The sequence below is a fragment of the Oncorhynchus gorbuscha genome, linkage group LG02, assembly GCF_021184085.1.
Source record: "Oncorhynchus gorbuscha isolate QuinsamMale2020 ecotype Even-year linkage group LG02, OgorEven_v1.0, whole genome shotgun sequence".
Classification (NCBI taxonomy): domain Eukaryota; kingdom Metazoa; phylum Chordata; class Actinopteri; order Salmoniformes; family Salmonidae; genus Oncorhynchus; species Oncorhynchus gorbuscha.
The window spans coordinates 50,115,369-50,233,824 of record NC_060174.1 but is presented as its reverse complement, the minus strand read 5'-3'; the positions used below and the strand labels follow the sequence as shown (position 1 = coordinate 50,233,824).

At 43.2% G+C, this 118,456-nt stretch overlaps 3 protein-coding genes across 4 annotated transcripts; 2 read left to right on the top strand and 1 right to left on the bottom strand.

Annotated features, from left to right (window-relative positions):
- Positions 1-38,444: 38,444 nt before the first annotated feature.
- Positions 38,445-46,246, top strand: LOC123993087 (carbohydrate sulfotransferase 8-like). The gene is made up of 4 exons (XM_046294867.1): positions 38,445-38,583; positions 44,043-44,083; positions 44,226-44,635; positions 44,890-46,246. Exons 1-4 carry the CDS (start codon positions 38,523-38,525, stop codon positions 45,596-45,598), a joined length of 1,221 nt encoding a protein of 406 aa, XP_046150823.1. The 5' UTR covers positions 38,445-38,522; the 3' UTR covers positions 45,599-46,246.
- A 7,117-nt stretch (positions 46,247-53,363) lies between these two features.
- LOC123993082 (BTB/POZ domain-containing protein kctd15-like) lies at positions 53,364-67,265 on the top strand. The gene is made up of 5 exons (XM_046294854.1): positions 53,364-54,093; positions 57,471-57,646; positions 58,344-58,488; positions 64,274-64,576; positions 66,445-67,265. Exons 1-5 carry the CDS (start codon positions 54,067-54,069, stop codon positions 66,601-66,603), a joined length of 810 nt encoding a protein of 269 aa, XP_046150810.1. The 5' UTR covers positions 53,364-54,066; the 3' UTR covers positions 66,604-67,265.
- A 1,596-nt stretch (positions 67,266-68,861) lies between these two features.
- Positions 68,862-100,080, bottom strand: LOC124003856 (transcription initiation factor TFIID subunit 4-like). 2 transcript variants are annotated; one of them, XM_046312470.1, is made up of 15 exons: positions 98,858-100,080; positions 98,426-98,595; positions 97,771-97,860; positions 94,142-94,336; positions 93,765-93,887; positions 93,441-93,530; positions 92,508-92,684; positions 91,989-92,064; positions 91,547-91,658; positions 90,349-90,518; positions 89,970-90,100; positions 87,573-87,698; positions 82,468-82,524; positions 75,668-75,790; positions 68,862-70,798 (listed from the first exon to the last, which is right to left on the bottom strand). In XM_046312470.1, the coding sequence occupies exons 1-15, from the start codon at positions 100,065-100,067 to the stop codon at positions 70,637-70,639; spliced, it is 3,012 nt and encodes a 1,003-aa protein (XP_046168426.1). In that variant the 5' UTR covers positions 100,068-100,080; the 3' UTR covers positions 68,862-70,636. The 2 variants fall into 2 exon arrangements, with proteins under 2 accessions (XP_046168426.1, XP_046168435.1); XM_046312479.1 differs by having other exon boundaries at positions 94,142-94,333.
- Positions 100,081-118,456: the final 18,376 nt, after the last annotated feature.

Below are 118,456 nucleotides of genomic sequence, written 5' to 3'. Positions count from 1 at the left end.
GAGCCGATTTGGACATATTTGTATAAAAGACTGAACATATGGAGCTCCATGTATATTTGTGTAAATATATTAAATATTAATGTAAATGATGAAATATTAGGTACGTACCTTTATGATTTATATTTACCCGATTGAGATATATTCATTTGTTGTTAGTGTAACTTAGTTTTTTGGCCCCCTCTTGCCTATTCATTGTATTGTGGTAAGAGTGTTAGGATAAAGGCAGGAAGTTGGGCCTTCGGGAGAGGAGTCCTTGCTAGATGCGGGAGCGGTATAGTTTTTGACCATACAGACATACAGACAGGTCATAATATGTATTTTCCATATAAAGTATTCTATGCTTCAAGTTGATTGAATAATCATTTATTTGTTAGATATAAGAAGAATAAACATTTTTGTTGCACCATATCCCTGGATGTCATTGAATGTTTGGCCGTTTGGAAACCTTGAGTGTGGACTGTATGCGTACCAAACAACCCCGCTTCAGGCTTGGGCAGTGGCTATGGTAAAGACGAAAGGAAGCCACTACATTCAAGTCAAAAACTCTGTGAAGGATTACTATCGGAAGGAAATCTCCGGGTCTGACACACGCTGGATATTGTTCTATTTGTAATTGCATTCAGATCGTAAGGACAGCTCGCTTGGAAGGATTTGAACTCCTAGAATTCGCCAGCCGTGAGTAACCACTGCGAATGAATGAGCTGCCCTGTTCAATGCGATCATTTGATCATGCATATTATGGAAGCGCAAATGTGCTTTTAATTGGAAAACACAGCGTTGTGAAAACAATTAAGAAGTTTAAGTTTGGGAAACACTGAGATTCTATGCACAATGTAGCCTAATCTTATGTCTAATATTTGGCCTAACGTGGAAATGCAATGCATCAACGCAACGAATGCAATCTAAGGATCTAAAGATACTGCGTGTTTAAACTTCATTAAAGGGACAACTTATAATGGGATGAAATGTTTAAAACGCATCTAAAATGCCGGACTTGCACATGTTCAATTCAAAATGGGTCAATATGCTGAAATGGAGGACTGTGTTTTAAAGCATTAAAGGTCTAAAGGGGCATTACATTTAACAATCAAAAACCAACAACTGTCATTGTAAATTGAGTGAACTAAAAGTGAATGATGGAGGATGAAATCCCAAATAAGACTCCACTGGAGAGGGCAGAGGAGCATCTAAATTCACTCTATGCAGCCCGGAGAGGCAAACTTGGAGTGTGTACACGCAAAATGAATTAAATAAAAGCCCTTCTTGTTGATGGAGGAAACATTGAAATTGTGGATGAGAGTCTTGAAGCATTTCATGCTGTTCTCAATGACTTTAAGAATGCTCATAATTCTGTGCTAGAGCTGGTCACAGAGGAGGAACACGAACAGGAGAGCATTAACTATTATCAACCAAGAATGAGAACTTATGAACATTTCCTGAAAGAGGTGGAAATATGGAAAAAAGCTGAAATCGAGCCACAAACGCTCATTGAACCACACGACAGCATTTCCAATGTGTCAAAAACATCAAGTAAAACAAAGTCTTCTAAAACTGCTTCCTCAGTGTCCTCTGCACGCCTAAAAGCTGAGGCAGAACGAGCAGCTCTACTAGCTCGCCAAGCATCATTACAGGATCAACATGCATTGGAACTGGAGAAAGCTCAACTGGAACAACAGAAAGCTCAGCTGAATGTTAGGATGGAAAAAATGGCACTGGAAACGTACATAGCAGCATATAATGCCAAACTGAAGGTTCTGGAGAGTGAGTCAACTTCTCAATCCCATGCTGTGGCAGCCCATTTTCTAAGCCAAGAGGATGGAATGAACTCTTATTTTCAGAACCAGGAACCCGAGGTCTATAAGGAACCTGAACCATCACCTGTTGCATTTTCTGCATTAGGTGCAGTTCCAAAGACCCCACTACAAAGAGTTTTACAACAACCGACCACAAAGCCATCAAAACCTATTCAGAAAACAGTCATAAACCACACCCTTCAGCAGCCAACATCAAGGTCTAGCAATCAACACAGAATCAACACTGCGGGTATCAGCCGTAATACCAGCCATGATAACCTCTCTACTGTCATGCAAAGGCAGAATGAAATTGCTGACCTCCTTGTACTACAGCACAAACAGGCCACACTCCCTGTTAGGGAGATACCTATGTTTGACGGTGATCCTCTAAACGTTAGGCCATTTACGCGTGCATTTGAGCATGGAATAGAAGATAAGACAAGCAGTCACCAGGATAGGCTCTATTACCTGGAACAGTACACCTCTGGTCAGCCCAAGGATCTGGTCCGTAGTTGTCTGCATATGGAAGCCAGAAGAGGCTATGCAGAGGCTAAGAGGTTGTTAAAGGAACACTTTGGCAATGAAATCAAAGTCACCACTGCTTACATGGAAAAAGCTTGGAACTGGATAAACATCAAACCGGATGATGGAAAGGGACTGGGTGGCTATGCACTCTATCTTAGAGGATGCTGTAACGCTATGCAAGACCTACAGAACATGGAAGAGCTTAATCTTCCCTCCAACATAAAGTTGATCATGTCAAAACTTCCCTACAAACTAAGGGAAAAATGGAGGTCTACGGCATGTGATATTTTAGAGAGAAGCCACCTGAGGGCCCAGTTCAGTGACCTTGTGACGTTCATGGAAAAACAGGCCAAAATACTGCAGGATCCGTTGTACGGAGATATCCAAGATCCCCTGACCAACAAAAAGTTTTTAAAAACCAAAACAGAAGCTGACTTTAAACAGCAGTTCAAGTCCAAGAGTAGGGGAAGCAGCTTTGCCACTGCAGTAGATGTAGTGGCAGATTGTGACTCGGAAAAACCTCTAAAAGAACAAACATTCAAAGTCAAGAAACCAGGCGCCTACCCTTCTGATGCTCCCAGTATCTCATGTGTATTTTGCGCTGGTGAGCATTTCCTGGTCGACTGCCAACAGGTGAAGGCACAGCCACATGAAGCCAAGGTTGAGTTTCTGAGATCAAAAGGCCTTTGTTTTGGCTGTTTGATGAGAGGACACTTAAGCAAAGAATGTAAAAGAAGGATGACCTGTCAGAAATGTCAAAGAAAGCACCCCACTATCCTGCACATTGAAGGAAGAGAGAGATTTAGATCTCTGAAGGCAGATACGAGGGGTGTAGTAGTAAAGCGGGAGGAGACTGTCAGCAGTGCACTTGTTTCACTGGAAGCTGGTGAAGATACCGGGGCCGGTACAGATTGTGCACTTGCGATTGTGCCAGTTCAAGTAAAGATGGCAAATGGAAGCAAAACTACGTTAACCTATGCATTTCTCGATTCTGGTAGCTCAGCAACATTTTGTACGGAGAGACTCATGAGGCAGTTGCAAGCTAAAGGCAGTGAGACTGAAATTCTGCTACGCACTATGGGGCAGGAGAGTCCTACCAAGAGCTTTGAGATATCTGGATTAGAGATTGGCAATGTGGAAGGTGACACATTTCTTGCATTACCAAAGGTCTACACCCAAAATAAGATCCCAGTGACAAGAGAGAACATTCCCACTCAGAAAGATCTCAAAAGGTGGCCATACCTGAAAGAAGTTCAGTTGAAGGAAATTGATTCCGACGTCGAACTCCTGATTGGCGTAAATGCTCCAAAGGCAATGGAACCCTGGAAAATCATAAATAGTCAAGGCAACGGACCGTATGCAGTGAAAACTCTCTTTGGATGGGTGATGAACGGTCCTCTTAACAATTGTACCATGGCAGAAGAATCTAGGCATCCTACGGTGATGGCCAATCGTATCTCAATTGCCGACCTGGGGGTTCTTCTTGTAAATCAGTACAACCATGACTTCCCTGAGAGCGGGTATGAAGAGAAAAGTGAGATGTCAGCTGAGGATCGTAGGTTTATGGAGATCGTATCAAGTTCCATAACCCTCAAAGACCATCACTACTACTTACCGTTGCCCTTTCGCAAAACAGATGTAGTCCTGCCAAACAATCGTGACATGGCAAAGCAGCGGGCTCTAAATATTATCAGGAAATTCAAGAAGGACAAAGGTTACGCTGTAGAGTACAAAGGCTTCATGGAAGAGATGATAACAAAAGGTTACGCCGAGAAGGTACCACAAGAACAGCTCCTCAGAGAGAAAGGCAAGGTATGGTACATACCACACCATGGCGTTCACCATAAGCGCAAAGGAACGATACGAGTAGTGTTTGACTGTTCATCATCCTATAAAGGTATATCTCTTAACAGTGAACTCCTTCAAGGCCCTGACCTGGCAAACACGCTTATAGGAGTCTTGCTAGGATTTCGGCAAGAGCACATTGCCATGATGGCAGACATCGAAGGAATGTTCCATCAAGTACGTGTCCATGAAGATTACTTAGACTTCCTGCGATTCCTATGGTGGCCGGATGGTGATACTAACAAAAGATTGGAGGAGTACAGAATGACGGTACATCTTTTCGGTGCTATATCCTCTCCAAGTTGTGCAAACTTTGCACTGTGAAAGACTGCAGAAGACAACTGTGAGAGGTACGATGAAGAGGTAATTCAAACAGTCAAGTCCAACTTCTATGTTGATGACTGCCTCAAGTCAGTGGCCACAGAAGAACAAGCCATAGCTCTCACGAAAAACCTCAGGGATGTGTGCTCTCAGGGTGGGTTCAAATTGACCAAGTGGGTCAGCAACAGCCACACTGTGCTGGCTTCTATCCCTGATAAACACAAAGCCAAGCAGATAAAAGAACTGGACCTGGACAGAGAAAAGCTGCCTGTTGAAAGAGCACTTGGAATCCGATGGAACATTGAAAGTGATGCATTTACCTTCCGAGTCACTGTCAAGAACAGACCCCTTACAAGAAGAGGTATTCTCTCAACTGTCAGCTCTATTTATGATCCATTAGGTTTCCTCGCCCCATTTGTATTAAAGGCAAAGCAAATTCTTCAAGTGCTCTGCAAGCTAAAGTGTGGATGGGACGAAGTCATCCCTGAAGAACACTCTATTTCATGGCAGAGATGGCTCTCAGAGCTGGACCAGCTCTCCAGATTCCAGATAGACAGGTGTATGATGCCTGAGAACTTTGGTCAAGTAAAGATGGCACAGCTGCATCACTTCGGTGATGCAAGTGAACAAGGTTATGGCACGGCAAGTTACCTTAGGTTCACAAACGGTATGGAAAAGGTTCACATTGCATTCATACTGGGGAAATCCAGGGTGACTCCACTCAAGCAGATGACAATCCCCAGACTGGAACTTGCTGCAGCAACATTGGCAGTGCGAGTGGACAGGATGTTAAAAGTTGGAGCTCCAGATTGAACTTGAGGAGTCAACTTTTTGGACGGACAGCCAGTCTGTGCTAAAATACATCCGCAATGATACCAAGAGATTCCATACCTTTGTGGCTAATAGGGTTGCTATGATCCGTGACCTATCGAAAGCAAAACAGTGGAGATATTTGAACTCAAAACACAACCCAGCCGATGATGCCTCAAGAGGATTACATGTTGAAATGTTCCTGAACTCAAAGAGATGGCGTAAAGGACCAGAATTCCTGGAGAAAACAGAAACTCAATGGCCGAAAGTCCCCGAGGAGCTTGGCTCCATCCCTCCGGATGATCCAGAGGTGAGAAAAGACGTAATCGTAAACCATACAAGTGTGAAAGAAAAGAGTCCAACCAGCAAACTGATTGAGTACTATTCAACATGGAACAGCTTGAAGAAAGCAGTTGCCTGGATGCTGAAACTGAAGAAACGTCTTCTACAGTTAAGCCAGAAAAGGAAAATTCTCTCTCAAACCGATCCAAGATCAGATCCGAGTCTGACAAACTCACTGAAGGAACAAATTGACAAGTTCAAACTGACGTTTGGAAAAGAAAGTCTGTCTGTGGACAACCTAGATGAAGCAGAAAAGATCATCATTCGATTTGAGCAACGGCAGCACATTAAACAAGAAATTGCACTAGTTGTGAAAGGAAAACAATGTGCCAAGAGAAGTGGCTCAATCTGTAAGCTTGATCCAATTATTGACAATGGCATTCTGAGAGTAGGAGGAAGGTTAAGCAAAGCTGCTATGCCTATGGAACTAAAGAATCCTATGATCCTGCCCAAAGACTCCTACATCTCTAGACTGATCTTACTCCACATCCATGAGCAGGTTGGCCACTCTGGGAGAGGTCACATGCTTTCTAGACTGTGCCAACTCTTTATCAAGGAAGATCCTTAAGAGCTGTGTCTTTTGCAGGCGGATGCAAGCTAGAGCTGGAGAACAGAAGATGGCCGACCTTCCACAAGATCGGGTGTCACCTGATTTGCCGCCTTTCACCCATGTGGGCATAGATTATTTCGGCCCCATAGAGGTGAAGCGAGGCCGCGTTCATGTGAAGCGTTACGGTGCGATCTTTACTTGCCTTGTGAGTCGAGCTCTCCATCTAGAAGTTGCTAGTTATCTGGATACTGATTCCTGCATCAATGCCCTGCGCAGGTTCATCTGTCGAAGGGGCCCAGTAACAAGTATCAGAACAGACAATGGCACCAACTTTGTTGGAACACACAGAGAGCTAGGAGAAGCTATGAAAGAGCTGGATCACAAGATTCAAAATGAATTACTGAAGAAAGGAGTGACATGGTCATTCAACCCTCCCTCTGGAGCCCACCATGGGGGGTATGGGAGAGGTTGATCCGACTGGTGAAAAAGATCCTCTATTCAGTCCTTAAAGAGCAAGTACTGGATGATGAGGCTTTGCAGACAGCCTTGTGTGAAGTTGAGGCGATTATGAACGACAGACCAATCACTACTGTAACAAATGACCCTAATGATCTAGAACCCCTGACTCCGAACCATCTGCTTCATCTGAAAGCTAAGCCAGTCCTGCCACCAGGACTATTCCAGAGAAGCGACCTATACTCACGAAGGAGATGGAAGCAAGTACAATATATCACTGACCTCTTCTGGAAGAGATGGATCAGGGAGTATCTTCCACTTATGCAGGAGCGGAACAAGTGGAACAAAACTAAGAGAAACTTCAGTCCTGGTGACCTCGTGGTCATCGTCGATGACACCGCCCCAAGGAACTCTTGGCTAATGGGGTGTGTGGTGGAGGCTTTGCCAGGGGCCAAAGGTCTTGTCCGGAGCGTCATGTTTAAGACTAAGACCAATATCTTACAGAGACCTATCAATAAACTCTGTCTGCTCCTTGAGGCGACGGAGTGACACACACACACACACAGTGCTCCATCTTAGAATTACGTGCACCTCTGATTCGTTGATGTCATACTCTTACATTCTTTGATGTCATACATTTTTGGATGTCAAACTCTTGACATTTTTCGAAGTTGAACACCTTTACACTTCAACTCAGGCTGAGATCTATGGACTATTTTCCTATATGGTACCTTGTATATTTGTATATAGAACTGTAATAGTACTCTGGTATAGGATGTTTTGTGTATTGGCTCTATGTTTGAAAGTAATTGTTGTGCATTCAGTGCAGTCAACAATTAGGGGCCGGTATGTTAGAGCCGATTTGGACATATTTGTATAAAAGACCGAACATATGGAGCTCCATGTATATTTGTGTAAATATATTAAATATTAATGTAAATGATAAAATATTAGGTACGTACCTTTATGATTTATATTTACCCGATTGAGATATATTCATTTGTTGTTAGTGTGTCCCCCCCTCTTGCCTATTCATTGTATTGTGGTAAGAGTGTTAGGATAAAGGCAGGAAGTTGGGCCTTCGGGAGAGGGAGTCCTTGCTAGATGCGGGAGCGGTATAGTTTTTTGACCATACAGACATACAGACAGGTCATAATATGTATTTTCCATATAAAGTATTCTATGCTTCAAGTTGATTGAAGAATCATTTATTTGTTAGATATAAGAAGAATAAACATTTTTGTTGCACCATATCCCTATATCATTGAATGTTTGGCCGTTTGGAAACCTTGAGTGTGGACTGTATGCGTACCAAACAACCCCGCTTCAGGCTTGGGCAGTGGCTATGGTAAAGACGAAAGGAAGCCACTACACAGACCATGTAGACACTTCTCTTATAAATGCATACAGACAGCTGTCAGCAGGGCATGGTACCGTTACTTGCCCTCACTATAGCCTTCTTCTGTCATATGTTTCACTGCCGTGGTTCCTCTATAGTCTCTACAGTATCTATACTCGTTATAGTATCTATAGTCTCACGTATCTATAGTGTCTCAGTGTCTATAGTCTCAGAAGTTTATGTAGTCATAAATTCTATGGTCCCTATAGATTCTATAGTCTTGCCGCATACATATAGAATAACACACACACTTTCACACATTCACTCAGTACTTATTATCCAAATTTCAATAACTTAATTAACATTTCTTAATATCCAAATGTCAAATATTGTATTAACCAAATTGCAATCAGCTTAATAGCCAAATTTCAATCCTGTTATTATCTATATTTCAGCTTAATACTTTCCACACTACACAACTCATATCCATATTCACTACACTCACACAACTCCAATCCACATTGTGCTATTACTTTACTTAGGACTAGTGGTACCCTCCTCCATTTTTATGTTTAGTTATATTGGTTTTATTATTATTTTTCTATTTTTCTACAAATTCATTTAAATTGACTTACTGAGATTCAGTCGCCGCGTCCTTCAGTGGTTTGTGGAAGATGTGTCTCCTCCTGGGCAGGTCTCCATAAGGGTCTGGTCTGGGCGGGTCTCGTGGTCTTTTGGTCAGATGGGAATTTCCCCCACGCTTCATAAAATACGCCACCGGTTTTTCTCTCAGACCCCCACTGGAAAGCTCTGCAGGCAGAATCAATCATCCTGCTCATTGATACCAAATTAGTGTGGAAATTCTAAACAGGGACACAAAGTCAATCTTAAATTAATCATTGTTTATTATCAGCTCGCTGGAGAGGTTCCAACCAACTCAATGCACAAAGTGCATGTATCATGGTTCGTTCTGCGTTGTGTACTTTTAATTAGGACACTGCCACAACTGGAGGTCTGCTGGTTGGATTATTTTTATTTTCCCTGCACACGAAGAGGAAACACACAATATTTTAGTCCTTGGCACAGTCACAGCTCTCAGGCACCTCGCTAGCCAAGGTCAGGCAAAAGAGAGCGCCAAAAAGAAATAACAACAATAATAACAATTTCACAACAACTACCTTATACACACAAGTGTAAAGGGATGAAGAATATGTACATAAAGATATATGAATGAGTGATGGTACAGAACGGCATAGGCAAGATGCAGTAGATGGTATCGAGTACAGTATATACTGTACATATGCGATGAGTAATGTAGGGTATGTAAACATATAAAAGTGGCATTGTTTAAAGTGGCTAGTGATACATGTATTACATAAAGATGGCAAGATGCAGTAGATGGTATAGAGTACAGTATAAACATATGAGATGAGAAATGTAGGGTAATGTAAACATTATATTAAGTGGCATTGTTTAAAGTGGCTAGTGATACATTTTTTACATACATTTTTCCATTATTAAAGTGGCTGGGGTTGAGTCAGTGTGTAGGCAGCAGCCACTCAATGTTAGTGATGGCTGTTTAACAGTCTGATGGCTATCGTGGTGGCTGTTTAACAGTCTGATGACCTTGAGATAGAAGCTGTTTTTCAGTCTCTCGGTCCCTGCATTGATGCACCTGTTTCTGACCTCGCCTTCTGGATGATAGCGGGGTGAACAGGCAGTGGCTCGGGTGGCTGTTGTCCTTGATGTTCTTTATGGCCTTCCTGTGACATCGGGTGGTGTAGGTGTCCTGGAGGGCAGGTAGTTTGCCCCCGGTGATGCGTTGTGCAGACCTCACTACCCTCTGGAGAGCCTTACGGTTGTGGGCAGAGCAGTGGCCGTACCAGGCGGTGATACAGCTCGACAAGATGCTCTCGATTGTGCATCTGTAAAAGTGTGTGAGTGCTTTCGGTGACAAGCCGAAATTCTTCAGCCTCCTGAGGTTGAAGAGGCGCTGCTGCGTCTTTTTCACCACGCTGTCTGTGTGGGTGGACCAATTAAGTTTGTCCGTGATGTGTACGCCGAGGAACTTAAAACTTACTACCCTCTCCACTATTGTCCCGTCGATGTGGATAGGGGGGTGCTCCCTCTGCTGTTTCCGGAAGTCAACGATAATCTCCTTAGTTTTGTTGACGTTGAGTGTTAGTTTATTTTCCTGACACCACACTCCGAGGGCCCTCACCTCCTCCCTGTAGGCCGTCTTGTAGTTGTTGGTAATCAAGCCTACTACTGAAGTGACGTCTGAAAACTTGATGATTGAGTTGGAGGCGTGCGTGGCCACGCAGTCGTGGGTGAACAGGGAGTACAGGAGAGGGCTCAGAACGCACCCTTGTGGGGCCCCAGTGTTGAGGATCAACGGGGTGGAGATGTTACCTACCCTCACCACCTGGGGGCGGCCCGTCAGGAAGTCCAGTACCCAGTTGCACAGGGCGGGGTCAAGACCCAGGGTCTCAAGCTTGATGATGAGTTTGGAGGGTACTATGGTGTTAAATGCTGAGCTGTAGTCGATGAACAGCATTCTCACGTAGGTATTCCTCTTGTCCAGATGGGTTAGGGCAGTGTGGTTGCGATTGCGTCATCTGTGGACCTGTTTGGGCGGTAAGCAAGTTGGAGTGGGTCTAGGGTGTCAGGTAGGGTGGAGGTGATATGGTCCTTGACTAGTCTCTCAAAGCACTTCGTGATGACGGAAGTGAGTGCTACGGGGCGGTAGTCGTTTAGCTCAAGTTACCTTAGCTTTCTTGGGAACAGGAAAAATAGTGGCTCACTTGAAGCATGTGAGAACAGCAGACTGGGATAAGGATTGATTGAATATGTCCGTAAACACACCAGCCAACTGGTCTGCGCATGCTTTGAGGCTGAGGATGTCGTCTGGTCCTGCAGCCTTGAGAGGGTTTGCAAGTTGAAATGTTTTACTCACGTCGGCTGCAGTGAAGGAGAGTCCGCAGGTTTTGGTACCGTGTCAGTGGCACTGTATTGTCCTCAAAGCGAACACAGAAGTTGTTTAGTCTGTCTGGGAGCAAGACATCCTGGTCCGCGAGGGGGCTGGTTTTCTTTTTATAATCCGTGATTGACTGTAGACCCTGCCACATACCTCTTGTGTCTGAGCCGTTGAATTGCGACTCTACTTTGTCTCTTTCCAGTCCACGTGATCAAAGCAATCTTGAAGTGTGGAGTCAGATTGGTCGGACCAGCGTTGAACAGACCTGAGCGCAGGAACTTCCTGTTTCAGTCTCTGTCTACAGGCAGGGAGCAACAAAATGGAGCTTTTCCGAAAGGAGGGCGGGGGATGGCCTCATATGCGTTGCGGAAGTTAGATGATGATCCAGGGTTTTACCAGCCCTGGTAGCACAATCGATGTGCTGATAGAATTTAGGGAGTCCTGTTTTCAGATTAGCCTTGTTAAAATCCCCAGCTACAATGAATGCAGCCTCAGGACATGTGGTTTCCAGTTTACAGAGTCAAATAAAGTTTGTTCAGGGCCATCGATGTGTCTGCTTGGGGGGGAATATATGCGGCTGTGATTATAATCGAAGAGAATTCTCTTGGTGGATAATGCGGTCGACATTTGATTGTGAGGAATTCTAAGTCAGGTGAACAGAAGGATGTAATGATGGTGAGTTGACATTGCTCTTAGATCCAGTAGTTCCTCCCAACTGTATGTAATAAAACCTATGATTACCTGGGGTACCAATGTAAGAAATAACACGTAAAAAAATAAAAATAAATACTGCATAGTTCCCTAGGAACGCGAAGCGAGGCGGCCATCACTGTCGGCGCCGGAAGTACATTGTAAGGTCCCTCAGTCAAGCAGTGAATTTCAAACACAGATTCAACCACAAAGACTAGGGAGGTTTTCAAATGCCTCACAAAGAGGTGCACATATTGCTAGATGGGTACTTTAAAAACAACAGCCATTGAATATGTATTTGAGCATGGTGATGTTGTTATTAATTAGACTTTGGATGGTATATCAATACACCCAGTCACTACAACAATATAGGCGTCCTTCCTAACTCAGTTGTTGGAGAGGAAGGAAACCACTCAGGGATTTCACCATGAGGCCAATGGTGACTTTAAAACAGTTACAGAGTAATAGCTATGATAGGAGAAAGCTGAGGATGGATCAACAATATTTTAGTGAAAAAAAGGAAGCCTATACAGAATACAAATATTCCAAAACATGCATCCTGTTTGCAATAAGACACTAAAGTAAAACAGCAAAGAATGTGGAAAATAAATTAACTCTGTGTCCTGAACACAAAGCATTATGTTTGGGGCAATCCAACACAACCCATCACTGAGTACCACTTTTCATATTTTCAAGCATTGTGGTGGCTGCATCATGTTATGGGTATGCTTGTCATCAGCAAGGACTAGGGAGTTTGTTAGTATAAAAAGAAACCAAATAAAGCTAAGCACAGGCAAAATCCTATAGGGAAACCTGGTTCAGACTGCTTTCCAAGACACTGGGAGACATTCATTTTTCAGCAGGACAATAACCTAAAACAAGGCCAAATATACACTGGAGTTGCTTACCAAGATGACATTGAATGGCCTAGTTAAATCGCCTTCAAAATCTATGGTAAGACTTGAAAACCGCCTACTTGACAGAGCTTGAATAATAAAAAAAACAGTTTCAATCCAGGTGTGCAAAGCTCTTATAGACTTCCCCAGAAAGACTCTCAGCTGTAACCGCTGCCAAAGTTGATTGTATTGACCTAGGGATGTGAATACTTATGTAAATTAGATATTTCTGTATTTCAATTTTCAATACATTTGCAAGCATTTCTAAAAACATGTTTTCAATTTGTCAATATGGGGTATTGTGTGTAGATGGGTGAGAAAAAATGAATTTCATACATTTTGAATTCAGGCTGTAACACAACAAAATATGTAATGAGTCAAGAGTTATGAATACTTTCTGAAGTAACTGTATATCTGGTATTCCCTTAATCATTTTACATATACAATACTGACATAGTTGATATCTTTGCCATGATTTCTGTCTTTCAAATGAGTATTTTCAGTGATTTTATTGAGCAGAGAGTAGAAGAATAGAAGTGAGTTTGAGTGAACCCGCAGTTTATTGTATGGTACGCAGCAAATTGGCCAGTTTTACCTAAATCAAATCAAATCAAATCCAATTTTATTTGTCACATACACATGGTTAGCAGATGTTAATGCGAGTGTAGCGAAATGCTTGTGCTTCTAGTTCCGACAATGCAGTGATAACCAACAAGTAATCTAACTAACAATTCCAAAACTACTGTCTTATACACAGTGTAAGGGGATAAGGAACATGTACATAAGGATATATGAATGAGTGATGGTACAGAGCAGCATACAGTAGATGGTATTGAGTACAGTATATACATATGAGATGAGTGTGTAGACAAAGTAAACAAAGTGGCATAGTTAAAGTGGCTAGTGATACATGTGTTACATAAGGATGCAGTCGATGATGTAGAGTACAGTATATACATATGCATATGAGATGAATAATGTAGGGTAAGTAACATTATATAAGGTAGCATTGTTTAAGTGGCTAGTGATATATTTACATCATTTCCCATCAATTCCCATTATTAAAATGGCTGGAGTTGGGTCAGTGTCAATGACAGTGTGTTGGCAGCAGCCACTCAGTGTTAGTGGTGGCTGTTTAACAGTCTGATGGCCTTGAGATAGAAGCTGTTTTTCAGTCTCTCGGTCCCAGCTTTGATGCACCTGTACTGACCTCGCCTTCTGGATGATAGCGGGGTGAACAGGCAGTGGTTCGGGTGGTTGATGTCCTTGATGATCTTTATGGCCTTCCTGTAACAACGGGTGGTGTAGGTGTCCTGGAGGGCAGGTAGTTTGCCCCCAGTGATGCGTTGTGCAGTCCTCACTACCCTCTGGAGAGCCTTACGGTTGAGGGCGGAGCAGTTGCCGTACCAGGCGGTGATACAGCCCGCCAGGATGCTCTCGATTGTGCATCTGTAGAAGTTTGTGAGTGCTTTTGGTGACAAGCCGAATTTCTTCAGCCTCCTGAGGTTGAATAGGCGCTGCTGCGCCTTCTCCACGACGCTGTCAGTGTGAGTGGACCAATTCAGTTTGTCTGTGATGTGTATGCCGAGGAACTTAAAACTAGCTACCCTCTCCACTACTGTTCCATCGATGTGGATAGGGGGGGTGTTCCCTCTGCTGTTTCCTGAAGTCCACAATCATCTCCTTAGTTTTGTTGACGTTGAGTGTGAGGTTATTTTCCTGACACCGCACTCCGAGGGCCCTCACCTCCTCCCTGTAGGCCGTCTCGTCGTTGTTGGTAATCAAGCCTACCACTGTTGTGTCGTCCGCAAACTTGATGATTGAGTTGGAGGCGTGCGTGGCCACGCAGTCGTGGGTGAACAGGGAGTACAGGAGAGGGCTCAGAACGCACCCTTGTGGGGCCCCCCGTGTTGAGGATCAGCGGGGAGGAGATGTTGTTGCCTACCCTCACCACCTGGGGGCGGCCCGTCAGGAAGTCCAGTACCCAGTTGCACAGGGCAGGGTCGAGACCCAGGGTCTCGAGCTTGATGACGAGCTTGGAGGGTACTATGGTGTTGAATGCCGAGCTGTAGTCGATGAACAGCATTCTCACATAGGTATTCCTCTTGTCCAGGTGGGTTAGGGCAGTGTGCAGTGTGGTTGAGATTGCATCGTCTGTGGACCTATTTGGGCGGTAAGCAAATTGGAGTGGGTCTAGGGTGTCAGGTAGGTGTTGATTTTTCAGTGTAACATTTCTAGTGTTGATTCAGGATATAAATTAACTTAACACTCAGGTGTGTACAAGAACCCCATTGTTGGTTTGAACCTTAACAGGCCTAGGACCACAGCAAAAATCTGTGTTTTTTTCTCACTACTTTCATTTAGGGCTCCCGAGTGGGCGCCCTGCATCACAGTGCTAGAGGCATCACTACAGACACCCTGGTTCGAATCCAGGCTGTATCACAACCAGACAGGATTGGGAGTCCCATAGAGCGGCACACAACTGGCCCAGTGTTGTCCGGGTTTGGCCGTCATTGTAAATGAGAATTTGCTCTTAACTGACTTGCCTAGTTAAATAAAAAGGTTCAAATCTATATGTCCAACCCATATATTAAGCATCACATTGAAGTTCAACATTTTATTTTTAGGACAACCAAGGCTACAAGTATAACACACAAACAAATAGACAAACAGTTGCATTCATGAGTTTTATTGACAAATGTCAATGAAAAAAAAGGCCAGACAAGCCCCTCCCCCTAAGTGGGAAATGAATATACGACAAACAACCGTCGTAGAGAAAAATAGATTACAAATGTACGCGTTTGAGTGAGTCTCAACTTTTCATAGATGGGACTATATCTGTCTGTATACATCTGTTTTTCCTTTTGTGAGGAAAAACTCTTATTCTTATTGGCTGGGCCCTGGCTCCCCAGTGGGGAGGCCAATGCCCTCCCAGGCCCACCCATGGCTGCACCCCTGCCCAGTCATGTGAAATCTATAGATTAGGGCCTAATTCATTTATTTCTATTGACTAATTTCCATATATGAACTGTAACTGTAAAATATTTGTAATTGTTGCAAGTTGCATTTATATTTTTGTTTAGTAATGGTTTTGTATTCGGATTCTACAGATGTTTTCACTTCGGGATCCACTTTTGTCTCACAAAACCCCCTATAGCTCAGCCCCCGTTTATCACACAGACTAATGGTTGGTTTCAGTCTGTATCTCAAGCACACAATGTTTAAAAGGTGTTAGAAGTCCAAAAAGTGTCAGTGATACAGTGGGACTCATAACCAGAGTTGAGTGTGATTGTGTTTTGACCATGATTATCATATTTCCCAGTATGTTAAATTGCAGGTTGATTTTCAGAATTGATTGTTTCAATATCTGTGTTTTTGCATGTACATAGATTGGTCTATTAAATATAATGTTACGTAAAGATAAATAGTGTAATGAGCCTGGGTTTATAACCCCGGAAATCGACTCTGCCGCACGAGCATGGTTTTGCGGCGCAGTCGATAGTGCGCCGGACCTCGGGCTCAAAGGTCGAGGGTTCGAGACCTGCTCCCTGCTGTTTCATTACAATAACATAAATTTTTCTAAACTAATCCAAAATGTTTGTAGTTGGACTTTTTGCACGCATTGCTGAGATGGTTGATCCAGTTTAGATGATTTAGGTAGTATCATTAATGAATATTCCCTACCCTGGCAGTCACTCTGAATGCGGTTGATTATGGGTTCCAATTGTTGGATATTTTCACTCGGTCTGGATTCCAAGTAAGGGATAATCAAGGAGGGGCTATGCGTTCTTTGGAAAATAATGAACAACAAGGTGTGTTCCACGAAGTCTAGCAGAGTGGAACTGACCTTCCACGTATTTGCATTATTTTCCAGAGAACGCATTGCGTCCGAGTTAATTATCCCTTTTATACCAAGGCTATAATTTAACACATTTGACCATAGAAATGTGCTCAACATCCACTGAAGTAGCTAGCAAGTTTACTAGATATACCACGGTAACTACTGTAGCTTCAAACAAACAGCTAACCAAACCATATGTCCTAGTTTGCTATTATGAAAATCGAATTCAACAATACCAATACGGTTTTCAACTTTTCCTTTCAAAAGCAGCTCAAACAAAACATGTAAAAATGAACTACAGCCATTGAATTCGAACCTGCAAATATTCCATGCGTTATAGGGAAGTAATGCACGCTCTAGAATGCCCTTCAAGAAAATCAGAAAGGAGTATTCAACAATGCTGTGGTATAATAGGAATTACACATAACTTTGCAAGGGTTCTAGGGTTCGATGCACTATTGTAAAGTGACTGTTCCACTGGATGTCTTAAGGTGAATGCACCAATTTGTAAGTCGCTCTGGATAAGAGCGTCTGCTACATGACTTAAATGTAAATGTAAATGTTCTACCTAGTGTTCTACCTAGCACCAAAAAGGGTTCCTCTATGGGGACAATTACCTTTGTTGTCTTCTAAGAATGTAGATAGATGACTGCTAACAACGACATGTATTTCTAATTTAATATCTGGCTGTATTTTTACAACATTGACCCAACATACAGTAGATCAGTTCTTTGAAGTATTGTGAAGCAATACTTACTCAAGCTATATTAATCGTCTTTAGCGTAATTTCTCTAAATAAATAGACTCCCTTGTGTTGTGAGTCCCTGATGATTAGAATAGAAGATGTGACTGACAGGGTTGATGAGAAGTGCTACATAATATATACAAAAGTATGTGGACACCCTTCAAATGAGTGGATTCAGCTATTTCAGCCACACCTGTTGTTGACAGCCACGCAATATCCATAGACACACATTTGCAGTAGAATGGCCTTACTGAGAAGCTCAGTGACTTTCAACGTGGCACCGTCATAGGATGCCACCTTTCCAACAAATCAGTTAGTCAAATTTCAGCGCTGCTAGAACTGCCCCGGTCAGCTGTAAGTGCTGTTATTGTGAAGTGGAAACATCTAAGAGCAACAAGGGCTCACCCCTGCGAAGTGCTGGGCCACACAAGCGCAACTAACGGGACTGCCGAGTGCTGAAGCACGTAGCCTGTAAAAATCCTCTGTCCTCGGTTGCAACACTCACTACCGAGTTCCAAACTGCCTCTGGAAGCAAAGTTAGCAGAAAAACTGTTCGACGGGAGCATCATGAAATGGGTTTCCATGGCCGAGCAGCCGCACACAAGCCTAAGATCACCATGCGCAATTCCAAGCGCCAGCTGGAGTTAAAGCTCACCACCATTGGACTCTGGAGCAGTAGAAACACGTTCTCTGGAGTGATGAATCACGCTTCACCATCTGGCAGACAATTCTGGGTTTGGCGGAGGCTAGGAGAACGCTACCATCCCAAATGCGTAGTTCCAACTGTAATGTTTGGTGGAGGAGGAATAATGATCTGGGGCTGTTTTTCATGGTTCGGGCGAGGCCCTATAGTTCCAGTGAAAGGGAAATCTTAACGCTACAGCATACAAGGACATTCTAGATTACTGTGCTTCCTAATCTGTGGCAACTGTTTGGGGAAGGCCTTTCCCTGTTTCAGCATGACAATGCCCCTGTGCACAAAGAGAGGTCCATACAGAAATGGTTTGTCGAGATTGGTGTGGAAGAACTTAACTGGACTGCACAGAGCCCTGACCTCAATCCCACCGAACACCTTTGAGATGAATTGGAATGCCGACTGCAAGCCAGGCCTAATCACACAACATCAGTGCCCGACCTCACTAATGCTCGTGGCTGAATGGAAGCAATTCCCCGCAGCAATCTTCCAACATCTAGTGGAAACCCTTCCCAGAAGAGTTGAGGCTGTTATAGAAGCAAAGGGTGGGACCAACTCCATATTAATGCCCATGATTTTGGAATGAGATGTTCAACAAGCAGGTGTCCACATACTTTTGGAGATGTAGTGTATCTATGCAGCAGGCTAGTTGATTAATATACGGTAGAGAAGTACTACACAAGCTTTTGGATTTATATTGTACAGAGTGCCTGTTTGGGTCCTCTGCCATAAATAATACCTTTGTTCTCAAATAGTCCATAGAGAATCCGCACTGCATTGTCAACAAGTTAGCAACTCGACTGCCTGTACGAAAATACTGACTCTCTTCCTCACTGTGGATCATGATCAAATGTTTCTGGTGTATTTGTTTTTAGAAACTAACTCATGGATTTGTCACTGTACTAAAATCATAAAGGAAGGTTCAGCATGGCAGCTGTATTCCTTTCAATCATATTTATTGCCAATGCATTTCAGGAACAAACTGCAGGCTTGTAAAGTGTCCAGCTTTAAATACGGTGTGATGCATTTCTCGCAACAATCATCCAGTCGTTTACCTAAACATTTGACCTCCTCCCTGCTGATTTATTCAGAAGGTGTTTTATCTCAGAGCACGTCCAATCGTAACGCTTGTTGTTGCCTTGAATAGACATCCGCTCAACCACAGTCAAATGAATAACAAAAAGCCCAATGAATAATACAGTATAGATAACTGTGTGGGTGTGACTGAGTGGAAAAATGACAACAAAGTCAAGGTATTGGAGTGGCCATCACAAAGCCCTGACCTCAATCCTATAGAAAATGTGTGGGCAGAACTGAAAAAGCATGTGCGAGCAAGGAGGCCTACAAACCTGACTCAGTTGTACCAGCTCTGTCAGGAGGAATGGGCCAAAATTCACCCAACTTATTGTGGGAAGCTTGTGGAAGGCTACCCAAAATGTTGAACCAAGTTAAACAATTTAAAGGCAATGCTACCAAATACTAATTGAGTGCATGTAAACTTCTGACCCACTGGGAATGTGATGAATGAAATAAAAGCTGAAAGAAATTATATTCTCTACTATTATTCTGACATTTCACATTCTTAAAATAAAGTGGTGATCCTAACTGACCTAAGACAGGAATTTTTACTAGGATTAAATGTCAGGAATTGTGAAAAACTGAGTTTAAATGTATTTGGCTAAGGTGAATGTAAACTTCCGACTTCAACTGTACATGGTAATGGCCCAATAGTATTGGAGGAAAGTTGGAAAAAAAACAGACCCCTCTGATGCAGTATGCTAAATTGTGACATGGCATAACGCAACTCATTCTGTGTTGTACAGCCTCTCTCCACCAGGTGTAGCACTCCTCTTGCATATTAAAAACAAGAAAGGGACAGGGTAAGGGGGATACCTAGTCAATTGTACAACTGAATGTATTCATTTTTTGCATCTTCACTGCAAGCCATCATGCCTCTCAAAAACCGCGACAGCTGCTGTTTACTTCTGAAGACAACTTTAGCGCAGCTGTGACACACGCCTCTTGGAGGGAACGCAACACCCTGCTACAACTCACCTTAGTTATGTGATTGTAGGTGTGGGTAAGGATGACAGAGAATATTACAATTTACGGGGAATTTAATTTCCCCAATACGGTAATTTGGGGGAAAGGGGCTGGACAGAACCAAGCCAAAGAAAGTACCTTACCTGCCTACCCACTGTTTAGCACCTCCTAGCGCACTAACCAAAATACAGGGGGTGGTCCGCCCAGGTCTTAACTAGTGTGCATAGACAGTAAATACTATGGGTTATGTATGCCTGCAGGCCTCTTGCCTAAGCACTCCCAAGGTGCCTTCCCTTTCCCCTCTGGGAACAAAAACAGAATAATTACTAACAAAGTCAACCATTTCAATCATCAAAAACACTGAGTCCCTTTGGCATACAGACACCTCAGAAGTAGCGGCTACAAAAGACTTTCAACAAAACAGTTACTAGGCAACAACCAACACAGGACATCAAAGAAGCTCTCTCTTCCTGACAAAGGAACAGGGCTTTTATCCAGCTGGAGAAGGAGTTGGTAATTGAAAACAGCTGTTTCCCCTGACGAGAGGGAGGGTTCAGAGCTCCAATCATCGATGGGGCCGACCAATCAGCTGCTTAGAATCCAGGAAGCCATTTCCTGAAATACACACACAAACCCACAACACAGAAACTGGGGAACGTAACAGCCGCCCTAAAAATCTGATTCAAATTTGACACAAATCTTCAAATAAGCATGCAATGACACATTATATAAACTCTTTATAGTGTTTTAATGACATTTTAGAGGTGATAAGTTGGACAGATCGGTGAAAAAAGCAGTTCCCCATCACGCAGTAGGTTTCGCTTCCCCACCCACCATTTTTGAAAAGACTCAACAGAGCTTCTTCAATCACGTAGAGATTTTTATTGCATTTTTTCAACCTTTATTTAACTAGGCAAGTCCATTAAGAACTAAATCTTATTTACAGTGACAGCCTACCAGGGATCAGTGAGTTATCTGCCTTGTTCAGGGGCAGAATGACAGTTTTTTACATTGTCAGCTCCGGGATTCGATCCAGCAACCTTTCGGTTACTGGCCCAATTAGGCTACCTGACACCCCAAAGATGGGCAGCAGGAAGGTCTCGTTATTGATTTTACTAGAAAGGGGAGAAATTGTGCTTTACAATGGTATTCATATTACAGTTGACCTGGAAGTATTACATTTTTTGGGCACTAAAATAAGGTCAATTGTATGTTACAGCGTGATGTAAAAAATTGCATTAGCTAACTATACTCACGACACACCAGTCACAGCCATCATGTCGTATGTTTGATGTATATAATCCATTCCTTGCCATTTGAAGTTTGCACCAACTTTATTTTAAGCAAATTTTCACTCCTATGCTGGGCAAGTGTGTGTGCATTTCAGACATGACAACATGTCCACAACACATGGCAGCTCTGGGCAATTGGATTATCCTATTTACACTTTGTAGTCAATTTTGACACTAGAATTCATGTTTCTGACTCATATCGATGCCACATCGGCCTTTTATAACCAGTGCAGTTGGTTCGAGAAGGCAGTTCCCCTTTAATGCCAAATAATCCAATCAGTCCACCATCAAAATGATTTATTAAAGAAATTAATAAAATGTAGACATAAGTGTGAGATGTTGGTGGGCCTCCTTGCAAGGGCTGTGGGGTTTCAGCTACGATAGTGAGACAAACACAAAACACATCTGAGTCCTAAACACACCAACAGCTCTGTGCGATCAGAAAATCACTCCAGTCCCATTTTATAGTATGGGAGGGAGGGAAAGAGGGGAGGATAGATGGGGCAAGGGAGGGAAGGAGAAATGGAGGGGGTAAGTTTGGCAGGGTGTTGCGATGAGGAAGAGAGTCCAAAGTGTTGATTAATTCTATAAAGACCTGGCAGAGACACAGTAGACTGGACACCCTCCAGCACTGTGACCTGTCCACACAGTGTCATGACACAGACACTCTGTCTGAACAGATGGCTGCACTGGAAGGACAGTCTAGACTATACAGTGCATTCAGAAAGTAATCAGACCCATTGACTTTTTCCACATTTTGTTACATTACAGCCTTATTCTAAAATGGATCAAATAAAAACAATTCCTCATCAATCTACACTCAATACCCCATAATGACAAAGCGAAAACAGGTTTTTAGAAATGTTTGCACATTTATTAAACATGGAAAACATAAATACCTTATTTAAGTGTTCAGACCATTTGTTATGAGACTCTAAATTGAGCAGAGGTGCATCCTGTTTCCATTGATCATCCTTGAGATGTTTCTACAACTTGATTAGAGTCCACCTGTGGTATATTAAATTGATTGGACATGATTTGGAAAGGCACACACCTGTCTACATAAAACGTCCCACAGTTGACAGTGCATGTCAGAGCAAAAACCAAGCCATAAGGTCTAGGGAATTGTCCAAAAAGCTCAGGGACAAGATTGCGGCAAAATACAGATCTGGGGAAGGGTACAAAAAAAAATTGAAGGTCCCCAAGAACACAGGAGCCTCCATCATTCCTAAATTGATGAAGTTTGAAACCACAAAGACTCTTCCGAGAGCTGAGCAATCAGGGGTGAAGGGCCTTGGTCAGGGAAGTGACCCAGAACCCGATAGCGCCAGAGTTCCTCTGTGGAAATGGGAGAACCATCCAGAAGGACAACCATCTCTGCAGCACTCCACCAAGCAGGCCTTTATGGCCAGACGGAAGCCACTCCTCAGTAAAAGGCACATGACAGCCCGCTTGGAGTTTGCCGAAAGGCAACTAAAGACTTTCAGACCATGAGAAACAGGATTTTCTGGTCTGATGAAACAAAGATTGAACACTTTGACCTAAATGCCAAGTGTCACATCTGGAGGAAACCCTACGGTGAAGCATGGTGGTGGCAGCATCATGCTGTGGGGTTTAGATAATAAACAATCAAATGTACAGTAAACATTACACTCACAAAATAATAAAGACATTTCAAATGTCATATGTCTATATACAGTGTTGTAATGATGTGCAAATATTTAAAGTACAAAAAGGAAAATAAATAAACGTAAATACAGTGCCTTGCGAAAGTATTCGGCACCCTTGAACTTTGCGACATTTGCCACATTTCAGGCTTCAAACATAAAGATATAAAACTATTTTTTTGTGAAGAATCAACAACAAGTGGGACACAATCATGAAGTGGAACGACATTTATTGGATATTTCAAACTTTAACAAATCAAAAACTGAAAAATTGGGTGTGCAAAATTATTCAGCCCCCTTAAGTTAATACTTTGTAGCGCCACCTTTTGCTGCGATTACAGCTGTAAGTCGCTTGGGGTATGTCTATCAGTTTTGCACATCGAGAGACTGAAATGTTTTCCCATTCCTCCTTGCAAAACAGCTCGAGCTCAGTGAGGTTGGATGGAGAGCATTTGTGAACAGCAGTTTTCAGTTCTTTCCACAGATTCTCGATTGGATTCAGGTCTGGACTTTGACTTGGCCATTCTAACACCTGGATATGTTTATTTTTGAACCATTCCATTGTAGATTTTGCTTTATGTTTTGGATCATTGTCTTGTTGGAAGACAAATCTCCGTCCCAGTCTCAGGTCTTTTGCAGATTCCATCAGGTTTTCTTCCAGAATGGTCCTGTATTTGGCTCCATCCATCTTCCCATCAATTTTAACCATCTCCCCTGTCCCTGCTGAAGAAAAGCAGGCCCAAACCATGATGCTGCCACCACCATGTTTGACAGTGGGGATAGGGTGTTCAGGGTGATGAGCTGTGTTGCTTTTACGCCAAACATAACGTTTTGCATTGTTGCCAAAAAGTTCCATTTTGGTTTCATCTGACCAGAGCACTTTCTTCCACATGTTTGGTGTGTCTCCCAGGTGGCTTGTGGCAAACTTTAAACGACACTTTTTATGGATATCTTTAAGAAATGGCTTTCTTCTTGCCACTCTTCCATAAAGGCCAGATTTGTGCAATATATGACTGATTGTTGTCCTATGGACAGAGTCTCCCACCTCAGCTGTAGATCTCTGTAGTTCATCCAGAGTGATCATGGGCCTCTTGGCTGCATCTCTGATCAGTCTTCTCCTTGTATGAGCTGAAAGTATAGAGGGACGGCCAGGTCTTGGTAGATTTGCAGTGGTCTGATACTCCTTCCATTTCAATATTATCGCTTGCACAGTGCTCCTTGGGATGTTTAAAGCTTGGGAAATCTTTTTGTATCCAAATCCGGCTTTAAACTTCTTCAAAACAGTATCTCGGACCTGCCTGGTGTGTTCCTTGTTCTTCATGATGCTCTCTGCACTTTTAACGGACCTCTGAGACTATTACAGTGCAGGTGCATTTATACGGAGACTTGATTACACACAGGTGGATTGTATTTATCATCATTAGTCATTTAGGTCAACATTGGATCATTCAGAGATCCTCACTGAACTTCTGGGGAGAGTTTGCTGCACTGAAAGTAAAGGGGCTGAATAATTTTGCACGCCCAATTTTTCAGTTTTTGATTTGTTAAAAAAGTTTGAAATATCCAATAAATGTCGTTCCACTTCATGATTGTGTCCCACTTGTTGTTGATTCTTCACAAAAAAATACAGTTTTATATCTTTATGTTTGAAGCCTGAAATGTGGCAAAAGGTCGCAAAGTTCAAGGGGGCCGAATTATTTTGCAAGGAACTGTATTAGGTTGTATTTACAATGGTGTTCGCACTTCACTGGTTGCCCTTTTCTTGTGGCAACAGGTCACAAATCTTGCTGCTGTGATTGCACACTGTGGTATTTCACCCAATAGATATGGGAGTTTATCAAAATTGGATATGTGGGTCTGTGTAATCTGAGGGAAATATGTGTCTCTAATATGGTCATACATTTAGCAGGAGGTTAGGAAGAGCAGCTCAGTTTCCACCTCCAGCTCCTCGGGTCTCTCTCTCTCTCTCCCCTCTGAAGGGGTATCTTTTATTGATGTAAAGGTTATAAATATTTGAGTGCATTTCAGCGTGACTTGAAAGGCTTCCGGACCACAGCACTGTGTGCTGTTTGTTGAAAGAGCCATCTCTGTCACAGTATCTCCTGCTCAGTGCAGAGGTAATGAGTCGAGGCACTGAGTTGGAATAGAGCACCTGAGGAGCTTTCATAAAGTAGAATTACAAGAAATCTATGGAAGCTTTAATGTCCACAGACAGAGGATAGCGGGATCTGACTAGTCATATGAGCATGTGCACTTTTAGGGACATAAACCAACTGTATATAGAACCAGTCAAAAGCTCAGACACACCTACTCATTCAAGGGTTTTTCCTTTATTTTTTACAAATGTTATACATTGTAGAATAATAGTGACGACATCAACACTATGAAATAACACCTATGGAATCACGTTTTAACAAATCAAAATATATGATATTATATTTTAGATTATTCAAAGTAGCCACCCTTTGCCATGATGACAGCTTTGCACACTCTTGGCATTCTCTCAACCTGCTTCACCTGGAATGCTTTTCCAACAGTCTTGAAGGAGTTCCCACATATGCTGAGCATTTGTTGGCTTCCTTCACTCTGTGGTCCAACTCATCCCAAACCATCTCAATTGGGTTGTTGTCGGGTGATTGTGGAGGCCAGGTCATCTGATGCAGCACTCCATCAATCTCCTTCTTGGTCAAATAGCCCTTACACAGCCTGGAGGTGTGTTGGGTCATTGTCCTGTTGAAAAACAAATGATTGTCCCACTAAGCGCAAACCAGATGGGATGGCGTATCGCGGCAGAATGATGTGGTAGTCATGCTGGTTAAGTGTGCCTTGAATTCTAAATAAATCACTGACAGTCTCACCAGCAAAACACCCCCACGCCATCACACCTTCTCCTCCATGCTTCACGGTGGGAACCACACATGCGGAGATAATCCATTCACCTGTGTCTCACAAAGTCACGGCGGTTGGACCCAAAAATCTAAAATTTGGACTCATCAGACCAAAGGACAGATTTCCTCCGGTCTATTGTTCATTGTGTTTTAATCAGTTATTTGGTGACATTTGATTATATTTAGTATAGTTTTATTTTTATTGTATTTTGTTTTGTATTTTACCCCCTTTTTCTCCCCAATTTCCTGATATTCAATTGCGACCCAATTACGATCTTTTCTTAGCGCTGCAACTCCCCAACAGGCTTGGGAGAGTGGAAGGTCGAGTCATGTGTCCTCCGAAACATGACCCGTCAAACCGCGCCTCTTAACACCCGCCCACTGAACCGGGAAGCCAGCTGCACCAGTGTCGGCGGAAACACCGCTCAACTGACAACCGAAGTCAGCCTGCAAGCGCCCGGCCCACCACAAGGAGTCGCTAGAGTGCGATGAGCCATGTAAAGCCCCCCCGGCCAAACCCTCCCCTAACCCGGACGATGCTGGGCCAATTGTGCGCCGCCCTATGGGACTCCTTATCACGGGTCTGTAGTGACGCCTCAAGCACTGCGATGCATTGCCTTAGACCGCTGCGTCACTCGATAAAACTATACTAAATATGGGCCTATCTAAATTGATAACTTTTTAAAAGTTTTACATTTTTATGAAATTCACTGAGGAGGATGGTCCTCCACTTCCTCTTCCGAGGAGCGTCTACTGGTCAGAAGATACTGTAATACAAGCAGTGCTGTGTGAGAAATCTGAATAAAAGACCAACTCATGCCCTTAGGTTTTCTTTACTATTTGTTGTTGTTGAAGCAAAGGCATCTGAGCAATAAGGCATACTTCAGGAATATTGCACCCAATGGACCAAAGTTGAGCACATTAAAAAGTGAGTCAATGTTTGTTGGTGTAGATTTTAGTCTCAGTTCTTATTAGCCAGGGTAACAGTGTCTAATGGCGACAGGGATCTTAAAAAGATCTGGCAAGCATGTACAGAATTTATGTTTGGTGGGATTAATACTGGGAACATTAAAGATCTCAGTTTAGGTCGTTAGCGAGTCAGGTAAATAAATCCCTGTGAAATTAGAGTAAGCAGCTCTGCAAGGCTTTCCTGGTAATTTGACATCGACGCGTTACCATAGTTAACATGCTTTACTCTGTGATGCAGGACACTTTGCTTTGGAAGATCAGAATATCTTCCTGACATGGTGTGACTGGCTGGGTAGAATTTTGAAACCAAATGGAAATGGTTTCATTGCATAAGTGCACTTAAACACATTGACATACAGTAGTAGTGGATACAGTATGCGTACATACACATTCTCAAGTTATTTGCCATTGTAGAGGAGAAAATAGGAACACTATGTCACACTAGCAAAAAAACACCAGTAGCGTATAGTAGCCTAAATTGTTGTTCATACATTGTTCTCTTAACTGATGAATGGTCACATGACTGACATTAACATGGCTGTTCTTCAGTGCACACAACAGTTGACTGAGACCAAGGTGAGCTGGAGCTGCAGCTCTACTTTAAGTCGTATCAAGGTTATGTGGGCCAATGTGGGATGACAGCAATTATGCAAAGTACTAAATTCAATCGACCACTGCTCCGCTCTGGCTGACGCATTAATAAAATAGAAGATTATGCATTAATATATTGTCGATTCTCTTTGATTACTCCATGTTTTCATGCAGAAAGTAGCTATATACAGTGCATTCGTAAAGTATTCAGACCGCTCAACTTTTCCACATTTTGTTACATTACAGCCTTATTCTAAAATGAATTAAATGAATAAAACTATTATCAATCTACATACAATACCCGATAATGACAAAGGATTTATTTGTATTTTTTAAACATTTTTGCCACCGATTCAAAATTAATAGATTAAAATATCACATTTACATAAGTATTCAGACCCTTTGCTATGAGACTCGAAATTGAGCTCAGGTCCATCCTGTTTCCATTGATCATCCTTGAGCTGTTTCTACAAATTGGTTGGAGTCCACCTGTGGTAAATTCAATTGATTGGACATGAATTGTCTATATAAGGTCCCACAGTTGATAGCGCAAGTTAGAGCAAAAACCAAGCCATGAGGTCGAAGGAATTGTCCGTAGATTGTGTCAAAACACAGATCTGGGGGACTCCAACATTCTTAAATGGAAGAAGTTTGGAACCACCAAGACTCTTCCTAGAGATAGGCGCCCGGCCAAACTGAGCAATCGGGGGAGAATGGTCAGGGAGGTGATCAAGGACCCGATGGTCACTCTGACAGAGCTCTGTTCCTCTGTGGAGATGGGAGACCCATCCAGAAGGACAACTATATCTGCAGTACTGAGTAGTACGGAGTAAAGGGTCTGAATAATTATGTAAATGTGATATTTCGGTTTAAATTTTTTTATAAATTGCAACATTTTCTAAAAACCTGTTTTTGCTTTGTCATTATGGGGTATTGTGTGTAGATTGATGAGGGGGGGTGGACTATTTAAGCTATGTTTTAGAATAAGGCTGTAACCTAATAAAATTGGAAAAAGTCAAGGGGTCTGAATACTTCCTGAAGGAACTGTACATCCTTAGTACAAGAAACAATATCCACCGAATGCATATTTCGTACAGCAGTGAGTTGGTGTGCTTGTCACATCGAGATGAAACATCTCTGTATCTGCCTTTGTGCTTTGTCATCTTTTTATGTTTTGTTGGTTTTCATTTTGTCTCTAGATCTTTTGTCTTTGCATCTGTGAGTCATACGTAGGGCTGTGGCAGTCATGAAATTGTCAGCGAGTTATTGTCATGCAAAAAAACTGGCAGTCTCACGGTAATTGACCGTCAAATAACAAACACATTTAGCATCTCCAGGCTCCTCACATAAAGCCGCAACAAGGAGCGTTTACATTTTGAAACAGGTCCTATATGATAGATTTATAGTTATTTGGAAACTTTAGCTGTAAATGATACAAACCTTAGAATGCCTTAGAAATCAAAAGATATATGGGCTGCATGATGTGACTATTGGCTATTGAGGATTTGAAAAGTCGGCAAAAAAAGCTTGCGCTCGGCTTCTTGCCGCTGTTCTCTCATCAAGTGATCATATTTTAACCCATCAGACTATTCTCAATTGAGTCTTGTCTTTATTAATATGTAAAATTATTTTCGATTTACAATGGCCCAAATAGGCAAGAACAGGGACAAGACAAAAAAATGCTAATCGACATGGACTGGAACAGAGAATGGAGGCTATTTTCCCACCTGAATGTTTTTCACTCATGGCTACTGCGGTAATTTACCTGCGCCATTCTATATACCATGGGCTCTCCAACCCCGTTCCTGTAGCTACCCAGTGCTTCATTTGGGAAAACAAGTGAAATCTGTTCGGGAATATGAATGGTAACATGTTTTCACAATGAAATATATTTCTTAAACTGTTGACAGCCCCTCTCTGCACGGTGGCGAAAGGAATGAACGAGAGAGGGGAGCAGATTTAAACTCAGTGGTGAGATATTCTGTAGTTAAAAGGTAATGTGTCAGTCTATTTTATTTTATTAAAAATGCCCTATTACTAGGCTATTCAAAATCAAAAACAAATTCACTATAATTGTAGGCTAAATCTGAATTTGTTTAATTTAGGCTAGACCAATTATACACCAAAGATATCTTAAATCAGTATTATTTAAAATGTTTTTCTGCCATGTGTAATAGGCGGGAGGCTATTTCTTGTTTAACAGCACAATCATTTTGAGGGGGGTGCTTATATTTAGGCCTATAAAGTGCTGTCCTTTTGTTTGTGTTAGGCATTGAAACAACATCCACAATGATCAAGTTTTTTCACTCAGTTTCATCCTATTGTTTAACTTCTTTCTTTAAAATTGATCAATCGCAGTGAGGTGAGCTTTAAAAGCTCATACTGTTTTGATGATTGCATTTGCATTGATGACAGAGTGATTAGAGGGACAATAGAGCCCTGAGTACCAGCCCATTAGACACCTGATGATCGTTAGTAAATTGGGTACTAAGAATGCATGTCCAGAGTGCATAAAAGGAGATGACCATGACTCAGCGGTCACGTAGAATTTTACTGCGTTCATGGCTCATGGCTGCAGGTGTGGTGGTAATATTGGCACCACACCAGCCCTAGTCATACATCACACACCAGTGAAGAAATGCTGTGATAAACTACTGATAATCCCTATAGAAAATGACATGTGTAACAATGTGTGTGTTGGTGGCAGGGAAGTCAGGCGCACGAGAATCGAACTTGGTATAAATGGAGTCGTTTAGTAAACTTAACAAAAACTCCAGAACCAAAATACAACTTAAATAAAAGTGGGGACAAGAACCCGTCGCACCCCAATACACGAACATACAAACAAACAATCTCCGACAAGGACATGAGGGGAAACCGAGGGTTAAATACACAACATTTAATTGATGGGATTGGAATCAGGTGTGAAGTAAAACAAGACAAAACCAATGGAAAATTACAAATGGATCGGTGATGGCTAGAAGATCGGTGACGTCGATGTGACGTGATGTAAAGAGTCTACAGGCCTGTGTAATGTGTATTGATAGGATATACAGATACATTTACAATGTACTGCATGCATTTCTGAGCATGTGTGTGTACCTTGCTTTATGCATGTTGCATGCGTTTTAATACATGTTTGTGAGAATCTGTTTGTATATGCGCGTGTGTGTGTGTGTGTGTGTGTGTGTGTGTGTGTGTGTGTGTGTGTGTGTGTACACCAGTGGAGGCTCCTCAGATGAAGAAGAGGAGGACCATCCTCAGTGAATTTCATAAAATAAAAAAAATGAAATATAAATATAACATCAGCCTTTTTAGATCAAATTATACTGAATTTATTCAAAATGTCACGTGTAGATGTGAAAAGGAATACAACAGGCTGTTTGTATATGGCTATGAAAGTTAACCGTTTTCACATTGAAAAACATTTCTTAAACAGAAACAAACAGAACAAAACAGAAATAAACATACTTGAATTTGTCAAATGAAAACTCTTGTTTTCAACTGTTGGACTAATGAGTACACCCAAGATCAGCTAGATGCAGGCAAGAGTGTGCGAGGCGCTATTGAATGTGTCACTGTCCATCACCTGAAATGTGTCTCCCGACCTGTGTGCACCTGCGTTGTAAACTTTCATTCATAGACTAGGTTGTAGCAACATCATGATGGGTATAGGGGACATTTGAGTATCAGTAGCCTAAACCTATCGCTGTTATATTGAACTGGGTGAATGGACTATGAATGAGAGTCATCCAATATGCTGTAATAGAAATAAGGCCATGCTCATATAAAACAGCACCGGCCGCCACTGATCTGCACAAGTGTCTTTGTGTGTCTATACCCCCCCCCCCCATATGCTCAGAGTTTGAGTCTATGGAGTTGTGCTGTCCTTTCTTGCTCAGGGGTGAGAGAGAAGATGAATGCAGCGTGAATGCAGTTAGTCAACTCAACAAATGAGTTGATGGAATTACATTTGTTAGGAAAACTGGGTAACTGATGTTTTTCAAGTTGAAACAATGACACTGTTTTACAGTAGATTTTAATCGAGAGAGTAGTTAGTATGGTGAGGATTAGAAAGAGTAGAGTGCAGCGTTATGGATGTTACTCATAGAGTCTGTCTGTAGACTGACAGTGGAGAGACCTTAGACAGGTGTTTTAAATCTGGTTCTTGCCTAGGAAGTAAGTAATTGGCCCTTCAGCTCAGCTCAGCTCAGCTCCCCACGACACACACACACAACATTTAGCAGATGCTTTTATCCGAAACGGACTTACAGACATGCGTGCATACATTTTACATATGGGTGGCCTCAGGAATGTTTATTTAACTAGGCAAGTCAGTTAAGGACAAATTCTTATTTACATTGACAGCCTAGGAACACTGGGGAAGAACAAAATATTTTTTTTTACCTTGTCAGCTCGGGGATTCGATCTAGCAACCTTTCGTGGTTAATGGCCCAACTCTAGCCGCCCCAATCTAACCCACAATCCTGGCGTTGCAAGCTCCATGCTCTACAAACTGAGCCAGAGTACACACACACACACACACACACACACACACACACACACACACACACACACACACACACACACCTCTCTTTTCAGTCTGTCACCGGTAGCAGGCCTCCACAGGTCTGGTATATAATCGATATAATCATTTCGATATAATCATTATAATCCTGTGATGACCCTGTGTAGGTCAGTGTGATGGCATTGACACAACCTTCCTGTCCTCCCTGTTGACACGTGCTGTCAGACAGTTCTAGGATTGAATGGCCTGGTTACCAAGATTTACTGGGATTTTACCGCCCAAAACCACTCCCTTTTCCCGGGATAACTAACTGCAAGAAACTGGTAAATGATTTATATGAACAGCATGGTGTGAAATGGAACGGTTAAATTATATGCAACGTCTAAATCTGTCTTCTCTACGGCCTCTGCATGATGAATCATCAACGCTTATGGTGGGGACAGACAGCCCATCTCAGTATGGTACGCAGTTCACAAATACTTCATCTCATCACAGTAACTTTTTTTCTTGTGACAGGTAAGCCTGCATTTGCTGTAGCATAGTCTATGCCACAGTAATATAAAGACTGAATGCACATCTAATTTACTCATCTACATCTGGCTTTTGGGGGTCACCTTATTTTTTTAATTGTAAAGATTTGTATTTATATACTCCAGCTGCAAAGTTTTAAAAAACAGCCTTATCACTGGAATATCATCGCTTTAAATCAGGGCACGGCGCGAGCACTCTTTTGCAGTCTTTCGATCTCTCCATTAATTCCATTAAAATTGCATCCAAAATAGATCATCCTGTTCTAGATTGATATATAGCCCTATGCAGTGACTTCGAAAAGTATTCAGACCCCTTGACTTTTTCTAAAATGTATTAAATAAATCAAAATCCTCAGCAATCTACACACAATACCCCATAATGACAAAGTGAAAAGAGGTTCTTTAAAAAAAAAAACATATTAAACATAAAAACAGATGCCTTCAGACCCTTTGCTATGAGACTCGAAATTGACCTCAGGTGCATCCTGTTTCCATTGATCATCACATTTACATTTACATTTAAGTCATTTAGCAGACGCTCTTATCCAGAGCGACTTACAAATTGGCGACTTACAAATTGGTGCATTCACCTTATGACATCCAGTGGAACAGTCACTTACAATAGTGCATCTAAATCTTAAAGGGGGGGGGGGTGAGAGGGATTACTTATCCTATCCTAGGTATTCCTTAAAGAGGTGGGGTTTCAGGTGTCTCCAGAAGGTGGTGATTGACTCCGCTGTCCTGGCGTCGTGAGGGAGTTTGTTCCACCATTGGGGGGGCCAGAGCAGCGAACAGTTTTGACTGGGCTGAGCGGGAGCTGTACTTCCTCAGTGGTAGGGAGGCGAGCAGGCCAGAGGTGGATGAACGCAGTGCCCTTGTTTGGGTGTAGGGCCTGATCAGAGCCTGGAGGTACTGAGGTGCCGTTCCCCTCACAGCTCCGTAGGCAAACACCATGGTCTTGTAGCGGATGCGAGCTTCAACTGGAAGCAAGTGGAGAGAGCGGAGGACCGGGGTGACGTGAGAGAACTTGGGAAGGTTGAACACCAGACGGGCTGCGGCGTTCTGGATGAGTTGTAGGGGTTTAATCTCACAGGCAGGGAGCCCAGCCAACAGCGAGTTGCAGTAATCCAGACGGGAGATGACAAGTGCCTGGATTAGGACCTGCACCGCTTCCTGTGTGAGGCAGGGTCGTACTCTGCGGATGTTGTAGAGCATGAACCTACAGGAACGGGCCACCGCCTTGATGTTAGTTGAGAACGACAGGGTGTTGTCCAGGATCACGCCAAGGTTCTTAGCGCTCTGGGAGGAGGACACAATGGAGTTGGTGGACACAATCAACCGTGATGGCGAGATCATGGAACGGGCAGTCCTTCCCCGGGAGGAAGAGCAGCTCCGTCTTGCCGAGGTTCAGCTTGAGGTGGTGATCCGTCATCCACACTGATATGTCTGCCAGACATGCAGAGATGCGATTCGCCACCTGGTCATCAGAAGGGGGAAAGGAGAAGATTAATTGTGTGTCGTCTGCATAGCAATGATAGGAGAGACCATGTGAGGTTATGACAGAGCCAAGTGACTTGGTGTATAGCGAGAATAGGAGAGGGCCTAGAACAGAGCCCTGGGGGACACCAGTGGTGAGAGCGTGTGGTGAGGAGACAGATTCTCGCCACACCACCTGGTAGGAGCGACCTGTCAGGTAGGACGCAATCCAAGCGTGGGCCGCGCCGGAGATGCCCAACTCGGAGAGGGTGGAGAGGAGGATCTGATGGTTCACAGTATCAAAGGCAGCCGATAGATCTAGAAGGATGAGAGCAGAGGAGAGAGAGTTAGCTTTAGCAGTGCGGAGCGCCTCCGTGATACAGAGGAGAGCAGTCTCAGTTGAATGACTAGTCTTGAAACCTGACTGATTTGGATCAAGAAGGTCATTCAGAGAGAGAGATAGCGGGAGAGCTGGCCAAGGACGGCATGTTCAAGAGTTTTGGAGAGAAAAGAAAGAAGGGATACTGGTCTGTAGTTGTTGACATCGGAGGGATCGAGTGTAGGTTTTTTCAGAAGGGGTGCAACTCTCGCTCTCTTGAAGACGGAAGGGACGTAGCCAGCGGTCAGGGATGAGTTGATGAGTGAGGTGAGGTAAGGGAGAAGGTCTCCGGAAATGGTCTGGAGAAGAGAGGAGGGGATAGGGTCAAGCGGGCAGGTTGTTGGGCGGCCGGCCGTCACAAGACGCGAGATTTCATCTGGAGAGAGAGGGGAGAAAGAGGTCAGAGTACAGGGTAGGGCAGTGTGAGCAGAACAAGCGGTGTCGTTTGACTTAGCAAACGAGGATCGGATGTCGTCGACCTTCTTTTCAAAATGGTTGACGAAGTCATCTGCAGAGAGGGGAGGGGGGGGAGGATTCAGGAGGGAGGAGAAGGTGGCAAAGAGCTTCCTAGGGTTAGAGGCAGATGCTTGGAATTTAGAGTGGTAGAAAGTGGCTTTAGCAGCAGAGACAGAGGAGGAAAATGTAGAGAGGAGGGAGTGAAAGGATGCCAGGTCCGCAGGGAGGCGAGTTTTCCTCCATTTCCGCTCGGCTGCACGGAGCCCTGTTCTGTGAGCTCGCAATGAGTCATCGAGCCACGGAGCGGGAGGGGAGGACCGAGCCGGCCTGGAGGATAGGGGACATAGAGTCAAAGGATGCAGAGAGGGAGGAGAGGAGGGTTGAGGAGGCAGAATCAGGAGATAGGTTGGAGAAGGTTTGAGCAGAGGGAAGAGATGATAGGATGGAAGAGGAGAGAGTAGCGGGGGAGAGAGAGCGAAGGTTGGGACGGCGCGATACCATCCGAGTAGGGGCAGTGTGGGAGGTGTTGGATGAGAGCGAGAGGGAAAAGGATACAAGGTAGTGGTCGGAGACTTGGAGGGGAGTTGCAATGAGGTTAGTGGAAGAACAGCATCTAGTAAAGATGAGGTCGAGCGTATTGCCTGCCTTGTGAGTAGGGGGGGAAGGTGAGAGGGTGAGGTCAAAGGAGGAGAGGAGTGGAAAGAAGGAGGCAGAGAGGAATGAGTCAAAGGTAGACGTGGGGAGGTTAAAGTCGCCCAGAACTGTGAGAGGTGAGCCGTCCTCAGGAAAGGAGCTTATCAGGGCATCAAGCTCATTGATGAACTCTCCGAGGGAACCTGGAGGGCGATAAATGATAAGGATGTTAAGCTTGAAAGGGCTGGTAACTGTGACAGCATGGAATTCAAAGGAGGCGATAGACAGATGGGTAAGGGGAGAAAGAGAGAATGACCACTTGGGAGAGATGAGGATCCCGGTGCCACCACCCCGCTGACCAGACGCTCTCGGGGTGTGCGAGAACACGTGGGCGGACGAAGAGAGAGCAGTAGGAGTAGCAGTGTTGTCTGTGGTGATCCATGTTTCCGTCAGTGCCAAGAAGTCGAGGGACTGGAGGGAGGCATAGGCTGAGATGAACTCTGCCTTGTTGGCCGCAGATCGGCAGTTCCAGAGGCTACCGGAGACCTGGAACTCCACGTGGGTCGTGCGCGCTGGGACCACCAGATTAGGGTGGCCGCGGCCACGCGGTGTGGAGCGTTTGTATGGTCTGTGCAGAGAGGAGAGAACAGGGATAGACAGACACATAGTTGACAGGCTACAGAAGAGGCTACGCTAATGCAAAGGAGATTGGAATGACAAGTGGACTACACGTCTCGAATGTTCAGAAAGTTAAGCTTACGTAGCAAGAATCTTATTGACTAAAATGATTAAAATGATACAGTACTGCTGAAGTAGGCTAGCTGGCAGTGGCTGCGTTGTTGACTTTGTAGGCTAGCTGGCAGTGGCTGCGTTGTTGACACTACACTAATCAAGTCGTTCCGTTGAGTGTAATAGTTTCTGCAGTGCTGCTATTCAGGGGCTAGCTGGCTAGCTAGCAGTGTTGTTTACGTTACGTTGCGTTAAAAGAACGACAATAGCTGGCTAGCTAACCTAGAAAATCGCTCTAGACTACACAATTATCTTTGATAAAGACGGCTATGTAGCTAGCTATGTAGCTAGCTACGATCAAACAAATCAAACCGTTGTACTGTAATGAAATGAAATGAAAATGTGATACTACCTGTGAATGCGACCGGGTTGTTGAGTCTATTCGGTAGACGTTGGCTAGCTGTTGGCTAGCTGTCGGCTAGCTGTTGGCTAGCTGTTGGCTAGCTGTTGGCTAGCTAGCAGAGTCTCCTACGTTAAGGACGACAAATAGCTGGCTAGCTAACCTCGGTAAATTAAGATAATCACTCTAAGACTACACACTCTAAACTACACAATTATCTTGGATACGAAGACAGCAAAGACAGCTATGTAGCTAGCTAACACTACACTAATCAAGTCGTTCAGTTGAGTGTAATAGTTCTAGTAGTTCTACAGTGCAGCTAATCGGTGGACGTTAGCTAGCTGGCTAGCTGGCTAGCTGCTGGGCCTTGAGATGTTTCTACAATTTGATTTGAGTCCACCTGTGGTAATGTGACGATCGTCTGAAGAAGTCGACCAAGGTGCAGCCTGGTAAGTGTTCATGATCTTTAACACTCAGAACACCAAACAAAAACAACAAAAGGCTTCACAGAGCGCACAAAAAAACAAGATCTCACAACATAGGTGGGAAAACGGGCTACCTAAGTATGATTCCCAATCAGAGACAACGATAGACAGCTGCCTCTGATTGGGAACCACACTCGGCCAAAACCAGAGAAATACAAAACATAGAATGCCCACCCCACATCACACCCTGACCTCACCAAATAGAGAAATAAAACCTCTCTCTAAGGTCAGGGCGTGACAGGTAAATTCAATTGATTGGAATGATTTGAAAAGGTACACACCTGTCTATATAAGTTCCCACAGTTGACAGTGCATGTCAGAGCAAAAACCAAGCCATGAGGTCAAAGGACTTGTTCGTATTGCTCCGAGACAGGATTGTGTCGAGGCACAGATCTGGGGAAGAGAACCAGAACATGTCTGCAGCATTGAAGTTCCCTAAGAACACAGTGGCCTCCATCATTCTTAAATGGAAGAAGTTTGGAACCACCAAGACTCTTCCTAGAGCTGGCCGCCCAGCCAAACTGAGAAATCGGGGGAGAAGGGTCTTGGTCAGGGAGGTGACCGAGAACCCTATGGTCAATCTGACAGAGCTCAAGAGTTTCTCGGTGGAGATGGGAGAACCTTCCAGAAGGACAACCATCTCTGCAGCACTCCACTAATCTGGCCTTTATGGTAGAGTAACCAGACGGAAGCCACTCCTCAGTAAAAGGCACATGACAGCCTGCTTAGAGTTTGCCGAAAGGCACATAATGGACTCTCAGACCATAGAAAGTGGCAGCGGCTGTGAGACTAGTCAGGATCAAGGCGAAAATGAACGGAACAAAGTACAGAGAGATCCTTAATGAAAACCTGTTCCAGAGCTCTCAGGACCTCAGGACTGGGGGCGAAGATTCACCTTCCAACAGGACAACGACCTTAAGCACACAGCAAAGATGACACAGGAGTGGCTTCGGGACAAGTCTTGGAAAGTCATTGAGTGGCTCAGCCAGAGCCCAGACTTGAACCTGATCGAGCATCTCTGGAGAGACGTGAAAATAGCTGTGCAGCAACGCTCCCCATCCAACCTGACAAAGCTTGAGAGGATCTGCAGAGAAGAATGGGAGAAACGCCACAAATACAGATGTGCCAAGCTTATAGTGTCATACCCAAGAAGAGTTGAGGCTGTAATCGCTGCCAAAGGTGCTTCAACAAAGTACTAAGTAAAGGGTCTGAATACTTATGTAAATGTGATCATGGCGGTTTATTTTGTTTTTTATAAATTAGCAAACATTTCTAAAAACATGTTTTTGATTTGTAATTATGGGGTATTGTGTGTAGATTGATGAGGGAAACTCATATTTAATTAATTTTAGAATAAGGCTGTAACTTAACAAAATTAATTCAATTTAGTATTATATTCGCCAATTAATGATGGGTTATGCATAATAAGCTTCTAATGTATAGGCTCTGTGTCTTGCGGAATACGCACGCACCTGTGCTCCGCTGGCCTTTCCTACTAAAAAAAACGCTCCTTAGCTATTGGGAGTCCTATGCAGGAAACGCTAGACTAGAATATCTTGATTGACATGTTTTTTTTTAAAGCATTTCGTATGCCAATAGACTTCGAAAAGAATGCAAGCTCTTGTTTTCTGAATGTTAAATAGAGCAGCCAATAGATCGGGTCGTTTGAAAGAAGAGCGAACGCACGATGGCGGTAGGCTAAAGCAGTTATTTATTCAGACCCGTAACCGTTCAAAGTTCCTCAAGAGAAGTGAAAGTCTTCATCATTTACTTCTAGTCCTATCTTATTCAAGAATGTCATTAGAATGGTGAAGGGAAGGTAAACCAAACGGATTTAATTTAACTGTTGAAAGCAAGGAAAGAATGAAGCAACAACAAATAGAAATAGGAGGTTGGCTAATATTAGGGGAAATATTATGAAAGGTATAAATGCGCCAGCCTACTAATGATAAAATAGGCCCTATTATATTTCAAAATGAAAATCTAATTTTCTAGCATATACTTGTAACTTTGTAGGCTGCATGTGCTGCACCAGAATCGCATGTTCTCACCCTATTTAATCATGGTTTGAACGATGTGCGTAATTCCAGTCCATATAATAATAAAGTACAGTAATACGGTTCACACTCAAAAAGATTAGCCTACTGGAGCTAGTTTCATTTATTTACCCAAGAGAGCATATAGCTAGCTAAATCTTTGGGTTTTATGTGTATCTGTTGTGCATAATGTGCAGTAGCCAGTATCATATATGTATTGGATAACGGCACAATCATTTTGTATTTTTTGGGGCTTGTGCTCATTAAATGTCATTAATGTAGGGCTCATAAAATCTATTTAATGTATGACTCATCAGGCTCAGGTAGCATCATGCTTGAATTTTCGATCAAGGCTCTAATCAAATTCCGGACATAGGCCTATTTATATTATTTATATGCTTTATAATGTTTTTGAATGACACGGTTTTGGTGAGAAATACCTGGTTACCCGGAGAAACGTGATTTATTCTCTGGATGGAACGTTGGTAAAATACTCCACCCTGGTCAGGTTGCTCCCCTCTCGTAATCTCCATCATAGGCAGACCAGGGTTGTCTGTCTGTCTGTCTGTCCGTCTGTCCGTCTGTCCGTCTGTCCGTCTGTCCGTCCGTCCGTCCCGCCCGCCCCCGCCCGCCCGCCCGCCCGTCCGTCCAGACGGAAAAGTGAAGTTTAGGTTTACAGGTTGCGGCTGTGAGTCTATGATTGCTAGAGAGTCATGGGAGTCATGCCTGAAATTAAGGAAGGGGACTGATGGTTGTGTGTAGTGGTATGTGTGGGTAGGGGGTGGTTTTTAGGCAGGCAGCAGGTGCATGCTTTACAATCTTCCCTAAATAGATGCAGAATGTAAACACTACTGTAATAGCCCTAACTACCAGTAGGTGTTCCAGATATGTGAAGAGGAAAACTGAACACATGCCGTTGAGGGCTATTACTTAGACAACCAACACAAGTGCAATTGACATAACCAGTAATTAGCATTTATGTACAGTGCCTTTGGAAAGTATTCAGACCCCTTGACTTTATCCATATTTTGTTGAGTTACAGCCTTATTCTAAAATTTATTAAATAAATAAAAATCTACAGCAGTCTAAACAAATACCCTATAATAACACAGCAAAACTGTTTAAAAAAATGTTTAAACATTTATTAAAAACAGAAATACCTTATTTACATAACTATTCAGACTTTTTGCGATGAGACTCGAAATTGAGCTCAGGTGCATCCTATTTCCATTGATCATCCTTGAGATGTTTGTACAATCTGATTGGAGTCCACCTGTGGAAAATTCAATTGATTGTACATGATATATAAGGTCCCACAGTCCATACAAGGTCCCACAGTTGATAGTGCATGTCAGAGCAAAAACCAAGCCATGAGGTCAAAGGAATTGTCCGTAGAGCTCTGAGACAGGATTGTGTCGAGGCACAGATCTCGGGAAGGCTACCAAAAAATGTCTGCAGCATTGAAGGTCCCAAGAACATAGTGGCCTCCATCATTATTAAATGGAAGAAGTGTGGAACCACCAAGAATCTTCCTAGAGCTGGCCACCTGGCCAAACTGAGCAATCAGGGGAGAAAGGCCTTGGTCAGGGAGGTGATCAAGAACCCGATGGTCACTCTGACAGAGCTCTATAGGTCCTCTGTGGAGATGGGAGAACCTTCCAGAAGGACAACCATCTCTGCAGCACTCCACCAATCAGGCTTTTAAGGTAGAGTGGCCAGATGGAAGCCACTCCTCAGTAAAAGGCACATGACAGCCTGCTTAGAGTTTGCCAAAAGGCACATAAAGACTCTCAGACCATGATAAACAAGATTCTCTGATGTGATAAAACCTAGATTGAACTATTTGGCCTAAATCCCAAGCGTCACTACTGGAGGAAACCTGGCACCATCCCTACGGTGAAGCATGGTGGTGGCAGCATCATGCTGTGGGGGTGTTTTTCAGCGGCAGAGACTAGGAGACTAGTCAGGATCAAGGCAAAGATGAACGGAGCAAAGTACAGGTATTTTGAAAACCTGCTCCAGAGCTCTCAGGACCTCGGAAGGTGAACCTTCGCCCCCAGTCTAACAGGACAACGACCCTCAGCACATAGCCAAGACAATGCTGGAGTGGCTTCGGGACAAGTCTCTGAATGTCCTTCAGTGGTCCAGCCAGAGCCCGGACTTGAACCCTATCGAACATCCCTGGAGAGACATGAAAATAGCTGTGAAGCAACGCTCCCCATCCAACCTGACAGAGATTGAGAGGATCTGCAGAGAAGAATGGGAGAAACCCCCCAAATACAGGTGTGCCAAGCTTGTAGTGTCACACCCAAGAAGACTCAAGGCTATAATTGCTGCCAAAGGTGCTTAAACAAAGTACTGAGTAAAGAGTCTGAATACTGAATATATTTCTGGGGGTTTTTCTCCAGTTTTTGCCTTGTCAATATGGGGTATTGTGTGTAGATTGATGATGGGAAAAAAATTGTCAATCTATTTTAGGATAAGGCTGTAACCTAACAAAATACGGAACAAGTCAAGGGGTCTGAATACTTCCCGAAGGCACTGTATGTATTTGAGCAGAACTGAAAACCAGTCAAACAGAAAGCATGATTCAATACTGGGGACTGAGTCACTAGACATTTTGACACCAGTCAATGTCTTTCACATTGTGTTGATAATCCATCATAAAATAATATTTTTTCGTGAGGAAAGTAGACACCCAAGAGATGGAGAAATACAACTGAAAACATCATTAGTCACCATAGCAGATGTTCAAGACATCACGTGCACATTAGAGATGTTACTGGTGAGAACTACAGCAACTACAGCGCAGGCTACCTTTTAAATACAGTCATATAATGATACATATAATGTTGCATCTAGAATGTATAACGACACTGTGCTAAATTTCTCATGAACAATTTCAAAAACAAGTACTCAATATTGTGTTACTTCTCTATAGCACCAGGCAGCTGCAAGAAAACTAAATAAATAAATTCAGGGCTATTGGGCTGCTCCACAAGGGGGTGACTGATGCTTTACATAACAGTGACAACCTTGCCACTCTTTACTAGAACACACAAACACAGAGTGCCTGCTAATGTCTTTGTACCAAGGGTAATGGGGGATCCAGGTGGATTTATAGCAGTTGACCTGGGATCATCTTAACACTGAAGGTTCCTGCTTTCTGACGGCTGCAGTGTCAGAAGAGCCATGAAGAATCTCTCCTCCTCTCAAGAGGTCAACCACGTCTTACCCTGACTTCTAAGAGACTGAGTTTTGACTGAGTTTGGCACGATAAAGGAAACGCAAAAAAACAAGGAACTGTATGAAGGGATATATTTTGAGCATGATAAAATAACGTATTGCAGTTGAATGAGGGTAACAAAGACATACAGTGCCTTCAGAAAGTATTCAGACCCCTTGACTTTTTCCAAATTTGGTTACATTACAGCCTTATTCTAAAATTGATTAAATAGTTGTTTTTCTTCATCAATCTACACACAATACCCCATAATGACAAAGCAAAAACTGTTAAAAAAAACTGATCACATAAGTATTCAGACCCTTTACTCAGTACTTTGTTTAAGCACCTTTGGCAGCAATTACAGCCTTGAGTCTTCTTGGCTGTGACTCTACAAGCTTGGCACACCTGTATTTGGGGAGTTTCTCCCATTCTTCTCTGCAGATCCTGTCAAGCTCTGTCAGGTTGGATGGGGAGCGTTGCTGCACAGTTATTTTCAGGTCTCTTCAGGGATGTTCAATAGGGTTCAAGTCCGGGCTCTGGCTGGGCCACTGAAGGACATTCAGAGACTTGTCCCGAAGCCACTCCTGCATTGTCTTGGCTAAGTGCTTAGGGTCGTTGTCCTGTTGGAAGGTGAACCTTCGCCCCAAGTCTGAGCGCTCTGGAACAGGTTTTCCTCAAGGATCTCTCTGTACTTTGCTCCATTCATCTTTACCTCTGCCTAGTCTCCCAGTCCCTGACTCTGAAAAACACCCCCACAGCATGATGCTGCCACCACCATGCTTCATGGTGCCAGGTGCCAGGTTTCCTCCAGATGTGATGCTTGGCATCAGACCAGAGAATCTTGTTTCTTATTGTCTGAGTGTCTTTATGTGCCTTTCGGCAAACTCCAAGCGGGCTGTCATGTGCCTTTTACTGAAGAGTGGCTTCTGTCTGGCCACTCTACCACCAAGGCCTGATTTGTGGTGTGCTGCAGAAATGGTTGTCCTTCTGTAAGGTTCTCCCATCCCCACAGAGGAACAGAGCTCTGTCAGAGTGACCATTGGGTTCTTGGTCACCTCCCTGACCAAGGCCCTTCTCCCCTGATTGCTCAGTTTGGCCGGGCAGCCAGCTCTAGGAAGATTCTTGGTGGTTCCAAACCTCTTCCATTTAAGAATGATGGAGTTCCCCAAATCTGTGCTTGAAAACAATCCTGTCTCGGAGCTCTACGGACAATTCCTTCGACCTCATGGCCTGGTTTTTGAGCATTTTTGCATAGAAACATCTCATGGATGATCAATGGAAACAGGATGCACCTGAGCTCAATTTCTAGTCTCATAGCAAAGGGTCTGAATACTTATGTAAATAAGCCATCTTTTTATTTTTAACACATTGTCAAAAATGTCTAAAAACCTCTTCACTTTGTGATTATGGAGTATTGTGTGTAGATTTCAGATTTTTATTTATTTAATCCATTTTAGAATAAGGCTGTAACGTAACAAAATGTGGAAAAAGTCAAGGGGTCTGAATACTTTCGGGAAAGGCAATGTATATTTTGATGACAAAGCAGTTTTTTGCATCCCTACTCACCAGTCCTGTAACAATTCCTGTCCTATTATGCATAGTCACTTTTCCCAGTCTAAAGAATATCACTTGGCAAGGCACACACACACAAACACAGACACACACACGTCTTGCCTCTCTATCAAAAACCTAATCTTGTGATAAAATGGACCCTCCTCCTATAGCACCATCGGTAATAGACACCATCTCTCCTCCAGGCTCTCCCTTGATAACTATTTCAGCTCAGCTGGAGAAACTTGTTACCAGCAAAGGACTTTTTGTAATATGTTCCCGGCTGACCTATCAATCTCTCTCAAATTCAAACCCCCCCCCCCCCTTTTTTCCCTCTAGGTGCAAAGTTGATGGTTGCTCCAAGGTGGCCAATTCCAAAGGTACGATTATTGGATTAGATCAGATCACTGTTGTCTCAGTTCACTCAAAATAATGTAATGGCACCATCTTGTGGATTCTTGAGAAACGAGCACTATATGAGCTTCTGTTAACAATTATTCCATGTGCTCCTGTGTGGCACAGGAGCAGTCCTTTGACAGTGCAGTCGTTATAGGCATCAACCTGGGTGGAGGTTTCCATGGAGCACCAGGGGTAGTGATGTCCTCTAACCCCAGCCTCCCTACTCCTAGCCCCAGACAACCTCCAGCCTTCCAGTGGCTGCCCCACCCAGCCACCCCAACCTCTGGGGACCAGCAGGCCGAGATCACTGGGCAACCCCTCACCAAACGCCACAGGAAGCTGCTGTTAAAGAGCGGGCCTGTAATCCCTAGTGGTGCCCACTCTGGTGAAGAGGACAGTCGGCTACAGGGCCTGGCGCAAACCCAGGCGTCCCGTCGCCGCCTGCTCAGGGAGGTCTGCGCCAAATACCAGCCTGGTGTCACCGAGCGCCCTGTGTCCCGCCGGCAGGTGTCCCGCGTCTACGTGGAGGACAGGTGTTGTAACTTTAGTGGTTAATTTCATTGATAATTATTTACAGATATTATTTACAGTACATAACTTATATGTATAATTGTAATTCATTGCAATTCATGTTCCCGGCTGACCTTGAGGCCCCCCCCCGTCCATATAATTGAATTCATTGTGATCTAAAAAGGCAGAACTGATCCGAAATCAGGATTCCTAGATACATACAGGACACAGCCCCAGATAACTATGAATATATTTGTGTTGTACTGTTTAATAATAGGTCAGGCCTGCTGTACTGTGAGGTGCCCAAAGCCGGCTGCTCCAACTGGAAACGGGTGCTGATGGTCCTGGGCGGCAGCGCCACCTCCACGCACATCATCGCCCACGACGACGCCCACTACGCCAACCAGCTCCGCCGACTGGACGCCTTCGACCAGGCAGGCGTGGCCGAGCGCCTCCGTTCCTACACCAAGGTCCTCTTTGTACGGGAGCCCTTCGAGAGGCTGGTTTCGGCCTTCCGCGACAAGTTCGAGAGCCCCAACTCGTACTACCACCCGGTGTTCGGCCGGCCCATCATCTCCCGGTACCGGGCCAACGCCTCACGCTCCGCCCTGAGGACCGGCGCCGGGGTCACCTTCAGAGAGTTTGTCCAGTACCTGTTGGATGTGAGGCGGCCCGTGGGCATGGACATCCACTGGGAGCCGGTCAGCCAGCTTTGCAGCCCCTGCCTGTTGCGTAACGACTTCATCGGGAAGTTCGAGAACCTGAAGGAGGAGGCCAACTTCCTGCTACGGAGCATCGGGGCACCTAGAAACCTGACTTTCCCTGACTTTAAAGACAGGAACCCAAAGGCAGAAAGGACTTCCTCCTCCATCACCCAGAGATACTTTGAACAATTGAACTCCACAGAAAGACAGAGGGCCTATGACTTTTATTACATGGATTATCTGATGTTTAACTACCCCAAACCCTTTAAAGACCTGTACTGAGGTACTGGCTGGATTGCCCAGTTGAGGTTATTAATATGAACACTACGGAAGAGATTATTATCCTGTGGGACTTGAATAAGCACTACAGGCACATTCATGTCAAATATTATTTTTACAGGTCTTATTTACAAATGGCTAAAATAATGATTTCATGTAATTACTTTGGACATAGGTTGTAGGCCTACAGCTTTTTTTTTATCATAAAGCTTTGTATGGTGTGTCAAATGCATTTGCATTGATTGGCAGACCAGTGACTTCTATGAAGTGACCTGTACTTTGGGTAAAGAATGAGTGATCTGTTATTGTTATTGTTTTTCAGCCTTGTTACGTGAAGGTATACTTTCTGGTCCTCTTCAATAATGTGTATTCTTATTCTGCAGGCTAAGTTCATGAAAAGAAGAGAAAGAGAGAGGCTAGATATACTCTCCCAGAGCAAAGGCTAGTGTTTGCAGATACTGTAACGGATTACATAGCTACTGCTTACTGATGAGAAATCAAATTGAATATAATTCAATTTGATTTCAAAACCACACTTGCTTTTATTCAATTTTTATTTAACTAGGCAAGTCAGTTGAGAACCAATTCTTATTTACAATGACTGCCAAACGTTTGGACACACCTACTCATTCAAATATATTTTAGATTCCTCCTTTCCTGTGGCGGTCCTCATGAGAGCCAGTTTCATCATAGCGCTGATGGTTTTTGCGACTGCACTTGAAGAAACTTTCAAAGTTCTTGAAATTATCCGGATTGACTGACCATAAAGTAATGATGGACTGTCATTTCTATTTGAGCTGTTCTTGCCATAATATGGACTTGGTCTTTTACCAAATAAGGCTATCTTCTGTATACCACCCCTACCTTGTCACAACACAACTGAATGGCTCAAATGCATTAAGAACGAAAGAAATTCCACAAATTAACTTTTAACAAGGCACACCTGTAAATTGAAATGCATTCCAGGTGACTACCTCATGAAGCTAGTTGAGAGAATGCCAAGCATGTGCATAGCTGTCATCAAGGCAAAGGGTGGCTACTTTGAAGAATTTCTAATATAAAATATATTTTGATTTGTTTAACACCTTTTTGGTTACTACATGATTCCATATTTCATTGTTTTGATGTATTCACTATTATTCTACAATGTAGAAAATAGTACAAAAATTAAGAAAAACCCTTGAATGAGTAGGTGCGTCCACATTTTTGACTGGTACTGAATATGGGCCTAATGTTACAATACAAATGATTACACTGTAAAAGAGAATATACAATTGTTCTACATGTCTGTGCAGAAGTGTTCCATCTACAAACGTGATTTCAATCCCCTAGCATTGACACTGCCAATTTTCATTTGTTTGGGTTTTCAAGCGCCTTTACTATGAATAAATGTTAAGTAATTTAAAAAAAACATGTATCTATTGTTTTTCCACATCTGGTTTTAGGAAAAGTGACAAATGTTAACATTTCCCCCACTTCAAATGACAAATTTGACACTTTATTTATCTAATCTGAGTTAAAAGTGTCGTGTCTCATTCCCCTGGCCTGTGGGTCACTCTTAGCCTCACTCCCCCTCTTTCTTTGTCTCTCATCAGGCCGGGGCCCCCAGGCGCAGCATCAGGAAATACATGGTGCTCAGAGGACTCATCAGAACCATAGATGGACACAGTTTGGCCAATTGAGATAAACATTACGACACAGGCACATGGATGCAAATTAATTGGTTTCACTCTTCTGAGCAGTCATAGATCTACAGTATGTACCATATCGAAGGTTTTTCAATATTCCTTGTCTGAGTCAGTGTAAGTTCATCAACTAAGATAAGGTTCAGCGTTATAATTTAACTTAGGTATCACTAAAACTGTTGGTGGTATGTTGCGAATCTGCCTTAGGTCGGAGCATAGGAAATTAGGTTACTGAACAAAAATATGAACGCAACAAGCAACAATTTCAAAGATTTTGCTGAGTTACAGTTCATATAAAGGAAATCAATGAATTGAAATAAATGAATTAGGCCCCAATAATGTATGGATTTCACATGACACTCTTGACACAATGATGAAAATAGTCTTGGCCTCTAAACCTTCAAGCTGCATAGTGGACCCTATTCCAACTAAACTACTGAAAGAGCTGCTTTCTGTGCTTGGCCCTCCTATGTTGATTATAATAAATGGCTTCCTATCCACCGGAGGTGTACCAAATTCACTAAAAGTGGCAGTAATAAAGCCTCTCTTGAAAAAGCCAAACCTTGACCAAGAAAATTTTAAAAACGATCTGCCTTTATCGAATCTCCCATTCCTCTCAAAATGTTTTGAAAAATCTGTTGCGCAGCAACTCACTGCCTTCCTGAAGACAAACAATGGATACAAAATGCTTCAGTCTGGTTCTAGACATCATCATAGCACTGAGACTGCACTTGTGAAGGTGGTAAATGACCTTTTAATGGTGTCAGACCAAGGCTCCGCATCTGTCCTCGTGCTCCTAAACCTTAGTGCTGCTTTTGATACCATCGATCACCACATTCTTTTGGAGAGATTGGAAACCCAAATTGGTCTAAACTGACAAGTTCTGGCCTGGTTTAGGTCTTATCTGTCGAAAGATATCAGTTTGTCTCTGTGGATGGTTTGTCCTCTGACAAATCCATTGTCAATTTCGGTGTTCCTCAAGGTTCTGTTTTAGGACCACTATTGTTTTCACTATATATTTTACCTCTTGGTGATGTCATGCTGAAACATAATGTTAACTTTCACTGCTATGTGGATGACACACAGCTGTACATTTCAATGAAACATGGTGAAGCCCTAAAATTGCCCTCCCTGGAAGCCTGTGTTTCAGACATAAGGAAGAGGATGGCGGCAAATGTTCTACTTTTAAACTTGGACAAACAGAGATGCTTGATCTAGGTCCCAAGAAACAAAGAGATCTTCTGTTGAATCTGACAATTAATCTTGATGGTTGTATAGTCGTCTCAAATAATACTGTGAAGGACCTCGAAGTTACTCTGGACCCTGATCCCTCTTTTGACGAACATATCAAGACTGTTTCAAGGACAGCTTTTTTTCCATCTACGTAACATTGCAAAAACCAGAAACTTTGTCCAAAAAGTATGCAGAAAAATGAATCCATGCTTTTGTCACTTCTATGTTAAACTACTGCAATGCTCTACTTTCCGGTCACCCGGATAAAGCACTAAATAAACTTCAGCTAGTGCTAAACACGACTGCTAGAATCTTGACTAGAATCAAAAGATTTGATCATATTACTTCAATGCTACCCTCTCTACACTGGCTTCCTGTTAAGGCAAGGGCTGCTTTCAAGGTTTTACTGCTAACCTACAAAGCATTATATGGGCTTACTCCTACTTATCTTTCCGATTTGGTTCTGCAGTACATACCTACACGTCACAAGACGCAGGCCTCCTTATTGTCCCTAGAAATTCTTAGCTAACAGCTGGAGGCAAGGCTTTCTGCTATAGAACTCTGTTTTTATGGAATGGTCTGCCTTTTTATGGAATGGTCGACCTTTTTATGGAATGGTCGACCTTTAAGTCTTTATTGATGACTCATCTCTTCAGTAGGTCCTATGATTGAGTGTAGTCTGGCCCAGGGGTGTGAAGGTGAACAGGAAGGCATTGGAGCAACAAACCGCCCTTGCTGTCTCCGCCTGGCCGGTTCTCCTCTCTCCACTGGGATTCTCTGCCTCTAACCCTATTATGGGGGCTGAGTCACTGGCGCTCTTTCATGCCGGGGGTCTTCGTGGGCTATACTCAGCCTTGTCTCAGGGGAGTAGGTTGGTGGTTGAATATTTCCCTCTAGTGGTGTGGGGGCTGTGCATTGGCAAAGTGGGTGGGGTTATATCCTACTATTTGGCCCTGTCCGTAGTAATCTGTCGAACAGGGCCACAGTGTCTCCCGACTAGAGGTCGACCGATTAATCGGAATGTCAGATTAATTAGGGCAGATTTCAAGGTTTCATAACAATCGGTAACATTCAGTAATGGACACCGATCATGGCCTATTACATTGCACTCCATGAGGAGACTGCGTGGCAGACTGACTACCTGTTATGCGAGTGCAGCAAGGAGCCGAGGTAAGGTGCGAGCTAGAATTAAACGTATCTTATAAAAAACAATTAATCTTAACATAATATCTAGTTAACTACACATGGTTGATGATATTACTAGTTTATCTAGCTTGTTATGTGTTGCATATAATCGATGCAGTACCTGTTAATTTATCATAGAATCATAGCCTACTTCGCCAAACAGGTGATTTAACAAGCGCATTCGCAAAATAAGCACAGTCATTGCACCAATGCACCTAACGATCAACATCAATGCCTTTCTTAAAATCAATACACAAGTATATACACTGCTCAAAAAAATAAAGGGAACACTTAAACAACATAATGTAACTCCAAGTCAATCACACTTCTGTGAAATCAAACTGTCCACTTAGGAAGCAACACTGATTGACAATAAATGTCACATGCTGTTGTGCAAATGGAATAGACAGCAGATGGAAATTATAGGCAATTAGCAAGACACCCTCAATAAAGGAGTGGTTCTGCAGGTGGTGACCAGACCATTTCTCAGTTCCTATGCTTCCTGGCTGATGTTTTGGTCACTTTTGAATGCTGGCGGTGCTTTCACTCTAGACGGAGTCTACAACCCACACAAGTGGCTCAGGTAGTGCAGCTCATCCAGGATGGCACACCAATGCGAGCTGTGGCAAGAAGTTTCGCTGTGTCTGTCAGCGTAGTGTCCAGAGCATGGAGGCGCTACCAGGAGACAGGCCAGTACATCAGGAGACATGGAGGAGGCCGTAGGAGGGCAACAACCCAGCAGCAGGACCGCTACCTCCGCCTTTGTGCAAGGAGGAGCAAGAGGAGCACTGCCAGAGCCCTGCAAAATGACCTCCAGCGGGCCACAAATGTGCATGTGTCTGCTCAAACGGTCAGAAACAGACTCCATGAGGGTGGTATGAGGGCCCGATGTCCACAGGTGGGGGTTGTGCTTACAGCCCAAAACCGTGCAGAACGTTTGGCATTTGCCAGAGAACACCAACATTGGCAAATTCGCCACTGGCGCCCTGGGCTCTTCACAGATGAAAGCAGGTTCACACTGAGCACATGTGACAGACTGGAGACGCCGTGGAGAACGTTCTTTTGATTTACATTCATTTACAGTGATCATTTTTGCGTGATTTTTGTTGTCAGCACATTCAACTATGTAAAGAAAAAAGTATTTAATAAGAATATTTCATTCATTCAGATCTAGGATGTGTTATTTTAGTGTTCCCTTTATTTTTTTGAGCAGTGTATTTTTAAACCTGCATATTTAGTTAATATTGCCTGCTAACATTAATTTATTTTAACTAGGGCAATTGTGTCACTTCTCTTGCGTTCTGTGCAACAGAGTCAGGGTATATGCATCAGTTTGGGCCACCAACAGCACTTTTGTGCATTTGCCAGCAGCTCTTCGCTGTGCTTCAGGCATTGCGCTGTTTATGACTTCAAGCCCATCAACTCCCGAGATTAGGCTGGCAATACTAAAGTACCTATTAGAACATCCAATAGTCAAAGGTATATGAAATACAATCCTGACCCGTTCACTGGGCATGCTACCTTGTCCCGGACCTGCTGTTTTGGACTCTCTCTCTACCGCACCTGCTGTTTCTAACTCTGAATGATCGGCTATGACAACCCAACTGACATTTACTCCTGAGGTGCTCACCCTCTACAACCATTGTGATTATTATTATCTGACTCTGCTGGTTATCTATGAACATTTGAACATCTTGGCCATGTTCTGTTATAATCTCCACCTGGCACAGCCAGAAGAGGACTGGCCACCGCTCAGAGCCTGGTTCCTCTCTAGGTTTCTTCCTAGGTTCTGGCCATTCTAGGGAGTTTTTCCTAGCCACCGTGCTTCTACATCTGCATTGCTTGCTGTTTGGGGTTTTAGGCTGGGTTTCTGTACAGCACTTTGTGACATTGGCTGATGTAAAAAGGGCTTTATAAATAAATTTGATTGATTTATGGGTGGTCCTGGGAGTGCATAGGACCGCCCACTCGAAAGCCATGCCTACCCACTGTGTGGCCAGGCCCAGCTAATCAGAATGAGTTTTTCCCTACAAAAGGACTTTATTACAGACAGAAATGTTGTTCCAAGCACAAGGTGCATTGTGTAATGACCATGCTGTTTAAATATCTTATTGATATGCCACACCTGTCAGGTGTATGGGTTATCTTGACAAAGGATAAAATGCTCACTAACAGGGATGTAAACAAATTTCCGCCAATAAGCTTCTTGTGTCAATGGAACATTTCCGGGATCTTTTATTTCAGCTCATGAAACATGGGACCAACACTTTACATGTTGCGTTTATGACTTCAAAAACGAGACGGTTAATTTTCTTTATTTGAAGATGAGCTCTTTGGACATAAAGACAACTGAGCTGCTTCTTCTCTTTCCACATCAGACACTCAGCATAACATTCATAAATTAAGAAAATGAACTGCCATTGCCTGAGGTGACTTTGCCAGCTATTTAAATCTACAAATTCACAACATCTTCCCCATACTTAATCTAATTGAACTAACTGCAGGGTTGCTTTAATAAGAAAAAAATATAGTAATTTGTCCCAAATGGCACCCTATTTCTATAGCGCACCACTTTTGACTACGACCCTATAGGCACTGGTCAAAAGTAGTCCACTATCTAGGGAATAGGGTGCCATTTGGAACAGAGGCAGAATCAAGTCCTTGTGTTGGTTTTCACTACAGCAGAGGAAACCACATGCACAGCATCACCCTGGGGCAAAAACAAATGGAAGAGGAGGATTTAACACTGGAGTCTTAGTGTCAAACAGACATTGTGTGTATTGCTCTACAACCGATGAAGAGAATGACTTTCATGTAAAAATGAACAAGGAAATGATCAAAGCAACGTCTTTTATGTCCATCCCATCCTCCTCACCCATACTGTAGCTTCATACGAGAGGGAAAGCATTGGGTAATGCTTGAAATGGTCCATAGTTAGGCTAGCCTATGTATATATTTAAGGTACATTTTTGTAACGGACAGTATTTTGCTGTGTGTTCTCAATATGGTCTGTCTTGGATCCTTTGAGTACGACTAGTTGACAATCAATCTAAACATTGGGGCAATTGACAGAGTTGGGTAGGTCACTTTCTAAATGAAATCCATTACAGTTACTAGTTACCTGTTCAAAATTGTAATCAGTCATTTAACTTTTGGATTACCAAAACTCAGTAAAGTAATATTTTTACTATGTTACTGTTGGATTACTTTCCCCTTAAGAGGTATTAGAAGACAAAAAGGATCCATTAAAACACATCTGGTGTGTCATCATAGTGGTCTCTGACTTGTGGTCAGACTTGCTAAAGGAAAACTAAAATGTGCACCTTTTTTTCAATTCTGAATTGAATGTCATTGAGAAAACAGAAAGGTGTCAATGTATTTTTTGCATCAAAAACTGAATTTAAAAGTAATCCAAGAAGTAAACTAGTTTTTCAAAAAGTATCTGTAATCTGATTACAACAGTGTTGCTGGTAAAGTAACAGATGACCGTTTATAATCAGATTACATGTAACGGATGTAATCAGTTACTCCCCAACCCTGGCAATTAATGTCTAGAGCACTGGTGCAAAAATGGACATAACAGTTTTTTAAATACCAATAGACTACCAAACTGAGCTAGTGTTTGAGGAGTAAAACGTATCTGCCTGCAAGCGCTCGGGGCAAGCATCTCCATCTACTAGCGCGCAATAACTGAAATGGCACATTTTGCCTAAGGCGGTTTTTGCAATGGCATAATGCATGACGATAGACGTAATTTGGCTTTAATGCCAGGGAGATGTTTAAATATAAAACTATTGGGGAGAAAGACGAGAACACTACAGAACTGAGAGGATCTGCGGGCGCCCTGAATATGCGACAGTTTTATTTAAGAGCCTATCATTTAAATAGTTTTATGGACATTCACAGTATCATTTTATCAAAACGTTACATGTATGTTTTTTAGGACGAACGTAGCCAATTTTCACACTCCTAAATCCGATGAGTGAGTTATGACAATTGGGAGCAAGATTAAACCGAACACTGCTACCTATGCAGCAGACCAGACTGCACTCCGTTGGAATAAAACGGCGATGTTTACGTGTGAAATAAGAAACAGTGGATCTCATTTTCACCTTGAACTGAGATGTGGCGAGATAGAAAGGGCTGCTCTATTATAACATAATCCTTGCCCTGCAGGCGTTTGAATAGCCCAGAGCAAGAATTCTTCTAGCCCGCTTCTTATTTAGGGACTGACTGGCTTTCTTCTCATAAAACTCGACGGTTTCATCCTATCAGAAAAGGAAAGACCCGGACAAAGACAGATATACAGCAAACGACGACCAAACTGGCATAAAACAGCGATACAATTGGAAGGGAGAAGAGATTACTATGTCTTCTCTATCCGTGTCATCCCAGGTAAGGACGCAATTTGTTTTATTTGTAGTTTTGGGGGGGTAGGCTAGTCTGTCTGACAAATTGAATCTTAAAGACCGGGACGCTCTAAAATCCTTGCGTTGGTGTAGGTTTCCAGGGACTAGCCCCAAAGTTTTCAAACATTTGGACTCCAAACGCCAAGAAAAACTAGCCGCCAGTTTTCGGATACTATTGGATTGTGTGAAATGTATTTGTAATATTCTAGTGAAACGGAAGCTTCAGTGACCCGATAGATAAAAAAAAAATGCTTGAAATGCTTGAAACGGTCGATGCAATTTATTGAGATACTGTAGTTTATATTCGATTCTAGATGCGGTAAAGAGGTCGATGGGAACTCAAGACGTCCCATTGACCAGATTGGTGCTCATTCAACAGCTCGGGTCTAGCAAAGTGGATAATTGTCATCCGTCATGATGTATGTATTGTAACAGACCCACAATGGGGTTACTTAAATCCAATTTGCATATATTTGGCTGTTTTCGCTGCATAACATTTAGAAGTAATTTAGTCCCTTTTCAGATTTAGAAGCTAAATGCTAACTCCCGTTCGTATAATCTGGTTAGCATAGCTAGCATTCGTGGATGTAGTCCTCGTTTTTAAAGGTGCTACACATATAATTAAAATGTGTATTGTAATTTCGGAGAGTGTCCATAATATATCTGCCTCTAATAGTGGAATAATACTGTTTTATAGTATTACTTACCCGCCAGTGTTGTGATTGGCTGTGATATTCGCCTATTGATTTCTCCAGTTGGAGCGGCACCTAGTTGTCAAATTGGGAAAACTGTTCCGATTTATTTCCTGGTTGCTAAAATTCTACACTGACATTTTCGGAAATTACAATGCAAAAAAAAAAAATCTATAAATCCTACGTGTAGCACCTTTAACTGTAATGCAGTTGTGTTGGGGTTGACATGTGTTGGGGTTGACATCCATATTACAAACATTATACTCCGATTTTCACTTCAACATATTATGAAATACACATATGAACATTTAGCAATTTTTGCTAGGGGGCAATGAGGAGATTCGCCCCCCTCATGGCAATTCCATTGTTTGGTCATTGACCTCTATACTGCATCTTGTTTGAATTAATGTCTGAAATAATATGCTAAAGAATGTTCAATTTCAAAATATGGGAGGAAAGTATGCAAGTGTTGAGTGGAATCTCTGCAATATTTTTTTTTCTCCAACTTGGTTTTATGGCCAGAAATGTGTTTAAAAAATACATTAATAATTGGATTTAATAAAATACTAGTTTCTGACTATGCAGCGGCGACAACGCCCAGGAAATATAGTGAGAACTCTGTGTGCTCTGCTCAGCAGCCCTGAGCATCTTGCCCCTGGCAAAACATTGAATGAAGTTCACCACCTGTTCACCTTTTTACGGTTCAAAGAACCTCTTTACAATGGAGAGACTTGGTGGGGGATGGATGGTTTAATTAATCCAGAAGCTGCACTTGCCCAGTGCCCTGGGGTCATGAACACCCTCTGTTCACCCACTGTGGGCAACTTCAACAACTGTCTGCAGCTTATGAATATTGTATTCATGTTAATTGGGGAACGCTGAGGTTTATGTATCTCTCAAATAATTTGATTGGCTGCGAGCCAGAGTCTAAACCACTGTACAGTCATACACCTCATTTGCTATTGCTTCACGTCATTACACAATCAGTAGCCTAACTTGAATAAAAAGTAGACTTCTCTACTTCATTACTTTTCACTTTACACAGCTCAGGGCAGATGCAGTACACACTTCTATAACAAATACTATCTACACTGCTCAAAAAATAAAGGGACACTAAAATAACACATCCTAGATCTGAATGAATGAAATATTCTTATTAAATACTTTTTTATCTTTTTTTTAGTTGAATGTGCTGACAACAAAACCACACAAATTATCAATGGAAATCAAATTTATCAACCCATGAAGGTCTGGATTTGGAGTCACACTCAAAATTAAAGTGGAAACCACACTACAGGCTGATCCAACTTTGATGTAATGTCCTTAAAACAAGTCAAAATGAGGCTCAGTAGTGTGTGTGGCCTCCACGTGCCTGTATGACCTCCCTACAATGCCTGGGAATGCTCCTGATGAGGTGGCGGATGGTCTCCAGAGGGATCTCCTCCCCGACCTGGACTAAAGCATCCGCCAACTCCTGGACAGTCTGGAGTTGGAGGATGGAGCGAGACATGATGTCCCAGATGTGCTCAATTGGATTCAGGTCTGGGGAACGGGCGGGCCAGTCCATAGCATCAATGCCTTCCTCTTGCAGGAACTGCTAACACACTCCAGCCACATGAGGTCTAGCATTGTCTTGCATTAGGAGGAACCCAGGGCCAACCGCACCAGCATATGGTCAAACAAGGGGTCTGAGGATCTCATCTCGGTACCTAATGGCAGTCAGGCTACCTCTGGCGAGCACATGGAGGGCTGTGCGGCCCCCCAAAGAAATGACTGCCACCCCACACCATGACTGACCCACCGCCAAACCGGTCATGCTGGAGGATGTTGCAGGCAGCAGAACGTTCTCCACGGCGTCCCCAGACTATCCCGCCTGTCACATGTGCTCAGTGTGAACCTGCTTTCATCTGTGAAGAGCCCAGGGCGCCAGTGGCGAATTTGCCAATCTTTGTGTTCTCTGGCAAATGAAAAACGTCCTGCACGGTGTTGGGCTGTAAGCACAACCCCCACCTGTGGACGTCGGGGCCCTCATACCACCCTCATGGAGTCTGTTTCTGACCGTTTGAGCAGACACATGCACATTTGTGGCCTGCTGGAGGTCATTTTGCAGGGCTCTGGCAGTGCTCCTCCTTGCACAAAGGCGGAGGTAGTGGTCCTGCTGATGGGGTGTTGCCCTCCTACGGCCTCCTCCACGTATCCTTATGTACTGGCCTGTCTCCTGGTAGCGCCTCCATGCCCTGGACACTACGCTGACAGACACAGCAAACCTTCTTGCCACAGCTCGCATTGGTGTGTCATCCTGGATGAGCTGCACTACTTGAGACACTTGTGTGGGTTGTAGACTCAGTCTCATGCTACCACTAGAGTGAAAGCACCGCCAGCATTCAAAAGGGACCAATACATCAGCCAGGAAGCATAGGAACTGAGAAGTGGTCTGTGGTTGCCACCTGCAGAACCACTCCTTTATTGGGGGTGTCTTGCTAATTGCCTATAATTTCCACCTGTTGTCTATTCCATTTGTACAACAGGATGTGAAATTTATTGTCAATCAGTGTTGCTTCCTAAGTGGACAGTTTGATTTCACAGAAGTGTGATTGACTTGGAGTTACATTGTGTTGTTTAAGTGTTCCCTTTATTTTTTTGAGCAGTGTATTTCTATGTGTTCCTGTAGGAGGGAAGAAGCATGTCCAGGATGTCTATGAGTCGTTCTCCAGTTTCTCCAATGAATGCCCAGGGCATCCCATCACCGGCCCAGCTGACTAAAGCCAACGCCCCGGTCCACATCGACGTGGGAGGACACATGTACACCAGCAGCCTGGGTACTCTCACCAAATACCCAGAGTCTAGGTAAGAGTAGAAGGCCATGAAGCATAGCACCACCACCATGGCAATGTGAATCATTTCCTCGTGGAAAATAATGTATTATTGATTCAATACTAACTTCTTCCCCCCTATGGAATAAAATGTCAGGTTCATGAATAGGTCTATAGACTGTGCATTATGACTGATACGTTATTCAATTACTTCTAGAAATCCACATAGCATCGTGTTGAAACGCAAGCAGCTTGGTATCCATGGTAATTGGTCTGAGAGTAAGCAAATACAGAGAGAGAAAGGAAAATAGTAGATTTTAATTGCTTTTTGGAAGACAAAGAGAGAGTGGAGTAGGCTGAGCTGTCTGGAGCTGTGAGGTGAGACTCCTGCTGGAAGAGGAGAGGACCACCTCAGGCATAGAGGAGAAGAAAGATGAGTACTGTGCAGTTGGCATCGATTTAGAGGGGGAGAGCGAGAGAGAGGGAGAGAGAGTGTTGTATTCAACCCAGTATGTGATTCCGAAGTCATAGTAGACCCAATTCATTTTCTGTACTAAAATAAACTTTGTAGCCCACTTCCTGCCTAAAATGTAGGCCTACATGACTTACATCACTCTCAAGGAATGATCAACTACACTAGAAACAAGTTTTACGCTTCAATAAACATACTTCAAGTACTACTTGATTCATTGTATTAATCTAGAGCTCTTAACCATTGTCTTTCTCTCCAGAATCAGTCGTCTGTTTAACGGAACAGAGCCCATTGTACTGGACAGCTTGAAGCAGCACTACTTCATTGACAGGGATGGAGATATATTCAGATACATCCTCAGCTTCCTCAGGACCTGCAAACTACTGCTCCCAGAGGACTTCAAGGTACAGTTCACAATGCAGGGGGACAACACTTGTCCAAAATAGCTCACATCTCACCAAAAGAGTAAAATGGGCCTAATAAATTACTTTATTATCACCCGAGCATAGTTAAACCAAACCAACTTTGTTACTTATGCATAAACTTGCCTGAGGTGTGAATACTAGTTTTATTTCTGAGCTAATGCCTAGGCAAACACAGTCTATTAACCAGGTATTACTTAATTTCCCAACTTTTTTGTACACATACAAACACATACAAACTTATACCCATTTCAGATCTCAAATGTGGTATGTTACCTGTAAAAATACAAGGCAATATTTATATGACCCCCCTTCAAACAGCTCGCTATTTACCACTGTTGTGGAATTATCAGAATTAGTTGGTTAACATAGATAAGATGTGTTATTTTCATGATATGCTTATGAGTTATTTCTCATAAGAATGTATTTTGTTGTACTATAGTGGTGGCCATTGGCAGTTATCTGTTCTGTGTCAGGACTAAGTTGCATGGGCCACAGAGAGGGGAGAGTTCAAGGGGTCATCATGTGTAAACATATCTTTTCGGTGTGGCAGTGACTCCCTACTTTTCCCATGGGGGGAAAAGAGTGTGGCAGTGTCTGGAATCATTCTATGCTCCCTCTTTGTTGACCTACAGGGTTACTCTCCTCTCCGTGAGTTTGTCCTCTGATTGGTTGTATTTAGAATTGGTTCTATCTAAATGATATATATCATAGGGTGGGGGTAATGTCTTGGTACCATTTTGTACCAAGGACGAGATAAGAGCTTTGTTTAGGAGACCAAACTGAATGATAATTTATAGCCCACTCTGTCTGACTAGGGGATATTCTCTCTGAAGTAAGGTTTTTTCTCTCTGTGTAAGTTCCTAAGACCTGTGTTTTGTCATGTCGTCTAGGAGGGGGTGGATCTTTGCTATAAAGGATCCCATTTGCCATTGTGTAAAGCACTCAACTTTTCATTAGAGATACTGAACTGTTGAAAGTCAAAATGCTATTGCAAAAGCTTAATTATTATTAAAGGTGAAGATTAAGCATTACCTCTGACTCGTGTGTGATTTGCTCTCTCATCAGTTGGTAATTAAGGAAATTTCCACGACACCACTTATTGGCAGCTATTCCCCTTTTAATAATACAGTGTACATTCGGAAAGTATTCAGACCCCCTTGACTTTTTCCACAATTTGATACGTTACAGCCTTATCCTAAAATTGATTGAATTTTTTCTTTTTAATCTACACACAATACCCCATAATGACGAAGAAAAAAACATGTTTTGACATTTTTGCAAATGTATATTAAAAAACAAACCTGACAGTTAAATAAGTATTCAGACCCTTTACTCAGTACTTTGGTGAAGCATCTTTGGCAGCGATTACAGCATTGAGTCTTCTTGAGTATGACGCTACAAGCTTGGCACACCTATGTATGAGGAAGTTATTCTATGCAGATCCTCTCACGCTCTGTCAGGTTGGATGGGGAGCTTCGCTGCACAGCTATTTTCAAGTCTCTCCAGAGATGTTAGATCGACTTCAAGTCCAGGCTCTGGCTGGGCCACTGAAGGACATTCAGAGACTTGTCCCGAAGCCTCTCGTGTTGTCTTGGCTGTGTGCTTAGGGTCGTTGTCCTGTTGGAGGGTGAACCTTCACCCCAGTTTGAGGTCCTGAGCGCTCTGGAGCGCTTTCCCTCGATTCTGACTAGTCTCCCAGTACCTGCCCCTGAAAAACATTCCCACAGTGTGATGCTGTCACCACCATGCTTCACCGTAGGGATGGTGCCAGGTTTCCTCCAGACATGACGCTTGGCAGTTCAGTCTTAGTTTAATCAGACCAGAGAATCTTGTTTCTCATGGTCTGAGAGCCCTTTAGGTGCCTTTTGGTAAACTCCAGGTGGGATGTCATGTGCCTTTCACTGAGGAGTGGCTTCCGTCTGGCCACTCAACCATAAAGGCCTGATTGGTGGAGTGCTGCAGAGATGGTTGTGCTTCTGGAAGGTCAATTCCTTTGACCTCATGGCTTTGGTTTTTGCTCTGACATGCACTGTCAACTGTAGGACCTTATTTATATAGGTATGTGCCTTTCCAAATGATATCCAATCAATTGAATTTACCACAGGTCGACATCTCGAGGACGATCAATGGAAACAGGATGCACCTGAGCTCAATTTTGAGTCTCATAGCAAAAGTGTCTGAATACTTATGTAAATATTTTTCATAAATTAGCAAACATTTGTAAAAAAAAAAAAAAATGTTTTACTTTGTCATGACTTTGTCATTATCACACAGACCCAATACCTGTATTTTGGTTACAGGGTCTGGGAAAATGCAGGAATCATGACTATGTCTTTAGGTGGCTTTTCATTTTTCCCCCATTGTTTTTTCTCTACCCATTCCAGATATACAAAAAAAAGCTGGTATGAAAATGCAGGCTTGGTAAAAATTTGTGGGATTTTGTTCTGTGTATGAAATAATAGTGATTTCAGGATGGTTATGCAAACATGACCGTAAAGTCATACAAATTATCCCGCAGTACCCAGAAACACATCGTTAGCTTAATTCTCACAGTGTGCCACTATAGGCACTCTGTGTGCGTAAACTGCAGGTATTCAAACACTTTAATCAGTTATCCATTATGCCTTGGGCTTCTACAGGGGCCAGTTCTGCATGGCTGGAAGTAGGGGCATTGTGTGTTCTGCTAAATTGATGTGTGAGGAGGGTGTGTGTGTGTGCATGTGTGAGTGTGTGTGTGTGTCCTTCTCTGTAGTTAGTGTGGCTGTGTTATTCTGTCCTTTGCACAGGATGACTAAAGTACCCTGCAGATAGAGCCCTCATTTTTTTATAAAACACATCTATCCCTCGCTTCAAGCCTATGCAGGGAGGGGGAGCTAAGGAGGCAGGCTTTGCTACAGAGAGGAGCCTGCGGGGTTAGCAGCTCTGTGTATGCCTGTTGTCAGAAGCAGTATGGCGCAAAGGCAGATAGAGGCGGCTCCCTCTGTTTTACATGCATTAATTCTCAGCAGAGGTTTCTGTGTTTGTGTGCATGTCTATGTGCCGCAGTGCTGTCATAATATAGGGCATGCAAGGGGACGATACAGGGGAGAGTGAGATGGAAAGACATGTCTTCCCTTTCAAAAGGAGATTGCAGTTAGAGTGCAGTATGTTGCACATACTGCTGCACCCCAAATAATATATATATATATATATACATATATATATATTTTTTTACTGCAGTAATTTTGCAGTTCAACTGCTGTACACTGCGGTTATTCTGCTATTACTGAGTCCAAAATACCAGTCGACTGCAGTTACTGCACTTTTACAGCAGTTTTAAAACCGCAATCTTTGATAAACATTTGGTATTAATAAATCCATCACATTCATTCAACAGAAGTAAATACTTACAGTTGAAGTCAGAGGTTTACATGCACTTAGATTGGAGTCAACCACCACAAATTTCTTGTTAACAAACTATAGTTTTGGCAAGTCGGTTAGGACATCTACGTTGTGCATGACACAAGTAATTTAACAATTGTTTACAGACAGATTATTTAACTTATAATTCACTGTATCACAATTCCAGTGGGTCAGAAGTTTACATAAACTAAGTTGACTGTGCCTTTAAACAGCTTGGAAAATTCCAGAAAATTATGTCATTGCTTCAGAAGCTTTTGATAGGCGAATTGACATCATTTGTAGACCTCCACAAGTCTGGTTCATTCTTGGGAGCAATTTCCAAATGCCTGAAGGTACCACGTTCATCTGTACAAACAATAGTATGCAAGGATAAACACCATGGGACCATGCAGCCGTCATACCGCTCAGGAAGGAGATGCGTTCTGTATCCTAGAGATGAACGTACTTTGGTGCGAAAAGTTAAAATCAATCCCAGAACAGCAGCAAAAGACATTGTGAAGATGCTGGAGAAAATGGGTACAAAAGGCCGCTCAGCAAGGAAGAAGCCACTGCTCCAAAACCGCCATAAAAAAGCCAGACTACGGTTTGCAACTGCACATGGGGACAAAGATCATACTTTTTGGAGAAATGTCCTCTGGTCTGATGAAACAAAAATAGAACTGTTTGGCCATAATGACCATTGTTATGTTTGGAGGAAAAAGGGGGAGGCTTGCATCATGTTGCATCATCATCTTGACGCACAGTGGTGGCAGCATCATGTTGTGGGGGTTCTTTGCCGCAGGAGGGACTGGTGCACTTCACAAAATAGATGAGGGAGAAAAATGATGTGGATATATTGAAGCAACATCTCAAGACATGGTTGTAAATGGGTCTTCCAAATGGACAATGACCCCAAGCATACTTCCAAAGTTGTGGCAAAATGGCTTAAGAACAACAAAGTCAAGGTATTGGAGTGGCCATTACAAAGCCCCGACCTCAATCAAATAGAAGATTTGTGGGCAGAACTGAAAAAGCGTGTGTGAGCAAGGAGGCCTACAAACCTGACTCAGTTGCACCAGCTCTGTCAGGAGCAAGGGGCCAAAATTCACCTAACTTATTGTGGGAAGCTTGTGGAAGGCTACCCTAAACGTTTGACCCAAGTTAAACAATTTAAAGGCAATGCTTTCAAATACTTATTGAGTGTGTAAACTTCTGACCCACTGGGAATGTGATGAAAGAAATAAAAGCTGAAATAACCACTCTCTACTATTATTCTGACATTTCACATTCTTAAAATAAAGTGGTGATCCTAAGACGGACATTTTACTAGGATTAAATGTCAGGAATTGTGAAAAGCTGAGTTTAAATGTACTTGGCTGAGGTGTACGTAAACTTCAACTGTGTGTGTGTGTGTGTTCAAAGGACAATTGGGCTAGGGGGTACAATATCACATTACACAAGGACCTTAAGGGACATACACACACTTTAGAATTCTAACAGCCTTTTTTGTTGGTAGAGAATTTAATTTAATTTTTTTTTAAAAATGTAAGTTAAGAAAATGTCGTGTTTTGTTTGTAAATGTATTTGATTAACTCGTGGGTAAAGAATCCAAGCAGTACATCTCTCCATAATGGTCTACAATCTGAAATGTGTTCAATTATAAGTCTGTTGATGTCTTGCCAGAGATTCCTTACATGAATACAATGCCAAAAAAGATGCAACACCATTTCTGGGTGGTCATTACAAAATGTACAATTTGAATGCATGTTTTTTAAATATTTTTAAACTTTATATCGTTGTTGGCAGGATAATGTTTCTTAATAATTTGAATAGAAAATTCCCTCATTTTTTAAAAGTATGTATGTGGCAACATTCAACCTTTCCACCAACATACATTGTCAATGAAACCAAAAAGGCATGACATAAGGTATCGATACAACATCCTGTTGAAACAAGGATTTATTTCTAGAGCTCCAACTTCCCGATCTGAAGATCACTAATGTCATGAGTTCCCAGTTGTCTTGAAAGCAGCACAAGATGCTGTAGCAGCAATGCTTGCGCTGTCTGACAGATTTTCCGCTCACAGGCTCTGTATCTGTACACTGAACGTGTGTGATAAGATACTGTACATAACGAATATATTGTACACACACGCAATTCCACTAAATGATGCTAATTAACCTATGGACCGATAAACATGACCAGTCAACTGTATTTCCATGAATAGATATTTCTTATTCTCCTGGACAATTGGTGGCACCAATTTTATTTATCAGACAAAAGCCAGCTATTACCAGCTAAGGGAAACCCTGGTGTGTTCATGTGTTTTGTGTATGTTTTCTTGTGGGTGTGTATCCTTGCTTATGTGTTTCTACTATGACAGGACTTCCCCCAGCTATACGAGGAGGCTCGCTACTACCAACTGACACCCATGGTCCGTGAGCTGGAGCGCTGGCAGACGGAGCAGGAGGGCCAGAAGAGACCGCCCTGCGAGTGCCTGGTGGTCCGAGTGACCCCTGACCTGGGGGAGAGGATTGCCCTCAGCGGAGGGAAGGTGCTCATCGAAGAGATCTTCCCCGAGACTGGAGACGTCATGTGTAACTCTGTGAATGCCGGCTGGAACCACGACCCCACGCATGTAATCAGATTCCCTCTCAACGGCTACTGCAGGCTCAACTCAGTTCAGGTACGTACGGTGATATAGTTGTAGTTCTATAGGTCAATTCTGTTCTGATGTGGATTCAGGTAAATGCCGCTGAGTGTATCAAACATTAGGATCAACTTCCTAATATTGAGTTGCACCCTCCCCTTTTGACTTAAGAACAGCCTCAATTCTCCGGGGCATGGACTCGACGAGGTGTCGAAAGCGTTCCACAGGGTCCGAGAATGGTCCACTGGCCCACTCTTCCCACAGTTGTGTCAAGTTGGTTGGATGTCCTTTGGGTGGTGGACCATTCTTGATACACACGGGAAAGTGTTGAGCGTGAAAAACCCAGCAATGTTGAAGTTCTGGACACAAAACCGGTGTGCCTGGCACCTACTACAGGACCCCGTTTCACTTAGTGCCTTCGGAAAGTATTCAGCCCCCTTTGACCTTTCTCCACATCTTGTTACGTTACAGCCTTATTCTAAAATGGATTAAGGTCTCCAAGAACAGTGGCCATTCATTCTTAAATGGAAGAGAAAAACGACAACTATTTAATAGATTTTAGAATAAGGCTGTAACGATGACAAAATGTGGAAAAAGTCCAGTGGTTTGAATACTTCCCGAAGGCACTGTACATATTTTTGTCTTGCCTATTCACCCTCGGAATGGCACACGTACACAATCCACGTCTCAATTGTCTCGAGGCTTACAAGTCCTTTTAACTGTTCTCCTCCAATTGATCTACACTGATTTTTGAAGTGTATTTTACAAGGGACATCAATAAAGGATCATAGCTTTCCCCTATATTCACCTGGTCAGTCTTAATGTTTTGTGTGCACCGCGGATCGGGTGAGCAATGCCGAAGACTAAAAGTCAACTCTGTAACATGGCCGACTGACTGACTGACTTCAGTGACTTTGCAAACCCAGTTTAAAATGTTTAAGTTCTTAATTGGCTCAACTCAGTTCGGGTGCAGGGATGTAGTTATAGGTCAACTCTGTTCTTATATGGCTCCTGGTCAACTCTATTATACATACTTTTGGTCACCTGCTCGTCGAACATCTCATTCCAAAATCATGGGCATTAATAGGGACTTCGTCCCCCTTTTGCTGCTATAATAGCCTCCTCTCTCCTGGGAAAGCTTTCCACTAGATGTTGGAACATTGCTGCGGGGACTTGCTTCCATTCAGCCACAAGAGCATTACTGTGGTCTGGCACAGATGTTGGGCGATAAGGCCTGGCTCGCAGTCGGCATTCCAAAAAAGTTTTCAATGGGGTTGAGGTCAGGTCTCTGTGCAGACCAGTCAAGTTCTTCCACACAGATCTCGACAAACCATTTCTGTATGGACCTCGCTATGTGCATGGGGGCATTGTCATTCTGAAGCAGGAAAGGGCCTTCCCCAAACTGTTGCCACGAAGTTGGAAGCACAGAGTCGTCTAGAATGTCATTGTATGCTTAATGCTGTAGCGTTAAGATTTACCGAGGACAGCCCGCACTCGGCGGTCCCGTTCTGAGCTTGTGTGACCTACCACTTCGCGGGTGAGCCATTCCTAGACGTTTCCACTTCACAATTACAGCACTTACAGTTGATGGGGGCAGCTCTAGCAGGGCAGAAATTTGACAATTACTTGTTGGAAAGGTGGAATCCTATGACGGTGCCATGTTGAAAGTCACTTAACTCTTCAGTAAGGCCGTACTACTGCCAACACTTTGTCTATGGAGATTGCAGGGCTGTGTGTTCGATTATTATCCGTCAGCAACGGGTGTGGCTGAAATAGCAGCATCCACTCATTTGAAAGGGTGTCCACATACTTTTGTGTATATACTGTATAGCGTACAAGGAAGAGGGTACTCGGCACTAACTTATGTCTAAAAACCCTGTCGGACTCTCCTGTGCTCCCTGCAGGTTCTGGAGAGGTTGTTCCAGAAGGGCTTCAGCGTGACGGCGTCATGTGGCGGCGGAGTTGACTCCTCCCAGTTCAGCGAGTACGTCCTGTGTCGCGAGCTCCGCAGGGGTCAGCCCACCGACACCACCATCCACATCAAACAAGAGCCTCTGGACTAGGTTGGGAGGAACAGAGGGACCCGTGAGAGATCAACACGTCCGGTGCTGATTTTCGAGTCCTATTTACACAACTTTAACAGTGGAAAAACACACAAGGACTCTTCATGCTTGGGAATATCATTTGCCAGTGGCAATGTAGACTGGACTAGCAAGATGTGAGAGGGTTGTGATTCTAGGGGGAGTCAACGACACGAAAGGGATCCTCTGAGATGAGTCTGTCTGAGGTGAGCTCATTAGCTCTGTTTGTATGGAACTCTTACTGCTGCCATTTCCAACAGAGATACAGTATCTATCAGGATCCAAGTGACACGGTCCGTGACTTCTGGGCTGTTGACAACTAGGAGGAAATAGCTCTAGTAATATGGTGCTCAATTCCAGCTTAGGTTTAACTGGAGACTCCTGTTCAAGCCTCAGGATGGGTCTACTGGTATGACCGATGACCTCCGCTTGAGAGCCATTATGGCTGCGTTTACACAGGCAGCCCAATTCTGATCTTTTGTCCAATGATTGGTAAACTGTATAAATGCAACCAAAAATGGCCATGCCCTACCGCAGGAAGAACAGAACATGTCTGTGTTTGCCTCATTTCTTGACGACTTCCTACCCGAGATCTGACTGTAACGTGTAGGTATTTTTTTCAATTAAATGTCAAATGGACAATATGGGGTTTCCAATTTGTGTATATATACAGTACCAGTCAAAAGTTTGGACACCTACTCATTCAAGGGTTTTTCTTTTTTGTATTTTTATTTTTTTACATTGTATAATAAGAGTGAAGACATCAACATTCTGAAATAACAAGTATGGAATCATGTAGTAACCAAAACAAGTGTTAAATCAAAATATTTTATTTGAGATTCTCTTTGCATTCTCCCATCCAGCTTTGAGGTTGTCGGGGTGTGTGGGGGGGGGGTGTGTATACAGATAAAGGCCCAAGTCCATATTATGGCAAGAACAGCTCAAATAACCAAAGAGAAACTACAATCCTTCATTAGAAACACGCGCAGTGGACATTAGACTGGTAGAAATCTGTATTTTGGTCAGATGGGTGCAAATGTGAGATTTTTGGTTCCAACCGTAGGTGAACAGATTCTCTGCATGTGTAGTTCCCAAGTGAAGCATTGAGGTGGTGGTGCAGGGGTGCTTTGCTAGTGACACGGTCTGTGATTTATTTAGAATTCAAGGCACACTTAACCAGCATGGTTACCACAGCATTCTGCAGCTATATATGCCCTCCCATCTGGTTTGCACTTTGTCCTTTTGAAAAACAAATGATAGTGGGACTATGACCCAACACACCTTCATGCTGTGTAAGGGCTCTTTGACCAAGGGCTGCATCAGATGACCTGGCCTCCAATCACCCGACCTCAACCCAATTGCTTGGGATGATTTCGAGCGCAGAGTTAAGGAAAAGCAGCCAACAAGTGGTCAGCATATGTGGGAACTCCTTGAAGCTGGTTGAGAGAATGCAAGAGTGTGCAAAACTGTCAAAGGGTGACTACTTTTGAAGAATCTCAAATATTTGTAACACTTTTTTTGGTTACATGATTCCATTGTTTTGATGTCTTCACTATTCTACAATGTAGAAAAGTCCAAATAAAAACCTTTTGAATGAGTAGGTGTCAACTTTTGACTGGTACTAATGTAAAACTTTCCTGACAAATGTTCATGATGTGAAAACTGGGATTTTGTGTGGTGCACATTTCACAGATTTAACTGCAATTTCAGTTAATATTTAAGGTATGTTTTCTTACTCATTTTTGTTTGTGCAGCTGTATTGATAACTGTTTTTGGCAGTTTTTGTTTTACTAATCTCTCGTGGACAGCCAAGTAGCTGGGAGATTTTGGTTCTGGGTTGCAGAGATTCATAAGACTCCAGTAAGCCAAACTCAACCTGGCACAAAGTGCCTTCAAAGTATTCAGACCCCTGGACTTTTCCAAATTTTGTTACGTTACAGCATTATTCTAATATGGATAAAATCGCCCCCCCCCCCTCAATCAACACGCAATACCCCACAATGAAATAACAAAAACAGGTTCTCATAGCAAAGGTGCTGAATACTAATGTAAATAAGGTATGTTTTTATTTAATACATTTGCAGTAAAAATGAATTACCTGTTTTCGCTTTGTCATTATGGGGTATTTTGTTAAGATTGAGAAGGGAAAAAAAGTCTTATTCTAACGTAACAATGTGGAAAAAGTAATTGGGTCTGAATACTTTCCGAATATACTGTACCATCAAAGAAATCCGGCTGTGTACTTTGTCACTTTCTTTATTCATTTTTTTGCAAAGGTACAAACAATAGTAAAATTGCATCGCCTGAAATGCGTCAGGTTTGAATACACAGATAGTAGGAAATATAAATAGTCACAAAAGTGTCCTTCAACAGATGGTACTGTAGCTAGGTGCTAAGACCCAGACTCTTAACACCACAGCTGTATCTCATTGATCAATTAGAACTATGCACTATATAAACAAATGCCTGTTACAGTAAAAAAATACATTTAAAGCATTAAAAACCTTCAGTCATTCCAAAGTCAAACTGGGGGAAAAAAGCACTTTCGTCCCCCCAAAAAATGAGCAGTTGTATACAATTAGCATTAGAAAAATACTTGCTCGATCGCTACGACAGATCATTTTGATGTTGATCAGCATTAACATAGCAAAGCACACTGTAGATCTTGTTTGCGCGGTGCTGCAAGAGACTGACTTTCCAGGTGGGAAAAAAAAAAAAAAAATCCTGGATGGAATTTTAAGGTCTTGAGAAGAAAATGATAGGAATGGTGCTCAATATGACAACAATGTTTGTTGACGTTTTCATTTCATTAGCCTGAGTGAGTGTATAAGAGAGCCAGCTCCCTGTTCTGTGCTGAGCTTGAGTCTGAATAATAATATCTTAAAATGGCTACTGGTAATTTATCTAGATTCACGGTCTACAATAGGAGAGACGGGTCTTTGTATGAACCCTATATAAACCGAGTTGGCTCTTTACACACACACACAAAAATATATAATAATCTTCTGTTTCACTATTCTGCCATAATACTACCTATCAGACATGCTGCGCAGTAATATCGTAATATGAACCCTAAACCACCATGTATACCAGCCAAACCTGGGTTAAATTAAGGTGCGCTTGATTTAGCTTGGCGTTTGCATTTAATGGGACTATTCCATTGGTTCTACTGTACCAGGCAAACTAAATCGAGCACAGCTCAATCATTTGAAAGTATTTGACCCAGGTCTGGAACTAGTAAGTACTATATGTATTTGTTGTTTTAAAATGAGGCATCACAGTACTCTGTACATTTATCTGACAATAGATTTCTCTAACATTCACTATAATTAAAACGTAGTTTCTAACGCCGTACTTACTTGTATGGTACATAAAATGCAAACATTATCTTTCAATTTGAAATGGTTCTTTTTCAATGTTTGGAAAAACGTAGATAACACAAGTGTTTGTAGGTTTTGATCTGGAGAGCACAGATCCTACCCAGGGTGACCAAACAATCCTCTTGAAAATCCAGTCAAAACTATCTGTGGTGTGATGTAACATCCTTAGTGAGCAGCCATTGGGCTAAAATAGCAAGGATCCTGACACAAATCTTACAACTGTAGGTTTTGTTTAAGAATTACGCAACGGATTGGGACAGACTCAAAAGGCACCTCGTCAGGTACATAGCAGGAGTCATTTTAAAAAATGAGTGTGTGCCCGCCTGCCAGCTTCGAGGCTCTCAGCATTGTAAAGCACACAGCTAGTGAATGAGACTAGACTTGATGTGAGAACAATGATGTGGCCAAGTGAAAGAGTAGAGCCAGCAGTGTACCTGTCCAAAGGGGCTATATGATCAGGGGGCAACGTTGGGGTGGCTTAGTATCAGATTAGGGGGATAAAGGATAGTGTGGTACGGGAACGTGTGTGTGTGTGTGTGTGTGTGTGTGTGTGTGTGTGTGTGTGTGTATTGGGGTAAAGGGGAAACCTGTCACAAATTTGTATTGGGTCAAGTCCAGAACCCTGGGGGACTCCACTACTTCAGGAGAGCCTTATAGAGCAGTAAGGACCGGGATGTGACTCTCTCCTGCTCCAGGCAGAAGATAAAGTCCCTGAGATTGACTCGCGTGATCCGCTGACGGAGCTGTTGGCGGGAGGAGGCGGCTGTGGAAGAGCCAGCCCCTGAACCCAAAGCAACCTGAGGAGAAAAAGGGACGGCATTACAAAAGTTAGACCTGCTAGTAAGTGATTTAGGGTCATTTTGATTGATTTAAAATATGTGTTGGCGATATCCAGCCTGTGTGCCAACATCGAGGCTCGAGCAATAGTAATGCAGGCAGGGGGAACAAGCGATGTGGTCTAACCAGAGAAATGTCAATTCACTGTCACCTATCCTGTCCCACTCACTAAGCTTTGACAGCCCAGGCGTGTGCGTACGTCACCACAGTTTCATACAAGGTGTGTGTACAGCTGGAGGGAAGCGGTCCCACCCTTACCTTGCACACTAAATGCCATGCTCTCTCCATTTTGGGACAACTCCAACAAACTCAAAAGAGCAGCAATTACCAATGTGATATCACACAGTGTGGGTTCGGTTGATGCTGCGTGGTGCACACTACTGAAATATCCTAAGGCTTGTTTGATGGGGTGACAAAATTGTACATGTCTTAGTGAACTCCGTGACATTGTGCCCAACTGAATAGCCCTGTAATGTATCCTGGAACGGATAGGCTACAAGCCAGTCAGCGGTTCCTTAACTGGGGCCTGGTGTTGACAATGGGTACATTTCATTATCGGGGCTCAAGGGGGAAAACATTTGGGAACTAGAAAATGTCTTTCATGAAATGGCCATTTTGTGAAACAATGGTGGTTCCTATTATGTAAAATGAGTTTAGTACCAAATTCTACTTCTATGTGCAGAGAGCCTGAGGGGGGAGCTGACACTGGAGGATTGGAATAAGGCTCCAGGTTCATACAGGAACACAATCAGAGCATTATACAGCTTAACAGCCTGCAGGTGTGGTAACCTCCTGCACACACGCGCCACACACACACACACACACACACACACACACACACACACACACACACACACACACACACACACACACACACACACACACACACACACACACGTGTGTACTCCATACTGGCACAATGAATGCCCAACATCACACACCCAGTGGAGACACTCCAATCAAGCGTGATGGGTTGCACGAGATCACCGTTGACTCAAATCAGTCAAAGATCCTCTTTTGATATAACTCTGACCAGTCTGATCACTCAGGAAACTTGTTCACATTAGGTACGATGGAAGTTGGGCCGTGGATAAATAACTTTTCTCTATTGAGAAGAACGCATTACAAATGTTATTTTATTCTCTGACTTAAAGGCCAAATTCATTCCGATCAGATCCGCCTTATATAGCAGATACACAAATATTTCTGATTGAGCTCCTGAAAATCTCATTTTAAAAAATCTGACAGCTGACAAATGCAAATCTTTATGAATATGAATACAGGAATTGCCTTCAAGGTGCATAGTTGAAAAGGGGCGATCGGATTGAATCCCGGCGTGAAATCTCGTCTCCAAGCTGCCAACAGGCCCCTTTAGCACCCATCTGCAGGAGTGGTCAGGGTGAGACAGACACATCCGCCTGCCACGAACACCTCAGAACGTTTGGGTATGTACCGTGCGTTCGGAAAGTATTCAGACCCCTTGACCACAATTGGTTACGTTACAGCCTTATTCTAAAATGGATTAAATCGTTTTCCCCCCGCATCAATCTACACACAATGACAAAGCAAAAACAGATTTTTTCGATTTTTTTTGCACATTCATTAAAAATAAAAGACCCTTTACTCAGTACTTTGTTGAAGCACTTGGCAGCGATTACAGCCTCAAGTCTTCTTGGGTATGACACTACAAGCTTGGCACACCTGTATTTAGGGAGTTTCTACCATTCATCTCTGCAGACCCTCTCAAGCTCTGTCAGGCTGGATGGGGAGCACAGGTATTTTCAGGTCTCTCCAGAGATGTTAGATCGGCTCCAAGTCCAGGCTCTGGCTGGGCCACTCTAGGACATTCATAGACTTGTCCCGAAGTGACTCCTGCGTTGTTTTGGCTGTGTGCTTTAGGTCGTTGTCCTCCTGGAAGGTTCTCTTATCTGCACAGAGGAACTCTGTCAGAGTGACCATCGGGTTCTTGGTCACCTCCCTGACAAAAGTCCTCCCCCGAATGCTCAGTTTGGCCGGACGGCCAGCTCTAGGAAGAGTCTTGGTAGTTCCAAACTTCTTCCATTTAAGAATGATGGAGGCCACGGTGTTATTGGGGAACTTCAATGCTGCAGACATTTTTCGGTATTCCCCAGATCTGTGCCTCAACACAATCCTATCTCGGAGCGCTATGGACTAATTCCTAATTAGTCCATAGCGACAATTCCTTCGACCTCATGGCTTGGTTTTTGCTCTGACATGCACTGTCAACTGTGGGACCTTATATAGACAGGTGTGTGCCTTTCCAAATCATGTCCAATCAATTGAATTTACCACAGGTGGACTCCAATTTAGCTGTAGAAACATCTCAAGTATGATCAATGGAAACAGGATGCACTTCAATTGAGTCTCATAGCAAAAGGGTCTGAATACTTATGTATAAATAGTGTATAAATCAGTTTATTTTACATTTGTTTTCACTTTTTAAAAAATGTGGGAAAAGTCAAGGGGTCTGAATCACACTGTATGAGGAAATGCTAACAGAGGAGCCAGGAAACCTTTGTGCATTACTACTCATTACCTACGGGAGAAAATAAACATCCCATAGGGGACTACCTTGTTTACTTGCTAATTACCCAACTACCGTATCTAACTAACATACAGGTGACTTTCAAAATAAAGTAAACACTTGTGTAAATGAGAGAAAGTATATTGAAAGCAGGTGCTTCCACACCGGTGTGGTTCCTTTAGTAAATTAAGCAATTAACATCCCATCATGCTTAGGGCCATGTATAGAAATCCCCAGTTGCCCCTTATTTTGGCTACCTTGGCTAAAAGAAATCTCAGGGACTTTGAAGGAGGGGTCTTAAAAGGAGCATGGGATGTTTAAAAGGGTGTGTGTGTGTGTGTGTGTGTGTGTGTGTGTGTGTGTGTGTGTGTGTGTGTGTGTGTGTGTGTGTGTGTGTGTGTGTGTGTGTGTGAGTCACCAGATCTCAACCTAATTAAAACACTTATGGGAGATTCTGGAGCGGTGCCTGAAACAGCGTTTTCCATCACCATCAACAAAACACCAAATTATGGGAATTTCTTGTGGATGAATGGTGTTGCATCCCTCCAATAGAGTTCCAGACACTTGTATAATCTGTGCCAAGGCACATTGAAGCTGTTCTGGCAGCTCCAACGCCCTATTAAGACACTTTGTGTTGGCGTTTCCTTTATTGTTGGCAGTTACCTGTATATCTAACTGCCTGAAGTCCTATACAGTGGCGAGTGAGTTTACACTCCCCTTGCACTTGTTGCGGCCTTAAAATGTAATCAAACATTAGTATTTTTTTCCCTACTCCACATTTTAATATCAGGAATATTTTCTATAATTTCTTTACTACATTTTAAGGCAGCCACTAGCAACTTTATATCCATTTTACAAACTAGCAAGCAAAGTAGCTGATAAGGGACTAGCTGGGTAGTTCCACAAAATGAGTGCCTTTTGCGTCCCTTTGATATTTTAAGTAGAAATTGTGCACCAATATTGAATTTTAAAAACCTGTTATATTAAGAGAAGTGTCCTTTAACATAGACCACATTTTTTTTAATGTAACATGAATAATTAACTGCTAAAGTGCCATTTTGACATGCCCCTCTGTGTTTTCGCCATCATTGTAAAGCCCTAGTTATTGTGTTGCTTTGACAGTCATTTATGAAGATGCTTATTTAATTACATCTGTCCCTCATTTGAAGGTCAACCCTGTTATGTGAACTGAACTTTCATTTTAATATGGTGAAACTTGCTAATTTAAATATTTTGTTTTCCCACAAGAAGAAATTGGACATGTATTCTTTTTGGCCATTAGTGTTTTGTGGTGGAAAACTGAGCGGGTTGAGCATTACAAGTCAACCTTGATATGCATAGACAGGCTAGACAACTTCATTTTTTGGGAAGCTTGCATTCAATTGCCACTCCCTGTTGCACACAACAAGCTTCCATTCACCCTGTCACAAGGGGATTTATGTCTGAATAAAATGGCAGTCAACCCTGTTACAGTCAACCCTGTTACAGTCAACCCTGTTACAGTCAACCCTGTTACTTTATTTGCCACTTAATAGGCACTTTACTATAGTATTATTTCTTTTTTAATCTCTTGAGATGGGAAAACATGTTTTTTTATAAAGTTGAACATGTGCTCTTCAGGACATTTTTTACAGAGTTACACTACAACCTACCAACTGACCAACAAGCTTGCTAGCCGTTCAGATGACTTCACCATGGCAAAGTTCATTATTACACCTTCCCCTCCCTAAAATGTTCACTCTAAAGCTTGCATTCCCTCCCTCTCCTAATCCCGGGCTCTCACCCCGGCACAGGGGCCTTTGTCTGGGATCGCTTTGGGGAGAACTCAGGGCTGGATGTGGGAGGGGGTGATGGGTGTGACCGAGGCACCCATACTGCAGCCGCCCCATGCTGTCGTCCCCCCCAGGCTCATTTCTGCAGAGCTGAAATCTATGGCTCCTCTCAGGGGGTGAGAGGAGAGGGGGCTTGGAGGGGGTAGAGTGGTGAAGACACCCACAACAAGCCTAGAGGCCCATGCTGACCCCCTTCACTCAACTCTGGTCACATTTACTCTGCTCTTTGCTGGATAGGGAGAATGCTGGGGGATGTGCATTGATGACACAGGTGTATGACTGTGAGCAAATAAATCCACACTTTCTTTTTTTGGCATTACTTCAAAGGCGAGTTCACATATTTCCCCCCCATAATGTGATGAAGAGTCAAGAGGGTGAAAGTCATTGGAAAATTAGGATCTCAAACTTAGGATATAAGCACCTTCATACTGCCACATTTTAGGGACCCTTACCTCTGTGCCCGATGTGGAGCTCCCTGGCGAGTCCATCTTGCGTTTCTTGCGGGGACCGATGGCAGCCAGGGCAGTGAGGTTGGCTTCACGCTGCCGGATCTGGGCCTGCTCCGCCTGCTGCATCTAAGAGGGGAAAAGAGAGAGCCACAGACATTTATACCTCTCCTGTCTGATATACATCCTGAAAAGGATCTATCAGTGGTGGCATAATAGCTGGAATGGAGACAGTTGTCATCTACAACAGAGAGATGTGATACAGAGCGAAGAAGTACAGTAGCTTTATGAAACGGCACCGAGAAATTAATACGGGACAAACGCCTCTAATGGGCCTATTCATTGACCACAACCATTTCATATTATTGAGCTATTATCATCTGCCATGAAAACAAATCCTTCTGCAGCAGGCTAGTGCTACAAACTAAAACAGCCGCCTGCTCCAAAGGGGGAGCCTGGAATCGACAGAAGATATAATTCAAGGCAACGTTGACGTCCTCATTAATGTCAACGTTACTAATGCTAATTGAAAGGGAAGTGCTGCACACACACACACACACTGGTGATGTGGTACAGTGAGCTGAGACCTGACCCTGGAGGTTAAGATGGAACAGCGGCCAGAAGCAGGCGAGCGCGTGCGTGTGTGACGGGGGCATTGTATCTTCAGATATTATGAGGGCACAAGGCAGAGAGTGGTGCACTGTAAGCCAACATTGCCTCTGGTCAGGTCCCTGTCTGTCTGAGAAATTAAATTGGTAGAGGCAGAACCAGGTTACGCCTCTCTGCAGATTCTAGAAACTAGTCTTGATCACATATGCCAGAGGACTGGAGGGCCCAAGTAGTGCTGGTTTTATTTTATACCTTGTAGTAGTAATTATTTATTTACAAGTCAGAAGTTTACATACACCTTAGCCAAATACATTTAAACTCAGTTTCACTATTCCTGACATTTAATCCTCGTAAAAAATTCCCTATCATAGGTCAGTTAGGCTCACCACTTTATTTTAAGAATGTGAAATTGAGAGAATGATTTATTTCAGCTTTATTTGTATTTCTTTCATCACATTCCCAGTAGGTCAGACGTTTACATACACTCAATTAGTATTTGGTAGCATTGCCTTTAAATTGTTTAACTTGGGTCAAAATTTTGGGTAGCCTTCCACAAGCTTCCCACAATGAGTTGAGCGAATTTTGGCCCATTCCTCCTGATAGAGCTGGTGTAACTAAGTCATGTTTGTAGGCTTCCTTGCTCGCACACGCTTTTTCAGTTCTGCCCACAAATTTTCTATAGGATTGAGGTCAGGGCTTTGCGATGGCCACTCCAATACATTGACTTTGTTGTTCTTAAGCCATTTTGCCACAACTTTGGAAGTATGCCTGGGGTCATTGTCCATTTGGAAGACCCATTTGCGACCAAGCTTTGACTTCCTAACTGATGTCTTGAGATGTTTCTTCAATATTTTCACATAATTTTCATGCCTCATGATACCATCGATTTTGTGAAGTGCATCAGTCCCTCCTGCAGCAAAGCACCCCCACACCATGATGCTGCCACCCCCGTGCTTCACGGTTGGGATGGTGTTCTTCAGCTTGCAAGCGATCCCCTTTTTCCTCCAAACATAACAATGGTCATTATGGCCAAACACTTCTATTTTTGTTTATTCAGACCAGAGGACATTTCTCCAAAAAGTACAATCTTTGTCCCCATGTGCAGTTGCAAACCGTAGTCTGGCTTTTTTTTAATGGCGGTTTTGGAGCAGTGGCTTCTTCCTTGTTGAGCGGCCTTTCAGGTCATGTCCATATAGGACTGTTTAACTGTGGATATAGATACTTTTCTACCCGTTTCCTCCAGCATCTTCACAAGGTCTTTTGCTGTTGCTGATTTGCACTTTTCACACCAAAGTACGTTCATCTCTAGGAGACAGAATGCGTATCCTTCCTGAGCGGTATGACGGCTGCGTGGTCCCATGGTGTTTATACATGCGTACTATTGTTTGTACAGATGAACATGGTACCTTCAGGAGTTTGGAAATTGCTCCCAAGGATGAACGAGACTTGTGGATGTCTACAATTTTTTTCCTGGCTTCCTGGCTGATTTCTTTTGATTTTCCCATTATGTCAAGCAAAGAGGCACTGAGTTTGAAGGTAGGCCTTGAAATACATCCACAGGTACACCTCCAATTGACTCAAATGTCAATTAGCCTATCAGAAGCTTCTAAAGCCATGATGACATTTTTTGTTATTTTCCAAGCTGTTTAAAGGCACAGTCAACTTAGTATATGTAAACTTTTGACCCACTGGAATTGTGAAATAATCTCTGTCCACAATTGTTGGAAAAATGACTTGTGTCATGCACAGAGTAGATGTCCTAACCGACTTGCCAAAACTATAGTTTTTAACAAGAAATGCGTGGAGTGGTTGAAAAATGAGTTTTAATGACTCCAACCTAAGTGTATGTAAACTTCCAACATTCCACTGTATGTCACAGATTGATTGGACTGAGGCCACCTGGTGTCTCAGGTCTGAGTCAGTCTCTGATTAGGAGAGAATGAAAACCAGTTTTCTATTCTTGACATAGGTGTAAAACTAGGTGTCACTTAGATAATTCATTTGATACAGCAGTAGCAATACAAGGATATAACATCTATAGAAGAGACAGAAATGCTTATGGGGAGGTGTTGCTGTATATATATATATATATTCAGAACCATATCCCTGTAATGCTTAGAGAAGACATGTGAAGTGTTATTGAAGTGTTGTGGTTGCAGATTCACTTTGCACATCAAAAACCTTTTCTTTTTTGAGTCTTGCTATAGGCCACCAAGTGCTAACAGTCAGAATCTAAATAATGTGTGTGAAATGCTTGATAGCATACGTGATGTAAACAGAGAGGTCCATTTTCTTGGGGACTTGAACCGGTTTTCATCAAGCGGTCTGCTCAAAAGAAAGCTTCTCACTGTAACCAGTGCCTGTTATCTGGTTCAGGTTATTAATCAACCTACCAGAGTGTTTACAAACACTACAGGGACAAGATCATCCACATGTATTGATCACATTTTTACCAATACTGTAGAACTTTAAACTTTATTTTTACCAATACTGTAGATACTGTAGAACTTTAAAGCTGTATTCTAAAGCTGTATTCGTACCCATTGGAAAGCCAAAGTTCCAACAGCTGGGCCTAAAAAGGTGTACAATAGATTTTGCTGTGACTCCTAAAAAATATTTGTTGGTCTGATGTGATTAATAAGGAGCATCCAGATGCTGCACTTCATGAATTTATGAAATTGCTTCTTCCAATTCTTAATAAACAAGCACCTGTTAAACTTCTTATGGCTGCAGGGGCAGTATTGAGTAGCTTGGATAAAAGGTGCCCAGAGTAAACTGCCTGCTCCTCAGTCACAGTTGTTAATTTTTACATTACATTTACATTTAAGTCATTTAGCAGACGCTCTTATCCAGAGCGACTTACAAATTGGTGCATTCTAGACCAAGTTCAGCATCTTGTGCTGCTTTGGCGGTATGGGCTGTTCAGGGTACTTCAACAGTCTGTTCACATAACCTCTTGTGACTTTGAAGTCGTCCAGCCATGTCCTGTGGTCGTAGACTGACTTAGTCATGTTGATCTTCTTTAGAATGGCCTGGTTCTCCAGAGAGATCTTCACCAGCTCCCTGTTCCTTAGGTCTGCGCTCACACTGGGTTTGTGTTGGTACTTGTTCCAGTTGTCCAGGCCTCCTTTGGTGCCCATGTTGCGGGCGATATAATATATGCATATTATTATTAGTATTGGATAGAAGTTTGTAAAATTGTTTGAATGATGTCTGTGAGTATAACATAACTCATATGGCAGGCAATAACCTGAGAAGAAATCCAAACAGGAAGTGGGAAATCTGAGGTTGGTCAATTTTCAACCCAGCCCCTATTGAATACATTGATATTGGTTATGTTGCACTTCCTAAGGCTTCCACTAGATGTCAACCGTCTTTAGAAACTTGAATGAGGCTTCTACTGTGAAGTGTAGCCGGATAGGAGCCGTTTGAGTCAGTGGTCTGGCAAAGAGCCAGGTCCTGGTCACGCGCATTTCACATGATAGCGACCTGCGTTCCATGGCTTTTCTACAGACATAGGAATTCTCCGGTTGGAACGTTATTGAAGATTTATGATAACAACATCCTAAAGATTGATTCTATACTTAGTTTGACAAGTTTAGTTTGACAAGTTTCTTCAACCTGTAATATAACTTAATATAATAATTAATATAAATTATAATATAATATAAGTTTTCGTCCAACGTTCGGCTGGACCTGCACGAGCGTTTGGATTTGTGTACTAAACGCGCTAACAAAAGTAGCTACTTGGACATAAATAATGGATATTATCGAACAAAACAAACATTTATTGTGGAACTAGGATTCCTGGGAGTGCATTCTGATGAAGATCAAAGGTAAGGGAATATTTATAATGTTATTTCTGATTTCTGTTGACTCCAACATGGCGGGTATATATATATATTTTTCTGAGTGCCGTCTCAGATTGCATGGTTTGCTTTTTCCGTAAAGTCTTTTTGAAATCTGACACAGCGGTTGTATTAAGGAGAGGTATATCTATATTTCCATGTCTAACAATTGTATTTATCGACATTTATAATTATTTCTGTAAAATGATCTCTCTGCAATAAAATGAGCTCTCTGCAAAATCACTGGATGTTTTTGGAACTAGTGAACGTAACGCGCCAATACTGAGATTTTTTTATTTAGATATGAACTTTATCAAACAAAACATTAAGTCCTATGAGTGTCATCTGATGAAGATCATCAAAGGTTAGTGATTAATTTTCTCTATTTGTGCTTTTTGTGACTCCTCTCTTTGGCTGGAAAAATGGCTGAATCTTTCTGTGAGTTGGTGGTGACCTAACAATCGTTTTGGTGCTTTCGCTGTAAAGCCTATTTGAAATTGGACACTGGTGGGATTAACAACAAGATCACCTTTAAAACGGTATAAGATACATGTCTGTTCGAGGAATTTTAATTATGAGATTTCTGTTGTTTTGAATTTGGCACCCTGCACTTTCACTGGCTGTTGTCATATCGAAACCGTTAATAGGATTGCAGCCCTAAGAAGTTATTAAAAAACTGACTGTTAGAACTGTTAAGGCTCCATGGATTGATGCAGAATTGAAAAACTGTATGGTTGAAAGAGATGGGGAAACATGTAAAGTGTTGTGTACCGCAGGGCAGCTCTCTAGGCCCTCTTTTCTATTTTTACCAATAACCTCAACTGGCATTAAAAAAAAGCATGTGTGTCCATGTATGGTGATGATTCAACCATATACACATCAGCAACCACAGCTAATGAAGTCACTGAAACCCTTAACAAAGAGTTGCAGTCTGTTTTGGAATGGGTGGCCAGTAATAAACTGGTCCTGAACATCTCTAAAATTAAGAACATAGTATTTGGTACAAATCATTCCCTAAGCTCTAGCCCTCAGATGAATCTGGTAATGAATGGTGTGGCTGTTGAACAAGTTGAGGAGACTAAATGACTTTCTGTTACTTTAGATTGTAAACTGTCATGGTCAAAACATATAGATTCAATGGTTGTAAAGATGGGGAGAGGTCTGGCCGTAATAAAGAGATGCTCTGCTTTTTTGACACCACTACAAGAAGCAAGTTCTGCAGGCTCTAGTTTTGTCTACTCTTGATTATTGTCCAGTCGTGTGGTCCAGTATGGCAAGGAAAGACCTAGTTAAGCTGCAGCTGGCCCAGAACAGAGCGGAACGTTTTGCTCTTAATTGTAATCAGAGGGCTGATATAAATACTATACATGCCAGTCTCTTTTGGCAAAGAGTTGAGGAGAGACTGATGGCGTCACTTCTTTTTTATAAGAAACACTAATGTGTTGAAAATCCCAAATGGTTTGCATAGTCTACATACACACAGCTCTGGCACACACACTTATCCCACCAGACATGCCACCAGCAGTCTTTTCACAGTCCACAAATCCAGAACAAATTCAAGAAAGCGTACAGTATTATATAGACTCCTAACTGCATGGAACTTCCTTCCATCTCATATTGCTCAAATAAACAGATAAAGCAACACAACGCCTCTCCCCTATTTGACCTAGATAGTTTGTGTGTATGCATTGATATGTAGGCTGTGTGCCTTTAAAAATAATGTAGGTAGTTCTGTCTTTGAGCTGTTCTTGCCTAATGATGTTCTGTATTATGTTTCATGTTTCGTGTGGACCCCAGGAAGAGTAGCTGCTGCTTTTGCAACAGCTAATTGGGATCCTAATAAAATACCAAACATCAAACCAGGTGTGGCCAACCCTCCTCCTTGGGAGCAACTTGGCTTTACATGCCTTTGTTCAAGCCCATCACTAACAAAAATGATAAAGCTAAACAAAAGACTGATTAGGTGACTTCTACGGTACTACAGCAACATGTCCTGACTTGGGCTCCCCTTCCCTGATCTGTATGGATAATGCCCCAAGGCACAGAGCCCCCTCTGGGTCGAAGTGGCGAAACACTGTCCAAACAGAGTGTGCCCCAAGGTAGAGCTATAATATGGGGAGAGCTAGCCTCAAATAAGGGCATGGTTGGGGTGGGGAGGTTGATATGGACTATATGGAAAATGTTTGTATTTTGGTGGAACGTTCTTGGATGCCAGTCTGTAGCTGTCTGACAATGGACTATATATATACACCATTTGTGTATTTTGGGATATTGTACATCGATAATGATACTGAGCGTCAACTGCTTTGACGTGTTTGTATGTGGATGGAAACAAAATGAAGCACTAACCTCTTTAGCTTTCGCCTTCAACCGAGCTTGCTCTGGGTCCTCCTGCCTGGCGCGACTCTATATTTGAGAGAAACACGGGTTAGAAGGAGAGACAGAGGGAGAGAGAGAGAGACAGGGGAGGTGGATACCTTGTCATGAGAAGAATAGCTTCAAGTCCCTCGGTGTCCGCATTACTAAGGACCTATAAAATGGTCCAAATACAACAAAGACAGTTGTGAAGAGGGCACGACAACCCCTCTTCCCCCTGAAAAAACAAACGTACGGCCCAGGACCTCACTGGGGCAGAGCTCCCGGCCATCCAAATCCTCTATACCAGGCGGTGTCAAAAGAAGGCAGAAAATTGTCAAAAACTCAAGCCACCCAAGTCAGAGACTGTTCTCTCTGGTACCGCACGGCAAGCGGTACCGGAGCGCCAAGTCTGGGACCAAAAGGCTACTGAACAGCTTTTACCCCAAAGCCATAAGACTGCTGAAGAGTTAATCAAATTGCTACTCTGACTATTTGCATTGACCCCCCTTTTTAACTTGCACCGGCTCTTGCACCGGCTCTTGCACCGGCTCTATGCACACTCCCTATACTAGAACACACACGCATATTGACGCCAAACACAGAGTGCTGCTATTCTGTATATTATCTATTCTGATTGCCGAGTCACTTTTACCACTACCTAGATGTGCATATCTCAATTACCTCGTACCCCTGCACATTGACTCGGTCCCAGTACTCCTTGTATATAGCTTGGTTATTGCTATATTGTGTTACTATTTTTATCTAGCACATTTCTCACTTTTAAATGTTTTACTTTTTAACTCTGCATTGTTGGTTAGGGCTCGTAAGCAAAGCATTGCACTGTAAAGTCTACACCTGTTGTATTCGGCACATGTGTCAAATAAGATGAGATTTGAATCGATTTTTTTTAGCTTCCAGGGCTGGGCCCAATAACTATATAACTGGCATCATGAGGCAGGAAAATTATGTGAATATATTGAAGCAACATATCAAGACGTCAGTCAGGAAGTTAAAGCTTGGTCGCAAATGGGTCTTGCAAATGGACAATGATCCCAAGCATACTTCCAAAGTTGTAGCAAAATGGCTTAAGGACAACCAAGTCAAGGTATTGGAGTGGCCATCACAAAGCCCTGACCTCAATCCTATAGAAAATACGTGGGCAGAACTGAAAAAGTATGTGTCAGCAAGGAGGCCTTACAAACCTGACTCAGTTACACCAGCTCTGTCAGGAGGAATTGGCCAAACTTCACCCAATTTATTGTGGGAAGCTTATGGAAGGCTACCTGAAACGTATGACCCAAGTTAAACCATTTTAAGGCAATGGTACCAAATACTAATTGAGTGGATGTAAACTTCTGACCCACTGGGAATGTGATGAAAGAAATAAAAGCTGAAATAAATCATTCTCTCTACTATTATTCTGACATTTCACATTCTTAAAATAAAGTGGTGATCCTAACTGACCTAAGGCAATTCATTTTTATTTGGATTAAATGTCAGGAATTGTGAAAAACTTTAAATGTATTTGGCTAAGGTGTATGTGAACTTCCGACTTGCATTTCACACTATGTTGAGTTTGGAGTAGAAAATGCTTGTATGGATGTCAACCCCAATATATGTTCCTGCCATAGTCGCCAATCAACAGTTAACAACGACTGACTACAAGCACCAATTTCTGTGTGCTAGCTATGCATACAGAAATGGCTTATAAGATCGGGAGTTAGCATTTAGCAGTCACTTCTTCTAAACTTGGAAATGTACAACTTCAGCAGGCAGGAAAATAATCGGGGGGCGCAAAATAATTATAATAAATTGTACTCTGCAAATTGAACACAACTAAGCCCAAAAAAGAGATTGTATCTGAAAATAATAATTGCATACCTTGATGATTACACTGAGACGCGATCACATTTTCTTTTTTTTTGTGGCAATACTTGGGAACAGATTTCCTAAATTAAAACACGTTTTTTGCTTTTTTTACCAAAAGTCTATTGCTATTAGAACGGTTATTAATGAGACAGCATCATTTAGCTAGCCAATTACCGTCATCCAAAATTCCATTAGTCACAGCTGCAGATCATAGCACCAATGTGGGGTGTAGAACACTGTTATAGTATATTACAGTTATTGTTCTGAACTACTGATAAAGATTATGCATCTGGTGTGGGAAAAGAAGTATTGGGTTTTCACTTTTAGTCAATTATATACTGAACAAAAATATAAAAAACCGCAATGTTGGTCCCATGTTTCAATAGCTGAAATAAAATTGAATTTGTGTGCACAAATGTCTTTACATCCCTGATAATGCGCATTTCCAAGATAATCCATCCACCTTACAGGTGTGGCACAGAACCTGATTAAACAGCATGATCAATGTCTCAAGTTGAGGGAGCGTGCAATTGGTATTCTGACTACAGGAATGTCCACCAGATGCTGTTGGCAGAGAATTGAATGTTAATTTCTCTACTATAAGCCGCCTCCCAACATAATTGTATTCATTTTGGCAGTACGTCCAACCAGCCTCAAATCGCAGACCACGTTTTTATTTTCCCCTGCGGGATCATCTGAGACCATTTACCTGGATAGCTGATGAAACTGTGGGTTTGCACAACCGAATAGTTTCTGCACAAACCATCCCAGGGAAGCTCATCTGCGTGCTCGTCGTCCTCACCAGGGTCTTGACCTTACTGCAGATGGGCGTTGTAACCGACTTCAAATGGGTAAATTCCCACTGTCGATGGCCACTTGCACTTTGGAGAAGTGTGCTCGTAACGGATGAATCCAGGTTTCAATTTTACCGCTGGCAATTTGAATGCAGAGATACCGTGGCGAGATCCTGAGGCCCGTTGTCGTGCCAATCATCCGCCGCCATCACACGTTTTCAGCGTGATAATGTACGACCCACATGTCATAAGGATCTGTACACAATTCCTGGAAGCTGAAAGTGTCCCAGTTCTTCCATGGCCTGCGTTACTCACCAGCAGAGTATGTGAGTGGAGTTGAGCGGTCGGAAATCCCGCTCACCGCTCATGGAGCGGTGCTTGAGCACCTCTCCAGAGCTCTGCGTCCTTTCCAAGTGCTCTGCTAAAAACCGCTACCTGCTCACATGAACAAAAAAAACAAAAAACGCAGCTCCAAATTCACTCCATTCATCAAAAAAATATCACAATTTCACCAACAACCATCTATTTTTGGACCTACCATTTGGTTTGAAGCGTTGAAACCAAACCATATGATTTGAATGAAAAGTATTTGAATAAAACATGAAAAAGAAGAAGTGCTGGTCATTTCAAATAGGCTACATGTCGTATTAAAACAGCATATAAACACTCTAAATAGGGTCAAGAGCTAGACAGGGAGCCAATTATTTAAAGGTTATAGCGTACAAAGAAATACATTGTGAAGCATTTGCGAGTGCAACACACTCGGAGACATTAAGTCGGAGACAGTAAGCGCTCAGCATTTAAACATCTATTTGAAATCAAATCATTATTAGTCTATAAATTGCACATATAGGCTGTGATTTACTTAGAATTAAATACAAAATGAAACAAAAAAAAGCGTTATTAGGCTCAGTCGACAGTGCCTTTGAATTAATTTCTACAAAGACGAGTTTGGCCAGAGTCTGTGGCTTCAGGCTCATGTGATTGTTCCTAGAGAGCAGGTCAGCAGTGGAGAATATCCTCTCTGCTCTTGCAGAGCCACTGGGGACGCTAAACACCCCCTTTTGGCCACTCTTGACAGGCATGCAGAGTTGTAAGCATAAAAGGTTTTTAAGCAAAATAACCCAATGAAAACAGAAAGCTCCTTGAAAGTTGGAATATGCCAGGTCTATTCGGCCAAAATCAATTGTATAGATAATAGAAATTATAAAATAAAAGGAAACTTAAGTGATCAGATTTTTTGTTTATAAATACTTTGCTACAATGACAATTAGCTACACACCTCGTTCCTTTCTTTTAGCATACGCGTCTTTTCAGATTCCACAATATGATTCTTTAGTTATGGACCTTAAATCATTGCACTCACTATACTACTCTTAGTCCTCATCTTTGTAAGTCACCTTGATTTGGCACCTGTGCATTTGATCAGTTTCTTTTCGAAAATATTTAGCAAACTCCATGAGAGTAGCCATAGCAGCACACAAGTAATCGACAGAGTAGCCTACACGTGAGTCCTGGGCCTGGCATGCCCTGAACTCGTGAAGTGAGCGCTACTGGAGCGGGCAAGAAGGCAGCTGATGCTCCAGCCTTCGGGAATCTCGCTCCGCGCTCCAGTCAAATTGGGCACGCTCTGCTCCTCACGCCACTCACCAGACGTCACCCATTGAGCATGTTTGGGATGCTCTGGGTCGACGTGTACGACAGCCTGTTCCAGTTCCCGAACAATATCCCGCAGCTTCACACAGCCACAAGAGGGGGACAACATTCCACAGGCCACAATCAACAGCCTGGTCAACTCTGTGCGAACGGAGATGTGTCGCGCTGCATGATGCAAATGGTGGTTTGCTGATCCACACCCCTACATTGCTTTAAGGTATCTGTATTCCTAGTCATTACGAAATCCATAGATTAGGACCTAATTCGTTAATTTAAAATTGGCTGATTTCCTTGTATGAACTGTAACTCAGTAAAATCTTTAAAATGGTTGCGTTTATATTTTTGTCCAGTGTATGTGTTGTCTAATGTCCATTACAAGCAGGGCAATGCATAGTAACTAGGCCGACTCCCACATGACAGTGTTAATATGGTTGGTGAGATCCCATCTACACAGCACCACAGAGCTAATCATCTCCTGGATGACATCTCTATCCCACATTAAGTTAATTAGTGTGTGTGTGTACACTCCCGTGGAGGTCTAATGATGTCTGTAGAGGGAGTTGTGGTTTCTGTTCAAACTCCACTAATTACCTCCGTTTTCATGTGCCACATCGTTCCCATGGGGTGGACACGCGTGCGCACACGCACCGACAAACACACTGCAACTATTAACAGGCCACTCCTCTCCTGGAGTTAAACAAATGATTGCCGGTGATGCGGTAATGTGGTAGTAGCACAGTCCCGGTGGGCATGTAGTCCGGTGGTGCGTGTCTCTACCTTGGCAGCCTTGATTAGGACCTCCCTCTCCTGCTCGTCCTTCCTCTGTTTCTCCATCCTGTCCAGCTGCTCAAAGAAGCGGAGCTGGGCCCTGACGTCTGTCGACGGCTCATACCACTCCTCATCCTGCATAGAGAGGGAAGGGACAGGAGAAAGGGAGAGTGAAAAAAAAAAAAAAAAAAGGGACACGTAGGATGCTATTCTTCATGTACTGTTCATGATGTTGTTCATGTACTGTTCATGATGTTGTTCATGTACAGTCGTGGCCAAATGTTGAGAATGACATATATACATTTTCAGTCTGTTGCCTCAGTTTGTATGATGGCAATTTGCATATACTCCAGTTTGTTATGAAGAGTGATCAGATGAATTGCAATTAATTGCAATGTCCCTCTTTGCCATGCAAATGAACTGAATCCCCCAAAAACATTTCCACTGCATTTCAGCCCTGCCACAAAAGGACCAGCTGACATCATGTCAGTGATTCTGTCGTTAACACAGGTGTGAGTGTTGACGAGGACAAGGCTGGAGATCACTCTGTCAATGCTGATTGAGTTCGAATAACAGACTGGAAGCTTCAAAAGGAGGGTGGTGCTTGGAATCATTGTTCTTCCTCTGTCAACCATGGTTACCTGCAAGGAAACATGTGCCATCATCATTGCTTTGCACAAAAAGGACTTCACAGGCAAGGATATTGCTGTCAGTAAGATTGCACCTAAATCAACCATTTATCGGATCATCAAGAACTTCAAGGAGAGCGGTTCAATTGTTGTGAAGAAGGCTTCAGGGCACCCAAGAAAGTCCAGCAAACGCCAGGACCGCTTATCCGGGGAAGACAAGGTGAGCGCTACCATCAGTCAGTCCTGTGTCATGCCAAGAGTAAAGCATCCTGAGACCATTCATGTGTTGGGTTGCTTCTCAGCCAAGGGAATGGGCTCACTCACAATTTTGCCTAAAAACACAGCCATGAATAAAGAATGGTACCAATACATCCTCCGAGAGCAACTTCTTCCAACCATCCAGGAACAGTTTGGTGACAAACAATGCCTTTTCTAGCATGATGGAGCACCTTGCCATAAGGCAAAAGTGATAACTAAGTGGCTCGGGGAACAAAACATCGATATTTTGGGTCCATGGCCAGGAAACTCCCCAGTCCTTAATCCTATTCAGAATTTGTGGTCAATCCTCAAGAGGCAGGTGGAACAACAAAACCCCACAAATTCTGACAAACTCCAAGCATTGATTATGCAAGAATGGGCTGCCATCAGTCAGGATGTGGCCCAGAAGTTCATTGACAGCATGCCAGGTCGGATTGCAGAGGTCTTGAAAAAGAAGGGTCAACACTGCAAATATTGACTCTGCATCAACTTCATGTAAGTGTTAATAAAAGCCTTTGACACTTATGAAATGCTTGAAATTATACCTCAGTATTCCATAGTTAACATCTGACAAAAATATCTAAAGACACTGAAGCAGCAAACTTTGTGGAAATTAATATTTGTGTCATTCAAAAATTTGTCCACGACTGTACTGTTCTTGATGTAGTTTGTGTACTGTTCATGTAGTTTGTGTACCGTTCATGTAGTTTGTGTACTGTTCATGCTGTTGTTCATGTAGTTTGTGTACTGTTCATGTTGTTGTTTATGTACTGTTCATGATGTTGTTTATTTGGTTTGTCCCCTGTTCATGTACTCATCATGTAGTTTGTGTACTGTTCATGGTGGTCCTTCTGTAGCTCAGTTGGTAGAGCATGGCGCATGTAACGCCAGGGTAGTGGGTTCGATTCCCGGGACCACCCATACGTAGAATGTATGCACACATGACTGTAAGTCGCTTTGGATAAAAGCGTCTGCTAAATGGCATATTATTATATATTATTATTATTATGTACTGTTCATGTAGTTTGTGTACTGTTCATGATGTTTATTTGGTTTGTCCCCTGTTCATGTACTGTTCATGTAGTTTGTCCCCTGTTCATGTACTGTTCATGTAGTTTGTGTACTGTTCAAATCAAATCAAATCAAATCAAATTTATTTATATAGCCCTTCGTACATCAGCTGATATCTCAAAGTGCTGTACAGAAACCCAGCCTAAAACCCCAAACAGCAAACAATGCAGGTGTAAAAGCACGGTGGCTAGGAAAAACTCCCTAGAAAGGCCAAAACCTAGGAAGAAACCTAGAGAGGAACCGGGCTATGTGGGGTGGCCAGTCCTCTTCTGGCTGTGCCGGGTAGAGATTATAACAGAACATGACCAAGATGTACATGTACTGTTCATGTAGTTTGTGTACTGTTCATGATGTTGGTCATGTGTTATTTTGTGTTATTCATGTACTGTTGCGCTTGTACTGTTCACCCGCTTCTGTTCATGATAACCTCGACTCTTCCTGTTCTTACCTTGCCCCCGTCAGTGCGGTGCTGGGCGATAGTTGACACTTTCTCTAGCACGGATCTCAGCCTGGCCTGGGTGGCATGGGAGATGTAGTTCACTGCCTCAGCTGGGACCTCTGTCACCCCAAACCTCTTGGCTTTAGCAGAAGAAAGAGAGAGAGAGGCATTAGCAGCCAATCAGTGCCGTTATCTGTGGTAGGATGGCAAGGTGCGGTCAGTCATTTATTGACGATCGACAGACATCATGGCCCGGCTCCACTTCTTTCAGAAGCGTATTTCTGACACTAATCATTTCCCTTCATATCCAATATATAAGTAAGTGAACAAGTGCACACTTCGGGGTTTTATAGCTGGTTCAGGAGAAAGGACAGGTTATTGCACATACCGGTCTCCATGATGCGTCTGTGCAGCAGGCCTGGCGGGAGGAAGGCCTCGTCCCTACAGGAGCGGATCTTGGTGCCCACCAGCTCAGAGTTGGTGGCCATGATGCGGGCGTTCTCCTCGTTCAGGTTCACCCCCGCCATGGACGCCACGTCGTTGATGTCATCATCATCCCTAAAGAGATGCAGTATACACAGATCAGTGGGCCATTCCAGAAAGCAAGTTCATTAAGTTGGCCAGCTAACTTTGTTAATCAGTCAGTTAGCTCTTGATTTTCTGGTTCATTAAAGAAAGTTACACATGAATATACATTTGGTGGTTGCCTAGACAATTACACCATGTGGATTTCATGTCAATTTCTCAAAAGAACATGATGTAATTTACACACAGATCAAGGACAGGAGTTGGTGTTTCTTAAGTGTGTTTCTCAACCCCACCATTATGTCAAAACGTGTGAAATGCTGCCATCCTGTGGTGGATCTGTTTCTGTGCGTCATGGAAAACTATCACAGTAAAACTAAGCAAAACAGTGCCAGGAGCCTCAAACACTGTAGGTTTCCATGGGGTCAGATACCCAAAGTAGCTAGGTTTCCATCCAATCGGTGAGAGATTTATGTGAATATTTAAAAATCTGCATAAAAACAATATGCACATTTTCCCAAAAGAGATGTTTCCATCAAATTGACTTGTTGCAGAAAAAAGGCTGTGAGTGATGACATTTACACATAAAAATACCCTGTGTGGTTTAATTCCCCATGTACCAAATACAAGTTAAGTGTTTCCATCACATTTTCAAATCCCACAAACAATGTTGCGTTATATAGCGAGTTTGCCCACTCTGGTATTGCCAACAGGCCTAGTGCCTAGAGTGTTGGGCCAGAAACCTAAAGGTCGTTGGTTCGAATCCCCGAGCTGACATGGTAAAAATCGGTCATTCTGCCCGAGCAAGCAAGTTAACCCACTGTTCCCCAAGGGCACCAAAGACATGGATGTCGATTAAGGCAGCCCCCCCCACACTTCTCTGATTCAGAGGGGTTGGGTTAAATGCGGAAGAGACATTTCAGTTGAATGCGTTCAGTTGTCCCTTTCCAGATACAGTGCGGGTCACTATACGTTTTTATGTACTTTACCTGCATAAAAAGGTTGGATGGAAACCTGGTTAGAGAGTATAGTTTCCCCCTGCCAACCTGGATATTCTGTACCTGAACGTCCCGCCTCCAGGCTCATTCAGCTTCTTCTGATTGGCAGAGGCCTGGGCACCAATGCCCACAGGGGATCTGCCTGCAATAATAGTGAGTCCTCTTGCAACTGTGCCTGACAAAGAAACAAAACATATCATTACAAAGCTGTTCAATAGCATGGTGAGAAAATGGGCCTCGGTGCATTGCTCTTAACAAGGGGTTTTCAAATCCAGTCCTGGGGCCTCCCCTGCTGGTCCATTTCTGTTATAGCTCAACACTTAACACCCGAGACACTTAATAATCATCCAGGCCTTGAATAATTGAACGATGTGGGTAAAACAAGTGTCCACTGGGGATAACCTCTTCCCTTCAACAATAGCACAGGTCGAGAGCGCCGGGATCGCCTATTGAGGTTGTCCGTTGTCTGCATGGAGAGAGAGAGGGCGCTGTGCGGTGCCAGTACCTTGTGGCCGGATGGTCTGAGGGATGACCATCGGCATGCGAGTCTGGACCCCCTGAACCCCTGGTCTTCTCACACCCTGGAAGAGAGGAACCAGTAGAACATGAACAGTATCCCTGCACATTGGACATTTGGTACTGGCACTGTCCCTGTATATAGCTTCCTCCCCTATTTATTGTGTTTTTTAAAATTATTTTTATTATTAGTTATACTACTTTGATATTGAATACTGCACTGTTGGGTAGAGCTAGCAAGTTAAAGCATTTCACTGTACTTGTGCATGTGACACATAAAACTTGGAACAGAAAACGTAACTCACAATAGTTTGAGCCAAGTGGTGCATAACAGACAGAACACAACCAACTGAATAGAACAGACCACTGAATGGTTGTGTGTATTATAGAGAGACAACCTAGAACGGCCTCAAAAGGAATTCTGCCTGGCCTACTATGGAAAGAAGAACCCTTAAAAACGGCAGCGCATCTTTCCAGTCTCCAGTGTCTAAGTTCGGGAAGGTCGTACCAGAGAAGTGGTGGGTGTCCTGACAATGCCTGTGGCGGGGCTGACGGTGGTGGGGAGCCGGGCCCTGATAGCGCTGGTGGTAGTAGTGGAGGCAGCGGCCAGGGCAGAAGCGTTGGTGGAGGCCAGCAGAGTCTGCTGGTTGTTGAGCAGGGACAGCCGCAGGGCAGGAAGGCTTTTCTGAATGTAAGGAAACAAATACGGGTTACGTGGTAATGTTGTCAACAATTTACTATGTTAGGGTAACAATTTACTATGTTAGGGTAACAATTTACTATGTTAGGTTAACAATTTACTATGTTAGGTTAACAATTTACTATGTTAGGGTAACAATTTACTATGTTAGGGTAACAATTTACTATGTTAGGTAACAACAATTTACTATGTTAACAATTTACTATGTTAGGTTAACAATTTACTATGTTAGGGTAACAATTTACTATGTTAGGGTAACAATTTACTATGTTAGGGTAACAATTTACTATGTTAGGTTAACAATTTACTATGTTAGGTTAACAATTTACTATGTTAGGGTAACAATTTACTATGTTAGGGTAACAATTTACTATGTTAGGTTAACAATTTACTATGTTAGGTTAACAATTTACTATGTTAGGTTAACAATTTACTATGTTAGGTTAACAATTTACTATGTTAGGGTAACAATTTACTATGTTAGGTTAACAATTTACTATGTTAGGGTAACAATTTACTATGTTAGGGTAACAATTTACTATGTTAGGGTAACAATTTACTATGTTAGGGTAACAATTTACTATGTTAGGGTAACAATTTACGTGAATTTGCTCTTATACCTGGGTAGTGACACTAATTACACTAGTAAGATTGTAGTAACGTGTTACATGGTACTTTAGTAATTGCATAGCAATGAGCTCAGAAAAAGGTCCGGCTGAGGGTTAAGGGTAACAAACAAACCTTGAGGAAGGGGATGAGGTACGGTTGGGGAGAGGACTTCAGCTCAGCCTGCAGACGTGTGGTGAACTCCTCAGGCTCGATTTTAGCATCCTGATCAAAGAAAGAAGACATTAAGTGTGAAAATCAGACAACAAAAAAAGAAATAAAATAAAAGGAAATGACACTGACAATTGAACCACATAACAAAATGTGAAAAGCCATCACTCCTTATAACTGTCACATATAAACCACTCGTAGATCATTTATAAGGCATGAGTTAACGACAAACGACGTCATCTACTCATCATATCCTTAACCTAGTGTTCTATAGGAGTCTTGACTCACCAGAAGATCCTGCACCAGGGCCTTGACGTTCTTGGATGTGTCTGGAGATGGGGAGTTGTGGGACGCCAGCTTGATCAGGGTGGACAGGAAGTTCTTGCACTTCTTCACATTTTCTTGCATTTCCTGCAAGAGAGGAGAATGGGTCATTGAGTAGGATTAGACTTTCCATGAAAATGATTGATAGGTCTTGCACAAACTTTGCTTCTCATGTCACCACCACTTCTGGTATTAGAAAACATTATTAAATCAACTCAAAACATTATTTTAAAGGGGCATTTAAAATAGCAAAACACTTTACAGTAAACAACACCCCCCATGGTAAACCACACACTGTTTGGGTCTAGCAAAGTGTCAGTAAAGTAACACAATTGACAAACCTGGGAGACTGGTGCAGTTACCATTGTAGGGGTTGTGGAGGCACTGGCTGCTGCTGCAGTGTTAAAGGTCATAGAGGGCCGTACAGCACCAGGCTTGGCCAGGGCTTGACCCCCTGTGATCACTGTCTGGGCTTTCTGAGGGGTGGTCATCTTCACCGACACAGACGCACCTGCAGGAGCCACGGTTATCGCCTTCTGGAGAGAATGGCAACAGGCATAAATATGACTAGAACTTTATACAGTCGTGGAAACAACGGTTAACACGACGCACATAGTTCAGCTGAGAGAGTAAACGACCATTCACCACAACGTAACACAGTGCCTACGGAAAGTATTCAGACGCCTTCACTTTTCCCACATTTTGTTATGTTACAGCCTTATTCTAAAATTGATTAGATCTTTTATTCCAAATCTACACACAATACCCCATAATGACAACGCAAGAACAGGTTTTTAGAAATGTTTACTAATTTATAAAAAAAATAAAAGAACTGAAATATCACATTTACATAATTATTCAGACCCTTTACTCAGTACTTTGTTGAAGCACCTTTGGCAGCGACAACAGCCTCGAGTCTTGGGTACGACGCAACACATGTATTTGGGGAGTTTCTCCCATTCTTCTCTGCAGACTAGAGATCGGCCGATTAATCGGCATGGTCGGTTAATTAGGGCCGATTTCAAGTTGTTTTTTGTGTGATTTGTACACCTTTATTTAATCTTTATTTAACTAGACAATTTAGTTAAGAACACATTCTTATTTTCAATTACGGCCTAGGAACGGTGGGTTAACTGCCTCGTTCAGGGGTAGGACGACAGATTTTTACCTTGTCAGCTCGGGGGATTCAATCTTGCAACCATACAGTTAACTAGTCCAATGCTCTACCACCTGCCTCTCATTGCACTCCACGAGGAGCCTGCCTGTTATGCGAAAGCAGTAAGCCAAGGTAAGTTGCTAGCTAGTATTAAACTTATCTTATAAAAAAACAATCAATCATAATCACTAGTTAACTACACATGGTTGATGATATTACTAGTTTATCTAGCGTGTCCTGCTTTGCATATAATCGATGCGGTGCTTATCGTTGCTCCAATGTGTACCTGACCATGAACATCAATGCCTTTCTTAAAATCAATACACAGAAGTATATATTTTTAAACCTGCATATTTAGCTGAAAGAAATCCAGGTTAGCAGGCAATATTAACCAGGTGAAATTGTGTCACTTCTCTTGCGTTCATTGCACTCAGAGTCAGGGTATATGCAACAGTTTAGGCTGCCTAATTTGCCAGAATTTTACTTAATTATGACATAACATTGAAGGTTGTGCAATGTAACAGGAATATTTAGACTAATGGATGCCACCCCTTAGATAAAATACCGAACGGTTCCGTATTTCACTGAAAGAATAAACGTCTTGTTCTCGAGATGACAGTTTCCGGATTCGACCATATTAATGACCTAAGGCTCGTATTTCTGTGTGTTATTATGTTATAACTAAGTCTATGATTTGATAGAGCAGTCTGACTGAGCGATGGTAGGCAACAGCAGGAACGTAAGCATTCATTCAAACAGCACTTTTGTGCGTTTTGCCAGCAGCTGTTCGTTGTGCGTCAAGCATTGCGCTGTTTATGACTTCAAGCCTATCAACTCCCGAGATTAGGCTGGTGTAACCGATGTGATATGGCGAGCTAGTTAGCGGGTTGCGCGCTAATAGCGTTTCAAACGTCACTCGCTCTGAGACTTGGAGTGGTTGTTCCCCTTGCTCTGCATGGGTAACGCTGCTTCGGGGGTGGCTGTTGTCGTTGTGTTCCTGGTTCGAGCGAGGAGAGGGACGGAAGCTATACTGTTACACTGGCAATACCAAAGTGCCTATAAGAACATCCAATAGTCAAAGGTTAATGAAAAACAAATGGTAAAGAGGGAAATAGTTCTATAATTCCTATAATAACTACAACCTAAAACTTCTTACCTGGGAATATTGAAGACTCATGTTAAAAGGAACCACCAGCTTTCATATGTTCTCATGTTCTGAGCAAGGAATTTAAACTTGAGCTTTTTTACATGGCACATATTGCACTTTTACTTTCTTCTCCAACACTGTTTTTGCATTATTTAAACGAAATTGAACATGTTTCCTTATTTATTTGAGGCTAAATTGATTTTATTGATGTATCATATTAAGTTAAAATAAGTGTTCATTCAGTATTGTTGCAATTGTCATTATTAAAAAAAAAAAAATCGGCCGATTAATTGGTATCTGCTTTTTTTTGGTCCTCGAATAATCGGTGTCGGCGTTGAAAAATCATTATCGATCGACCTCTACTGCACACCCTCTCAAGCGCTGTCAGGTTGGATCGGGAGTGTCGCTGCACAGCTATTTTCAGGTCTCTTCAGAGATGTTCGATCAGGTTCAAGTCCGGGCTCTGGCTGGGCCACTCAAGGACAGTCAGAGACTTGTCCCGAAGCTACTCTCTCTCTGTACTTTGCTCCGTTCATCTTTGCTTCATTCATCTTTGCTTCAAGCCTGACTAATTACCCAGTCCCAACTGCTGAAAAACACCCCCCACAGCATGATGCTGCCACCACCATGCTTCCCTGTAGGGTTGGTGCCAATGTTGGTTTCATCAGAGCATCATGTTTCTCATGGTCTGATAGTCTTTAGGTGCCTTTTGACAAACTCCCAAGCGGGCTGTCATGTGCCTTTTACTGAGGAGTGGCTTCTGTCTGGCCGCTCTACCATAAAGGCCTGATTGGTGGAGTGCTGCAGAGATGGTTGTCCTTCTGGAAGGTTGTCCCATCTCCACAGCGGAACTATAGAGCTCTGTCAGAGTGACCATCGGGTTCTTGGTCACCTCCCTGACCAAGGCCCTTCTCCCCCAATTGATCAGTGTGTCTGGGAGGCCAGCTCTTGGAAGAGTATTGGTGGTTCCAAACTTCTTCCAATTTAAGAATGATGGAGGCCATTGTGTTCTTGGAGACCTTCAATGCTGCAGACATTTTTTGGTACCATTCCCCAGATCTGTGCCTCGACACAATCCTGTCTCGGAGCTCTACGGACAATTCATTCGACCTCATGGGTTGGTTTTTGCTCTGACATGCACTGTCACATGTGGGACCTTATATAGACAGGTGTGTGCCTTTTCAAATCATGTCCAATCAATTGAATTTAACACAGGTGGACTCCAATCAAGTTGTAGAAACAGCTCAAGGATGATCAATGGAAACAGGATGCACCTGACCTCAATTTCGAGTCTCACAGCAAAAAGTCGGAATATTTACGTAAATAAAGTATTTCTGTTTTTTATTTTAATAAATGTGCAAAAATGTCTAAAAAACTATTTTTGCTTTGTCATTATGGGGTATTGTGTGTAGATTGCTGAGAAAATGTTAGATTAAGGCTGTAACGTATCAAAACGTAGAAAAAATTTCAAAAGGTCTGATTACTTTCCAAAGGCACTGTAAGTCAAACAACTAAAACCACAACAAAAAATAGAAACAGGGCTGGAATATGTGAAATGTACTTAATACAAATTCATTTAAAATCTACTGAGAGGCTCTAGTAGCTAACTATAATTAGGTGTGTGTTTTTTCTGACAGAGGGCTGCAATGGAGACAGTAAGTACACACCTGTATAGCAGAGCTGGTGGGAGAGGGGGACTGCAACATTCTGGCCTGGACAGGGGAGGCCAGACGAACAGCCTGGGTTGTACAAGGGGCCTGCAGAGGACAGAGGGGGAGCAAGGGGTCAGAGGTGCACTGGACATTAGTACAGACATTAGTACCGGTATACATGGTCAACTTATGACTTACTTGAAAGTGAAACCCACACTGGCACAACTTGAGAGGGAAATTAAAAGGGTGAAGAGGAAGAAAAAGCAGGACATCCCCACAACGTAAGGGCAGACCTTCGGTTATGCCGTGGCAGAGTATACCGCTCACGAATGGGACTCTACAGCCACAGCAGATAACCATGACCGGACCCGAACGAGAATCTATGTTCTCGTGAGACTGATGTTGACCATGACCATGAGCAGTCATGTACTACATCATCCCCAATAATATTCCTGACACGGGCAGCATCGATCTTATGCAAAATCCACATGATCTACCAGTGCCATTCTTTTTTTTGTCAGGAGGAACTAGGTCTTATACTTGGGCCACTGAAGAGGATTGGACACTACATGGCAGACAGACGTCGTTCAGATCGACAAACACGTTTGATATGACATAATACAGTTCAGTCCCCCTCTAGATAACTTCAGCCTGATTCCCCCATCCATACCTGGCTGGGAGTACTGACTCTGATGGTGGTCCCAGCGGTAGGTGTGGCAGGCCGGGGGCAGATGTTAGAGACCGCAGCCTGGCCTTGTTGGGTCTTAGCCTGAGCCTGGGCTAGAACCTGCTGAGGAACCATTACCAGCTGGCCTGTGTCTGTACGCACCAGCACCATACCTGGGGGAGAAACAGTCAGGTCACACATCTTTCTCTATTTGACATTTTCAATGGTTTACTGTTTGTTTTTTTTGGGGCCTAGGAATTGGATTAATAAATGCATTAATGAATAGCACAGACTAGGTTATTGACTATATGAATGTTTAATTGATTGACTAATGGGTCAACAGGGTGCACATTTCTGTTCAGAATGGAGCTTGGGGAGCCAGAACTTAGGTTTTAAAGGTTTTAGAATCAGGATAACGTCAGTAGGGTTCCTTACCGGGAGGTATGGTAAATCCAGGGGGTAACTGAATGGTGGTCTGCTGTGGTGGTCTGACGACCATCTGTGGTGCCACAGTCCTCGTGGGACTCGCTACCAGCCCAGGTCTCTGCTGCTGCACGGAGGTGGCCATCACAGGAGCACCGGGGGGCCTCACGATGGTCACCGTGGGCTGACCAACTCCGTTAACCGTTGGTTTCACCCCGGCTGCGAGAGTGGGACTCGCCACACTTTGTGCCTGGCTTATGGGTGAGTTCACAACAACAGGAGAGGGAGACCCTCCGAGAATGATTGATTGGCCAGCAGAGACTGGCTGGTTGGGTGCCACCATTGTAGTGTTAATAAGAGTGTTATTGCGGTTCATGACCTGAGAGGTGGTGGCCCCCGGAGAACCTGCACCCTGTGTGACCACTGCAGAAACCTTAGGGTCTATTACTCCATTCTGTGAGGCACTGGCCATGGGGTTGGGATGCCTTTGCAATGCAACAGTGGGAGTAACAAATGCCACAGATTGAGATACAGGATAGTTTGGTAGAGAAGGAGGCTGTGAAGCCATAGACACAATGATATTTGAGTTGCCCGCACTGGCAGTACTTATAACAGTGTTGCCGCCTAACCCGATTTGGGGAGCAGCAGCTGGCGAGTTGACCAACTTCACAGCTCCGGGGCTACCGTTAAAACTCTGTAATCCAGGTGAAGGAGTCCTGATAGCCGTTGTTGTTGTGAGGTTTGAGTTCGGAGCCGTCACCGCCGATGTTTCAGCTGGACCCAAAACAGTCCCTCTGTTGTAGCTAGTCGTCTGAACAGGCAAAGTTACCGATCCTGGTGGTGCGGGAGAAATGATGCGAGATGCGGCTCCATGTGTTTGTAAATTGGTACCAGCGTTTATAATGCCCCCAGTAGTGATGGAAGAGGTAGAAGCGGTGATACTCTTGTTCGAAATCGCCTGATTCGCGCAGGGTTCCGCGTTTAACACCGCTTTTGGGTGTCCTTGTTGTGGCGGCTCCAGAGACCCCACTTGATCACGCACTTTCCCTGAGAACTGGCTGACAGTGCCCGTAGATCCTTCTCGTTTGATGTCGGAAAATGTGGCGGGCGAAGTCTTTTGGCTGACAAGTTGCGATTCCAAAGAGCCAACTAAGTCACTTACTGCTTTTTCGTCTACCTCATTGAAGAGCATGTCCTCCAGTGGGTCGGAGGCTCCCGCCATCTTTGATGATAGACCGTTGTGCAAATCGTATTTTAGAATGTACGCATGCGCGTGGGCTTCGAATGTAGAAATATAATTTCAAGAAAGAACCACTGTTCTACTATAATGCAGATTTGCGCTGGTTGTACCTCAAAGTTTCTCATTCCACAAGATACCCTACAGTAGTGCTTCAAGACAAGTATAATAAAGAAGGAAACAAATAGGCCTACTAATGTATAAATCAAAGCTATATACTGCTTCTATTTAGTAAACCCATAAGCTATATGCTGCTGCTATTTAATAAACCCATTCCAGACGTGTTAGAGTGTGGAAGTTTGTTTTGCATGCCCCGGTTCCCCGTTTGAGTGGAGATTTCTCTTAAGCACAAATCGAATGGTCTAAAATCCAAACTCCCCACATACGGGCACCGAGCCATGCAAAACGAACTCCACCATTGGTTCCAGACGATGTCGAAAACGCGCGAGATGTTGATATCCCGTCAGCACCAAATATAGAAAATACGATATTACCATTTTCCATGTAGCAGGATGCTGGCGTCACGATCGCGGATTCTCCTTTTCAAAATAAGAGCCGCATGCAAAGATATGCAAAATTGTGGAATCTCGATACACGTACAACTGTTTTTCACAGCATTGCAACCACTTTGGACAAGATACATTGATGATTTTATGTACTTTTATTATAATGTATTATTTATACTAGCATTAGGTTTGAAAGTTTAAACAAATACTGGTATTGTATCTTGAAAGCTGTTGTGTAGGCTATAATGAAAGAATACACTTTTAATAAAAAGACATGTTATTGGATTTGCGCTATATAATATGTCATACATGAGTCTCTTGTGCTGGGCAACTGGTTTAATACAGAGTGCTGGTGACTCCCTACTCCACCTATTCCATTGACCGCAATGCAAATCCCTGTATATGAATTTCATATTGGCATAACATATAGTGAAAGAATGATTATTTGCGCAGAAGTAAAAGTCGGATTGGGAGTACTCAGTAGGGTCTGTAGAATCTATATATGGTGTTATTTAACCTGGGACTGAATAATACAGCGTTCCCTTTCACGTGATCAAATCAATTAAAATCCAATTTTATTTGTCTCATGCTTCGTAAACAGGTGTAGACTAACAGTGAAAAACTCACGTGGGGCTCTTCCCAACAATGCAGAGGGGAAAAAAGAGAGAAATAATAACACGAGGAATAAATACACAATGAGTAACGATAACTTGGCAATATACAAGGGGTTACCAATACAGAGTTGACGTGCATGGGTATGAGGTAGATATGTACATATAGGTAGGGATAAAGTGACTAGGCAACAGGATAGATAATAAGCATTAGCAGCAGCATATGTGATGAGACAAAAAGGGTCAGTGCAGATAGTCCGGGAAGCAAGATATTGGTTAACTATTTGACTAACTATTAGCAGTCTTATGTCTTGGGGGTAGAATCCGTTCAGGGTCCTGTTGATTCCAGACTTGGTGCATCGGTACCGCTTGCTGTGCGGTACAATAGTCTATGTCTTTGCTGGCTGGAGTCTGACTAATTTTAGGGCCTTCCTCTGACACTGCCACATGTGATCACCATCATGTGATAACATGTGACAACATGTAAAAGAAACGTGATAAAGTAACTACACATGTGAAAACGTTTGAGTACTTAAGAAAACATGATCTCGTGGTAAATAAATAGGTATAACATTTCAAAATGTGATCCCATGAAACTACACGTATCAACATTTGAAAATGTTTCACGTGATAGTGCAAATTCAATTTCCACATGTGAAAAAACACATTTAAAGTTTTTATTATTGTAAGGGAAGTAGTGGAATAGTATGGGGGGTTTTAAGGTAAGTGGTAATGCTGTTCAGATAAAAGTGTGAACATCTTTATTTAATGTTTACACTCCAATTGATCAATTGGAGCTTACTTTTCAGTAAATCCCACAGGATTTGAACTCATGACCTCTGCATCTAGAATATGATGATCTCTCTGTTCCACCACCAAATCTGTGAAATCTTGAAAGTCCACTACACATGCATTACCTAAAATATGTCTCTGCGCTGAGTAAAAGAGCCCCATCTGCATTGCTGTTTTAGTTATAAATTAATATGACTATTCTCTCATTGATTTAATTTACTTATTTCAGCAATTTGAGTGTGGGTTTTCAGTATAGCTGTCTAATGTTGATGGTGCATATTATTCTGTTTTAATATTATTCCTGAATCACTTGTCTATGATACATTTATTTTCTTCCATGTATTTTTAACAAAGCTGAGATCTACTTTGTAGTGCAAAGCATAGGAATAAGCCTATAGGTGAACTCATTCATTGACACAGACATGGTGGTGTAGTAGGAAGCGCAGAAAGCCATGCACCAATAGGTTGTGTGTTCAAATCCCAGGTGAGGACATGTTGAATGCTACTTACTATAGAAAAGTGAAATATGTAACTTAAAAACAGTGTTTGTTTGCAGCGCATCACCTGTGAAATTTCATGTGAAAAATATCCACATGTGAAACTTCAAGTGAAACATCATACTTGAAGTATTCTGGACCACATGATTTCACTTGTGAAAGGTTGTGACCACATGTGAAACTTAATGTCAAATGTCATTACATGAAGTGTTCAAAAATCTAACAAAATGAACATTTAATTTAAAAAAATAAAATAATATTCACAAATTAAATGAGTGAATATAAACCAGGCTTTTAGTATATTCACATTTTCAGAATGTCAATAAATGGAGACAATTATTTACAAATTATAGTCCTACAGTATATCTGTTGCTAATCTAACAAGTTTAGCAGTACACAGTAAAGGTATAGGACTTGTACTTTTACATACGAGTCATTTAGCAGACACTCTTATCCAGAGCGACTTACTGTAGAGGAACAATTAGGGTTAAGTGCCTTGCTCAACGGCATAAACAGATTTTTGACCTAGTCGGCTCGGGGATTCAAATCAGCGACCTTTCAGTTACGAGCAGTATTAATCACTAGGCTACCTGCCAGTATTAACTAGTTTTTAAAAAGAATAACAGAGACAACATTGTTTATACGTTATATTGTCTGCAAAGGCATTTTCTGTACAGTTTAAAATGCATAACAAGAGACAATCAACAATAACAGTTGAAATAAATGTTCTGAGAAGCACTGCAGATCATTGCATAAAATGTGTCACTTAATTCATGCTCAAAAAACTATAATTGATCAGGCTATAATTGTCGGTTCCAGCCGCCTCATTTATAAATGTTGCGTATGCACACAAAAACAAATATGCTCCAAAACATGCATGCGCCAGATTTCACATAAAAGTTGGCAAACATAAAACTGAACTTGAGAATGTGCTTATACTCCCGCAAACTTGTTTAGACCATGCATATGCACAGGTTCTAGTGGCTGAAGTGTTGCAATGCGAGAGGGCAAAAGTAGTAGCCTTGTGCAGATGGTTAATACGGTGCCTTCGGAAAGTATTCAGACTCCTTGACTTATTCTACATTTTGTTAAAGCCTTATTCTAAAATGTATTAAATCGTTCCCCCCCTCATCAATCTACACACTACCCCGTAATGACAAAACAAAAACAGGTTTGTAGACATTTTTGCAAATGTAAAAAAAAAAAAAAAAAGGAAATATGATTTAAGTATTCATAATACGTATTAAGTATTCAGACCCTTTACTCAGTACTTTGTTGAAGCACCGTTGGCAATGATTACAGTCTAAAGTTTTCTTTGGTATGACGCTACAAGCTTGGGAGTTTCTCCCATTCTTCTCTGCAGATCCTCTCAAACTCTGTCAGGTTGGATGGGGAGCGTCGCTGCACAGCTATTTTCAGGTATCTCCAGATATGTTTGATAGGGTTCAAGTCCGGGCTCTGACATTCAGAGACTTGTCCTGAAGCCACTCTCGCATTGTTTTGGCTGTGTGCTTAAGGTTGTTGTCCTGTTGGAAGGTAAACCTTCACCCAAGTCTGAGGTCCTGATCGCTCTGGAGCAGGTTTTCATCAAGGATCTCTCTGTACTTTCATCTTTCCCTCAACCCTGACAATTGGAGTCCAAGTCCTGCTAAAAAACATCCCCAAAGCATGATGCTGCCACCACCATACTTCACCGTAGGGATGGTGCCAGGTTTCCTCCAGACGTGACACTTGGCTTTCAGGCCAAAGAGTTCATTCTTGGTTTCAGACCAGAGAATCTTGTTGCTCATGGTCTGAGTGTCCTTTAGGTGCCTTTTGGCAAACTTGCTCAGTTTGCCCAGGCAGCCAGATCTAGGAAGAGTTTTGGTGGTTCTAAACTTCTTCCATTTAAGAATGATGGAGGCCATTGTGTTCTTGGGGATCTTCAATGCTGCAGACATTGTTTGGTACTCTTCCCTGGATCTGTGCCTCGACACAATCTTGTTTCGGAGCTCTTCGGACAATTCATTTGACCTCATGGCTTGGTTTTTGCTCTGACATACACTGTCAACTGTGGGACCTTCTATAGACAGGTGTGTGCCTTTCCAAATCATGTCTAATCAATTGAATTGACCACAGGTGGACTCCAGTCAAGTTGTAGAAACATCAAGGATAATCAATGGATACAGGATACACCTGAGCTCAATTCAGTCTCATAGCAAAGGGTCTGAATATAGTGGCTTGTGAAATTATTCACCCCCCTTGGCATTTTTCCTATTTTGTTGCCTTACAACTTGGAATTAAAATAGATGTTTTGGGGGTTTGTATCATTTGATTTGCACAACATGTCTTCCACATTGAAGATGCAAAATATTTTTGATTGTGAAACAAGACAAAAAACTTGAGCAGCAAATTACAGCTGAAAGTCTCTTGGGGTATGTCTCTATACGCTTGGCACATCTAGCCACTGGGATTTTTGCCCATTCTTCAAGGCAAAACTGCCCCGTTCAAGTTGGATGGGTTCCGCTGGTGTACAAAAATCTTTAAATCATACCACAGATTGGATTGAGGTCTGGGCTTTGACTAGGCCATTCCACACGGCCTATTGGACCTCACCAAGCCCAACTGGCCACCTTACGCAGCGTGCTAGAATACATGGAGACTATGATGGAGCGGATGACAGCCATATGGCCAGTGGTAAGGAAACATATGCAGAAGGCCCAATGTGCCCAAGCCCAGGTCTACAATCTGGGAACCCAGACAAAGAATTCCAGGTGGGAGACAAGGTGTTGGCCTTAATCCCCACAGCAGAAAGTAAGTTCCTGGATACATGGTTTGAGGTGGTAGAGTAGCTGGGACCCAGCAATTACAGCGTGCGGCTGCCGGGGAGACGGAAACCCCAACAGATTTACCACGTGAACCTATTGAAGAAGTGGCATGAGAGGACAGCCTTGGGTGTTTTATGGTCGGGACCCAGGACTCCAACAATGCAATGAGGATCTTGACCCGGCCCAGTAGATCGGGAAAAACATGGCGGTGTTCTCGGAGAAGACGGGCCGCATGACCCTCATTGAACACCACGTCTGCACCTGGCCCAGGGAAATGGTACGATAGAGGCCATATCGGATTCCCAAAGCCCGAAGGAAGGCCGCGAAGCAGGAAGTGGAGGCTATGTTGAGGATGGGGGTCATCAAAGAGTCCCACAGCACATGGTGCAGCCCCATCAGCTTATTCGACTCCTCCCCCATGCCGAGGGTGGACGAGCATTGGTACCGGGAATTGCCCGGTACCATCAGCACCCTCGACCTGACCAAAGGATATTGGCAGGTTCCGTTGGCAGTCTTCTCCAGGGAGAAGATGGCATTTTTGATACCGGATGGATTATATCAGTACCGGGTGCTCCCCTTCGGTCTCCACAGAGCCCCATCCACGTTCCAGCGCCTGATGGACAAAGTACTTTGACCGCATCAACAGTATGCAGCGGCCTATATCATCATCCACATTCAAGGTTGGGAAGAGCACCTGACGCACCTCCTGACGCGCCTCCTGACGCACCTGGGCCCACTCAGGCAAGCTGGGTTGACAGCGAACCCCAAGAAATGCAAAAGAGTGTTCGGGGAGGTGGAGTACCTTGGGTATTTGATCGGACAGGGGAACGTCAAGCCCCAGGAGAAGAAGGTCCACGCGGTACGTGACTGGCCTGTTCCACGCATCAAGACACAGGTCAAGTCCTTCCTGGGACTGGCAGGATACTACAGCTGCTTTATCCCCAACTTTGTGTCTATTGCCTCCCCCCTTAGCGATCTAACCAGGGCCCGCCTCCCGAAAACAGTGAAATGGACGGGTGAGACCGAAGCAGAGTTCAGGCGCCTGAAGGAAGCACTGTGCTCCCATATGATTCTCGTATTGCCTGATTTCTGGGTGCCGATGTTGGTCCAGACGGACGCATGCAACACGGAACTAGGGGTCGTCCTGTCCCAGGCACTCAATGGGGAAGAGCACCTCATCATGTAAATAAGCTGAAAGCTGATACCCAGAGAGAAAAAGTACTCTATTGTCAAGAAAGAGTGCCTAATCGTGAAGTGGACGCTAGACACTCTCAAGTATTACCTGTTGGGTACCCACTTCACCCTGGTCACAGACCATGCTCCCCTGGTCTGGATGGCCAGGGGAAGGGACACAAACGATTGGTTCATCAGGTTGTTCTTGTCCCTTCAACGCTTCTTTTTTTCTGTTGTGCACAGGTCAGGGGCGAAGCATGGGATGCCCTATCGAGAAGGGAGACATACGTCGCACTGACGACAGCCCCCTCCCCGACAGAGCTAAGGACTCGTCGAGGCCTGGTGCCAAATGGGGTCTACATCACGAGGCGATGGCTCCCTCTGCTGGACATGCCAGGTCTTGATGGGCTCTTCTGCCAGGACTTATTGGGGCTAATTGCTCACCAGCTGGACGAGTCCCATAAAGCACACAGGAGAGGGGACTGAGGGAAGACAGATTACTCCTGTATAGTCTTTCTCAGTCCCAGGGATAATGGAGGGAGCTCAGTTTGGTTCCCCCAGGATACAGAAAGACCCGGGAGCCCAGAAGACGGTATCCTGGAGGAGGCCTATATTTAATTTTTGTTTGTTATTTAAATAAACACCCTTGAAACCAAGCTAATCCAACGCTGTCCGCATCTGATCTGTGTAAACGTCTTGACCAAACCCCCTGGTCTGCCACACAACACTTATACAACAATTACCAGCTAGAGCTACAGGTTATGTATGGCTCTGGATAAGAGCGTCTGCTAAATTACTTAAATGTAATGTAAATGTTATGTAGCTTGGCTAGCTGATGAAAAACTAAGATAACAAAAAACAATACAACATGTTATTTGATAGTAGTTTGATGAATTATTATCTTAGCTAGCAAATAGCTATTCGACCTTTCACGTCGATCCATTGCACGCCATCTCTTATTGGTCGAGTCTATCCAACCATCCCCGTGCTTCCCGCTTCCAGTTGTCTTTTTGACTAAGTTTCTCAATTTGAATTATTTGCATGAGTGCACTTTAGTCACGAGCGCACTGCTGGTTCCAAAGCGAACCCCTATTTTGAAAAGGGTTCTTCAAAGCAACCCTTTAGTCTACAAAGGTTAAAAAATGAACTGATGGCAGAGTATAGGTTCTTAATTATAGACTGGGTGGTTCGAGCACTGAATGCTGATTGCTGAGCCCTGAATGCTGATTGTCTGTTTGTTTACAATTGGTATGACAAAACACTTATTTTTACTGCTCTTATTACATTTGTAAACAGTTTATAATAGCAATAAGGCACCTCGGGGGTTTGCGATATATGGCCAATATACAAAGGGCTGTGTCCAGGCACAACGCAAAAAACAGCCTTAGGCTGTGGTATATTGGCCATATACCACACCCCATCGGGTCTTATTGCTTAAATGAACCTCCTTTACCTTATAATATCCTGAAGTATCCTTCAGGAACCTTTTAGTTTTAGAATGTAACAAAATAGACAAGCTAAGTATTTAGTTCTATGCCATCGAATCCTAAACACAGTTTAAGGGTGAAACAGACGGTTCACCTTTTCCATTGACGTTTTTAGGCTAGGTCTGAATACTGTAATGTCAAATTTCTCAAGTGGAATATATTTCATTTATAAATATAATACTTTTTGCACATTTTGTTATGTTACAGCTTTATTCTAAAATGGATTTAAACATGTTTAATCCTCAGCAATCTACACACAAAACCCAATAAGGACAAAGTGAAAACAGGTTTTTAGAAATAGCTTATTTACATATGTGTTCAGACCCTTTGCTATGAGACTCGAAATTGAGCTCCGGTGCATCATCTTTCCATTGATCATCCTTGAGATGATTCTACTACTTGATTGGAGTCCACCTGTGGTAAATTCAATTGACTGGACATGATTTGGAAAGGCACACACCTGTCTATATAAGGTCCCACAGTTGACAGTGCCATGTTAGACCAAAAATCAAGCCATGAGGTTGAATGAATTGTCCGTGGAGTGCCGAGACAAGATTGTGTCGAGGCACAGATCAGGCAAAGGGTACCAAAAAATGTCTCAAGCATTGAAGGTCTCCAATACCAAAGTGGCCTCCATCATTCTTAAATAGAAGAAGTTCGGAACCACCAAGACTCTTCCTAGTGCTGGCCGCCCGGTCAAACTGAGCAATTGGAGAGAAGGGACTGGTTCAGGGAGGTGACCAAGAACCCGATGGTCACTCTGACAGAGCTCCAGAGTTCCTCTGTGGAGATGGAAGAACCTTCCAGAAGGACAACCATCTCTGCAGCATTCCACTAATCAGGCCTTTATGGTAGAGTAGACATACGGAAGCCACTCCTCAGTAAAAGGCACATGACAGCCCGCTTGGAGTTTGCCAAAAACAAGATTCTCTGGTCTGAAGAAACCAAGATTGAACTCTTTGGCCTGAATACCAAGCGCCACGTCTAGAGGAAACCTGGTATCATCCCTACGGTGAAGCATGGTGGTGGCAGCATCATGCTGTGGGGATGTTTTTCTGCGGCAGGGACTGGGAGACTAGTCAGGATCGAGGCAAAGATAAACAGAGCAAAGTACAGAGAGATCCTTGATAAAAACCTACTCCAGATCGCTCAGACTGGGGCAAAGGTTCACCTTCTAACAGGACAACGACACTAAGCACACAGCCAAGACAATGCAGGAGTAGTTTCAGGACAAGTCTCTGAATATCCTTGAGTGGCCCAGCCAGAGCCTGGACTTAAACACGATTGAACATCTCTCAAGATACCTGGAAATAGCAGCAACGCTCCCCATCCGAACTGACAAAAGTTTGAGAGGATCTACAGAGAAGAATGGGAGAAACTCCCCAAATTCATGTGTGCCAAGCTTGTAGCATCATACTCAAGAAGACTCTTTGCTGTAATCGTTGCCAAAAGTGCCACAACAAATTACTGAGTAACTGTTATATTTCATACATTTTTTTTTTTTTATAAATTAGCAAACATTTCTTCAAACCTGATTTTTCTTTGGCATTAGGGGGTATTGTGTGTAGATTGATAGGGGAAAACAACATTTATTCAATTTTAGAATAAGGCTGTAACGTAACAGAATTTGGAAAAAGTCAAGGGGTCTGAATACTTTCAAAATGCACTGTGTTTCACGGTGGCAAGGCATATGAACTAGCAGGTAATAGAGCGAACAATAAAATTATCACAACACACAGGTTGTAATATAGATTTTTGTCCCCCTGGCTTGGCTTCCCCACTGATTTTACCCATGCAGCGCTGCTGCGTTTTGCTGATGATTGCATCCAAAACATTGGCTCATTGAGGACTGTGAGATGCCCAATCGGCAACCTCTCAACATCAAAAACCTGAGGGTGTATAGCACAGGAATGGCATGTGTTTGCCTTTTTAACATAGCTCTTCAATCCTCTCAGAAATCCTATAAGATTGGTTTTGGGAAACGATATCTGATGAGCCAATCTGTACTTTCTACAAAAAAAGTCCCACCCTTTTCTAAAAACAATAACAAGAAATTCTAAAGCCATCACATCATTTTCTGGAATTTGTGGAGTGGTTGAAAAACAAGTTATAATGACTCCAACCTAAGTGTAGAACCCGGGTGGATAGCCATACCTTCTCCCCGATACCAGAGATCTGCTTGTCGTAGATACCTGGAGGTGGTCTTGAGCAGGGCCGACCGGGCTCTCCAGGAACCACGAGAGAGGCGGACAAACATCTAGGCAGAAGGTACGCCGACCTCTTTGTCCTGCTCAGGGAGGAGCAGGGAACACTCAAACAGAGATAGGCCTGTGGCAGAGCAGGGAAGGGCGTTGCGGGCATATTCGACCCACACCATCTGCTGGCTCCAGACGGTGGGGTTGGCAGAGACCAGGCAGTGCAGAGTAGTCTCAAGATCCTGGTTGGTTCACTCCGACTGGCCTTTGGACTGGGGATGGAACCCAGAGGACAGGCTTGCGACCCAATGAGGGTGCAGAACACCTTCCAGAACTGGGACGAGAACTGAGGCCCCCGGTCGGAGACCATGTCCACGGCGTGCTGTACCATGAGCTGGGCCGTTTCCTTGGCCGAGTGTTGTTTTGGGAGAGGAATGAAGAGAGTGGCCTTGGAAAACCAGTCGACCACAGTCAGGACGGTAGTGTTGCCCTCAGACAGGGAGAGACCCGTGACTAAATCCAGGAATATGTGGGACCAGCGATGGTGAGGGACAGGCAGTGGTTTCAGAAGACCAGCCGGAGCTTGCCAAGGAGTCTTATTCTAAGCACAGAATGTGCAGGCGGAGACAAACGTGGCGACATCCGGAACAATCGTAGGCCACGTTGTCATACAAGGGCCACGGTCTGATGGGAGCCCAGGTGGCAGGCAAGGCTGGAGGAATGGGCCAAACATCAGATTATCAGGGCCCTCCCCCAGGGTTAAGCTGGGACCACTGTGCCTCCTGGACCTGTTTCTCTATACCCCATATTAGTGCCATCACCAGGCACGAGGTGGGAAGGATGGTCTCGGGCTCCGGGGTGGTACCAGTGGGGCTATAGCGGCAGGACAGTGCATCCGGCTTGACATTCTTGGATCCTGGCCGGTACGAGAGGGAGAAGTTGAACCGTGTGAACAGCAGGGCCGATCTGGCTTGCCTGAAGTTGAGGTGCTTGGCAGTGTGAAGATACTCCAGGTTCTTGTGGTTGGTCCACACGATGAATGGATTGTCCACGCCTCCGGCCAGTGCCTCCATTCCTCCAATGCCATCTTCACCGCGAGAAGCTCAGGATTCCCCACATCGTAGTTATTTTCTGTCGTGTTGAGGCGGTGGGAGAAGAAGGCTCAGGGATGTAGCTTGAGGTCCAGGGCAAAACGCTAGGACAGGACCGACCCCACTCTGACATCCGAAGAATCGGCCTCTACTACGAACTGACAGGAAGAGTCTGGATGAACCAAGATGGGAGCTATGGTGAAGAGATGTTTGAGGTACCGGTCAGCAGCTGGAGACCACGTGAACGGAACCTTGGACAAGGTGAATGGAACTCACACTTCTCTGCATTTACAAACAGCTGGTTCTCCAGGAGGCGTTGGAGAACCTGTCGGACGTGGAGCACATGTTCTTGGGTGGAACGGGAGAAGATGAGGATGTCATCTAGGTAGACAAAGATGAACAGGTTCAACATGTAGCTGAGAACATCCTTGACCAGAGCCTGGAACACAGCAGGGGTGTTGGTAAGGCCAAATGGCATGACAAGGTAATCGTAGTGACCGCTGGCCATGTTGAAGGCCGTCTTCCACTCGTCCCCTTCCAGTATCCGCACCAGGTGGTAGGTGTTCCGTAGATCCAGCTTGGAAAACACGGTGGCCCCCTGGAGCGGCTCGAAGGCCGAGGAGATGAGTGGTTGCGGGTAGCGGTTCTTCACCGGTAGTCGATACACGGGCGCAGGGTCTTGTCCTTCTTCTCCACAAAGAAGAACCTTGCACCAGCAGGAGAAGAAGAAGGATGGATGAATCCTGCAGCAATGGAGTCCCCAATATAGGTCTCCGTCGTCTTGATCTCTGGTCCCGACAGAGAGCACAGTCATCCCCAGGGCTATTTTGTGCTAGGGAGAAGGTCAATCCTGCAGTCATAAGGTCAGTGCGGTGGGAGCGAAGTGGCTCGGACCTTGCTGAACACCTCCCGGAAGTCATGGTACTCCGCGGGAATGGCGGAGAGGTCCGGGGCACCTTCCGGGCCCCCAGGAAGACATCCCATGGCAGGTTGTGCTGATTTCAGGCAATGGGCATGGCAGAGCGGGCTCCAGGAGAATTCCAATCTTACGGTAATCTGAGGGGACTTGATGAGCAGGAACTGGATAGCCTCGCTGTGGTTCCCTGACACACGTAGGTTGATGGAAGAGATGTTGTGGGTGACTTGGCCTATAGAGAGTCCGTCCAGCGCTCTAACGTCCAAGGTAATGGAGAGGGGCTAAGTGGGGATGTTCAGCTCGGACGCCAGGGTAGCGTCCAAAAAGCTGTTGTCGGCCCTAGTCAGTGAGAACCCGAAGAGAATTGCATGAAAAGGAGTGCAAGCAAGGGAAGCAGGAACGTTGTCCATATGGCCCACCAGAGTACTCACTCTTACCGGTGAGCCTGATTTTTTCAGGACAAGAGGACACAAAATGACCAAGAATCCCACAGTACAGACAACTCTTCGTGTCGATCCTGTATTTCCGTTTGCTGGCGACAGCCCAGCTCTGCCTAGTGGCATAGGCTCAGGAAGCGGTGACTCGGCCGTCTTCGGCAGCCCTCGTGGCTGGTCGGGAAGCCAGGTTCTCTTGGCAATGTGACCGCCGGGAGCTTCCGGGATGACTCGGAGGCAAGGTGCTGATCCCTGGGCGTGCAAGCGCCTTGGTCCACTCATTTCAACAAGTGTTCATGGTTTAACATTGACTAGTAGACTATATCATAGTGACATCTAGTTTACTATCAATATTAATTATTTATTGTGTAGGCTGCCATCATACTTGAAATAGAATATTGGGAGGGGAAAAAAATGGCCATGTTACTAGCTACTGCCGGCGACACTGTGATAGGCAATAGCTGCCCACTGCACCATAGGTCAGCAGGCAGCTCGATGCGACACTCTCCATTCACATCGGATTTAGTGGCTCACGAGTATGACCCACGGCTTGGTTTACGGTAGAGTATGTGTAAAATGCATCCCGTCAATCCGAGAGAAAACAAAACGTTGTGCCAGTAATATATATATTGGTCATATCTAACATTAGCCAGCTATCTAGCTAGGTTAGCTAATAAAACATGCAGTAATTAAACGTTGGCTAGCATTAAAGATATTTATAACGAAGTTAAGGTACTGTACCTAGCTAGCAGCTAATGAAAATATTCTTCCACTTCCCAGCCACTTCAAGAAGATATTTACTAAAATAGTCTGAGCTTCATGTGTCTAACCCGACAGCATGAGGTTGGCATCTGAAACTGATCATTTGAACCTACAGTAAACAATATATTATTGTAAATAAATACAGTATGTTAGAGTCATTTGTACAGGAGGCTTTCAATTAAGTGTATTTTTCAGCATTTTACTCATAATGCAGGACAATCTACAGTAATAATGCTGTAAAACACTTGTATGTTATTTTATTATGAATTATAGTGGTTTACTGTTGAAATTACACAAGTCTTACAGTGAACCACCACTGCACTGAATACAAGTGGTGGGTTGTCATCTCCAAAGTAATCGAGAGAGAGGATTGGGGCAGACAGACAGACAGTGTGATCCATGCGCATAGGCTATATCTTCGTCATCTGTATTTCGGTAATCTGTAGCTCTCAATGTCTTGTTTTGCAATGCTTGTAAATTCACAAACAGTATATTAAAGTATACAGTATATTAGGCTAGCAATGAATATGGCTATTCTTCATAGTGAATGTGCTTCTATGTGCTTCATAGTGCCACATAGTGCCAGTGAATTGAAGTTGAACATCGCAAATGCATGTTTAATTAGGCCCAAATGTGCAATAAAAATAATTGTGCCCATATCTTATGTAATTAAACCCTCGCTGGCTGTTGATATCCAAGGTCAGGTCTCTCCAACCCTGTTCCTGGAGAGCTACTTTCCTGTTGCTTTTCGCTCCAACCTCAGTTGTAACTAATCTGATTTATCAACCAGCTAGTTTTTGAATCAGATGCATTAGATTATGATTGGTGTAAGGTTCTGCTTTTATTTTCTTAGTCAACCTTGTGTTCCTTGTCTTTGTGCTCTTGAACGTAGCCCTGTTTCTCAAATCAAATCAAATCAATTTTTATTTGTCACATACACATGGTTAGCAGATGTTAATGCGAGTGTAGCGAAATGCTTGTGCTTCTAGTTCCGACAATGCAGTAATAACCAAAAAGTAATCTAACTAACAATTCCAAAACTACTGTCTTATACACAGTGTAAGGGGATAAAGAATATGTACATAAGGATATATGAATGAGTGATGGTACAGAGCAGCACACAGTAGATGGTATCGAGTAAAGTATATACATATGAGATGAGTATGTAGACAAAGTAAACAAAGTGGCATAGTTAAAGTGGCTAGTGATACATGTATTACATAAGGATGCAGTCGATGATGTAGAGTACAGTATATACGTATGCATATGAGATGAATAATGTAGGGTAAGTAACATTATATAAGGTAGCATTGTTTAAAGTGGCTAGTGATATATTTACATAATTTCCCATCAAATCCCATTATTAAAGTGGCTGGAGTTGGGTCAGTGTCAATGACAGTGTGTTGGCAGCAGCCACTCAATGTTAGTGGTGGCTGTTTAACAGTCTGATGGCCTTGAGATAGAAGCTGTTTTTCAGTCTCTCGGTCCCAGCTTTGATGCACCTGTACTGACCTCGCCTTCTGGATGATAGCGGGGTGAACAGGCAGTGGCTCGGGTGGTTGTTGTCCTTGATGATCTTTTATGGCCTTCATGTAACATCGGATGGTGTAGGTGTCCTGGAGGGCAGGTAGTTTGCCCCCGGTGATGCGTTGTGCAGACCTCACTACCCTCTGGAGAGCCTTACGGTTGTGGGCGGAGCAGTTGCCGTACCAGGCGGTGATACAGCCCGCCAGGATGCTCTTGGTTGTGCATCTGTAGAAGTGCTTTTGGTGACAAGCCAAATTTCTTCAGCCTCCTGAGGTTGAAGAGGTGCTGCTGCGCCTTCTTCACGATGCTGTCTGTGTGGGTGGACCAATTCAGTTTGTCTGTGATGTGTATGCCGAGGAACTTAAAACTTGCTACCCTCTCCACTACTGTTCCATCGATGTGGATAGGGGGGTGTTCCCTCTGCTGTTTCCTGAAGTCCACAATCATCTCCTTAGTTTTGTTGACGTTGAGTGTGAGGTTATTTTCCTGACACCACACTCCGAGGGCCCTCACCTCCTCCCTGTAGGCCGTCTCGTCGTTGTTGGTAATCAAGCCTACCACTGTTGTGTCGTCCACAAACTTGATGATTGAGTTGGAGGCGTGCGTGGTCATGCAGTCGTGGGTGAACAGGGAGTTCAGGAGAGTTCTCAGAACGCACCCTTGTGGGGCCCCAGTGTTGAGGATCAGTGGGGTGGAGATGTTGTTGCCTACCCTCACCACCTGAGGGCGGCCCGTCAGGAAGTCCAGTACCCAGTTACACAGAGCGGGGTCGAGACCCAGGTCTCGAGCTTGATGTTTGGTTGCGGAACGTGGGACAAAGGGACAAAATGTGGGACTATCCTGCACAATACTGGACCTGTGGTCACCCTACCATGGGTGTGCCCATACTATCACCCAACTCAGTAATGACTGTCCACATAACCTTCTCTCAGCGATACACCCTGACGAAGTTGGTATGGGGACATAGCAAGGGTCTAAGGGGGAGAGTGTAGCCAAGGCCCTTTACTGCTACCAGTTAATGCCAAGGCAAATGGCACAAATGGGAAGTTCGATTGTACAGAGCAAGAGTTCAGTCTGTTTCTGGAGTTTCTTTTGAGTCTAGTCTGAAGATTAGTGTTGAGCGATTAACTGAAATTCTGGTTATTTTTCAGTTTTTAAACAACTAATTTGCTGAAGTCGGTTCAATTATTTTAATTCCATTTTGTTCGTTTTTCTCCCTGTGAGCTCAATGTGCACATTGCAGTTTCTCTAGAGATACATCAGATCCAGCTTGAACTGTGCGATGTAATAGGGAGTATAGGGACAAATAGGGACAAAACGTGGTAATTAACTACAATGACCATACAGTATATGCGCATCTGCTTGTCCGGTCTGTGTTTCTTTCATGCCTGCTACTGAAGAGAGAAGAATGCACAATCGTGAAGGGATATAGAGAGCAGCTGTTGCTTCATGAGGTATCTCTACCTGAAAATACTGATCTGCATGATCGATAGTTGGTATTCAGCGGTAATAAAAGTATGCCTCATTACTTTGAATAAAAAAATTGTGATTTTTTTCAGACAGCATAGGCAGCAGCTAGCTCGTCTATGAGGATACAAATAATAAAGACATCAAAGAAATAATAAAGTCATCAAAGCAAAGAAAATGTAAAATACACAACAACTGAAATACTTTATAAGTAATAGGAATAAATTATAGTTAATAAGTGATAAGCAGTAATGGCAGTCACTATCATCATAGGATGTTTATTAATTGTTTTATTCTGTGTTGTTACAGCATTCAATCCAAATAATTAAAACCGTGATAATTTTGTTCATATTTGAAACGAAACCGAACCGACCTAAAAAGGCACAAATTGCTCAGCACTATTGAAGGTTTGGCGTGACCACCTCAAGCTTGCTAGCTACCCTACCTACCCCCATAAGTGGCAGAAACAGTTGTATTGTGTGTGAGCAGAAACAGTTGAACAGAGACAGTTGTATCATGGTATGATGCCAGCAGCATACCACCCTGCATCCCACTGCTGACTTGACACTGAAATTAAGCAGGGTTGGTCCTGGATGGGAGACCAGATGCTGCTGGAAGTGGTGTTGGAGGGCCAGTAGGGGAATTCTTTCCTCTGGGATAAAAAAAAGATCCCAATGCCCTAGGGCAGTGATTGGGGACATTGTCCTGTGTAGGGTGATGTCTTTCACATGGGACGTTAAACAGGTGTTCTGACTCTCTGTAGTCACTAAAGATCCCATGGCACTTATTGTAAGAGTAGGGGTGTTAACCCTGGTGTCCTGTCTAAATTCCCAATCTGACCCTCATTCTATCATGGCCACCTAATCAACCCCAGCTTGCAATTGGCTCATTCATCCCTTGTATCTATTCCCCAGGTTGTTGCTGTAAATGAGAAAGTGTTCTCAGTCAACTTACCTTGTACAATAAGGATAAAAAGTACTGTGTGTTCAGAGTAGTTAGTGAGACAGTTGTGTTGTGAGTCGTGTAGGGTGAGCTCATATATAGTTTCCTCTGAGTCTCACGACGAAATGTAATCTGGCTAACTAGCAAAGCCAGCCCTCCATTTCCCACCTGTGCACGTCTTCTCGCCTGCAACTTCCACTCCCAGAACTCAGAGAAGTGCAAGGACAGTGCTTTCTCTTGTTCATCTAGAGCCGTTGAGGGACAAAACGGTGCACTGTTGTAAGACTTTTTACATTTCAGAGCTCTGACTAGTAATAAAGGGTACGACAGGTTTTTAAAGGTTGCAACCGGTTTTACTTTATTGAGTTTTTTTTTTCTTCTTTCTGATGGTGCATTCCCGAGTTCACGAGGAGTTTATGAATAATTTGAGTTTAAGGTCATTTGTACTGTCCAAATATGATATATTTTCCTAATCCAATATAATTTATGCAAATTGCCTTTGCAACAGTACTCTTTTTGCGTTGTGAACAATCATCGACAAGGACTACAGCATGTAGCACCATTGGTGGATTTATTATTTGACAGTGAAATAGCACGGATGGCACGTCATGCAACGCAGCCACCACAGATCCTTCTACTCTCTTCGCCGGCACACAGGTTTGGCGCTTGTTGACTGGGACGATTCTCACTCGAACACTGATCTTCATAAACAAGCCACGCAAACCAGCCAGTAAAATTCCACGTTGAGAATACAGACCCTGCTTCAGAAACTGTCACTAAATATTCAAGTCGTCAGACTATTCCCCACGAGAAATAGAGTGAAAAAGAGACTGATCCATCCCCTTAGACCTCATAGGTAAACATGCCTGTCACATGTTTATTACACTCAGTGACTTGAAAGGACCTTGAAACCCAAATAGAATTCCTCGTCTTATTCTTGTCCTGTGACATTGAACCATGTCCACAGAGATGTGTTGGTTTCTAGCTTGAAATGTACTTATTAATGTTACCATAATATAACTTATTGATTACTTTACATGTACAGTTGAAGTCGGAACTTTACATACACCTTAGCCAAATACATATAAACTCAGTTTTTACATTTCCTGACATATAATCATAGTAAATATCCCCTGTCTTAGGTCAGTTAGGATCACCACTTTATTT

Bases quoted from the DNA above. Each gene is read 5' to 3' on its own strand.
- LOC124003856 (XM_046312470.1), bottom strand. From the start codon at position 100,067: ATGGCGGGAGCCTCCGACCCACTGGAGGACATGCTCTTCAATGAGGTA. The intron at 90,519-91,546 runs GTACAGAATATC...GCATCTCTTTAG, and splicing joins CCTGGAGGCGGGACGTTCAG to GGATGATGATGACATCAACG. The intron at 70,799-75,667 runs GTAAGGGTCCCT...TTTTCTCCTCAG, and splicing joins GCTCCACATCGGGCACAGAG to GTTGCTTTGGGTTCAGGGGC.
- LOC123993087 (XM_046294867.1), top strand. From the start codon at position 38,523: ATGTTAAATAGAGCAGCCAATAGATCGGGTCGTTTGAAAGAAGAGCGA. The intron at 38,584-44,042 runs GTAGGCTAAAGC...TTTTCCCTCTAG, and splicing joins AGAGCGAACGCACGATGGCG to GTGCAAAGTTGATGGTTGCT. The intron at 44,084-44,225 runs GTACGATTATTG...TGTGTGGCACAG, and splicing joins CAAGGTGGCCAATTCCAAAG to GAGCAGTCCTTTGACAGTGC.
- LOC123993082 (XM_046294854.1), top strand. From the start codon at position 54,067: ATGTCTTCTCTATCCGTGTCATCCCAG. The intron at 54,094-57,470 runs GTAAGGACGCAA...GTGTTCCTGTAG, and splicing joins CTCTATCCGTGTCATCCCAG to GAGGGAAGAAGCATGTCCAG. The intron at 58,489-64,273 runs GTACAGTTCACA...CTACTATGACAG, and splicing joins TGCTCCCAGAGGACTTCAAG to GACTTCCCCCAGCTATACGA.